This window comes from Macadamia integrifolia, unplaced genomic scaffold (genome assembly GCF_013358625.1).
Source record: "Macadamia integrifolia cultivar HAES 741 unplaced genomic scaffold, SCU_Mint_v3 scaffold181, whole genome shotgun sequence".
In the NCBI taxonomy this organism is placed as follows: Eukaryota; Viridiplantae; Streptophyta; class Magnoliopsida; order Proteales; family Proteaceae; genus Macadamia; species Macadamia integrifolia.
The window spans coordinates 401815-521844 of NW_024868363.1; the positions used below are offsets into that span (position 1 = coordinate 401815).

Sequence of the window (120030 nt, forward strand, 5' to 3'; positions counted from 1 at the left end):
CCAAATAACTCCTCTCTCAAAAACAAGATGAAGATCTTTAAGAACTTCAAGAGCAAGATGAAGAACTCCAAGAACAAAATGAAGAACTTCAAGAATAAGAAGGAAAATCTCAAGAAAAACCAAAGGGCTCCAGGGACTCACTTCACTTAGAAAAGTTAGAATGAAGAATGGACAAGGGAAGCAGACCATTTTATAGAAAAAATTCGTTTTCTCAAAAAAATAAAAAAATAAAAAAATTTGAGATTCCAAATCCAAAGAGCAAATCCAAGTGTCAAATACCAAATTAAAATTTATTTTGGTTGTAGTTGCAAATTATGTCAATGGGAAGTAAAAATTCAAAGGAAATGTAGAAATTTATGTGGTAAGTGAAAATTATTCACATAAAAAATGGAAAATGAAAATCAAAAGAGGGAAGTAAAGGTCAAAATTCAATATTAAAAAAGATTTCAAATCAAAAGCAAAGAAAAAGATTCCAAATCAAAAGCAAAGAACAAGATTCCAAATCAAAAGCAAAGAACAAGATTCCAAATCAAAAGCAAAGACCAAGATTCCAAAAATCACGAATCAAGGGAAAGTCAAGAAGAGAAACAATTGCATTTACCCGGCCCCAGGCGGCCCAATTTTATTAACTTGGCCCTAAGGGACCCAATTTCATTGATCTGGCCCCAGGTGGCCCAATTGCATTTATCCGGCCCCAAAAGGCCCAATTTCATGGACCCAGCCCCAGATGACCCAGTTTCATTAACCCGGCCCCAGGTGGCCCAATTGCATTTATCTATCCCCAAAAGGCCCAATTTCATGGACCTGACCCCAGATGGCCTAATTTCATTGACCCGGCCTCAGGTGACCCAATTGCATTTACCCGGCCCCAAATGTCTGAATTTTATTAAACCTGCCCTAGGTGGCCCAATGTCGTTAACCCGACCCCAGGTGGCCCAATCGCTTTAAGTCAATTCTGAGTGGCCCCCAATCCCTTTGAGTCAGTTCTGAGTGGCCCGATCTCATAGACTAAAACCTTAGGATGTAAGTCCAGCCTAGGAAGAACATTTTGCATATACTAACATCTTCTGCAGGGAGGGCTCAAATCTCTACAAATGATGGACAAATCCCTAGGACTGACAGATGTAAGTCTAGCCTAGGAAGAACATTCTTCATGTACTAACATTTTCTATAGGGAGGGCTCAAATCTATGCAAAACGTCAGGATTGGATGAGCATCGAATTCCTTTCCACAATTGGTGGCCCAAGTAAGTCCTAAAACTCTAGAGATATTATCTATTGCATTTTTCAAATCTGTCATAAATGAGCAAGATGACGGCAGTATATGCGCTAGGTGACAAAATGTGGTCGTTCTTTTCTTTGCCCTTCAACCATTGGCCCAGGCCTCAGCCAAAGAGGGGCATTCTGTAGATGCCAAATTTTGTCACCCTCCTCTAGCTATGATGAAATGTGGATCTTCGACGTGACTTCCAGATTTTGATCAATAGAGATGATGATAGAAACGTTCCCCTACCCAAAACCCTAGAAACCCTCACGCGGGAGAGAAAAGGGTCTAATTTTGAATTTTTATATACAAAAGAATCCAGTCAAGATGACCATACGAATGGATAGTGCTCGGGAATACGATTCTAATGATATATGGCATGTCAAAATTAGATCAACGGATCTCCTATAATCGTCACCAGAAAAATCCATAATCGCTCGCGCTCTATGCATGCTGGCCAGCCCGCACGCTTGCTTGCTACCCACCCCAAGCCATGCACCCCTAGGCCAGCCTACACCTTGCCATACACCCTAGCCAAAGCCTGCACCACTATGCCTAGAAGACTTGTGCCCCCATGGACACAGGCCTTCACCCCACGGGCAAAGACCTGCACCCTGTGGGCATAGGCCTGTGCCCCTACCCATAGACCTGTGCCCTTGTGGGCACAGGTCTGCACCCCTGTGGGCACAAGCCTGCACCCCTGCCCACAGACTTGTGCCTTTGGTTGTAGGCCTACACCCCCGTGGTTACATGCTTGCACCCCGCGGGCAAATTCCTGCGCCCATGCCCTACTGCCTATGTGCTGGCTAGCAAGCCAGCCAGCACACATGCATGCACTGGATGCTTCCCATGCAAGCCTGTGTTTTTTGCCCATGCATGCATGTGCTTGCTGCCCGTGCCCGCACCCACCCCCCTTTGCTAGCTGGTGCCCATTCATACTTGTGCTTGCTGCCCATGTTGTGGTGCCACATCATCCGCCACACACCCTCATGCCATTACCCGCGCTCCATGCACTGCACACCCATGACATTGCCCGTATTACCTAACCTCCTATACTGACCATGCCCCTTGCACTTTGGTCTAGTCCCTTGCACCACCGTCAACGATCGGGATTGGTGTTCCCATGACCTAATGGGTGAAGAAATTCCCTCTTCACCCACTTAAGCCCAAAAAATCCATTTTTTGCTAAGGATTCTCTCTCCCAAAACCCCCTCTTTTACCCATTGGACAAAAGCCTTCCCCCCCCCATTTTGGTCTGAGGACTTCTTTTACCTAGTGTATAAAAGCCTTATCCCCCCACTTTAGCCAAGAATCCTTCTTTCGTTCGTTGGATAATGATGTTCTCTCTTTCCCATTGGCCAGAAAAACCTATAAATACCCCCTCCTTTGGATTTGAAACATCAAAATCCCACCTCACTCCATTGCAGTGAAACTTTCCTCCCCTCCCCCTCTTGATTTTCTTCTGGTCTTTAGAGCAATCTTCGTTAAGATCCAAAATCTTGTTTGGATCTTCGAAGTGTTCTTCAGGACTTTGAAGATCTTCATTCCAAGTCCTTAGTTCAATCCAGTTTTTTTCCAAAAGTAGTATGTTCTTTAACCCCCTCCTTTAAGTGTTCTTGAGTTTTACCAGAAATAGAAACCCCCCCTTTGAGGTTCTTTGGGTCTACGAAGAGACCTTTATTAAGATCTAGAACTCTGTTCGTATCTTCAAAGTGTTCTTCAAGACTTTGGAGATCTTCAATCCATTTTTAGGTCAATCTGTTTCTTTCCAAAAATAGTAGTCCTAGTGGAAGCCCTGTCCAAGTGCCGCTGGAATCTTTTCAGAAATTTCCATTCCCAGTAGAAGCTCTATCGAAGTGCCACCTCAATCTAGCCCTCCCCTAGCCTATCCCCAACAGAAGCTCTACCAAAGTACCACCAAATCCAAATCCAGAAATAGCCTCCCCAAGCCGAAGCACTGTCCGAATCCAAATCTGAAAATAGTCTTCCCTAGTCGAAGCTCTATCCAAATCTAAATCCAAATCCGAAAGTAACCGTTCCTAGCCGAAACCATGCCCGCAAACCATCACAATCAACAACTCTCAAGAAAAGAAGTTGGAGGTCAAGACCATCTTCCCTTGAGCCAGGAGAAACACAAAAATAATCCTAGCCAGTACTAATCAAGGGTCCACCCCTCTTGACCCAAAATAGGGGTTAAGTTCAAGTATGATTTCTCAACCAACTTGTTATAATGTAGACTTTATATAGACCTTGTTTTAGTGTATATAGTAGTTTGAATTCAATTAATGTATACATATGTGATAACTTAGCCATGCATGTGGAATAGTAATAATTGTGGAAAGTGTTCGTTCTTAAGCATCTAGTACAAAGACCGGTTGAACAGGGCAGATTGGGTGCCTAACACCTTCCCAATTGTGTAACCTGACACTTACCTAAGTCTCTGGACCAAATCAACTTTCGGGCCCTTTTCTCAGGAATCGGGCCCACCCTTGGATCCTAGGCCCATAACCCTAGGTGGTGACTCCAAACCCCATTTGTATGATCCCGATCCCCGTATTGGACCATCATCAAACCCCCGTCTCAAATGATGAATTTCACACTCTTAAGAAATAGGCCTCCACGTATCGCCGAGTGGTGATACAATGGTACGGAGCTCGCAAACAAAGCACACATGACACGAACCCCTCACCTCATATGAAAGAGAATGAGAGAAGAGAGGACGAGATGTAAGTCCTCTTTCCCCAAGGGAAGAGAGACATCAGTCCATCTTCGGCCGCTACCCTCACACCACCCCTGGGTCCTAGGCCTATAATCCTAGGTGGTGACTCTAAACCTTTTTACATGATCCTGAACCCCGTATTGGACCATCATCAAACCCCCGTCTAGAATGATGAACTTTACACTCTTGGAAAATAGCCCTCCACGTATCTTCGAGCGACGATAGAGCGGTGCGGGGCCCTCAAGTGAAGCAAACACGACACACCCCCTCCCTTATGAAAAGAGAAAAGAGTGGAGGAGAGGAAAGAATGGTAACTCATAGAGCCATCGATTCTCTGGCTGCTACCCTCACACTCGACCACATCAAGATGAGCCCTTGCCTCGTCCTTCATCGTGCGAAGCCCCCAGCTTGGCCACGTCAGGACGAGCCCTCACCTTGGTCTTCGTCCCATCAAGCCCCCAACCCAGCCATGTTAGGACAAGCCCTCTCCTTGTCCTTTGCCACACCGAGTCCCTAGCCCGATCGTGCCTCACTAAGGTTCTGCTTTAGCCATCGTGGGCACTGGTATTTCCCACACTTCCAACTCAATGAGACTCCCCTCAAGACCTTATCCACAAAAGTTCTCACCAAGGACTCTTGAGAAAGTGGAATATAACCTAGGGGGAATCTCTAAAGTTGCTACCAGTAGGATGCGTGTGACAAGTTCCCAAGCATACTCCAAAATGAGCCTTCACTTGTGCCTCCAAAGATAAAGGTACATGAACAACCATTTGATCCCCATCAAAGTCTGTATTGAATCCCTTACAAACTAATGGATGTAAATAAATAGCGCATCCTTCCACTAAAATGGGTTGAAATCTTGTGGAAAAGGAATATTCCAAGCACCAAACTAGGAATCAAGGAAGAACATGAGACGTCGAGCAATCGGTTGGTACTTGGACCATAAATACAAGAGGTAAGATTGAGAGTATTACTTGTTGCTGAATTCTAACTTAACCTTCAGAGGGTTGTCGCACCGGTCCAACCTGGTTCCTTCTGCTGACCATTGTGTGTGTAGGCTACTAGACTTTCCTCCGATAGATTGAGCCTGTCAGAATTCGTTGCATCAGATTGGCACCGTCTGTGAGAACAAGAAGTGCAAAAGCCAAATTAGCCCAGATGCAGTTACAAAGTGACCGTGTCATATCTCCAACTAGTCCAACGAGAGGATCTTGTCAGCCCCAACATCCTAAGAACAACCAGGATCAACCTAAAGGGGTGACAAAGTTTCCAGGTAGGTCCGCATGCATTAATTCATCATATAGGGCATTATGGGCTAGGACCACAGAAAAATCCAATGTTGGCTTGTCCATTCCATCTATTTTCTCACTTACGCATTGGAGGCATCATTCTAGATCTTGTCTCTCTAACTCTACTTTAGTTTGTGGCCTTATGCCTGCCCTTCACATCCCCCTGTTAGTCTGAGCAGGGCTCCTACCCCGCATTGGGTGCTTAGCATTTTTAGGTCTGAGCCAGGAGTGGCATCCTTCTCTTGAGCCTTGGGTTCGAGACGGTCTTCACGTTCCTTGTATTACCTCAATTACTAACCCTGATCTTCTCAAACGCTGAGAATTCACCTCGGCACGCATTGCAACATGCTCTTCATGTCATGGACGTCTTAGTGGGGGTCTCATGTTCTCTATGAGGGTCGTACTGTTGTTTAGAGATCATTCTCAGGTGCAAGGATGGTGGTTAACTCCTGATTGATTGTCTCGACACGATTAGTGTGTTGGTCCAGTGTGGCTGCACCTTGGGGCTGGGGAACCAACACACACATTGGTCTGCAGGATTGGGGGAGTTGGCAGCACCGAACCAAACCGACGAATGAAATTCTAACCTAGTTGTTGGTCTCCAGAACTTGTATCTGCAGTTTCACGAATTCCTCGCGAGGTTCACCAAAGCCAGCTAGAAGTAAAGAACTTGTCTGATAGCATAGCATATAGTTTGCTATGCAAAGCTATTTCCAATCTAGAGCTTGTACATTCCCTAGCTTTCGATCTGCTAGAAACCATACTTGAGCTACTCCGGCGGTGCAATTAGTATGCTAACATGGATGAGGTCTTGGCAGCTAAGAGGATGGTAGATAAGTCCAATTAGGTCGACAAAGAGAAAAAAGACCCCAAAGGGTGAGAGACGATGATCGGGAGTAGAAGAGGACAAGGTCGGATCAGCCAGTCGATCAGAATGGTGATTTTGATTAATACGAGCTGGATAGGTCCCGCATGAATCTACTACTTGAGATTCAAGACCAAAATTCCTTTTGTTGGTTGAGGCCGATGGTAGCAAGGTTGGAAGAACGGAACCCCAACAGATGTTGTAAATATCATTGGGATTGTGGGCATGACATAAAGGACTATAAAGCATTGAAGAGAGAGATCGACAAACACATCAAGGCAGGGTACTTAAACAAATATTTGAAGCAGAAGTTTGAAGAAGGTCAATGGGTCCACCAAGAGGCTGATCTGAGCCAAAAGCATGGGGAACGTAGGGGCGATGAGCAAGGCAACACGACCAATGAACCCAATAACAACCAGCCTACTAGGCTGATGATCTTCACCATTTTAGGGGGACTGGGAGTGGAATCTATGAGGAAAGAAAAAGCTCACGCACGATTCATCTGCACCACTGAACAACTGACAAAGAGTGCCCGATCCGACCCGATAATCTCCTTATCAGACTCTGACCTCGAGGGACTGAATTGGCCACACAACGATACCATAGTCCTACAACTAGTTATTTCCAACTGCCCGTTCCACAGGGTGCTGATAAACATAGGAGCTTCTGTCGACCTCATGTCATATAATGCATAATGGCTGGATAGGTTGCGGCAAGCTGACGGAACCCTGTACGAGGTTTCAAGAGCGTCATCCAAAATAGAAGGAACCATTGAGCTTCCTGTGCCAATTGGAGAAAGCCCAAAGTCATCAACTGTTATGGTGGCATTCATTATCGCGAGGGTCGCTTCCATATACAATGCGATCTTGGGACAACCAATTTTAACATTCTGGGAGCAATAGCCTCAACGAAGCATATGAGGGTGTAATTCCTGATGAAAAATGGCATAGGCGAGTGCAAGTCTAGCCAACGAGAATCACACGAATGTTACAATAACTTCATAAAGGCTACCAAGAATCCGTGTTTGGGCATAGCTTGTGTCACACAGGTGACAAAGCGATGAGGCAATAGTGCAGAGAGCAGAACCGATGGAGGAGTTAGTAACCGTACCGGTGAACAAAGGTGACCGATCTGTCAAGATTGGAGCTCTTCTAAGCAGAGAACGAAGAAAGGAGATTCTTGACTTCTTAGAGAGTAATCTCGACATATTTGCATAGACAACTTCAAACATGCCTGGCATTCCAATTACCATAGCTGAACACAGCCTGAACGTGGATCCAAATTAAAATCCCTTTGAGCAAAGGTGTCACAACTTTGCCCCTAAGAGACAAACCATGATCAATGAGGAGGTAGAAAAATTTCTAAGCTTAGGGCTCATAAGAGAAATCAAGTACCTGTTATAACTAGCAAACATAGTTATGGTCCCAAAATTCAATGAAAATTAGAGAATCTACATCGATTGCATGGACTTGAATAAGGCATGCCCAAAGGATTGCTATCCACTACCAAGGATTGACATGCTGATAAAATAAACAGCAGGTCACAAGATGCTGAACTTCATGGATGCATATTCTAGGTATAACCTGATCAAGATGAAGAAAAAAGATGAAGAGAAAATTACTTTCCTAACCTCGCGTGGGAACTACTGCTACAATGCTAATGCCATTCAGACTAAAGAATGTAGGGGCAATATACAAGCAGATGATAAACTGCATGTTCAAAGATCAGATTGGCTGCAACATGGAAGTATATATTGATGACATGTTGGTTAAGAGTGCCAAGGGTAACGACCACGTCCGCGACTTAAAGGAGCCTTTGACATGCTCAGGAAAATCAAATGAAGTCAACCCCCAATAAGTGCGCCTTCGGTGTAACATCAGGAAAATTCTTAGGGATTCCTAGTAGCGAGTTATCGAAGCAAACCCCTCCAAGATCAAGGAAATCTAGGAGATGAGGCCTTTGAGAAGATTCAGGGAGGTTTAGAAGCTAACGGGAAGAATAGCAACACTCAACCATTTGATATCCCACGTAGGAGATAAGTGCCTACAAGTTTTTAAGGCTTTAGAGAACCTGAAGAATGACAAAGAGCTCTCGTGGACCAAAGAGTGCCAAGAAGATTTTGATGCGCTGAAGGAGTATCTAGTCACCCACCTTTGCTAGTCAGACTTGAACCGGGAGAAGAGCTACAATTGTACTTAGCCACTCCCTTGTGGCCTTTAGCAGTGCTCGTCAAGGAAGCAAAAAAGTAGCCGAAGCAATTTTACTATGTTAGACATGTCTTGCTTGATGTTGAAACAGATATCCTAAGATTGAAAAGTTAGCACTCGCACTGGTGATAGTTGCTTAAAAGTTGAGACCATATTTCCAGGCACACCGGATGACAATACTCATAGGATAACCATTGAAGAAAATACTACAGAGTCCAGAAGTCTCAAGATAGTTGATTGGTTGGTCAATCGAACTCGGAGAACATGACTTGGTATACTGGACATGAATCATCATAAAAGAAAAGGCCTTAGCAAACTTTGTGGTAGAATGCACACTTTTCCCATGAGAGGTGGAATAGGATGCGATCGAGCCGAGCAAAAAATGGATGTTGTTTGCTGATGGATCGAGCAATTCAACAGGAGGTGGGGCAGGACTAATACTGGTAAGACCAGAAGGTTTCAAGATCCAATTTACTCTCAGGTTTTCATTTGATGGAGCCAACAACGAGGCAGTGTATGTAGTGTTGATAGCAGGACTAAGGTTGGCTAAGTCCGTGGTAGCTCAGGACCTAGTAGCACATAACGACTCTCAGCTGGTATCCAACTAAGTCAATGGGCATTATAAAGCAAAAGAAGATAGGACGATCCACTATTTAGCTGAAATAAGTTGCCTCATTGCCCAGTTTGATGTCTTCAGAATGCTCCAGGTCCCCTGGGGAGAAAATACCTCAGCCGATTTGCTTTCAAAACTTGCCTCAACAGATTGTGGAGAGCTTTGAACAATGGTATATCTAGAGCTTCCAAGTAAACCTTCTTACTGAAAAGAAATTGTTTGTCACAGAGGCCGATGAGGATAGCCAAAGTTGGATGGATCCCATAATGAATACCTCGAAGACAATGAATTATCGGAGGACCTAGCTGAGGCAAGAAACATCAAGAGAAGGGTAGCTAACTACACCGTTCAAGGAGGAGTACTCTATATAAGATCGGTCTTTGGACCACTCTTGACCTGCCTCGGACTAGCAAGGGTACAACAATCTCTGAAAGAGCTACATGAGGGAATCTACAACTCACATAGGGCAGGACGAGCACTGGCCTACTAGGTGCTATGGCAAGGATTCTATTGGCCGAAAATGTAGCAAGACTCTATGAAATTTGTTCGATGTTGCCTTAAGTGCCAATCCCACACATTCTAGCGATGGAACTTAGCCCCATCTTATGTCGAATTCCTTTCGCAATGTGGGGAATGGACATCTTGGGATAGTTCAAGAAAGGAAAAGGAGGAGTCCAGTTCCTAGTTATGGCAATCAATTATTTCACAAAGTGGGTGGAGGTAAGGTCCCCAGTGACTATAATAGAGCTCTGTCGAGAATTTGGTCAAGGATTATATCATCTACTGCTTCAAGATTCCAATGATTGTGCTAATGGATAATGAAAAATAATTTAACAACCCCGCGTTCAAAAGATTCTACAGTAAATACCACATCAATTTTATAAACACATTAGTGGCACATGCACAGTCGAATGGCCAAGTGGAGAAGACCAATCAACCCTTGCTAGAGAATATAAAAAAGAGACTAAACCAAGCAAAAGGAGCATGGGAAGACGAGTTGCTAAATGTATTGTGGTCCTATAGGACCACGGCCAGAACTCCAATAGGAGAAACCCCATTCAGGATGACATTCAGTATAAAGGCCCTGGTTCCCATTGAAATGGTCCAATCATCATTCAGCTTCCCGGTATTTCTTGACGAGAACAAAAATGAGAAGGGACTAAGGGCGAACATAGACTTCATTGAGGAGGTACGAGATAAAGCACTAATGCTCAATGAAGCATCTAAGCAACGGGCAGCCCAATTCTTCAACAAAAGGGTCTATAAGAGAAGTTTTCAAGTCGAAGACCTAGTGCTCAGGAAGGCAAGTGTGTCAGATCCAAGAAGTACCGGGCAGTGAAAAGAATAAAGTAAAGACTAAAAGTAAAATCCTAAGTTAAGGAGGAAAGGATAGTCAGAAGAGGGAATGAGAAGGGGGAGAGAAGACTTATGAGAAGCCTACCTACCTGAACTTCAATACTTGAACTTGAAAACTTGAAAACTTGGTTAAGATTTGAAATACTACCAATACTAAAAACCAGATCTGGAATAAACCAAATCTGAAATTGCTAGTACTAGAGAAGACAAATCAGAACTTGAAAGAGATGCTCCACAGCTTGTTCTTGTCACTTAAAACTAAACACATAACTAGAAAGTAAACTTACAACTTTATAATAAAACCATGAACATAGAAGAAACTTGCATTCATTAAGTAGAACTCCATTACATAAGTGCATAAGCCAACAACAAAAGCAAAGAACTAGAGAAGAACTAAACCTAGAGGACAAGAGAGACTAAAGAAAATCCTAAGAGAGAGTGGTCCACTCCTTGCTTGAGTGTGTTCCTTATATAGGGGATGCGGGTAGGGTTAGGAAAACAAGTTGGTTTCCTAGTTGGAATCTAAAATACTGAGGTGGCAGCAAGAGAGAGTGAAAAGATAAGGGAGAGAAAAGAGATGGAAGAAAAATTGTATGGAGAAGGAGAGGTACCCAACGATTTGGGTGTGATTGGGGGGATCCACAACAGCATATTCCACACGTTAGTGATGAGATAGAGGAGAGAGAAGAGAGAGAAGAGAGAAATCGTGTGGGAGAAGAGAAGATCCAATGATTTTGGGTTGCTTTTTCCCTATTTTTTCTTCTTTTATTTATTTTCTCTCTCCTTTTCCAACTTGTGCATAAACTCCCTTGGCCGACCTCATATTCCTTGCTTGAATTGATTAGGACATCTTTTAATTGAGTAGAAAGTTCCATCCATGCCCCTTGCTTTAAGTGATGAGTAGGAGAGAGAAAATCTTCTAAAGAAAATCTCTAAAAAATAGCAACCAAGAGGTTCGAACTTGAGACCTCCTAGTGAACAAGGGATTTTTGCACACCACAATTCACCAACTATGCTAGGCAGTTGTTGTCACCAAAAAAGAATCTTCAATCACTCAAGGAGGGTCCTTCGATCCTTGTTGGCATTTAGAATATTCCTTCTACACCTAGAATAATTACAAACGGGCTAGTTTGCATCTCGGTTTAGTTATGATCCATTATTCTTTTTCTGGCCCAAAAAGAATAATTACTTGTACGGGTGACAAAACGGATGTGTACTTTTAATGTAACATATCCATCTTGCTCATAATTTCATCCTCTTCGCAACTATGAAAAGAAACAGGTCCCCTTTATATGTAAAATTAGAGATATGGCACTCGATAGTCCTTAAGGCCTTTAAAATACAAAACCTGCAAAAAGAGAGTAAAACTTGAGGTAGCTCGATTCTAAATATGTAAAAATGCATGCTTTACTACCTAAGATTTCACATATAAATGTGCTCATAAGGAAGTTGTGCCTGAATTGGGAAGGTCCTTGCATAGTCTCTAAAGTGGTACGTCCAGGAAATTTTCACCTGCACACTCAGGGGGTAGGCCCATACCCAAAGCCTGGAACTCTGAGAATCTTAAGAAATTCTACCAATGAGGCCGGCATACTAGTAGCATTAGTTCCCATTTCCAATTTTAGTTCCAGTTTCCAATTTCAGTTTCAAGGTTCCAGTTTTAGTTTCGAGTTACTGCCAATTTCTTGTCCTAGTTTAAATTATCCTTTTTGACATCGATTCTTATGTTATCTCATGTTGCTTACTTACATTATGCCAATGCATTCAGTTTTCTGCAATTTTTAATACAAATGATTTTTGTTACTAATCGAGGTGAATGATGTACAAGGACTGAATACATAAACATATGGTCTCACCCTTGAACTTAAGAGTCCTAGCCTCGGCTCGGATCGATAATTCCTTCGATCCCCAAAGGCATGGAATGCCAGGTCCTAGCCTTGGCTCGGATCTATAAGCCCTCGATCCTTGAGGCATGCAAACACTTAGTCCTAGCCTCGGCCTGGATCTGTAAGCCCTTGATCCTTGAGGCACAAATGCTTAGTCATAGCACTAGCTTGGATTTGTAAGCCCTCGATCCTTGAGGCATATAAACGCCAAGTCCCAGCTTCGGCTCGGACCCATAAGTCCTAGCTTCGGCTTGGACCTATAAGCTCCCAGCTACAGCTTGACTAATATTTGTAATCCCTCGATCCTCGAGGCATACAAAATGCCAGGTCCCAGCTTTAGATCGAAAGAAACAAGAGCATTAGGCCCTGGGATGGCTCAGGCTCGGGGGCCACATATATCATCTTGCCAAGACATAGGCAAGGTCTGATAACCACAATCTGTAACCATGAATGAACATCATTAAATATATAGAGAAAGAAAGTAAAACATAAACAGAGGTGGGAAAAGAATTTGCTTCATCAAAGTTCAAGTACGTACACGCATAAAAAAAAAAAGAAGAAAGGAAAGTTCCAACTGAGTATATCAAAGAGAAAGAAAGATGAACATTCTCGAAGGCTTAAGTTAAGAGGTGGTGGAGGTCTTCTTCTTTCTATCAGCTGTGATGACAGTCAACCCCCTTGCAGCATCGAAGATTTGGGGGGAGGAAGCAAGTGCTTATAGTCACTCAGGTCAAGAAAAGGATACTTCTTCAGAATGAAGTTAGCCACCATGTTCAAGCCAAAGTTGAAGGAGGATGTATTAAGGCTGAGCAGCCACTCCTGACATACTGGGGAGTTCACATATTGCTCCATTGCCTCCTCCTCAGCTTGATTTAGCTCAGATTGATGCTGCTCAGCTAGTTGCTGAGTACATTCAATTTTTTAGAGAACCTCCTGAAGCTCCGCGACCTCAGCTTACAGCAGCTCCTTGGCCTTCACCAGCTCAGTTGGAGCCATAGTTGCATTTTAACCTCCTCCAGCTGAGCAGCCCTCTTCTTATTGGCAATGCACTTGGCCTCTTTAGCTTAGCACTTCTTCGTCGAGGTTTTCAGTTGCCCCCTGACCTGGGCTAGCTAGTAGCTATTGAGACTCTGCTCGGCCTTATGCTCCTGCCTTGCCATCCTATCGAATTAGATGCATGCCTCCATTGACCAATTAAACCCCTGCAAAAGAAGGCTTCAGAGCTGGTCTAGGCAAGAACTCTAGACAGCGGCACCACGGGAAACTTACGTCGCAAATGTGATGATACATGTAGTCAGAGAAGTACTGGTCTAAATGACAATTGACTCCCTCAATGTATGGATGAAGCCGACCTTGCCTGCTCTATACCGAGCCATTGCCTTGTTCACGATGGAGGAGTCTTCTTCTAGTAGATTCCAGGCAGGAGGGATGGCCCTCTTCCCTGATCGAACCCCCCTCCTGGAGACAAGAAAACAGTTCCCCCTTAGGCATTGTCACCCACAAGTAGCAGCTCTTCTTCCATCCTCCTCTTTTGGCCCTCCTGATTCTGGTCCGCAAGTTGATTAGGCAGCTAAGGAGAGGACCTCTACGGTAAGGCACCATTCTCTATAACCCCATGAGCAAGGGGAGGCCCCATTAAGGCTTTTCCTTATCTGCTCCTTAGATAGGAGTTACGTCCTTTTTGGCATGCTTGTCGATTGCCTCGGGCACCTTCATGGTTGGCCAAGCTAAGGTTGTGGGGGTCGCTTTCTATTTCTTCCTCACAGCATAGCCCGAGGACTAGCCAGCTGTGATCTTAACCTTGGAAGCTACCTTCTCTTCAGCCTTTTTGGTAGCTAGCTCGGCCACCTTGATCCTTTTGGCCTCTGCAGATGTGGCTGCAAGCTTCTTTGGGTCCAGCTGAACATTTATCACTGCAACAAAATTATTGTATCAGAAGAGCAAGAAATAGATCAGTCAAATGGAAGCTAGTAGAAAAAGAGGGAAAAAAGACATCAATCGAAAGAATAGACTAAGTCGGAAACCCTCACCCTATCTCAGGGACTCACTAAGGTCCCACTCCTGCATGAAAATGCTCTTCTTAGAGTATCCGAACATCCACAACTTCCTTGGCAAGGCATATCTGGACCATATGGGCCTTGTCTTCGCAAAGGGCGGGAGCTCGGTTCAGCCTTTTGGGGGAAGGCTTAGACCAGGTAGTCTTGAAAGGGTTCCTCGACATAATGATGAAGAAGAACCTGTATTTCCACCCTTCCACTAAAGTGGGCATATGATCAAAGAACCGGATAGTCCCATAGGGCATCCTCTTGTCCCGTCGGGTGAAATAGTACTGGCCTATACTATGCCACTTCAGAATAAAGTAGCAACGAAAGGGGCCAATAGTGGCCACATGCTTTAGCTTGGAGACGAAGACGTCAAACCCAAGCAAGATGCGCCATGAGTTGGGCATCATTTGCCCCAACGAAATCCGCTAGTAGTCAAGAACATCACATATGAGCATCGGCACTAGGATCCTCAGACCATTGATGAATACAACCTCGTACAATGCCACCTCATTGTCATTGGAGTTTGTGGACTCCTTCTGATTGGGAATCCACATACAATGTCCTTAGGAATCCCATATCACCCCAGAAAGATCTCCAGAATCGAGGCAAAGAGGATCCTAGAAATCTTGCTAGCAGCTTGAATCAGGCCAAATGACAAAGCAGAGCCCTCACCTTCATCGTTCACGGAACCTTCTGTAGTGTTAGTAGCCTCTACCATCTTTCTCAAACCCTATCCTATATACACATCTGTGCTGACCCTGGCATACTCGATCTCGCAGGATTGTGCTTTGAACTAGAATCTGACTTAGAATTAGATTCTAAGCCATTCCCCTAGGACTCGGACCCATTGGAGGAATCGTCCTCACTTGATGATGGAACCACCTTAGGCACAGGACGGACACCTTGGGGAGGATCGGGCCTGACTACTGCTAAGGGGGATGGGACCTTAGGCGTGCCCACACACCCGAAGAGGTCACGAAATGGGACAACTATCTTGGCCAAATGCATTCCTAGCAACAGCGTGATAAGAACGAGCCATAACTTAAAAAAAAAAAACACACACAAAAACTTACTAGTTTAGAGAGACCAAATGGAAGGGACTACGATGGTATAGACGAGCCGAGCACACACTACTGGCTTGCTGAGCTTAGGCAATTCGAGAGAAGAGCCCAATGCCCACAGAAGTCGAAGCAAAAATGAAGCCAAAAAGCTCGACGACAAGGAAAGGGACAGCCGACAGCCCAGATCTCATCAAGATCGATGGATAGAAATGATTGACGCTTGGTGTTTTTGAGGTGTAAACTGTCTCATCATACACATGAAGGCTATAGAGGATTTCACATCCCAATATTATGATGCACGATTAAGGCCATAAATGCTGGCCTGGTTCCCAATTGTGGACCTAAGGTTCTCAACTCTAGCGACCTAACCCAGATAGCCTTTGGGGCCTATGATGAACCAAAATATATGCTGGGCTCGAGCCTAAATCCAAGTAGGTCATGACTTGATGAGCAATCCCCCTTTATCCCGCTGAGCTCCTGGCTCAGCCACATCAGGATGAGCCCTCGTCTCGTCCTTTGTCCTACCATCCTCCAGCTTGGCCACCTTAGGACTGGCCCTTGCATCGTCCTTAATCCCGTTGAGCTCCCAGCTTGGCCATATCTGGACAAGCCCTCGCCTTGTCCTTCATCCCACTGAGCTCCCAGCTCGACCACATCAAGATGATCCCTTGCCTCATCCTTCGTCCTTTCGAGCTCCCATCTCTGCCATGTAACACCCTAAATTTTGAAACAACCAAACCCCTAAGATGGAACTTGATTGGGAAATAGAATGCTGAACTATAGGGGAGGAAACTGGAAAACTAGAAGGCTAAGTAAGATGGGTAAAATGGTCTAAAGATGGGGAGAAGGTCCCACACATAGCGGACTACTCAAGTCAGAGGTTAAGACTACTGGGGAGCGAAAATAAAGGCAACTGGCAAGTTGCTATTTGACCAACCGTTTAGCCGATTGCAGTGGCAAAACGTATAGAAATAGTATTTTTCATCTGCGGGCCCCAATACTTTATGGGATAATTCCACCTATTTCTACCATGTGTAAGGGCATGCCTAGTGATTTTAATGCATCAAACTACATGTCAAACCAATAAACCTATATTTAGTTATTGAATTTTAAATAATTAGAAAAATGGATTTTTCTTAAAGTAAGGAACCAAATAGACCCTAAGATCTGTTTTGATCCTTTCAATGGGCAAGGGTGGGCTACCACCTTCCCCTTTCCTGCATCATACAAAGGAAAATAGAGAGGGAGAAGAAAGAGGAAAGATGAAGAGAAGGAAGGAAGAAGGAAGGAAAAAGGAAGAAGCAGAAGGGAAGAAGAGAGGTGGTGCTGCCCCACCCTACTGTTGCTGCCCCTCACTGCTACTCTTACTACTGGTGCTGCTACTATTGCTACTCTACCTGCCATTCTCATATGCTGCCAGTAGTACAAGGGTGCTACCAAAGGGTGCTGCCACAGCTGGGAGTGGAATCTGGAGCTGGATAGCTGTAGATGGACATGCCTGCACACCTCAGAAACCCTGGGAAGGTAAAATACCCTAACCCAACCCTGTGATTTTGACTAGGGTAGGAATCATCCAGGGCTATAGTAGGTCATTATTCTAAATTGGGAAATGGAATTTTCTTATGGGAATGCAATACAGCCTCCCACAGCAAAAGCCCCAATTTTGAACTCTAATTAGGACCTAATTGACTGTAGGGTTGTCTCAGAAACCCTAGGTCAAAGGGTTTTTCCTAATTGGGCTAAATTGTTGGCAATTAGTAGTGGGATTGACCCCCACATAATCCAAATTTTTCCTAGAAGTCAGTAGGAAATTTGGCTTCTGTAACCAGGGTGTAAATTGGGTGAATTGAGACCCAATTGACCCTATGAAACATCCCAGAGACCCAAATTGGAATTGGGAATGGATCCATAGGATGTAAATCATTAAAATAGAATGTATAGGAGCAGATTCGAGTACAAGAGTTTCTCGGTACAATTCTGCCAAAGTTGAAGTAGATTTAAAGTTGAAAATAGCCTATGCTGCCATTGAACCGGCCAGTCAGTTGGGCCCTAATAGAATAGTGCTATTAGGTCTATATTGGCCCTGAATGCCCGACATACTGTGAGTATGTGACCTAACTTGCCCGAAAATGACTATATAACACAAGGGTGCGGTTTATGACTCAAGTGTGGACAGATATACTAGGAAAAGGGTTGGTTGTGGAATATCAGTGTGGACCCCACCTATGCTTGGAAACCTCATTTGAGTGCATTTATGAGCCAATGATAACACAGACAAGTCCAGTAAGGTAATTATGAGCCAAGTGCCTATAGGTTTGTTCCAGTGATCCAAGAATGAACCCAATGGGTATGTAGGTTGAGTAAATGACTGACACAGACATCGAAAGCTGGACTAGACTACTAGATTGGTCAGCTGGAGAGGAATACTGACCTGAGGTCAATATGCTATATATCAGTTGAGTGGGGATTCTGGTATTGGAATTCAGCTAAAATATGAAAAGTGGAATTATTAGATGATTATTAGAAATAAAAATTTATCTTGACATGAATTGGTTATATAGGAACCTGAAGTGTACCCAGTAAGGATATGCGTGATCGGGAATTCAGTGAAAGAACACCAGATTTGGGAATCAGGGCAGTGGGTGATTATCTTATTTTACAAAGTGTTGTTTATATATTTTTTGTGTTTTGCATGCACATGTAGAATGTGATATTTACCATGTTATGGATTTATTTTATATAAAGTAAATATTTCACATGTTACATGATTTCACCGACTTGGATCTGATCAAGGTTTTGTGGATGGATAGTATGATAGTTGTGTGGTGATGGATATAATATTGATAGTATGCAGCACGATGGGGCCGAGATTCTTTCTGGTACCATGGAATTAGTGGCCAGTTGATGAGCATATTTATGTGTGAAATCTAGGTTAGTAAAACATACATTTTACATATTTAGAATAGAGCTACCTTAGGTTTTAGTCTCTTTTTGTAGATTTTATATTTTCAAGGCCTTAAGGACTATCAGACGCTATATCTCCAATTTTATACGTAAAGAAGTCCTGTTTCTTTCATGGTTGTGAAAAGGACGAAATTATGAGCAATATGAACGTGTTCAATTAAAAGTACACATTCGTTTGGTCAAATGTACAAGTGATTATTCTTTTTAGGCAAAAAAAAAAAAGAATAATGGATCAAAACTGAACCGAGATGCAGAACCAGCCCGTCTACAGTAGTCCCAGGGGTATAAGAAATATTTTAAATGCCAACAAGGATCGATGTACCACACCCTTAAGTGATTGAAGATTCGTTTTTGGTAATAACAACTACCTAGCGTAGTTGGTGAGTTGTGGTGTGCAAAATCCCTTCCTTATTAGGAGGTCACAAGTTCGAACCTCTTAGTTGCTATTTTTTTGTGGAGGTTTTTTTTTGAATATTTTCTCTCTCCTACTCATCACTCAAAGGAGGTCGGCCAAAGGGTTTCTTATGCAAGAGGAGAGAGAAATAAGGAAATAAAAGAGAAAAAGAGAAAAATAAAAAAAAAAGAGAAAAAATAGGAAAGGAAAAAAATAAAAGAAAATCATCGAAGAGGCTGTCCACATTTGAAGAAGAGAGAAAAAAAAATAAAAAAAAAAAAGGAAAAAGGAGGCAAAATCGTTGGAGAGTCCCTACTTCCTACGATTCTCTCTCTTCTCTCTCCTCCACCTCACCACAAAATTGTCCAAAGGGATCCACCCTTGGATGCCCTCCTCTCTCTCCTATTCCCTATAAAAGGGAGTCCACAAAACCCTAAAGGGTGGTCTCTCTCTTCTTAGGTTTTTTTTAGTTGCTCTTTCGCTCTTTCTCTAGTTTTCTATTTCTCTAACTCTAGTTCTAGGTTTATGCTTTAAACACTTTTGTAAGTTCTTTTTATTCAATTAATGCAAGCACTTTTGTTTTTGATCCAGTCTCTTATTTTTATTATTTAAGCAATTGAAGTTGTAATTTTCAAGTTCTAGTTCTAGGCGTAGTTCTAGGGAACAAGAATAAGCTATGGAGCATGTCTTTCACGTTCAATTTTTTTCTTCAGATTTTTTTCTCTAGTACTAGAAATTTCAGATTTGGTTTATTCCAGATCTAGTTTTTAGTACTGATAGTATCTCAAATCGATCAAGTTTTCAGTTCAAGGGTTGAAGTTTAAGTAAGTAGGCTCCTTTAGTAGTCTTCTCACCCCTCTCTCATTCCCTTTTTTGACTACCCTTTCTTTCTTAATTTAGGATTTTAATTTTAGTCATTACATTATTGCTTTCCCTTTCCCCTAAGATTTATGGCTAGTGTATGTGTTGGTTTTGCCCTTCCTAACCATAAAATCATCATTTTATTGTTTTTATTTTAATTGTCTCCCTTTCCCTAAAGCCAAGTAGAGTAATCCTTGTAAGAGTGACTCTCTGGTCAAGTAGAGAATCTCATATTATGATGCATCCCTCGGGCTTGTTAGCCTCTCTCTAGCTTTATCCCCTTTCTTTTACTTTCTTTTTATTTTAGTATTTTTTCCTTCATCGCTTTTTAACTGCGTGGGGTGTTTATTTTCAATTATTTATTAATTTAATTTTAATTACATGGCTTGCATATTTAATTTTTTAGATGACGAATGGTTAGGACGTTATTTTAGATACGTATGTTTAGGACGGTAGTTAGAATTAGATCACAACCATTAATCGGTTTAATTTTGCATTATTAAAAGAAGCCAAAAATAAAGTGGCTGCTCTCCTTATGTTCAACCCATAGCTACACTGACCCATACACTTATGGTTACATTTTAAATCCTAACAAGTTTTTGGCGTCGTTGCCGAGGAGACGATTCCATGTTATTTTTTCCTTTCTTTCAGTAAATTAAAGTGTTTTGTTTGCTTTGTTTGCTTTGTTTGCTTTGTTTTGTTTATCTTTTTCTTCTATTGAATTCCTATGAAGAACAACTTGCAATAATAGTTATATCAGTGGTGGTCGTCATGCCTCACAGTATGATAAAGACAGGTTTCGCCCTGTAGCACTACCTTAGGAATTGACCTGACCAACCCTGGATCCCTACTGGTAAGCTCCCAAAAAATCCAAATTTAAAAAAAAATAATAAATAAAAAGGTTTTTCTTTCCATTCTTTTGTGATTGTCGTACTTTAATTGTAGGTAGTTTTCTATTACATGAGTGTTAAGTGGGTACGTAATACTAAGAATCAGTTAGAAAGAAAAGATCCAATAAGTAGTTACCCTATACATTTGCTCTCTTTAAAACCCTTCAATATGGGAGACCAATAGCAAAACCCTCCACCTAAATCTCTAAAAGATAGGTTCTACCCTGCTAAAGCAGCCCAACCTTCCTACATAGTTCTACCACAAGCCCAGGACAATAATTTTGAGCTCAAATCTCAGTACATCACTATGTTGCCCCACTTTCATGGGCTAACTTCTGAGGATGCATAACTATTTCTAAGGGAATTTGAAGAGTTATGTGTTTTAATTAAGATCCAACAGCTTTCTGATGATGCTATTAAGCTTAGGTTCATCACATTTACATTGAAATACCAAGCTAAGAAGTGGTTGTATGGGTTACCCACAAATTCCATAACCTCATGGGAATAGTTCACAGCTGTCTTCCTTAAGAAGTTTTTCCCAACTCACAAGACTAATAAGCTTAGAAGTGATATCCTTCAGTTTAGGCAATAGCCTAATGAGTCTTTTTCCAAACTTATGGAGAGATTCAAGTATCTACTCCAAGAATGCCCTCACCATAGCCTAGACTTACGGCATTTATGTCAAATAATTTATGAGGCTATTGATTACCCAACTAAACAAATGATAGAGTCTATGTGCTCTGAGAGATTCACATCCTTTACAGATGAAAGAAAGGCATGGGAATTCTTACTTGACTTAGCTGACAAAACCTATGAGTGGGAATCAACTCAAGAGAGTAAAGGAACCATAGGAGGGAAATGATATTTTTTGGGTGGGATAGTAGCCAAGGAAGTCCATTTGGATAGCCTAATCAAGAGGATTAAGGCTATTGTTCTTAGACAGCCATCATCAGTCAATTTGGTTAAGATTTGTGCTTGGTGCCAGTCTCCTGGACATATTATAGAAGAATGCCCCAACACCTATGGGGGCACTTCTAATGATAGTATTAATGCCTTATACTAGAATAATCCATATCGTAACATCTATAATCCAGGATGGAAAAATCACCCAGATTTCTCCTAGAATCAGGGCAACCAAGCAGGGCCTTCCAATTTCCATAATCAAGGTCAACCTAGACCCCAACGGCCTCCCTTTGCATAACAATCTTTTTTCCAAAATACTTTTCTTAGGTCAAATGTAGGACCTCAAGCTAGTTTTTCTAGGGCCCCTCTCCTATCATCTTATCAGCAAGCCCCTGGGTTTACCAACACTGGAGAGGCAAGTAGAATAAGTGACTTAGAAAAAAATATTTCCCTCCTCATGACAAGAAATCAAAATCTTACGAGAGAACTCATCCAAGTTGTCTCAATTATGCATGAGAGGGAGAAGGAAACTTTACCTAATCAACCAGAGCCTAACCCTAGGCATCATCAGCCTATTAGCTCACAAGCACCAACTAATACACCATTGAATGTAGTACAAGGTCAGACCCAACAAGGGCACTCCAACCAATGTAATATTGTTTATGCTCTTAGGAGTGGTAGAGAGTACCAACAGAGTGTTCCTAACTCTTCCCCATCCTTTACTCTTGTTAACTCTCCTTCAGTTGAGGACACAAGTGTGCCTCTTGTTCTATGTTCGTCTGACGAACCTAAAGATTCTTCTGAAACTAAAGATGATTTGGTTGAGGAAACCAAAAATAATTCTCCTAAAAAAGAGAAAATCCCTAATAGTCCTTATGTTCCTCTTGTCTCATTTTCTAATAAGTTGGTAAACAAAAAGAAGACTGTTTCCATGGATAAAATTTTAGAAGTCTTCAAAAAGGTAGAAGTGAACTTCCTTCTTTTGGATGTCATATCCTAGATCCCCGCCTATGCAAAGGTACTGAAAGATTTGTGTACTCACAAACGTATCACTAGTGTGCCTAAAAAGGTATTCTTGGCAGATAACATTAGTTTCATAATTACTCAGCCTATAGCAGCCAAGTATAAGGATCCAGGGAGCCCTACCATAGCTTGTGTCATAGGCAACACCTACATTGAGCATGCCTTACTTGACCTTGGCGTAAGTGTGAATCTTTTGCCTTACCATGTGTACAAGTAACTAGGATTGGGAGAATTGAAAACCACTAGAACTACTCTTCAGTTGGCAGATAGGGCTATTAAGATTCCTAAGGGATGGATGAGGATGTCTTACTAAAGGTGGGGGAATTTATTTTCCCTGTTAATTTCATTGTGTTAGATATCAAGCCCTTCACAACCAAGGATGAGATCCCAATAATTTTAGGAAGACCATTCTTGGCTACTAGTAATGCATTAATCAATTGCTAGAATGGTTTCCTAAAATTATCTTTTGGCAACCAAACTGTTGAGTTTAACATGTTTAGCATAGGCAAGCAACCACATATGGAAGAAGAGATCAATATGCTTAAGGATTTTCTGGATTTTTCTGATGATTTCATTACCAACTTTGATATTAATTTTGATTCAGAATTCCAAGAGTGTATGGATGAGTTGGATGATGATAGTGAAACTTTATTTTCTAAAGTCCTAAGTCTTCACACACCTGTGGAGCCCTTAGGACCCCATTCCAATTCCATTCCCAAACCTTCCATAGTTGAGCCCCCTAAGCTAGACCTTAAGGAGTTACCATTTAATTCAAGGTATGCTTTCCTAGGGCTTAACCAGACTCTTCATGCATTAATTTCTTCAAATTTGACTTCTAGCCAGGAAGAGGAGTTACTTAAAGTGTTAAAAGATAAAAAGGAAGCCCTAGGTTGGACTATAGCTGATATCAAGGGTATAAGCCCTTCTATTGTGCAACGTCAGATGCATCTTATGGAGGATTTCAAACCATCCACGGAACCCTAAAGAAGAGCTAACCCAGTGATGATGGAAGCCATTAAGAAAGATATCCTGAAGTGCTTGGATCATGGAATAATTTATCCTATTTCTGACAGCCAATGGGTAAGCCCAGTTCACGTAGTGCCTAAGAAGTCTGGTGTGACTATAGTTCCTAATGCCAATAATGAACTAATTTCAACCCGTGTCCAATCAGGGTGGAGAGTGTGTATAGACTACAGGAAACTTAATGTGGTAACCTAGAAGGACCACTTTCCATTGTCATTCATTGATCAAATGTTAGAGAGGTTGGCTAGACATGAATACTATTGTTTTCTTGATGGATATTCCAACTATAACTAGATCCCAATTACTTTTACATACTGATATGGAATATTTGCTTATAGGCGTATGCCCTTTGGGCATTGTAATGCCCCTGCTACATTCCAATGATGCATGATGAGCATCTTTTTGACATGGTCAAAAAAATTTTAGAAGTATTTATAGATGACTTTTCAGTTCATAGGATTTCCTATTCTGAATGTCTTCATCATCTTTCTCTAGTTTTGAAAAAAATGCATGTCTAAGAATTTGGATTTGAATTGGGAGAAATGCCATTTTATGGTTAAATCTGGTATTGTTTTAGGTCATGTAATATCCAAGGAGGGAATTAAAGTAGATAGAGCCAAAGTGGATTTAATTGATAATTTACCACCTCCTCAATCTGTTAAGGACGTCCTGTCTTTTCTAAGGCATGAGGCCTTCTACAGAAGGTTTATTAAGAACTTTAGTTAGTTAGCCCAACCTCTCACTTCATTACTTATCAAAGATCAAACTTTTAAGTTTTCTAAAGAGTGCCTAGAATCCTTCAAGCAACTTAAGAAGGAGTTGACCAATGCACCCATTGTTCAACCACCTATTTGGACTGAATCTTTTGAATTGATGTGTGATGCTTCAGGTTTTGCCATATAAGCGGTTTTGGGTCAAAGGATTAATAAGTTGCACACTGTCATTTACTATGCTAGTAAGACCTTAAATGATGCACAAATCAATTATACAACTACTAAAAAAGAATTTTTAGTTGTTATGTTAGCATTAGAAAAGTTTGTCTTATTTAGTTGGTTCACATGTAGTGGTGTACACTGGTCATTCTGCTCTTAGATACCTAGTTCAGAAGAAGGATGTTTGCACTGAGGGATCATTATGCTCTTAGATACCTAGTCCAGGCACTGATCATTATTTCACAAGTGGTTTTGCCTTAAAATAAAGATGTTTTGGAAGAGACGAAGTGAGTTCCAAATTAAGAAATATGCTAGTGTTTGGAATTGATATGGGGTTATAAAAGTTCAAGTGTGGGGGTCCCTTTTAAGAGGAATTATCTTTGCTCCGGATCAGTATGACCCTTACCTTTAGCTAAGATTGGGATTTGTTTATTCTGAATTTTGGGTGTATATTAACTGCAAACACCCATGAGACACAACTCATCCACAAGGGGTGACCTAGGGGTTTAAAGGCTTGTTGCACATGCTAAATGCAATCGTGATTCCTACGAAAGTGAGTTAGGTTTTTTGTTTTTATGCTTTTTCTTTTTGTTTTATTTGAGGACTAGCAAAGTCTAAGTGTGGGGGAATTCTGATGAGCACATTTATATGTGAAATCTAGGGTAGTAAAACATGCATTTTATATATTTAGAATGGAGCTACCTTGGGTTTTAGTCTCTTTTCCCATATTTTATATTTTTAAGGCCTTAAGGACTATGAGGCACTATATCTCCAATTTTACACGTAAAGGGGTCCTGTTTCTTTTCATGGTTGTGAAGAGGACAAAATTCTAAGTAAGATGAACGTGTTCAATTAAAAGTACACATTCGTTTGGTCAACCGTACAAGTGATTATTCTTTTCGAGCTAGAAAAAGAATAATAGATCAGAACTGAACCGAGATGCAGAACCAGCCCATCTGCAGTTGTCCTAGGGGTATAAGGAATATTTTAAATACCAACAAAGATCGATGAACCACACCCTTAAGTGATTAAAGATTAGTTTTTGATAACAACAACTACCTAGCGTAGTTGGTGAGTTGTGGTGTGCAAAATAGCTTCCTTATCAGGAGGTCTCAAGTTCGAACCTCTTAGTTGCTATTTTTTGCGGAAGTTTTTTTGGAATATTTTCTCTCTCCTACTCATAACTCAAAGGAGGTTGGCCAAAGGGTTTCTTATGCAAGAGGAGAGAGAAATAAGGAAATAAAAGAGAAAAATAGGAAAAAAAAAGTAGTGTAGATGTAAAAATCAGCTCCCAAAGACATAAAACGAAGAGAAGCAGATGTCTATAGTCATAGTTGTAATGGACCATCCTAGTCATGGTTTAATAGTGTCTAATTGTTCTAAGCTCTTATTAGAGGAGGAGTTAAGATCAAGTAAAATCAGAAAACTAATTTTTTTCTCTCACCAATGGCCCCTGGAGTAATACATTTACTTTACCATCTACAGCTTAATAGACTCTCTTCTCAACATCCATTGTCACTTTTGAGCTCCCCACTCTCTCATCCATGCTTATGTACTTTCCAATTATATCTTACCTTTTTTTCTTCTGAAGTAAAAAAGAAAAAGAAAAAAAGAAACTAGCCCTCAATCTCTTTCCTCTGAGGAGATGTGATCCCATAAACATGCTCTTCAGTTGTGCACTTGTATACTTGACCAATCCGGTGACCGTTCCAAGTTTTAGAACCTTGGTCCCCAACCCTCTTTACCCCAAAATCTAGCATCATTGCCTTTATTCCCCTCCCTCCGCCCTCTGCTCTGTCCTATCTGGTCACCGCCTGCCCTCTGCCGTGAGCCCTTGTTACTCACAGAGAAGGCCAGAACACTGCTTTGTCCTCTGGTCACTGCTTATCCTCTGCCGTGAGCCCTTGTCGCTCACAGAGAAGGCCAGTACATTGTTCCTCAGTCCATTCACACGTGGATGGTGAGGTATCCCTTCCAGACAATTGGATCTACATCTCCCTCAGCTTGCTTAATCTACAATATCTTCTCTGCTTCAGCCTTCTATGTTCTCATTTGCTGCCATCCTCAATTTATTAGCTGTTGTGACATTCAAAAGAAAGAAGGTCTGGCTTTTCTTTTATTGACCTGGAGGCTATAGTTTTTATCTCGATATTAAAAAGCTGGAATATGTTCTCAAGTTTATTTTTAAGATTGCCTATTTTACTGCTGGTTGGAATAGTTGATGCAACAGATCTGTTTTCCAAGAGCTATTATTGTATTCAATTAGATCTGAAACCATGTTTAAAGCACACCCATCAGATCTTGATATCTAAATCTTGAAATTTGGTTGTGATGGAATCCAATTATCATACCACATTTTTAAGATAGAGCTTCATGGTGTATGTAGTTTGCTAATGATTTAGTTTTGGTAATGCAAACAAAATAGATGGTTAAAGCTAAAATGGAATTACAGAGGAATGCTTTAGAATCAAAAGGTTTAAATATAAGCAGAACTAATTAATGCTAATGGAAAGAAGACTTCAATTTATTTATTGATGTCGTACAATAGTAGTATATTAGGGCCAAAATTGACAAGTCCTCTAATTTTTCTTAGATAGATACTTTACCTCATTAAATTTTGTGTTTCACCAAAAGAAAACTTGCTTTGAACATTCACTATTGCTGAATGTGGTGATTTGTCCAATGGTACCTGATAAGGAAAAACATGTCCCCTTCCTCAGCACGGCTGAAGTGTGTATGCAAACTTGAACAGGACTGACCTACTACCTCGGCCCTCCATCAGGCCGTGCTACCACCTCAGCTTCCGTCAGGCCACGAGGCCACCTCAGTCTCTGCCAGGCCATGGTGCCACCTCGGCCTCCATCAGGTCGTGTGACCACCTCGGCCTCCATCAAGCCGTGCTGCCACCTCGGCCTCTAGTATGCCGTGCTGCCACCTCATCCTCCATCACGCCATGCTATCACCACGGCCTTTAGCATGCCGTGCCGCCACCTCGGCCTCCATCAGGCCACGCTACCACCTCGGCCTCAAGCATGCCGCGCTTTCACCTCGGCCTCCATCAGGCCGTGCCACCACCTCGGCCTCCATCACGCCATGCTATAACCTCGACCCCTAGTATGCCGTGCCGCCACCTCGGCCTCCATCAATCCATGTTGTAACCTCGGCCTCCAACAGGTCATGCTACCACCTCGGCCTCCATCACAGCGTGCTATCACCTCAGCCTCCAGCATACCGTGCTTCCACCTCGGCCTCCATCAGGCTGTGCTGCCACCTCAGCCTCCATCATGCCGTGCTATCACCTTGGCCTCCAGCATGCTGTGCCGCCACCTTAGCCTTCATCAGGCCGCGCTACCACCTCGGCCTCCATCAAGTCGGGTTGCCACCTTGGCCTCCATCATGTTGTGTTGCTACCTCGACCTCCATTAGGCCGTGCTACCACCTCGGCCTCCATCAGGCTGTGCTGCCACCTCGCCCTCCGTCAGGCCGTGCTGCCACCTCAGCCTCATCAGGCCGTGCTACTACCTCGACCTCCATCAGGCTGTGCTACCACCTCGGCCTGACGTCAACAATAAGGTTTTCAGAAACGTGTTTTTCTCCACCCTTACATTCAAGGAATGTAATCCTTATTCCGAAGGACAGGACTCTATCCACTACACGTCATCATAAACGTCACACGGTTGGCCTTTCCGAGATAAGAGGGGAATATGGAATATTCCTTGAATCACAGAGCCACTCCCCTTGAGGACTCCACGCCTGAACAGGACTCTTCACAATCATCTCCCACTCTCCCTCTATCAGCAACCTATAAATACCAAGGTAAGCCTCCATCATGGGGGATCGATCACTCACTTCTCTTACTGGAAAAGCTCTCATGAACATCTGCTGTGGAAAGAGCTGACTTAGGCATCGGAGAGTCCCCCATCGGGTCAGCTCATCCCTCCCCTATCATCTCTTCTGTGCAGGTCGGCTAAAGCACCAGGAACTGCAAGGAAGATCGTCTGGTCAATTTTTACCGCATGATGCCCTATCCAAACTAGCTACAGCCGAACTCAGGGACTGTGCAAGCTCGGTATATTTTGAAGTGCTAAACCAACCTACCTATGAGCAAGAATTGTTGTGCAGCAATGCGTAAAGAGCCAAGCCGAGTTGGATGGATCCCATCGTGGACTATTTACGTGACGAATGTCTCCCAGGAGATCAGATAGAGACAAGGGAAGTCAAAAGGAGAGCATCCAAATACACCCTCCAGGGTGGGGTACTTTACAAAAGGGCAATTTCCTAGCCCCTGCTGAAGTGCTTGCCACTGAACCGAGCTGAGGAGATGCTTCGCGAAGCCCACGAAGGAATTTGTGGGGGACACATCAGGGGTAGGGCACTTTCCTACAAGGTGCTACGCCAAGGATTCCACTGGCCAAACATGCAAAGAGATGCAATGAAGTTCGTCTGGTAGTGCTTTAAGTGTCAGGTACAGGCCCCAATACCGCACGTCCTGGCTACAGAACTTAGTTCAGTGATCTGCCCGATCCCGTTCGCAATGTGGGGAATGGATATTTTAGGACAGTTCAAGAAAGGAAAAGGGGGAGTTCAATTCTTGATTATCACTATTGATTACTTCACTAAATGGGTGGAGGCACGTCCCCTAGCCAGAATCACTAAGCAGGCAGTAGAGAAGTTCGTTAGGGACGACGTGATATTCCGCTATGGTGTTCCAAAGGTTTTGGTCACGGATAATAGTCGATAATTCGACAATCAGAAATTCAGGCTCTTCTGCAGTAACTTTAATATTGATTTCCGAAACACTGTTGTAGCACACCCACAATCAAACGGTCAAGCAGAAAAATCCAACCACATACGTCTAGATGAAATAAAGAAGAGGCTGGATTGGGAGAAGAAGATCTGGTCAAATCAACTACTTAGTGTACTTTGGGCGTATTGCACTTCAGCTCGGACCCCCACAGGAGAGACACCTTTCCGGTTGGTATACGGGACTGAAGCGTTAACCCCTGTGGAGGTAACCCAAGCCTCGTTCCTATCAGTAGTGTTCAAAGCCTCAAGGAACGAAGCCGGGCTCCAAGCAAATGCCGACTTTATAAACGAAGTTCGAGAAGAAGCACTTGTACGAAATGAAACCTACAAGCAGAAAGTATGATAGTATCACAACCGAAGGGTCAAACCACGGGGATTCGTAGTTGGGGACTTGGTCCTCAGGAAAGCAGTAGGGGCAGACCCAAGAATTGTAGGCAAGCTCAGCACGAATTGGGAAGGCCCCTACATAGTCTCCAAAGTGGTGCATCCCGATACATACCACTTGCAGACTTAGGGGGGTAAAACTATACCAAGGGCATGGAATGTCAAAAATCTCAAAAAAATTTACCAGTAGATAGTTTTATCAGTAGATTGCATTGAAATCCCATCGATTGGGTGTTAGTCTTGTAGATTTTATACTTTCAGCACCTTAGCTTCCATATCCCAGTTATTCAATTTTTATCACGGAGCAGATTAGATTCTATTTCGAAGCAACGTATTTGTCCCAAGTGCATACCACACATCAATATACTATGAAACTTCTCTTAAATATCTGACTCTTCTAAGATTGAGTACAGCTTGTCGGCATCAAAGACCTTAACCAATAAGGCACAAAGATCAGGCTCCAGCTCGGTGCCACAAGACCAGACCCTAGTTTTGTGACACAAAGACCTTAACTAATAAGGCACAAAGACCGGGCTCCAGCTCGGCACCACAAGACCAGACCCTAGTTTGGCGACCCAAAGAACTTAACAAATAAGGCACAAATACCGGGCTCCAGCTTGGCAGCATCTAAGACTAAGCTTCAACTTGGCACCACAAGACCAGACCCAAGTTTGGCGACTCAAAGACCTTAGCCAATAAGGCACAAAGACCGAGCTTCAACTCGGCACCACAAGACCAGACCCAAGTTTGGTGACTCAAAGACCTTAGCCAATAAAGCACAAAGACCGGGCTCCAGCTAGGCAACATCTAAGACCGAGCTTCAGCTCGGCACCACAAGACCAGACCCAAGTTTGGCGACTCAAAGACCTTAGCTAATAAGGCACAAAGACCGGGCTCCAGCTCGGTAGCATCTAAGACCAAGCTTCAGCTCGGCACCACAAGATCAGACCCAAGTTTGGCGACTTAAAGACCTTAGCCAATAAGGTACAAAGACCGAGCTTCTACTCGGCACCACAAGACCAGACCCAAGTTTGACGACTTAAAGACCTTAGCCAATAAGGCATAAAGACCGAGCTTCAGCTCGGCACCACAAGACCAGACCCAAGTTTGGCAACTCAAAGACCTTAGCCAATAAGGCACAAAGACCTGGCTCCAGCTCGGTAGCATCTAAGATCGAGCTTCTGCTTGGCACCACAAGACCAGACCTAAGTTTGGCGACTCAAAGACCTTAGCCAATAAGGTACAAAGACCGGGCTTCAGCTCGGTAGCATCTAAGATCGAGCTCCAACTCGGCACCACAAGACCAGACCCAAGTTTGGCGACTCAAAGGCCTTAGCCAATAAGGCACAAAGATCGGGTTCCAGCTCAGCACCACAAGAACAGACCCTAGTTTGGCAACTCAAAGACCTTAACCACTAAGGACACAAAGACCAAGCTCCATCTCGGCAGCAACTAAGACCGAGCTCAGCCTATCACCACAAGACCAGAACCTAGCTCCCCACCTCAAGCCCTTACGCAATAAAATATGCCAGCCCCAACCCCGACTCGGCACCACAAAATACCTTGACGCAAGGCACATCTAAAGATCGAGCCCCAACTCATCACCCCTATGGCTAGTCCAAGGCTAGTTCCCAAGCTAGACATGGAAGATCAATTTTGAGCTCAGCTTGGGAACTAGGCCACACTCAAACAGCTGTACTTGTCCTTATTCTTCTAACAAGTTACTCATTTCGAGTCGCGCCCGAAGTACAAGAAAATAAAGAAAGAAGCACAAGAATACTGAGAGATGAAGACATCAAAATAAATTTTTCATTCACCAAAAATGGGGAAAAAGCCCTCAGGGTACATCGCTACCGAAGGAGACATCTACATAAATATATATATGTACGAGGCTAATCTCGGGGGGCTGATCCACGGGCCTAGCTCTTCACTTGGTTATCCTTCGAGTTGGACCACCTCTTCACCAACATCGATCGAGCCACAGAGCTGCACCAAAGTAGCAGGGACGAGAACGCACTACTCGTACTCCATCAGATTGTAGCCTGGCATCTTACTCAAGATGAACCAGATGGCATCATCCGAGCCGACCTGAAACGAAGCAATGTCAAAGTCATCCGACCACTTCTGATAGGCCTAGGGGTTCAGCCTCCTCGTTGACCTCCAGCTCAGCCCAATGTTGCCTTTCCAATTCGCCAACCCTAGCTGCGAGCTTCTCCTCCTTGCGAGCGCCCTGAGTCTCGAACAACTCATCCTAGAGAGCATCATTCTCCTTCAAGTTGCCGTTGGCATTGAGCTGCTTAGCAGCCTCCTATTCCAGCTTTCCAATTATCAACCTGACATCATTGGCACGGACCTCCTCAGATTGGGCCATTTTCTTCTCAACCTCCAATTGGCCTGTGATCTTGTGCGGCTCCGCATGAAGACACTTTGCTTCCTTCGCCTTCGAATAAGCAACAACCATGTCCTCGAACCATTCAGTAGCCTCGGCTGAGAAAGTGAAGCAGTGCATTTCGCATCGAATTGGATGCTCTAGCAGATCGATTGGAACTGCTAGAGCGGGGGGCTAGTGATGAGGCAAAACATGTCCCCTTCCTCAGCATGGCTGAAGCGTGTATGCAAACCTGAACAAGACTGACCTACTACCTCGGCCCTCCATCAGGCCGTGCTGCCACCTCGGCCTCTGTCAGGCTGTGCTGCCACCTCGACCTCCAGCATGTCATGCTGCCACCTCGTCCTCCATCACGCCGCACTACCACCTCGGCCTCCAGCATGCCACCCTTCCACCTCGGCCTCCATCAGGTCGTGCTGCCACCTCGGCCTCCATCACGCCGTGCTATCACCTTGGCCACCAGCATGTCGTGCTGCCACCTTGGCCTCCATCAGGTCATGCTACCACCTCAGCCTCCATCAGGCCATACTACAACACCTAGGCCTCCATCACGTCGTGCTATCACCGCGCCCTCCAGCATGCTGTGCCGCCACCTCGGCCTCCATCAAGCCGCACTACCACCTCAGCCTCCATCAGGCTGTGCTGCCACCTCGGCCTCTAGCATACCATGTAGCCGCCTCGGCCTCCATCAGGCCACGCTACCAACTCAACCTCCATCAGGCCGTGCTGCCACCTCAACCTCCAGCATGTCGTACCACCACCTCAACCTCCATCAAGCCGCACTACCACCTCGACCTCCAGTATGTCGTGCTTCCACCTCGGTCTCCATCAGGCCATACTGCCACCTCGGCCTCCATCCCGCCGTGCTATCACCTCGGCCTCCAACATGTCGTGCTGCCACCTCGACCTCCATCAGGCCACACTACCACCTCAGCCTCCATCAGGCCATGCTACAATCATGGCCTCCATCAGGTTGTGCTGGCACCTCGGCCTCCATCACGTCGTGCTATCACCTCGGCCTCCAGCATGTTGTGCCGCCACCTCGGTCTCCATCAGGCCAAGCTACCACCTCGGCCTTCATCAGGCCGTGCTGCCACCTCGGCCTCTAGCATGCCATGCGGCCACCTCAGCCTCTATCAGGCCACGCTACCAACTTGGCCTCCAGCATGCCGTGCTTCAACCTCGGCCTCTATCAGGCCATGCTGCCACCTCGGCCTCTATCACGCTGTGCTATCACCTCGGCCTCTAGCATGCCATGCCACCACCTCAGCCTCCATCAGGTCGTGCTACCACCTCGGCCTCCATCAGGCCATACTGCCACCTTGGCCTCCATCATGCCGTGCTGCTACCTCGGCCTCCATCAGGTCGTGCTGCCACCTCAGCCTCCATCAGGCTATGCTGCCACCTCGGCCTCCATCAGGCCATGCTGCCAGCTTGGCCTTCGTCAGGCCGTGCTGCCACCTCGGCCTTCGTCAGGCCGTGCTACCATCTCAGCCTCCATCAGGCCGTCTACCACCTTGGCCTAACGTCAACAATAAGGTTTCTAGAAATGTGTTTTCGTCCACCCCTACATTCAAGGAACATAATCCCTATTCCGAAGGACAAGAATCTATCCACTACACTTCATCATAGACGTCACACGGTTGGCCTTTCCGAGATAAGTGGGGAATACGGAATATTCCCAGAATCACAGAGCCACTCCCCTTGAGGACTCCATGCCTGAACAGGACTCTTCACAATCGTCTCCCACTCTCCCTCTATCAACAGCCTATAAATACCAAGGTAAGCCTCCATCATGGGGGATCAATCACTCACTTCTCTTACTGAAAAAGCTTCCATGAGCATCTGCTATGGAAAGAGCTGAGTTAGGCATCGGAGAGTCCCCCGTCGGGTCAACCCAGCTCTCCCCTGTCATCTCTTCTGTGCAGGTTGGCCAAAGCACCAGGAACTGTAGGGAAGATCGCCTGGTCAATTTTTGCCGCAATAGTACCCACTTCATTAATGAACTCCACTCCATCACCTCCCAAAGATTTAAGAATCTTTACTGCAAGAAGAGTCCTATTAGGGAGACTGCCTCTGAATACACTATCATAACCTCCTTCACCTTGCCTCTGAATACACTACCATAACCTCCTTCATCTAACTTGCTTTTAAATTGTTTGATCATTCTTTTGACATCTGAATAAGAGTATCTAGTTGGCATCAAGTGTTGTAGTCTTGCAAGAACTGTTCCACCTTGATTTGGTTCTCGATTCCTTCTTTCTATCCAATTCCCTGGAGCAATAAACCTTAATGCTGATGTTTATTAGTACTAGAAGGAAAAAAAGTATGATGCCCACACCTACATTAGAGTAGAAAATCACTAAGATACGAATCTCAATCTATAAAGACAAGTATGAAAACATATTGATCAATGAGAAAACATAAATCACCTATAATTGTATGCTCTACCAATGCACCTGCAAAAAAAAAAATTTGCAAGAACTTAGCACCATTGCTAATCTGTACTTCACTATAGTTGGAGATTACAAGTCATTTAATCAAGTTGATTTTTCTTCATAAAATTGTTGAGATACTAATCCTCCATCTATTGTTTCTGATCCAAGGACCACAAAACCATTTAGAAATCCTTTAGCCTAAATCAGGTGCTCATAAAGCTTACAAGTTTGGGGTTTTCTACTCTCTCTCTCTCTCTCGATCGATCGATCGATCGATCGAAATGTGATTTTTTTTTCTTCTTAATGTTTAGCTTATAATCAAGGAATTGTTAATATAAATAACTATCAGTGTGTTTTTACTCTTTGTTTCACTAAAATTCAGAATATTATTAAAGAAAATACCTAAAAGAATTTCTCTTCTCTTTTATTTCTATTTAGTTCCTCAATGACTTTTTATGGCATGATTTTATAATTCCAATGCATGTTGCAAAATGTTGTTTTGTATTTTTTTTAATCCCACATAATCCATAATGTGATTAATATTTGTGACATGTTCTTAACTCCAAAGCATGTAAATCTGTTTCTTCTCTTTCCCCGTCTCTTTTATTGATTTTTTAGTGATGATATGAGATATTTGGGTTGTAGAAACTTTTGTTCAACTCCTTTGTAGACACTTCTTCTTTCTTAGTGTTTCCCAATGAGGCTAATGTTGTTTTATGAATACATGGTAAATCTTGTAATCCACCTTTCCTGTTCAATCCTCTGTTCACCTCTATGGATATTTGAGCTAGCTCTACCTTCTTTCACTAAATACTCTAAATGGTTCAAATTTTATTTGTACAAGAATCTAATGGTCTCTTTGATGGAATCACATTCTATTACTTTTCTTGTTTGATGGTTGTGCTTGCATCATAAGCTTGGATATCACTCTAATTAAAACACCCAATGCCAATTACCTTACTATCATGGTCACCTGAGCTCTCTAATTTCACTCTAACTATGTCATCATGATAAATGGATGGATATTGATCTGAAGGATTTATGTTTTGGATTTTCTTTTTCGGTTCTCTTTTTTTCTTTGAGTCTGACTTTTGAAAGAGATCATTATCTAATGAACACTATAGTTGCAATTTAAACTTATTAGCTGCAGTTCAAACCTTTTTTTATTAATTTGAATCCAAACCTATGATCCAAGAGTATGTTGAATTTCTTAATTTTTTCAATGAAAAGTAATTCACTTTATAATTTTCTAAAAATGTTCCTTGTAATGGATACACCTGTAGGAATCTGAATCTAGGATTTAGGACTTTCTCCACTTAATTTATTTGTAATTTGTTCTTCCAACAAAGAATTTAGGTAGAATAATGTTTAGATGACTGTTCGAATTTAATGAACTTGGATCTCCCTCAAAAATTTTTTTTACTGAGTGTTAATCATTCAATATATTATATTAATGTTTATCATGCTTGTTCTTCACAAGTTGAAGTTGCTACAGGATATTATTGAATGTTAACGACAAAGATATTTGGGGGGAAAATAGTTTTATCTATCATTTTGTTTGATGTCGATGTAAGTTTTAAATTTGTATAGATTTATCTCAAGTTGTTAATTTTGGATGATGTAAATATTAAATGTCTACTTGGATCTATTAATGTGTAACAACAGGGTAATATATGTATACGAAAAACAAATTTTTTTATTTTCTTCTACACCTTTAGCGACGGATTTTTACTGTCCCTAAAGAACTACTGTTTTTAAGACAGAATCTTCCATCCCAATTGCCTATAGTTTACGACAGTAAAAATCTATCTCAAATAATTTAGGCTCTTTTGTGACGGAAATAAATTGTCACTACATGGCCTGGCAACACACTATTTACGATAGAAATTTCTGTCTGTATTTTGTTTTTTGCAACGGAATATTCCCCTCTCAAAATCTATCGCTATTGACCCCTTAGGGACGGAAAAAATTTTCCGTCTCGTAAATTATGTGACGGCTGTTGTAACGATAGTTGTGTGACGAAATTTATACTGTCCTTAATAGGTATTAGCGACACTATTTTCATATTTGGGATAGATAATTTCTGTCCCAAAAACCCTTTTTTCTTGTAGTGCTTCCAGTCCTTATAAATAAAGGGGAGAAGGAGCAGGAGGAGAGTACTGTCACTGGTCTTCTTATCCACTTTTTCTCTATGCATGGTGTAGAGCTTTTTTTGGGTGACAGGGTGCAGAGCTACTGCTATTCTTCTTCCAGTGGATTGTAAACCTATTTCAAGAGTTGTATTCCATAGAGGATTGGCACATGTAAATCTATAGGTAACCCTAAGCCTCTTTTCTGATTAATTGAATATCCTATTGCTACATGAGGAATACATGAATAGATTTTGCAGTTCATATATTTATCACAGTTTGTACATAAGGCCGCTCTTAGACTTATCTTCACTAGTTTTATCTCCTCACCAATCAATTTTCTGGCATGAGATTATTTATTGATCAAGTAGTCAACTGGGCTTTTAGTTGGGCAAAATTCAAGTTGAAGGGAAAGTATTGGACTCCTCAACTCCAAATGAATGAGAACACTGAAATTGTTTGGAGCACCATAAGTTTCATTTACATGTGGGCACCATTAGGTTTTCATTTTTTCATTTTTCATTTTTTTCTTTTTCTCTTTTTTTTTTTTTTTTTTTTTTTTTGGGGTGGGGGGGGAGGTGGGGTGTGGGGGTAAGAGGGACACATAATGGTCATGCCAAAAGAAATGTAGAATTGTAACAGTTATTAATGAGAGATTTGTTGATAAACTGTACCTTTCTATGCTATTATTTTGTATCTTTCAATATTGAGAGTTTCTTAAGTGACACTCCTCCTGAGCAGTTGTAGTGTTGTTGTAAGAGGATTAGTAATCCCCTTTCTCACTCTCATAGGGTGCATTTAGATTCTATTTTAGCCTTTAGGCTTTCAAATAAAGGCATTGTAACCACCAAAAATAAATTAGGGGAAAAAGCTATTTTAGCTTAATGTACACCCTACCTATACACATATTCTTTTTTTTTTATTTATTCTTTTTTTAAATAAAACGTGTGTAGGTGTTGGGTACATCTTAGGCTCAAAGAATGCTTCCCAATAAATAAGTAGATGCATTGAAAGAATTCTATAGTAAGAGTAATGTAGGCTTTCCTTAATTCTAAAAAATCTTGCATATTGGTTCTCACTAGACATGGGAACTAGGGGGAATCCCACAACTCTTTCAGTGATATACATGAACTTAAACTCCTAATTGATGGACTTTACATGCTAACAATGCCACTGTCTCCTTCAATGATAAATTCCATCCCAATAATAGTCTAACCATGTGGTAGAAGAAGCCCCTATTGATATATAGCCAAAACCTGAGAATTTTTTTTTTTAAGTTGAAGCAAATCCTAAGAATAGAAAGACGATAATGAAGAAGTTTTGATGGTCGGTTTGGTAGAGAAAAATTATGGAATAAGAAGAAAGGGATTAAAGAAAGTAGACCATTGATTGATGGATGAGTCTTGAACAATGAAAAAGAAGTTCTGTTGGAAGTTTCATCACCACTAGCAGGGGAAAAAGACACATCAAGAAAAATTAGGTTATAACGTAATTCTTCAAGTTGCCATAATGATGAAATAAATAATTGCTTATGTATAGACAGAAAGTGGGCCTTTCTAGGATTTTGCCTTCAAAAATACATTTAAGATTTGAAAAATATTTAGAGGGGATTTTCAAATTGCAAGAGGCAAATTATTCAAACGGCCCTGCTTTCTTCACTCATTTTTTGGGTTTTTCTTTTCTTTTTTAAATTTGAACGATGGAAAAAGATTATGCATTGTGGTCCATGCACCTTGTGTGAATGTAGAAAGAGAGAAGGTCAATCAGCCCATTCAACCAAACAACTCATCCAAAAGAAAAAAACCTCCTTCCAGATCAAAGACTTTTTTTGCAATCTCATGAGCCACAAAATTTCAAACTTCCTATAAATAATACTTTAAAAAAAAAAATACTAGCTGCAACTCTCTAATGTGGAATCTTAATATCTCCAACAGTTCTTTAGCAATCATAAAGCTTTAATATGACATAAGTGCCAAACTTTTCAGATCAAACATATTCAAACAAAGAAAGCATCTTAATTTAACATGAAGAGTTGGTGAACCACATAAAAAATTTGTTATAATCGAGTACTTCCTTAAGTTCATCAACTCGGGCAAGGGATGAGCATGCTGCCCACATGCCTTGGTTTCTGCACGACTCATCAATTGGTGGCACAAGCCTGTTCATCAAATATGGGGTAGGGAGAATGAGGAGAGAGTGTATGAGGGGGAGGGGGAGGGAGAGGAGAGAGATTGTAAGAGTAGTATACATACTCCTGGCATCATGTAAAAAAATAATAATAATAATAAATAAATAATAGAATGAAGAAGAAAGGCTAAACTATTAATGCAAATAAATCAAATCAAAACCAATCACAAAAGAAGACACGGGTTTTTAATATAGAAAAAACGCTTCAAAGGTGGAGAGAAAAAATCACTAGAGCTAGTGTAAGTAAACAACCTAGTTATTATAATAAATTATGAGATTACAATCCTTTTTAGTCAATGCTAGAGGTTACCCATCATTAAGAGAAAATCCCCTCTTCGGTAATTAAGCAACTCAACCTTACTATAATGGAGATTTACCAATGTCCCACCACAATCGTTTGAGTATTGATTGAGTATTTCCATTCAAAATATAAAAATTTGATTTCAAATCCCAATTAAAGAGAACTTAAAGTAATACAAATATCATTTTGATCACTTTATGACGAAACCATTGTAAGGTCATTCCTTATATCCATCAAGTACTTAGATGGGAGATAGGATCAGCTGCTCGTATGATCACCTAGTCGTACGAGTTAGCATCCAACACTTGTCCTTCCTTTTGCCATTACAAGGATAAAAAAAGGTATATTTGGAAAAAAAAATGACAGATGTTGAATGCTGACTCATACAACCAGGTGATCGTACGAACAGCTGATCACGTGAGTGTCCCAAAACAAAGTTCCTCACAACCTCTCAAAAAGTTGTCTTTGTATCTAATGTTCATGCAAGGACACGGACATCTGTTCAAAAATGCAGACGGTTGTGTTAGGCCAATAGACGCCTATGACACAAAGTTCTTGTGTCCTTATGGAGCTATATATGTAGCTAAATCACAAAACTAAACCACCTAAGTTTGATATTTTGTTCCTTTAGGTATTTAGTGACTTAATTAGGGCTTTTTTAAGATATGAATTACAACTCTTAGAAAATAATGCATTACAACTTAAAATGTAATTCCTAAGTCTTGATCTGAATGAGGGTTCCTTGAATCTTGATCATCAACTTGAACGATTCAACATCTTTTGGCTTTGGCCTTATTGAAGTGAAGCTTGAGTTTTTCAAATGATCTTCTCAAGGTCATGCCACTTATCATTTGATTTTGTCTGGGATGTCCCATTTGAGATGCTTGCTCCATGACTTCATCCTCTTTCTTGGGCTCGCTCTTTACACATGCATTGATGCTCGAGAGGGTTCTAATTGAACCATTCATACTTTTGATTTTTCAAAAAACAAAGAACAAGTTAGTAATCACCAAAAACAATGCCACATGCAGGATTAGTGTGATATGGTTCATAGACACAAGTACACTCACACTAGTCCCTTATGATTAATATCACAAATAGCACACAATGTGACAACCATGTGAACGTAATGCCCAATTACATCTCTAACTGTAAACAATTTTAGGGTGTAAACCATTGGACAAAAACAAGCTCATAAAAATCATGCAATAAATTAAAAAATATATTTATTTATTAATTTGATGGGCATATATATCAAATAATTATATCTTGTATACAACCATAGGTTAAAAAAAAAAAATTCCAGAAAGGTCTACTTTAATAAGCTAATTAAGGAGATCCAACTCATATGTAACCACCATGGGATAATGGACAGTAGTGGACGAAGTAGTATAGGCTGGTCCTCTCTCGTATATAGCTCATGCATGAAGTGTCCAATCCAAGATATATTGTGTACATTTCATAATATCAAGACCATGTATTATTTACCCAACACTAAGTGTCTGTTTGATTTTGTTTTTAGAAACATGTTTTTTTGTTTTCTGTGCTCAGAAATGAAAAAACACCCCAAAAACCATTTGATTTTTCTGTTTTGTTTCACTTATTTTTTTTTAAATAAAAATAGAAATAAAAATTTATGCCTATTTCTGTGCCTAAAAACAAGAATGGATAAATAAGTTATACTTATTTTTCAGTTTCTAGAAAAAAAGTGGGAGGGATAAAAATTGTGAAAAACTTGATACTTCACTCGACCTACCCTGACCCCAATCTATTGTTGAAACTTCTTGTTATTTAGAAGCGACGACTCCAACCTAGTTGTGCAAAACTCACAGTTTTGGACTGGCTTCATCTTTCTGAATCTCATCTCCACGAAGCATGCTTACAACTCCAACGTCGTGCCTTCATTCGTGAGTTGCATACCTGCAACGTCGTGTATTCACTCGATTACATTGTTGAAAACGTTTCGAAAAACAAAAAAAAAAAAAAAAAATCAAACACCTTTTTACAAATCCAAAGGACATTTTTTAACAAAATAAAATCAAAGGGATCTAAGAAATTGTCATATCATCACTTTGTGGTTGAATGAAGATGAGGTGCCGCTTTGCTAAGCTTATCCAGCCGAACGTTCAAATGAGTTTTTCCCATTATGTATCTATACAAATGTGGATTAGTCTATGGTCCATTATTTTTTTTTTAATAGGACCTCCCTAACTTCTTTACATATACAAGGAACCTATTATATGCTTACAGATCTGTAAAGGAAGCATTGAAGCTCAGATGAAAATATCCGGCAGGTACAATTTTTTATGTTCACTTTGTGTGAGTCAGAATATACTCAATGAAAAAAGTAAAAAAGAATATACACCCACAACCACACCATCCCAATTCCCACACAAAAGGAGTGCTCTCTGCAAAGCAAACTGCCTATATAAACTCAACAAGCGCCTCACCATATTCCCATCATCCTTACTGTTACTTTCCATTATGTGGTTACCATTTTATTGTAATAGGGCCATGAGAAGCCTTCTCTTTATCTTGTTTTTCTTCTCAACCTTTCTTCAGTTCTCTTCAACAGCTGCTAAGGTCAGGCACTTCAAATGGGAGGTGGGTTATCTCTACTGGTCACCGGATTGCATTGAGAACGTTGTGATGGGGATAAATGGTCAGTTTCCTGGCCCGACTATACGCGCGAAAACCGGCGATACTATCCACGTCGAACTCACCAATAAGCTCGACACTGAGGGTGTTGTCATTCACTGGCATGGAATCAGACAGGTTCTACACCCTCTCTCTCTCTCTCTCTCTCTCACACACACACACACACAGAGGCAGGTCTGGAAAGGGTTGGAGGCTTAACTCCGCTTCGAGGAGAAGCTGTTTCCTGTCTCTTTCTCTCTCACACACACACAAAACACAAACACAGGAGATTGCACCAAGTGGATCTGGCTAATGATGCTTCTTTTTTATATCTATGACAGAATGGGACACCATGGTCAGATGGAACAGCATCCATCTCACAGTGTGTTATAAATCCACGAGAAACCTTTGCTTATAGGTTTAAGGTTGATAAGGTAACCTCTCCTCTCTCTCTCTCTCTCTCTCTCTCTCTCTTAAATGATCGATTTCATGGATGGTGCTTGCAGCCTGGGACGCATTTCTACCATGGCCACTATGGAATGCAAAGATCAGCAGGGCTGTATGGATCATTGATAGTGGAAGTGGCAGATGGTGAGAAGGAACCTTTCCATTATGATGGAGAGTTCAACCTCTTACTAAGTGACTGGTGGCACAAAGGCGTTCATGAACAAGAAGTGGGTCTCTCTTCAATTCCATTTAGATGGATTGGTGAGCCTCAGGTCAATTTCTCTTCCCTCTCTTTGCCATCTCTTTAATGAGCTCTAAGAGAGAGAAATAAAAGTGAATAACAGAAAGTGCTTTTCTTTGTCACTCATAGCTTTTGTGGTTTTTCCTATTTCTATCTTTCTACAGTCTCTGCTGATCAATGGAAAGGGCCAATATAATTGTTCACTTGCAGCGCATTATAGTAATAACTCAAGCTTGCAGACATGTGATTTAAAAGGGCAGTGGCAATGCACACCCCACGTTCTCCATGTTCTTCCCAACAAGACATACCGGTTGAGAATTACAAGCACTACTTCTCTTGCTTCTCTTAATCTGGCCATTGGGGTAAGAAAATCAGATAAGATCACTTTAAAACTTTCCATTCTAGTGCTGTTATATTTTCTTCTTCTTCCTTTTTCTTTTTTAATAATGGTAATAATACTAAGAACAAGTTAGAAAATTATAATTACCTTATCTCGAAAGAAAATCATGCCCAAAATAACCCACTGTTTAATTTTCTCAAATGTCAATTTCAAATTGAAACAAATATATTACTCATCTGTTAGTATTTTTAAATTATTCTCTTTTCTATAATGTCAAAGGTAAGAGAATAACTTTAGAAAAATATATAAAAGAACCATAACGAAATCATACTCAAAAGTAGAAAAAACATCATATTCAAAAGTATGCATTGTTTAATAATAATAAAAGCATAATTTATTTTGTTTAATAATAAGGAAGTGAGTGGGGGGAACTTGACACCCCCCCCACCTAGAAGTAGAATAGTGTCCCTTCAACAACTACCACCAGACTGTTCAAGTGGGACTGATCCGAAGGTCCTCTATTTAACTTTCAGACTTTTACTGATCCAAAACAAGAGTATTGAAAGAATCAAGGACTAGTATTGAAAGAATCAAGGACTATGGTTGGAAGTGTGAAAATATACAGAGGTTATACCATATGGAAGATAATGAATCTTAATTTAAATTTGGCATATGATCAATCCGCATTGTATTATCTACTTCTAAGTGGATTGCTTTCATTTTTTTTTTTTTTTCTCTAAAGGATCATTTATATTGAAACAGAGATAAAAGAAAAAAAATCAATTACAATAAATACTAATAAAAACTAGAGAACATCTCCACCTATAGCCTAGAGAACATCTCCACCTACGGTAATACCATTAGAAGAGGGAGCTCACTAGCAAGGAAAAAGAAACATACAAAAACCTAAAAACAAATCTGAATCTAGGTCTCTAATGAGGCTGCCACCTTCTTAACATCTCAGATGTCAAAAGAATAGCTTCATTGGATCTTTAAAGTTCTACCTCTACTAGGCTTTAAAGTCCGACCACTGGTTTGAGCACTCTTAGAATGAATCTGCGCATCTCCCTCTTATTCTTTGTAGCAATCGCCAAAGCATCTATCGTTGCTGCCACCTCTTGTAGTTCCTGAACAAAAGAGGAAGCAACAACCATCGGCTCCTTTGACATCCTTTCAGACTGAGATGAAGTTAGAATAGCCACTCGGCTACCCCTGATGTTGATTCTCCTACCTCCACAAGTGCTAAACTCTTTTACCCTAATAGAAAATGCAAATGTTTTGTACATCCAAACCCATTTGAGAATTAAAATAATACAAATATACATCTTATGATCTTTCTTATTTTTATAATTAACCAAAGTATGTAAAATGATTAAAGTACCCCTAAAATTCTTTTTCAAATAAGTATGTATATTGCAACAGTAGAGTGGTATGGTTATATTATCCCAAGCCACCAGTATTACATACATGTTTGAGTAAGTCCAAAAAGGAGGAGGATGCCTTTCTATCTGCCCAGAGGGGAAAATGTTAATGAGAGTTTAAATTATTTAATTGTGATTAATTAATAGGAAAAAGTATAAATAATAAACCACATAGTTGAGACAAGACAAAAAAAAAATTACAACATAAACTTATGGAAAAAGAATAATCCCTGGTTGCATTCTCTACACCTAAACATAGTCGGGCATAAAAAGATCACCCTACCCCCTTATTGATGCTTCTGTCTGCTTTTCCATTGACCCCTAAAAGATCACCCTACCCCCTTATTAATGCTTCTGTCTGCTTTTCCATTGACCCCTAATTAGCATATTAACCATAAAATCAAAGACCATTTTATCACTATACAACTTATTAGACTAAGTTTTTTTAAGATCAAAATGAATTAAAATCTATTCAATATGATACTTCAGATGGATAGAAAAATAATAAGAACATATTTAAAAGAAAAATACTAAAATTTTATCGTAATTTATAAACTCTAAAATGGTGGATAAACTATCCTCTATGCATGAAGTAAAATTTTCTCCTCTTATTTCATATTTAATGAGTAATTTATCTATTTAATGTCAATAGTTTGATGGATTTAACAGCCACCACGATTGTCAATGCCATGTGCCAATTATCACTTAGATATGCTAGATTTTGTCTAGCACCCCTACGTGCTGGAAAAATATTTTTTTTTATTAGGAAAATGACAAGATATGAAGAAGAATTAATGGGATCAAGGTACGGATAAACCGTGAAAAAAAAAAACTGTATGTGCTTGAGTCCCTCGCCACATGAAGTGACAGGTCAAAAAATAATGATTTCTATAGTTTTATTGGTTTAGGTAATTGTCTGCCCATGCAATGCCTTTAAGCTGACAAAATTATGCCGATTTGACAATCTTAAAATCTAGACCATTCATGACTGGCCCACCTTTCTTGCAAGTGGAGAGTTTATGATTAATGATGACACATTGAACAGTCCAGATTGATGGCAAAGAATAAAATTTAGGGTCCTCTTTTGTCCACTACCAATCCAATAGTGCAATGACTGTTGGTGCATCTGTCACCAAACTTGTAGTTAGAAACATTCTTTCAGAGCTTTCCTTTTCTGCTTCTCTTCTTTCTATGCTCATGGTGGGGTTCTGATTCTGAGTCAAAGGACATGTAAACAAAATAGTTTGCAAGTGTAGTGGCGGGTGTAACTGTTAGAAAAAGTGGACTTTTTGTCTGGGTAACATAGAAAAAGAAACTTGAAATTTCAATGTATGAGGTTTCATGGGAAGTAGAAAAGGAAAGAAGAGTTTTCCTTGAGTCACGATAGAAGGAAAATTTTTTGATCACGGTGTTCAGATGGGTGAGAGAAGATATCACATTATAAAGTAGGTATCTTCTTTTTCGATAGAATATTGATAGGTATGTTCAATTTTATGTAAATAGAAAGAGAATGTTTTATGATCATAGAATGATGCTTAAACCCTTTTCGTGCCGTAAAGAAAAAATTTTCTACAAAAAATATGAATTTACATCTGAAAACACTATTTTATACCAGTAAATTAATGAAGAGAAGTAAGAAACAAAAACTTGAATAGGAAACCAAAACCCAGAGGTCTATTTCACAAATTGTTGGGTAGGGGCGGTACTAAGGTTATGACCACCGAATGATGCTAAGAGAATTATCTCTTTCTCACTGAACCAATAGGGATCTCTGAGCAAATGGCATAGGGTATTACACCTATAAGATGTGATGGAGTGAGGTCACTCATGTGAAGAGGAAAGATATCGAGAAAAGAGTGTCTGGGTGTTGACTCATAAAATCTTTCGCCACCCCAACCCCTCTCCTTTTTTTTTTTTTCTTGAAAATAGGACCAATCTGCAACCACTTTGTAGTCCATTTTTGGAGTGCAAAGGCGCAACCACTTTGTAGACTTTAATTTTTCAATTATTTATTTTACCATTCATCTAATTCTGAATAAGGATAAATTTGACGTGTAAACAAGAAACCTTAGGTCAGACACCTATCCGAAAGATTACGACCCCATCTATCTTTTCCTGCAAAACCGTCTCTACACTAGCCCACCTAGGAACTCTGCACCTTGTATGGATTAACCATTATCTATAATACAAGTTTAAGGATCAAGGATTGTAACCTGGTAAACATGAATCACATGAAACAAACACTTCCTATGATCTAGCATTCTTTCAATATTATTTTTTAGGGGAAAAGATTCTTGCAATGTCAACTCAAAATCGAAACTACATGCCTCCACCCGAAACGCCATAGTTTGCCTTCTATGAATTGTCCTAAATACTTTTATTAGACAATGTCATCTTTTCAAACCCCCTCCTTCACTCGGCACTGCACACGAGCATCAGAAGAAACCTACACCCTACTTCTTCTTTTTTCTTTTTTTCTTTTTTTCTTTTTATTTAATTCTTTCAATATTACATTCTTCCGTTACCAAAGCACTGTGGCTTTCTTTTCTATACTCCTAGTTTTTTTCTGTTTTAGTTTCTCTTTGGAATTCAGTCTAAAGTCATACATGAACATGACTTATATACAGCGAGCCTTGTCCTATTATCCTATTATCCTCTTATCCTATATTTAAGTCTAAGTGATATATTTTCTGTTATATAATAATCTTCATTGAGGCTGTGATTGGTAACTTTGTCATACCTAATTGTGCCCTTTTTTTTTTCCTTTTTCTTGGTTGGTGTTAACACCATCTCGCAAAAAGGCAATGTATAAAACATTACAAAATATAAATTTTTTTTTCACATTATACATGTTAATTTTATATATGATGAGGTGACCAACTCTCCTTTTTACCTACTATCAGGATTTGAAGATTAATACATTAAAATACTACTGACCCATTAATTTGTGTAATGTGGTATACAAAATAATCGCCGAAATCCTCATCAACCATTTACGGGTTCTTTTACCATCCCTTACCTTACCTCACCGGCTCACGTCACCTCACCTTACCTTATCGGGGCATCATTGTCCCCAAGCGTCAAATCTAACCACTTCACCGACTTCATTGCACCCAAATGTTTTCCATACCTCTATTGAAACAAAATGGTTTCATGTTCCTTCATCGATTGATTATTCCTCTCCTTTTGTATCTCCTTCTTCGATTTCGGTCTTGATTAGTTCACAAGATTAAATGGCCAAGCTCCTAAGTCATCATATTTGCATATTTGGGTTTTTGAGCACTTTTACTTGTTGATTGTATTTGATGACTCTTCAGTTGACTTGGCAATCCAATAAATTAGTTCAAGTTGAGGTATGTAAGTGCTACTCCTAAGAAAGGTTTTAATAATCGGATATCAGAACTATACCTCGACACGGATTCGCTGTCAATGTAATAATGAGTATGAAAAAACTCACAAAATAAAATATTGCATAAAGTGTAGCTTAAATTACAAAGTGTGTAGAAATTTTGGGAAAAAAAAAACATCTTAGAATTCTCAGAAAAAAATATATCAGCGATCTTGAAAGTTTATATTTATTGTATATTCTATAGGATCTCATTTTTATGCACAACCGTGTACATATACTTTCGTGCCTTTCAACCATAAACCTTTTTCTTACCATAAACCTTTTTCTTATTCTATATATGATTGTGGCAGCACACCTTTGCAAATGAACCCTGGCAATTTGTTTATGTTAGGAAGGCATTTCAGAAAAAGCAGTGTCTGATGCTCTTCCCCTTTTTGCAAAATTGGACTAAAATTTCTAATCTTGTATAATACCAAGTCCTAGAGGATCCTTTCGAGGGAAAAAGGCATCTTCTTCACACATATGTACTAGTTTGCCAAGAACATATTAGTCTACACCCTTTTGATACTTTCGGCTTTTTCATTTCAACTTAGTTGGATCCACGTTGCTATCACTTTTGGACTGGGCTTTGTACAAGATTAGGTCTTAATATATAACTGTTTGACCGGCAAAACCACCCAAGTTTGTAGCCTACTTTGTCAAGAATCCACAAGTGGATTCAACTTGATTCGGTTTTGAACACATTTTAAGGGCTATACTAAAACCTGATCAATATGTTGTGAGATGAAACGTGACTTATTTTAACATCTCAAGTCTTTACATCTCTCTCTCTCTCTCTCTCTCTCTCTCTTATCTGTGCATGGCAACATCTTTCAGAATCACAAAATGTTGGTGGTTGAAGCTGATGGGAACTATGTCCAGCCATTCGCCATTGATGACATGGACATCTACTCTGGTGAGAGCTATTCTGTTCTAATCACCACAGATCAGACCCCAAGGATGAATTATTGGGTGTCCATAGGTGTAAGAGGAAGGCTTCCAAATACCACCCAAGGTCTTACCATCATAAACTATCTCCCCAACAGTGCATCAAAGCTTCCAGCCTCACCACCTCCCCTCACTCCTCGATGGAACGACTATAACCACAGTAAATCCTTCTCCAACAAAATCCTAGCCTTGCAAGGTTCTGCGAAACCCCCAGTCCACTCTACAAGGCGCATTTTTCTCCTCAACACTCAGAACAAGATCAATGGCTACACCAAGTGGTCTATCAATAATGTCTCCTTGGTATTGCCCTCTACACCTTATCTAGGTTCCATGAAATTTGGCTTAAAAGGTGCATTTGATAACAAGAGTCCACCGGAGAACTTTGCCAGTAACTATGATATTATGAAGCCACCGGTGAATCCAAACTCGACGGTAGGGAATGGTGTTTACATGTTTGCTTTGCACAGCACCATTGATGTAATTCTTCAGAATGCAAATGCTTTATCAGGTAATGTTAGTGAGATACACCCTTGGCACTTGCATGGGCATGACTTCTGGGTGTTAGGATATGGAGAAGGGAAGTTCAATGAGAAGAGGGATGTTAAGAAGTTTAACTTGAAGAATCCACCATTAAGGAACACAGTTGTTATCTTCCCTTATGGATGGACGGCATTAAGGTTTGTCGCGGATAATCCTGGAGTCTGGGCTTTCCATTGCCATATAGAGCCTCACTTGCATATGGGTATGGGTGTAGTCTTTGCTGAAGGAGTGGAACATATCGGTAAGATACCCAATGATGCTCTAGGTTGTGGATTGACAGGAAACATGCTAATGAACGGTCAGCACAAATGAGATAGCTATGCTTCTTGCTCATGCTTTATTATTATTGTGTATGGATTATATGGTTTCTAAGAGAAAAAAAAAAATTAAGACAGATTTGAAGCATATTGATAAGCAATGATTTTTTTTTTTTTTTTTTTTTAAATAAAGGCCCACTACAAGCCATACAAGACCCACACAAGAACTCACAAGGGACAAAGACCCACAAATAAACTTTTCCTTATTCCATGAATTTTTTGCAAGTAGAAATAAGGATGGAAAAACTTCCATTCATCAATCACTTCCTCGTAATCTTTGAATGGAACATGAGTCAGGTCAAGATAGGTACCACCTAACGCAACATTGGTTTGGTTTAAATCATCTCTTCTTTGATAGAAAGGTATTAGTGTTGGTCAGTGGTAAAGATATCAACACCAAAGTGTAGTCTGAGTCCTTTTTGAGAAACAAACTCAGGGTCTTTATCTAGATGATCATCATGAGAAGGGATTCTAACACTTACTCGGGAGCTAGACTCAGGTTGTCTTGGGTCTGGTGTTGGATTATCATCTGAAGAAGTATCTGAAGTTTCAGGCCAGTATGGGACTAATGGACCACAAGTACTCAGCCCACTATTACTACTACGATTTTATAAGTCATTAGATAGGGTGGGTTTTGGAGGGTGGATTTGGCTCCTCTCCAACGGCTGAAGCTGGAGAGGCCAGTGAAGGTCCCAGCTGTTGGATGGACTCTGGCACACACTCAACCTTTGGAGAAGATCCCAATGCTTGGAGGGAGGGGTTGAACACACATCCAATCCTTAGACTTATGCTAGATTTCACAAGCCAGCAGTGCAACAGCACAGGCCCCACCATGTTTGGGCTTTTTCCTTTGAAAAAAAAAAAAAATCAAGGATTTCAATGATTTAGACATGTTCACTAATTTTACTTTTTTTTGGTGAAACATGTTCACCAAATTTGAATCCAAACCAAACTGCAATGTATTATGCATGTGATAGATGATATTATTTGTGTGATAAAATTGGGTTCCAGGTTGGCACCCACTATAACCCAGCTTCCCATTACACAGCATAGCATGTGGGGTCCATATCCTTGGGGTCTTCTTTCAGTTTGGAATTCGGAAATACATAATCCCATTATTATAGAAACCCATTCTCAGGGGAACCAGATTCAAATGTTGAAAATTATTTTCCAGGGAGAATAAAAGCATTGTCTTTGTTGATTGTGGATCTATATATGGCTCACATGGTTCTGAAAACTATTAACTAAAATATGATCCTAAAGCCTACATGGACAAATTTTAGAATCTTTGTTTTGTTGCAAGGGAATTAGAGGGAATGGAAGTGAAAATTTTCAAGTTTAAAAATTAAATTTTTGTAATCATGATTATTTATATCATTAAATCCAAATCATTTACTTTGCTTATTAAATTTCAATTTTCGTTTGCATCCAAATCCCTTGAGTTTGAAAAGTAAAATAAAAATATTTAAAAATTAAATTACCAAATATGGTACAAAATTTAAATATACAATCATGTTAAGTAATGATTACATCAATTTTCTTTTTTTATTTGTAAATTGACGTTCCCTCCCTTTAATTTCCCTCAAAACCAAACAGAGCCAAAGAGAAAAGTGTCTCTCAACCATGAGGATACCCTACTCAGAATTTTTAATTCATTGTTTTATTTCTCAAAAATAAATGCATAAAATTCTCTAGAAGGGGGGGGAAAGGGTACCCCAACTGCTCAGAGAACCATTGCCCATTATCATTTGGTTCAAGCTTAACCCAGTTCAAAATTGGAATTCATTAGGACAGAAAAGTTAGAAAATGGTTGGGCCAGTTCGGGTCTGGCCCAATTGACTGGCTTATCCACTCGAACTTTTAAAATTGCCACAGTTCCTTCCTGTACTAATACGATCTTAGAACTGAAAGGATAAATTTTGGTACACCAAAGAAAACCCTCACCATATAAGAAATGCATGTAAACATGAATGCTTCAAACACCCTTTCAACATATCACACCAGCTCTACACTCCCTCTCAAAACCACAATTTGGATACTGTTCAAGCCACACAGGCTCCTCCTTAATCAATCAACGACATAAGAAACATTATGAAACTATCCTGTATATTCTCCTTCCAGTTCAGCGGTGATAAGAAGTTTCAACCTTCCATTTCCAAATTCTGATGCTTTCTATGAGGTATAATTTCTAAGTTGGGTTGTGCGCGATGATAAAGATTTCACCGAATTTTCATGAAATATTTTGGCTTTGCAAGATGTCGAACTGAAACTCCATGTGATACGGCCAAAAAAAAGGCAAGGTTTCACTCATAATTTCATTGTTTCGGAGAAAATTTTTGATGCGTGGTTTTAGTATCACTTTGTACAAACCTTTAATATGAATGTATAGTTTCAAACAAAATAGATCAAAATTTCAACTCATTTCATTAGTTTCTCTGGTTTCAACTCGAAGGTTTGTGGAAATTTGCGTTTTTATTATTTTTTGCGAAATAACTACCATACAAGCATAGAACAAATTGTTGGGCAGTGGTAGTATAACAAATCGAGAGCAACAATTTGCTACATTTGTGGAAGCTTTTGGTAAGATTCAAAGTTAAACGTATATCACTCCTCATGTATAATATTTTATAATAATGAAATTGTTTATAATTTTATGTTTGTTCATTCCTAATATATATTTTTTAATGGTCATAATTGAATTGTGTGTTCTAGTACCAAATTTTATATAAAATAGGAGTGATATAAATAAATCCACGTGGACAAAGAATGGCTTCCAACAACATACAACATATTAAAAAAATGCATACAACAACATACAACATATTCTACCAACCTAGGATCCAAAGTCAAACTAACATTTTGAATGTATTTTTTTACAATCAAGAGTTCAACTATGTTTAGAAATCCTAACATAAGGTTTTGTAGATGTTCCAGAACGTAATTTGGCCATTTGAGCCATCGAAATCATCCACCAAAACCTTCCAAATTTGACCATAATTTCAGTTTTACGAAATATTTCGGTTTTGAACCTGGTTGAAACAAAGTTTGAAACCAGTACCTGGAACCTTGGTTGTGTGGTCAAGGACTAGCAGTGAACTGCCATTCTGACTTGCTTCAGTGACAACCACATCTTCGGCATGGGAGCATGTTTCTATACTGAAGAGGCTAGAGGAAATTAGTAGGGCTCTTGGTAGCTTATGCCTACTAATTCTCCAGTAGCAACTGGTATCTTAAATGAAATTAGAGAAGTTCCATGAGGAATTCTTCTTTCTGCATTTGATATTTCAATTTTGTTGAAACTTAAAAGCTGTCAGTTCCTGACAACCTTCCCTAAAGAGTCAAAATTATTTTGAACTAGGTATGTATCCAAGACTCAACAACCATGCAAAAAGTTAAAGATGCATACTTCAATTTCACTTTTTCTCTTAAGCATGAACTGGTCTTAAGCTTGAGTTATATCATGTTCACTTCTACTGTGATAGATATTATAACTTAGTGAGTGGGCGTCCGGAATTAATTGTTCTATCGTACGAGACTCAAACCTTGTAATAGGAAGCTGAAGACGTAAATAATGCTCATCCAATTCAAACTCTGTACACTTCAAAGTTCGCTTGTAACTCGTAATTGCCATTCTTGGGTGACCCTTTGCTACAGAAACCTATGGTTCCATAATCCACCAAGAAAAAAAATTCAGAAAAAAACGCAGATGATAATCAAAAGAATCATACTGAACCATACTAATTTAAGAGCTTTTTGGAAAGCCAACGGAAATCAGATATTTTTACCAGTGACAAAACTAGAAAGGGGAAAGATAATAAGGAAGAAACTTCATATCAGGCTTACCCAATGCCGTTTGCCTCCTAACTCGAAAAGGAAAAATTTCCATTCTGTTGATTCCTCCCCATCAATATGTACCGATATACCGCTCCAATCAGTGTGATGAAACTCCAGCTGGTCCAACCTATAACCGACCCCAGCTCCTATGGCCTTGACAAATGCCTCCTTCAAACACCAATATCTACAAAATAAGTCTAGATTGTTCTATTAACCATGATTAGGATGAATTCAAGGGCTAAAATTTTGCACTTCATACAATTTTCACCTTATTTTTGTGGCCAAAATAGAATTTCTGAATATTTATTATTGGGTACTGATATTTCAGTCATTTTATTTGGACTTTTTGGAGAATATACATACACAGAAGGGTTCTCCCTTGATGGGCCAAATATATGCGAAGTGGCATTTCATTGGTGCCCAAATCTTGTGGACTTCTTGTCCCCATCACCATCTATTTATCCAAAAAGTTTCATCCCAACTGCAATTTTAAACAAGTAATCTGAAAGTCTTAAAATTGGTTAAAATTTCAACTTCGGAGACGAGCATATTTATAGCTATAAATACAACTCAACTCAACTCAGCCTTATCCCAAGCAAATGGGGTTGGGTACATGTCTATAGCTATAGATACAGGGTGGAAGATAATTGAGGGAAATGTAAAGTAGACAAATTAGATGAGATTATAAAAGGCAAGAAAATATTTAAATAAAAGTAGCAGAGTATACACTAAAGAAGTGCCCTAGTCATGGCCCCCCAAGGTTTTTGGAAAATCTTCTAGAGGTACCATGCTTTCAAAACGAAACACAATAAATAATTCTATATGCCCCCCTGCCCCCCCCCCCAAAAAAAAAAAAAAACCTAAATATATTAATACATGTTAAGGTTACTCACGACAGGGGGAGTGTTCCTACCGTTAGTTATGTTGAGTCTGAATTAATTTAGGTGTTAGTGTTAGTATTAGTGTTTACTTTCCTTTATTATTTCCTTGTATTAGACTGTAATTAGGTGCAGTGTTAGTAAGTTTCCTACTGAAACTCTACTTCCTGGTTTATAAATAAAGGAGGAAGCCATGATAAGGGAGACAATCCTATCATGGCATATTGGGTTTTCTTCCTCTTCCATTGTTCTCTCTCTATCTCTCTCCTCTTTCTTCTACTTTGCAAGTACTGGTTTCAGTTCTTTATTTGCTACGTGGTATCAGAATTGTAACCATTATTTGTTTTCTCCTTGATAGATAGTTTAAGAATCGTTCTAGGTTTCTCTGGTTTGTGGTGTACAACCAAAGATTAAAGTATCTATTGATCACTGTATCGGTCGGCTAAATTTAAGATGTGTATTGGAGGGTATCGTATCGTATTGGAGAGACGCTATAGATAGGCAAATAAATGCACATTTGATAGACTTGCATTAAAAAAATATTTATATATATAACGTGTATCATGCATGCATAAACGCTAAAAATGAGAACGTCATACTGAGACAAGTGTATTCAATTGAAATTGTTTAAAAGATGTAGTAATAGTCTATTGTCAATTTTCTATGAAATTTTAAAATCTATGAACAAATTGATGTAATAATTTATGTTTGATGCAATATTTTAGTTTGTTTTACCTAAATCTACTCAAATATAAGGGGAAAAAGAAAAAGATGAAGAAGAAGTAAAACAAACTTAATTGTTTGATCCCTCCATCCAGCTTCTTATAAAAAATACAACTAGAATACTGCAAAAGGGATGGAGTAACCTGAGCAATCATGACATGAAATACAACGTTCAATTTTGTGGAAGGAACAACGACAACTTGACTTGTCGCAAGGACAAACAACATTAAATGGAAATGATGACACTAGTTGTCATAATGATTCTTATAGAAATTAAGAATTAAATGGAATGGAGAAATCAAACGAAAGAAACTTATCTGGCTGCAAGGACTCTACAGATGTAAATTGGAGGAGATGATCAACATGAGGATGTCATAATTCATGACAAGGAGAATATGAAAGAATGGAAAATCACGATTGTGAAATCTATAGGGTAAGAAAAGTTGTGCTTCAAATTTTTGGAAACTACGTATTTCTAGTAAGAAGAACAAGCTATGTTTCAAAAGTCAATAGGGTTTTGTAGATACGTATTTAAGTATTGATGAGTATCAATTCAATACGCATGTAATTCAATTGTCTGGGGCTCAATTGTACATATCGAGAGTATCAGTACGTATCGATGAGTATCGAAGAATATCAAAGAGTATCAGTGGGTATCGTATCAATGCTGACCGATACTAATGTGTATTGGCCAATATGGTACGATACACACCGATACTTTAAACCATGTGTACAACCCACCTATGCTGTCCTTTCCTCTTTGTAAAACCCTAGTTGATAGAAGATGAGGAACTAAGGTGTTATACATTGATTGATTTGTAAGATCATACCTGAAGAACTGATGTTTCTATTAATATTTGGTTCGAGTTCCACCAGGGATGGATGTTGCGATCTGAGTCATTAACTCTCTTTTGAATCAATATCTCTGATGATGCTGTCATATATTGCTGTCCTTTGTTCTCATAATCGGTGCCACTAAAATTCATAACATACAACTACTCAATATTTTATACGTCAGCTGCTTTCCCTATCAGAGGAGATTGAAGGACCTGCTTTCATTTGCTAATGGTTCTTCTTGATTTGCTGATTTCTGCTGGTTTTTCTTCAATTGACGCTATCAATTTTTTGATCGAAGAAGGACAAGTGATGCAGTTACACGATGGATTTAGGGCTACTTTTCGAATTTGGCTATTTCTCTATTTCTTTCACTTTTAGAGTTGGAACTTAGTTTGGTAGTCAAATTTCATTCTTATTTGAGTGAGATTTTATTTCTATTTTAGATTAGATGCAAATATTTGAGTAGGATTGTTATGAGTCTTTAAATACTCTTATTGTGGACAACGATGAAGAAGCCTCTGAGAATTGAATGATTGTTTGGTTAGAGATATGGATGCCATGAGTTGTGTGAAACTTCCTTCCCTTGCCTGATCTTCATCTCTTCTTTTCCCTCTTATCTTCTCTTTTCTGTTTCTATATGGTGACTGTTCTCTCCTTGCCAGAAATCCCCCGTGCATGGCGGTATTTGCAGCCCTAATCAAGCTCTCAGATTTCCTTAGTGCTTGATCTGTTTGGTCTGAGGTTTTGGTCCAACGTTTCCCCTCATTGGGCGACCTTAACCATAGATTCTTTATCTCCAACAGGTCGTCCTAGAGATACAAAACCAGATTCAAATCTAGAGTTGACCTACAGCCAAATCCAAGTTGCAGCAACAGTTGATTTTCTTTGGTTGATGATTTGCGATGCCTATCTTCAGAAACGAGAGGCCATTGACTTTCCCCCCTTCGTCTAAAATTTCAGGGTGAACAAAGATGGTTTGGGTGAGTTCTCTTGATCGGAACCAGGTCTCCGCCAGTTCTGTGTTCTATCATGGGTTTCTAAGGTTGAAGAAGGCAAGTCTGGTAAGTTAGAACAGCATTTTTGTATTACACAAACCAACCCTTATTTCTGAACTTTAGTTCCATTTATTTTCAAGATTCTTTAATTTCCAGAATAGCCCATCCCTTTTAAAGTTCTAACCCTAATTGACCCTTCCTTCACTTTTAAGGGTTTAAGTTGTTCTTGAATTTACAAAATTGTCATTCAACCATTAATTTGAGCTATCTATCACTTTTGTGGGCCCATAAGTGATCCAATTTCGATTTTGAAATCCGAATTCGCATCAAATGGTATCAGAGGGAAGTTTCGGCAATTTCCTAACCATGGCCAGTCACATCACAAATGCAAAATTGCACAAGTTATATCATGAGGTATTTGAGAATAAACAAAAGACTGATGTCAAGATTGAGAGGAATGAGGCAAAATATGACAGGTTCATAGATGAGACTCAAGGTGCTCTCACTAAGATTCTTGTCTTTATGGAGAAGTTTGAAAAGTGAGCAGATGAAGGACCATCTGCACACCTCCTCAGTTTCATACCTTACGGATCGAAGATACACCTCACAGACAGCAACGTGATCCAGTTATACCCCAAGATGTTATACAACAATTTTCTGACAAAGCTTATAGCATCAAAGTTGAGGTTCTAGAGTTCAGGGGTGAAAAGGGAGCCGAAGAATTTCTTGAATTATTTAACAAAGTTGAGAGGATATTTGCATATAAATCCCTTTAAGACAAAAGGTGTGAACTCATTCTCACCAAGTTTATTAGGTGCGCTTGTTCATGGTGGGACGACGAATTGCAATCAAGGTTTGTCAGGTGACTCCGACCTGTTACGAATTGGGAGGTTATGAAGCAAATTCTATAGAAACGCAACCCTAAAACAATGTAGAAGATAATGGAAAAACAAGAACAAACAATGCACACAGATTTACGAGGTTCGGCAAGATTACCCACGTCCTCGGTGAGATGAGATCCTGCTTCACTATCAATGGAGAATAGGGTTACAATGTCCATCCTCACACCTCTCAGTATTGCTTGCATTACAGAGAAAGAAACTCTCGCTACAAATATATAACAAAAAACCCTAATCCGGAAGTACAAAACTTCCCTCAAATAAAAAAATTCGAGTGGGGGGTTGCGCCGCCCTACCTGTCTAGGCGCCTGCACCAGTACTCTCTGGATTAAACTGTGATGGAATGCAAGACATCGTACACCAACAATCTCCACCTTGGCTTGAATTCTATCAAGCCTCCTATAAAGATAACTTGTAGACGTCTTCATCCCCGTACCACATCAGAGATACAAACCCGCACCTATTTGGTGTGTCCCTCATCTTCAACAATGAGTAATATTAATCAAGTCTAAACAGGACTCGAACTTCTCTGTGGTAACTGGCTTGGTAAGCATATCTGTAGGATTGAGATCTGTATGAATTTTTTTCAAGTGAATACTGCCTTCTGACACAAGCTTCCTGATCTTGTGAAATCTCTCATCAATATGCTTTGTCCTTGCATGAAACACTTGGTTCTTTGCAAGATGTATTGCACTCTGACTGTCACAATGTAACATTGTACCTCCTTGCTCCAACCCCAACTCAAGAACCAATCCAGCCAACCAGACTCATTCCTTGGCAGCCTCAACTGCCGCCATGTACTTTGCCCCTGTAGTGGACAATGCAATTGTAGACTGAAGCATCGCCCTCCATGATATAGGTCCACCAACCAATGTAAATACATACCATGTAGTAGACCTCCTCCTGTCTAAATCACAGGTATAGTCAGAATCAACATAACCCGTTAATTCTGTAGAACTTCCCTTACCATTAAACATAACACCTATATCTTGAGTCTTGCTCAGATATCTGAAGATCCACTTAATTGCATTCCAATGCTCCTTCCCTGGATTACTCATATATCTGTTAACACTGACTGCATGAGACAAATCCAGCCTACTACAAACCATAGCATACATAAGACTCCCAACTACGCTAGCATAGGGGACTTAAGACATCTGCTCCACCTCCTCATGTGTTGTAGGGCCCTTTCAGATAACTTGAAGTGGCTAGCTAATGGAGTGCTAACCGGCTTAGCCTTTTCCGCGTTGAAACACTCTAATACCTTTTCAATATACCTCTTCTGAGTTACCCAAAGTTTACCGGCATTTCTATCTTTAAGGATTTCCATGCCAAGGATCTTCTTAGCAACACCAAGATCCTTCATCTCAAATTCAGCGCTCAACAAATGCTTCAAAGAGACTATATCATGTTTATTCTTTGCAGCAATGAGAATGTCATCAACATAAAGCATCAACAAAATAATGGAATTGTCATTTGACACTTAAAAATAAATAAAACTATCATACTCACTTCTTGTGTAGCCAATCTTCATCATGTGGGAATCAAAGCGCTTGTACCACTGCCTAGGAGATTACTTAAGACCATAAAGCGATCTCTTAAGCAAACAAACATGATCTTCCTTTCCCTGCACCTTGAAACCTTCAGGTTGCTCCATGTAAATATGTTCCTCCAAGTCAACATGAAGAAATGCGCAATCTTCACATCAAACTATTCAAGCTCCAAATCATACATGGCCACCAAAGCAAGTAGCACCCAGATCGAAGTGTGTTTCACCACTAGAGAGAATATTTCATTGTAGTCTATCTCCTTTTGTACAAAGCCCTTGGCTACAAGTCTGGCCTTATACCTTTCACACTCCTCAGATGTTGCCTCTTTCTTACAAAAGGCCCATTTACGCCTAATGATTTTTCTTCTTTTGGGTTTTTCCACAATCTCTTAAGTCTTGTTCTTCTGCAGAGACTCCATTTCTTCCATCATAGCTGCCATTTATCATGTTGTGCATCACTCAAAGCATCATGGTAGGAAGATGGATCGCCTGTACCTACAGTGAGGGCATAGGTAACGATGTCCTCAAATCCGTATCTCATAGGTGCTTTGTGAGTATGTTTCCCTTTACCCTTTGTCACAGTATAGGGAACTTCTACTGTTTCCTGTTGTCTTGGTAAGTCTCTGGATGATTCTCTCTTGTTGTTTCTGACTCACCTAACTCCACCTACATAGCAGAACCTTCTTTATTTTCATCAAGTGCTTGTGAACTGCAATTTGACTTCACCATGTGGAACTCATCAAACACAATGTTCCTGCTAACCACAACCTTCTGTGAACTTGGATCCCATAACTTGAATCCCTTTACGCCTTTCTCAAAACCAAGAAAGATAGACTGCTTAGACTTTGAGTTTAACTTGGAACGCTACTGACTCTCTGCATGAGCATAAGCTGGACAACCAAATATTTTTAGAATAGAATAATCTACAGGTTTTCCAATCCTTACCTCTTTGGGAATTTTACAATCAGTCGCCTTTGATGGAGACCTGTTGATGAGGAAACATGCCATATTCACTGCTTCTGCTCAAAATCTCTTGCTCAACCCTGCATTCAGCCTCATACTCCAAGCTCTTTCAAGAAGTGTCTTATTCATCCTTTCAGCTACACCATTTTTCTGTGGTATCTTTGGAACCGTGAAATGACATGTAATCTCTTCAGCTTTGCACAGTTTTAGAAACGGCTTATACGTGTGCTCCCCTTCATTATCTGTTCTCAAGTAATATATTTTTTTACCTATCTTCCTTTCTACCTCAGCCTTTCATTCCTTAAATTTAGTGAACACCTCACTTTTATGCTTCATGAAGTAGATCCAAACTTTCCTTGAGTAATCATCAATAAAGGTCACAAAGTTTCTACCCCACTTTTAGATTTGGTTGTTGAAGGACCCCATACATCATTATGTACATAATCAAGCACCCCCGTACTCTTATGTTTTGCAGTTTTGAAACTAACCTTGCACTGTTTACCCGACACAATACTTGCAGAAATTCAATTTACAAGTTTTCACTCCCTTCAACAGTTTCCTTTTATAAAGCTCCATCAATCCTCTTTCTCCCACATGCCCTAGCCGCATATGCCACAGATAAGTATCATCTGTATCAGATTCTACATCTGTAGTCACAGATGCTCCATCGATAACTGTGCTCCCTACAAATCTGTATAGGTTTCCTGTTAGTTGTCCCTTCATGACAACCATAACACCCTTAAAAAGTTTGAGAACTTCACCTTCTGCTATGTACTTGCAGCCATTTGAGTCAAGTGCCCCCAAGGATACTAATTTTTTCCTTAACTCTGGTACATGTTTCACATCAGCTAAAGTTCTTACTATCCTATCAAACATCTTGATTTTGATAGTGCCTACCCCAATGGCCTTGCAAATAGCATCATTCCCTGTTAGGACAGGCCCACCATTACATGGTTGATATGTATCAAACCAATCCTTATGTGGACACATGTGATATAAACATCCAGAATCTAAAATCTAAGAATCAGAAGGTTGATTCTTACCTGATGATATAGAGAGTACATCTCTATATGAATTATCAGCCACGCTAGCTTCCTCAGATGCCTTATCTACACCTTTCTTCTTCAAGTCCGCCTTCCTTTTCAAGCACTCTCTCTTCAGATGACCTTCCTTCTTACAACAGTAACAAGAGACCTTTGTCTTTGGCCCTTTTGATTTCAATCTCTCCCCAGATTCCTTCTGATTTGGACTCCCTCTTTTCTACTCCTTGTCACTTCCGAAAAGACCTTCTCCTTAAGATTTCGTACTGCTGGACTTCTTCCTTGTATCATTGGACATGAGGGCAGCTGCGACTTCATCCATCTCAAGGGTATCCTGCCCGTACAAGAGAGTCATTACCAGGTGATCATACGATTCTGGGAGTGACGATAGCAACAATAATGCTTTGTCTTCATCCTCAATCTTAAAAGATAACTCACAACTTGGGTTTAGAGGGATTAGAGGTTGTCTTCAACCCTAGACCAAGGGAGAATGGAGGAAGGCAACGGGAAGCTTAGAGTGGAAGATTTTTTTCAAAACAGCACCTGAAATTTCCATTGATCAATGATTTCTTCACTATTTCTGGCGATTGACTGAGATCTACTAAAAAAATTGGGTACCAAGAGAGAACCAAAACCTAAAACGATTCCTGCGCAACTTGCAAAACCAGCAGTAGTTTTCTGACATCAATCTCACAACCCTTTGTGTGTTTTGACCTCAGAATCAAGCCAAGAAACCCAGCAGAAGAGTGCTACTTGTAGGTGGGAAACGAGAATGACGACTCCAGAAAATAGCACACTCCACCCCGGCAAAACCAGATAAAGAGTTCGACTTCAGTAGCAAACCAAAGTTCGATCCCGATAGCAGTCGAAGCACAAAGCAGAAATCGATAGCCAAAGCAGCAAAAAGCAGCCACATCCGATGCTGCCACATCCAATGATCCTATGCCCAATATCGTAAAAAAAGTGTTTTCTCCCTTCGATTACAGTCCAATGCCAATGGTTTTTCAACCAAAATGGAACACACAAAGGAGATCAATCAGGAAAGCCGTCAACCAACTCGACACACGAACACCCACCAACATACGCAACTCAGACGACCAGCAACAACAAAGAACAATAGCAGTAGCACTAAACGATACCAAATACGTTTTTTCCTTTTTTCTTTTTTTTCAGAAACAGTCATCAAACACAGGTTACCATATTTTTCTTCTTCTTATTCTTCTTCATGGCTCTGATACCATGTAAAGATTTGAGAACCAGATTCAGAGAGAGAGAGAGAGAGAGAGATGAAGGGATTGCGGAGGAAAGGTTGTGCAATAGATTCTTAGACAATAATTAACAACCTACCGCCAGCCACTCTCTTTATATTAAATCCAAAATACTTACATACTTCCAATATGACTCTTAAAGGCATAATATGAGTAGGACTCTAAAGCCTAATTATAACAAGGAACTTACTTAGACTAGGAAATTAACTCTTCCTAACTCATTTAGACTAGGACTCATTCAACAATTGGGACACATCTTAGACACATGTCTCAACAAATAAATGGACTAGGAAATTAATTCTTCCTAACTCACTTAGACTAGGAATCATTCAACAATGGGGACACCCCCCCTATCTTAGACATGTCTCAACATCAAAGAGTCAAAAATAAATAAATAAATAAATAAAAAATAGAAGTCATCAAAATAGTAGCTCGATTTAGCAACTAACAGAAAACAGCAAGTAGGAATCAAGACATAGCAAGTCAAACCCAATTAGATGCAAAGATAAGATATGGAAACTAAGATGGCCACAAAATAGCAAGTTCAGTAAATAGGCAGTTAGAGCCAACAGAGTTTGAGATCGATGGACTGAGAAGAAGACTACATCAGTACTAGAAATCAGGTCTGAAAACTGAAAAGAGAACTAACAGTAGTTAGTTAATGAATAGCAACTAAGGTAGTACAAACAGAAACTAAAACTGATATGCGTAGGGGAGGAGGAAATCAGAAAACTTACCTTGAATGGTTGGAGAAGAAGGATATGAAGTAGGTGTCCCACTAGTCCAACTTGGTATCCCACCAAGATGGCTGCTGCATATCATAGGAGCTCCCAGTATCTCACAGAAGAAATCAAGTATAAGGCTGAAGTATTGTCAATTGTTGTGGTTGGTGGGTGGGTGGGGGGGGTTGGGGGGGGTTCCCCTTCTCTTTATTTATAGCTTTAAGAAACAACTCAACAACTCAATGGGGAACCTCCCATGTATGGAGTTGCTTACAACTCAAGTTGCGTCAAAACAGAAACTAAAAATACATGAAAACTCTCTAGACTAAACAAAATAGAAACTACGAGGATTGGTACTTAGGATACCTGTCCAGCCTTCTAGAACAATAAAATAAAGAGTTACAAATTTAAAAAAACAGATCCCATAACAGAACTAAAAGACAAAACCATGGGTTCAGTCTAAACCAAAAAATTGGTCCAAAACGTGGACCAAAACTGAGCCGCATATAAAATGTATTTAGCATAGTTGCCAAGAGGTCATAGTATGAAATTATAGCAAAGGGTTATTAAAACCCACTAGAAAAGAATCTACTATTACAGAGAACCAATTTGGTTTTATACTAGGAAGATCCACAGTAGAAGCTATTTACTTACTTGGGAGACTCACGGAAAGATTTAGATATTGCAGAAAGATTTCCATTTGGTCTTTATTGACATAGAAAAAGCTTGACAGAGTCCCCAAAAAGTTAATATGGAAAGTACTAAAGAAGAGAAGAAGTGTTTCATGTAAATATGTGAACATAATAACTAAGGATATGTATGATGGTGTGGTGACTAGTGCAAGAACAGTGGGGGGTGATGTAATACTGTAATTGAGGAAGCTCAAAACAGTACCAGGGTAGGATCTTTTCTCAGAGAATAGGGAATTCTAGTCCATTTTGGTGATAAATCTGCATCAGGGGGTCAAGGTAGTGAATTCCCAATTACAATTGGGTTACATCAAGGAGCAACTTTAAGCCCTTATTTGTATGCGCTTGCCTTGGATGAATTAACCAGACATTCAACATGAGGTTCCTTGGTGTATACTTTTTGATGATGATAATGTTTTAATGGATAAGACAAAAGTATGGATTAACGCCAAGTTGGAGTTATGGAGATCAACTTTAGAATAAAATGGTTCGAAGATAAGTGAAACAAAGACAGAGCATATGGTGTGTAACTTAGTTACATAATGATGGATAATGAGGTGGTGAAAATTGATGAGAGTGAGGTTCCACAAAGTGATTATTTTAGGTGTTTGCACTCAACCATAAATCACAAAGAATTAGAATAGGTTAGATGAAGTGGAGAGGATAAACTAAGGAATGATCATATTAGAGCTGGTTTGGGAGTAGCTTCGATACATGATAAGCTACGAGAAAGTTGTTTAAGGAAGCATGGCTATGTTCAATGAAGGCCTTTAGATGCTCCAGTATGGAGCAGTGATTGGATTCAGATTGAAGGATCTAAAAGAGCTACGATAGACATAAAATGACCTTAAGAGAAATAGTGAAGAAAGACATATATAACTTAAGCCTTGTATCAAGTATGACATCGAACAAGGTTGATTAGAGGGCAAGGATCCATGTAGCCGACCCCATTTAGTTGGGATAAGGCTGAGTTGTTGTTGTTGTGTTGTTAAGGGTTACCTAGGCTTTCAAGTGCCCTGATAACTAGGGTCGCCGTGGTCACCTTGTTAGTGTCGCCTTGCATCCAAGCCCCCTCCAATGCTTTGGGTCACCTAGATGCCGTGACAACTATGGTATTTAGGTGATTTTTTTCCTTTTCTTCTTCCTTTTTTTTTTTTTTTGGGTGGGGGGGGGGTGGGTGGGGGGGCAGGTGGTGGGTTAGGGGATCATATAAAATAATTAATTATTTATGTGTTTACTATTGAAAGCATGGTACCCCAAAATGGTTTTTTCAGAAACTTTTTGCCTTCGCCTTCCCAAGACACATTTCCATTCACCTAAGTTGACAAATTTTAAAGCAATTTTGTTGCTTCTCTTCATCAAAATTGAGGAGAATATATGTACAAATATGCCCACTTGTGATTACATGTGTGTACGCAAATGGCTACATGGGGTTGCATACATATGCGAAAATGACCACCAAAAATGATAAGATTGTTTCATAAGACTACAAGAAGAAAATGTGAAGGAAAATAGCATCCAATCGAATCATGTCATTTAGATCTAGAAACTTAGCGTGGATAATCAGGGATTAAATAAAAGACTACCAGAAGAACAAAGCTGTTGGACAGTAACTGAGGAAACTTATTACAAAACTGTCTTTTGTGAGTGTCGATATAACCAAATTGGATGGTATTTGTGAAATGAACTTTGATATTAAGGTTATTTATGACCAAGATTAATGTTATATCTGACCCAATAATATTTTCGGTCTCTCATAAAATAATTATTAATCCATGCATTTACGCAAATATTCTGCACTAGAACTACAGTAGTGAATTTTAAAAAGAACAATAGGAATGAACAGTTTCTAGAGTTCATTCAGTAAACAACTGTCATGATGGGTAAACAAAAACCTTTAAATAAAATTTAGTAACTCCTCAGATACCATGTGGAGAAAAGTACAACCATACCTGTAAAACTCAGCCAAGATTTGATCACTTGTACCAGCGCTGACGATACTATCCCACTCTAACCTTGAAAGGTAAGGTGAAAAGTTCGCAAGGTACTCGAGAGATGTTTCATGCCTAGGAATGAAATGAGAAACGATATCCAAACCCACAAGGCAGAGTGGCTCAGATGCTATTCCCACGTAGTCCCCATGGTGGGATACATTGAAATTGAAATTGGGGAATTCCAAGTTTTCTTTAGATTCCTACAAAACAATGAGAATACGAACACTATCATAAATTTAATTATGGTGTATGTCACAGTTTTGAGTTTGTGTGGTGACTTCATGCAAGAAATGCTCAAAGTTAGAACCATCTCCAATTTACCCCTCCAAGGACTATGCCTATTCATACCAGGTCATGGTCCTCTTTGTTGACAAGCAATGCCTTAGCATAGATGGGCAATAGATATTAGAATGCAACATATATACAATTCATTGCCCTCTCATCCACCCTAAACCAGCCAGATGAGTTGCAGAACATTGTACGAAATTCCACCAAAGAACATAAAAAATATTAACTCCCAACCCTGATGAACTCCAAACTGGTTAGAATTAAAAGAACAGTTGCTGTGGCTGTTAGTTTGGATGCCATAAAGAGAAAATATAACAGGATGCTTCACTATAAATCATAGGGTCTCTAGAGACTAAATTTTTTTACCCAAATTGAAGATATGGTCATGGTGTCAATGTTTCTGAGAAGTCATCTCGGTATTGGAAATGTTATTCTGTTAGCATGAAAATGAATTAGATTCTATTTGTCTTCTTAATCTTAGGGGAACCCCCCCCCCCCGACCTGAACCATCTTAAGACCGCCAAGCCCTCTCAAATTAGTTCTACGATAGAAGCTGTCAATGTACACCCATGGACAAATCTTTCACTCACTGAGAAGTGAAAGGCATTTAGCACCTTCACTTGCCAAGAAGAGAGAGCCAAGGTGATGAGGGAATAGTCAAATGTCAACCCCTACTCATTCTTCCCCTACTTCTCTCGAATCTCCTCCATATAAATGACAGTTAAGGAGAATAATCTGTCAAAGAGAGTAGATATAGGGCGTCCTTTAGGTTTCCTAGGTGAGCTTCAAGATCATTTTGATAGGATTTGATCTTATGTTTCAACCACATCAAGGAATGGTGGGGTTGATCCTCACCATCCATCACATAGGGGAACCACTGGATTGTCAATGGGTCCAGTTCCATGTCCACTTCAGTTGTATGTACCACTATGTATTAGACATATCACTCACAATATCAGCCATCAAAACTTCGTACTATTACACCTGGGGGAAGGTGAGGAACCTCAATAAGAGTGTATCTGGGCATATGGTTTAGGCACCTTAGGAATCAAATTTTCACAAGGAGAAGTCAGGTCACATAGTAAAAATGTGGAGCCCTTTTGGGATACTTAGAGGCTACATTTGGTAACGTTCCAGAAAAACGTCTGAAGTTTTTTGGTTCTATGGGAACGAAAAAAAGAATAAAGTGTTTGGTTCATTTATGGCGTGTTTCGTTTTTTTTGGAACAAAAGGTAAAAAAAAAAAAAAAAAGGGTCTTTTGATACAAAACTGAAATTTCCATTTTTGACACGAAACGTCATTTCTGGAACAGAAACATTACCAAACGCAGCCTTACATCTCTTTGCTTGGTGAGAGAACCAGTACTAGCAGACTGACTGGTTTATTAGGAGATTTTCTTTGATGATAACAAATCTACCCCTTATATATTGGACAAGGTAATGTTCGATGTCCAAATAGAAGCCACAGTTTGAGGTGTACAACAAATCATCAGCAAAAAGAATTAGAAATACTGAGATTAGAGTCTCAGATAGTTTACCTGTGTCTAGTGTAGTAGGAAAAACATAGTATTATATTATGTTAGGAAAATTCGCAATCATTTCCAGCCGAGGGGTTACTTTTTAGGATCTTATTTGGGTTCTGAATTTTGATAGGAGTTATAGTATTTCAAATCACAGAACCAATACTCCAATCCAACTAGTTGCTAGCTTAGGTCTACATAGAGTCCTATTTCACATGTGATACTACTGGATAAGTGATTTCGTATAGTTCAATATTTGTCTCCAGTTTATGGTTTTCAAGGAGGATTCCAAGGGTATTCTTCCACTCTCCTTTTAATCTTCTCTTCATTCTGAGACCAGAACATATCAATGCAAATGATCAACCTATTGAATCCATCGTTCAATCTTCAGATTACCATCTACTGGTTCTTAACATCAACTTATCTCGAGCATTCATCAATCTGTTGCAATCAAACACTAGCGTAAAGCCTAGTCTAATGGTTATTGAACCACCAAAATGCTGTTCTTCTTAAGAAACCCATTACCACACCAAGCAAGATTAGAATATAAAGAGAACACTCAATTCTCAGAGCCACCCTTTATATTCTTCTATTCAATCTTTCTTGCCATGTTTTGTACATTTTTAGCCCTATAATCCTACCTTCTTTAGTTTCTTCTTTGAAACCCTATTTCTTTAACAAGATATTCAATTTTAAACCCACAAACCAAAGATATAGCCTTAGCACCAACGTATCGTCTTATTTGGCTTGAATATCTTCTCTTTGGTTTCAAGAAACCAGTTTGGTTGTGTAAGGCTACCAAACCCTGCACCAAAGATGCCTTCTACATCATAGTTTTATTTAATGCCCTAGTATTAACCTAACATTTTTTTACTAATATTCTTACTCTCATCCATTAAGAACAAGGCAAGCAATCTGATGCAGACAAATCACTTAATGGGCTTATTTTATTGCAAATAAGCTTTGGGTTGGGTTATGTATGTGTTGGGCCTTTGATCCCATGGGTTTTCTTTGTAATGGGCCACTTTAATGGGTCTAAAATATGGGTAGAAAGTAGGAAAACGGGATTTAATTCATTAGTTTAGTTAGAGTCTTATTTTGAGTTTATTTCCTTTGTTATTTCAGTTTTTTAGTCAGTTTAGGTTTCCCTGTTAGTGAATGTGATATAGATAAGTCACTTAATGGGCTTACTTTATTGCAAATAAACCTTGGGTTGGGTTATGTATGTGTTGGCCTTTGATCCCATAGGTTTTCTTTGTAATGGACCACTTTAATGGGCCTAAAATATGGGTAGAAAGAAGGAAAACGGGATTTAATTCATTAACTTAGTTAGAATCCTGTTTTGAGTCTAGTTCCTTTGTTATTTCAGTTTTTAGTCAGTTTAAGTTTCCCTATTAGTGAATGACTAGTTAGTTACCTACTCTATGTTGGAGTTCTCGTCTAGTCCTACTTGGAGTCTAACTCCCAGTTAGGTTATGATTTCTAGTCTGCCCTCTTTATATAGAGGAGATAATGTAATCTAATTTCTCAGATTTGAAGAATGATGAATTGAATTAGTGTTTGAGAGCCTTAGGGTTGAATGTGTGATTCTTTTCCCCCTTTATGCGATATCTCCCTCCCTGGTTGGATTTGTGCAATGTCTAATTGTGTGATCCATTCCTTTCCCTTCTCTCCCCTGCAACTCTGAGACCCCATCTCAGGAATTCTTCCCTATCCCTAAGGCTTTCTCCATCAATTGGTATCAGAGTCGAAGGATCCCTTGCCCTACTAAAACACAACTCCCTTCACCGCCCACAGTAGCCCTTCCATCTCCCACGCAACTCCCTTTCTCTCCCTATTCCCTTTCCCATTCCCTAAACCCTCCTTTTTTCCCTCCCTTCGATTCCAATAAGCAAACCTGACCGATGGATCTATATCTTTTATTGGATATCCATTAACAAATGCAATTGATGCAAGTGAAGTTCGATGAGATTCAACGACATTGCACGGACCTCAAAACCCAAGTACAGTCTACCTTCAACTATGTGATTTCAATCATTGAACAACAAGTAGACGAACCAGAAGATGAATCACCAGTGGTAGAAGATGAGATGGCACCGTTGGAAGTTGAAGATCAACTTGTGAAAAAATTTAAATCAGTGGATCTCCTAGGTGAACTGATCAATTTTATTTTTCCGAGTTATAATTTCACCTATAAACTTCGCGTTGTGGATTTCATAGCATTGGATCATGGTTTTGATGGTGACTTCATACAGGGAAAGATGGATATTGATCGATTGGTGTTGATTCTCCCATTCTACAAAACAGGTGGACGAGTTTTTCTCAACATCGAGAGAATTGATGTATAAGTCAATGGGCTTACTTTATTGTAAGTAAGCCTTGGATTGGGTTACGTATATGTTGAGCCTTTAATCCCATGGTTTTTCTTTGTAATGGGCCTAAAATATGGGTAGAAAGTATAAAAACGGGATAAAATTCATTAGCTTAGTTAGAGTCCTGTTTTGAGTCTATTTCCTTTGTTATTTCAGTTTTTAGTCAGTTTAGGTTTCCCTATTAGTGAATGACTAGTTAGTTACCTATTCCATGTTGGAGTTCTAGTCTAGTCCTACATGGAGTCTAACTCCTAGTTAGGTTATGACTTCTAGTCTGCCCTCTTTATATAGAGGAGATAATGTAATCTAATTTCTCAGATTTGAAGAATGATGAATTGAATTAGTGTTTGAGAGCCTTAGGGCTGTGTGTGATTCTCTCCCCGCTTTATGCGATATCTCCCTCCCTAGTTGGATTTGTGCAATGTCTAATTGTGTGATCCCTTCCTTTCCCTTCTCTTCCCTGCAACTCTGAGACCCATCTCAGGGAATTCTTCCGTACCCCTAAGGCTTTCTCCATCAGAATGATTAGTTACTTACCTACTCCAACTGGGGTTCTAGTCTAGTCCTATTTAGAGTCCAACTCCTATTATGTAATGTCTAATCCTCCTTGGAGTCTAACTCCTAGTTATGGTATGACTGCAAATCGCCCTCTACATATAGAGGAGCTCATGTACTCTTAATTCTCAGATTTGAATAAAGAATGATTGTAGCCAATTGCTTAGAATAGCCGGGATAGCTATGGGCGAGGATCCCAAGCTAAGATAGCCACCCCTTCCCCCACATTCTCTTATCTTCCTTCTTAATTTCTGCATTCAATTTTCTATTTTTGTTCACTGTTTGCTGCAACTAACAACTCCAGAGAAATCAAGCATGTTCATACTTGGATTGCTAAGTTCGACCATCAAGAAGTCTCCCTTATTGAAGCAATCGATCTCCCCTACTGACCAAGTCTGAGATCTGTTCTGCAAGGCCTGTTAGGGTCTGGTTCTGCTCCCCAAGAGGACCACTCGATCCTCTCTTGGGGCCCCCCTGAAGCTGCCAGCTGCTGTCCTGGAGTTCTTGGAGATTTTCTCTCCTAGAGTCTGAAATCAAGAAAGTAAGGATCTCTCAAACCAGCCATCAAAACCTCTTCATTGGGGGGTTTTGTACCCTCCCTAGGCCCTACAATCGACCAAGTTTGCAGCTCAATTGGAGCCCCACAGACCTAGCCGCACCTCTCTCTCCAGCCCTATTGCAGGTCCTTCTCTCTCCTATCGGGTTGGGTTTTGGGTTGGTTTTTCTACTGCATTGCTATTGTATCCTTGGCGGTTTATTTGCTGGTCTCATTCCCTTGTTTCCTGGTCCTATTTCTGGTTATTGTCAAGTTAGTTGTTGTGACCTATTTGTATTATTTGGGGTGTAATCTGTTGGGGGTAGTTTACTTGTAACCTACTTCTACATTACAATCACTTCAATGTCATCTCTGGAAAACTGGAAGTCACAATTTTGCATGAGTAGTCTAGAGTTATAGAGTATAGAGCATCTTAGATGTATAACAGGTTCACAACGGTGAACAAACCTAGTTGTTTTTAATTCCAACCCGGAGACCAGATCAGAGGACCAAACGAACTCACCAAATCTGGCTGGATAGGAGGAAACCTGTGGCTGGCGGTAGGGAGCTCTGACGGAGCTCAACTTCTGGTCAATTGCTCCTCATGTGGTGCTGATCAAACCCTCAAAAGGGTTTTGTACCTGATCTCAAGTTTGGAAGATCTGAGATGAGGTTCCCAATTAGGAAATTAGGGATGATCTTCAGGAACAGGTGATAGGGAGCTTAGTTGGCCACAGTTGGCAAACAAACTTGGGTCAAGTGGGCTTCCTAGGACCAGAAACAAAGCCCCAAAAGAGGTGGCTGATTGAGGTTCAGGGGGTGGAGATCTGGCCTTGGTCGATCCACCCTCAAAACCCTGACACCTTGAGATCGATCTGGACAGGTTTGGATTCTCTTGATCTTTGTTGATAACTGACCTTGTGGACTTCAATTAGGCTTCTAATGACACTCAATCACTCTCTCACAGGAAACAAATAAAGAGGAAAATAAATAAAAGAAAGAGAATCGATGGAGGGGTTGAGAAGGGGGGAGAAGAATTTAGGGAATGGACATCTCACCCCTCAGGTTTTGGGTATGTCACCCCTCAAGGTAACAGACATCTCAGCCATGAGTGAATACTCGATTTCATTGATTGCCTAACTGAACAATCGATGGTTGCCTCTTTATAGATTTACATGAATGAATTCAAAAAAGGAAACTAAAGCTAAAAATAAACTTTCTAACTTGAACTCTAACTTTCTAACTAAGAAAGAATTAAGTTAGAACTAAAAACTGAACATAGAAGGAAACTAGCCTAAGCTACAAAATAAAAATTACTTGACTAACAAATAGGAAACTAACTTGGACAATCAAAATAGAAACTAAATCCTAGGCTATCTTGAGCAATTCGATGGCTGCTGGAGCTCTCCTCTTGAAAACTGCTTTTCACCAAATAAAGGACAGCTGTATGGATCTTCTAGAGGATCCTTTTGAAGACAAACTGGTGGCCAACCCATGCTGATCGATGGAAAGATGGGCTGCTGCTGAGCTGACCTGAAGGACCAAAAAAGGAAACCAAACAACTGTCTAAATCTTGGCTGAGAAGCTGCTGCTCGGTGAGGAGAATGCCTTGCTGTGGAGGGATCCAAGAATGGAAACAGGAAAGGAAACTTGGAGTGCTGGACAGCTGGATCGTTGGTGCCAAATAGGGGAGTTTCTAGAGGCTCCAGCTGGGGCTGACAAGGACTGCATATGGACTGGTTCAATGGCCCCAAAAGGGCTGGAATTTGGCAGCAAAGCTGGCCAGAATAGGCCAGATCTGGATCCATTTATACTATACTTCTCATCCACTGCTACAACCATACTTATGCATTCCAAATCTCGTCCAAATCAACTAAATTACAGGTTTGAGCAAGTATATTATAAGAAACAGATCATATCAAGTAACATAGTTATGATCAATTTAAAAAAAGGACCCAGACTCCAAGTTTTTGGAACTGTCCATCAATCACTATCTCCTGATCAACTCCAATTTGCTAGCACATGTAGCACTACAAATGCTGCAAGCCAAATAAACCCCTTAGCATTTCTTGTAACAGCAGCAATACAGCCCCAGTTAAAAACCATTGTCAATATTGATTTTTATGACTCTCTGTTAAAGATTAAATCTTGATTAAAAAATCCAAATAAGAACAGAAAAATTACAATGTTAGGATTGTTTGTTCAAGCTAAGTTCTGTGTTAGTTCTGGTTGAATATTTAATGTAATATGTGCTGTTAAGCTCACACATAAGTAAATAAATAAATAAAAACATAAGCAACAAAAATCTTTGATTGACTTTGTGGCTCCACATTCTGTAAAACGATTCCAGGTTGAATAAATAATTGCATCTTATGTGTTCCTTGTTGGATGTCTATTTGACAAGACCCAACTTGATTAGATGATAGGTTTATCCCCATTCCTTCTAGTGATGCCCTATGACTGCTTGCTCACAAACGATTAAGTAGGATTAGGTTATTAAATTGTTTTATTATAATAAAGCATTTTTTCTATTCCCTCTTTACTTGTATTAACACAAAACAGGTCTGTACTTATTGGAGTCTTATTTGGGTTTTGAAATTTTACAGGAGTTATAGTATTTCAAATCACAGAACCAATACTCTAGTCCAACTTGTTACAAGCTTAGGTCTACACATAAGAGCCCTAATTTCATATGTCATACTATTGGATAAGTGATTTCATACAGCTCAATATTTGTCCCCAGTTTATGGCTTTTGAGGAGGATTCCAAGAGTCTTCTTCCACTCTCCTTTTAATTTTCTCTTTAATTGCAGACCAGAACATAACAATGCAACTGATTAGCCTATTGAATCCATAGTTCAATCTTCAGATTACGACCTACTGGTTCTTAACATCAACTTCTCTCGAGCATTCATGAGTCTGTTGCAGTCATTGAACCACTACAATGCTGTTCTTCTCAAGAAACCCATTACCACTCCAAGCTGCAATATTAGAATAGCAAGAGAACACTCAATTCTCAGAACCACTACTTACATTCTTCTATTCTATCTTTGTTGCCATGTTTTTTACATTCTGAGCCCTATAATCCTACTTTCTTTAGTTTCTCTTTTGAAACCTCTTTAATTAGATATTCAATTTTAAACCTACAAACCCATAGATGTAGTCCTAGCACCAACGTATTGTTTTATTGGGCTTGAATATCTTCTCTTTGGTTGCAAGAAACCAATTTAGTTGTGTAGTGCTACCAAACCCTACATCAAAAGATGTCTTCTATATCATAGTTTTATTCAATGCCCTAGGGTTCTAACATTTTTTTACTGATATTCTTACTCTTATCCATCAAGAACAAGGCAAGCAAAAACTTCAAGTTCATCTCTGGAAAACTGAAACTCACAATTTTACATAAGTAGTCTAGAGTTATAGAGCATCTTATAACAGTCAACCAACCAGCACCATGCATCTGACTTCAGCCAGATCGATTTCCTTTAAAGTAAAAATCTCTATATTCAAGTATGATTTAGAAGGAAAAAGCACAAACATTAATCCAGATAAATCAAACTTGGCCACGTTTTCAATGAAGCTAATGAAGCTTGCAAAATTACCCAGGAAAAAGAAACAAAGGTCTCAAAGATTAGGCCAAGTACTTAGAACTGACACACCAGCCAAATTACGATCCCATTCCGAATGCTAATTAAAGTTTATAAAACTTCGACTAGAACACCACAGTGGGGAAAAGAAAAGAGAAAAAGAACCTTGGCAATGCCAACAACCTGAGGATTTAGAATCAGGCCATTTGATGGATGACGGCTAGGAGAGATTCCTATCCTACAAGCAGTAGGCCCTCAGAGACAAAATGGAGATGAAGGGCATATTTGGAAGAGCATTGCGCCCAGATTATGGGTGAGAAAATAGAAGCCAGAGGCCTACAAGGGAAGGGGCTTCTCAAGCTTCTAAGATTCTACCAAAAGATTCCCAGCATTGAAATCTCATTCGACCCATTTTTTAACCCGCATTATCTGAAGAAGCCGGCTTCTCAGGATCGAAGAAGCAGAAGCACAAGAAGCACCTGCAAAAATGCACGAAGTAATAGATCTAACAGAACGATTGAAGAGAGAAATCAAGAAATGGCAGAAAAGAACACAAATAGTAGCCAAGGGGCTGAAATCAATTTGGGTTTATGGCCTTCCAGTTACAGAGCAATGATAGGGAACTTGAACGGGCTTAGCAACATAAAACTGGAGTTTGGAATTAGGGTTTTGAACATTTTTTACAGGAGAATATATATTAATTTCAATAAAGAATGAGGTTGTTTGCCCCAGCAGTAAGGACCTTAAAATTTTTGTGGTTAAATCTTGGGATCAAACCCTACCTTCACTCTTCTTCAATCATCCAACAACACTTTCCCAAAAAAAAAATATATATATATATATACAGAAAATAATGAAGAAGAGAATATAGAAAACAAGAAAGGAATGGACCAAGGTTGTCAAGGCATCGCCTAGGCGTCCAGGCAGCTCAGCCTGGACAGGCAGCTTGGTCATCTAGGCAGTGCCTAGGCGTTCTTGTTGGTGTCTCCTTATTTTTTACCATTCACCAACTTGGGTCGCCTTATGCCTAGACAACTGCAGACAGGACGATAGAGAAAAGAGTACGAGCACCAAGACAACCTAGGGTTACACACTGCTCATAGACACTACAAAAAACTCAAATATGACAACCAAGATTAAAAGGCTAAATCACCAAGTACTAAAATCTCTATTGCACAAAAATATAAGGCCTGACAAAAAAGAGAGCTTGGACTAATGTTGAAGTTCTCAAAGCAGGACCAGATGTGTAATCATTCTGATTTGGTGCCATTATGGTCAGCAGTCATGACAGTTTGACTGCACTCTGCTGTCTAATGAGTGATGAGGTTCAAATCCACCTAACAATAGCTTTCAGAAAGCCAACAACAAGCCAGAACTGTAGACACAAGACTAGTCCAGATTTGAATGTCAATAGACATCAACAGATCATATACACAACCCAAATTCTGGTTGAACTTAACTTTAACGACAGAGAACAGAGTGTCAGGAACAGATTCTAATCCAATGAAATATCAAAACAGAACAAAGGAAATCTGTAAGAATTTTAGTCACACTAGGAATCTAAAAACAGAACAACAAAGAAAACTCAACCAGAATTTCAGTCACACTAGGAATCGAAAAAAAAAACAGAACAACAAAGAAAACTCAATCACCTTTCTAAACAAAGATCAGATTCAATGGGATACTAATAAATCAACCAGCAGTCACAGTATAACACGAAACCAGTAGGATCAAAACGAAGAAAAATCCAAACTTAAATATATCAGAAATCAGAACTCAGGAACAGCAGATGGAAAAATCAAAGATCTCTCTCAATATCATTCAGACGATCTTCAAAGTCTGGTCAATTGGCTTATTAAACAAGGGAAATCACCTTGAAAAATCTCAGCCAAATCTAACAGACAGATTGGGAGATATGGAAGATTTTGAGTCTGATAAGGAACTTCAAGATAAGGATATATGATGCCCAGAGTATTGGTTGTATTTGATCTGGATTTTTGTTCAAGAATGAAATCTTACTGGAACCGTTCATATCCGGTTCATCCTTTGGGACCATATCACATCCTGGATCTAATGAAATAGGATTAGCTCATTATTTAGTATGAATTAGTGAAATGAAGGAATCCATCAAAATTATTCAACAGGGGAGAAATTCTAGGACAACCCTATGAAAATTTAGAAGTCCGAAGCTTTGATAGAACAAAGAATTCTGAATGGAATGATTTTGAATATCGATTAATTAGTAAAAATCCAAATTAGAAACTGAAATTGAAAGAGGAATATATGCAGGAAAGAAGAATATCTGACCTGTATTTCAGGAACCAGGAAATAAAGAATATGATCAATGCCATCACCACCAAGGATCAAGGTTAGAATCACCACTGAATTCATAAACCAAAGCTCAATAGAATGCCAAAACATGGGCTGTAGCCCCTCTTCTGCCTTTATTTATAAAAAAGGGAATAAAGAGTCCCACTTACACTCAACAAACAAATAAAATAATAATCAAAAAATGAATAGGAAATCCCTAGGTCGACAGCCCTATTTCTGGATAGTCTTAACTACTTAAAACTCTTTAAGAGATAAACTACTTAAAATAATAAACTACTTAAAATAACTAAGAGGTAGACTTCCAACTACTTAAACACTTTAGAAGATAAGATAGAGTTCTAAGTAAGGGGAACTTTAGTACAACTAATACAATTAAGTAAAGACGAAACAAAAGAAAACAAATAAAAGACTAAAAAGGTGTCCCACAATGGGAGGCTGGGGGAACTGGTGCTGATTCATAGATGACCCAAAACTGGGTCAACCGAGTTCCCAACTGAGTCAACTAAGCTGAGCTACACGGTTGAATCTCTGAGTAGACTCAAGCTCTTTTCCTCCTTTGGTACTGCTTTGAGTACCATAGATCTACATCAATGAGCTGACATGGGGTATACTAAAGGTTTAAATACATGTAGCATAAAGGTTAATTTTTAACTCAAGATTACGGTTTAGACACTTTAAACCTGCAATGGTCAAGGTTTCAAATTTTCTTACAAACATAATTCTAAACAACTGTTTTATGAGTGTTTTAGGGCTTAAGTTTCCTCAGTGACTATTGAGAAAGCCTTCTCTACATGGCCCACCCTTTTTCTGCCACATGGTACGATTGGTTGGGGCCCAAATCTGTGGACAGGTTGACCCCAATGTCCTTTTCTCACATGTCAAGTTTTAGCCCAAACACAGTTTTCAAAGTGGAATCATTGGAAATTCAGGATTACAAAGAGGGTGCACGGACTATTTAGTTGATGCAGAGACATATATGGGAATGTATGTGGTGGAATTTTCTACATCTTAGTTTGCCATTTTGGCAGGGGAAGGTGTTCTGATGATCTGATCTTATCTCATTTTAATATTTTGTCTCGGAGGTACTCTTTCCTTCAATTTCTTTCTTTTCCAAACTGAGGCATTGTGTTCCACAGTGAAGTAACTACTCCAAATATGATGATCAGCCAAAGAACTTTAAATAGATGCAAATATATCAAGTATCATAGACTAACCAAAACAATACCAGATATGGTTTGCCTTCAATAGTGCGCCTTATAATTATCTCATTAAATGGGATTCCCAACACTTCATTTACGAGTGCATATTGAAGCAACCGGCTGACAATTGCCCTTTTTCTATCCTCAAATTTTACAAACCTACAAATATACAGATTTAAGTAAGCTTGCCAAATCTTTCATAACCAGCCATAAATTCTAATGAATCATAATCAACAGTACTGAAGCTCACAAACGATACTGTTCAGCATCATTTACAGTAAATCCACCAGAAAGATTAAAGCAAGCCTATATTAATTATTGAAAACAAACTTTGAAGAAACTATATCAAATCTTTCATAACCACACATTGGTTCTTGGAAACTTATGCATTAGGCTTCAAAATTTTAAGTTTGATCTCAGGCAATTTGGAAATAGATCGTGAAGTGATGGAACCAGACCAAAGGAGCAAACCTGGTGATGGAGGAGTGCTCGTCAGGAGGAAAGAGAGAAACGAGGAAGGAGAACTCATCCCGAGAAGGATTCCACTTAGATATGTCAACGAGCCATCTTCGGACCCCCTTCTCCATTACAGGGAGCTGAAAACAAGATCAAAAGACGGCGTCGTTGGGGAATTGATAAACAGAGAGAGAGAGAAGCAAAGCTCGTGTTCACCGCAACCGGAAGCGAACATAGGGGGTCCACTATTTTTTTTTTTTTTCTAACGAGTTGTGGTAACGTTTCGGGGAATTCTGGGAAAAGAACGGTCTAGGTTGTTGCGGGCCCGCGCTGATGGATCAGATCGGCAAAAAGACGGAAAATTTTCTGGTAGCAGCCAAGTTATTCTCAACCGGGCTTGTGGGCAAAGAAATAGAATAATTCATTTTCCTTTGGGTACATAGATACCCTATTAGAATTACTACTTTTTAAACTACCCTTCAAGATTCAATTTCTTTAACTGTGACCCTAGGTAGAAGGTGGGTTTATTGGGTTTCATAATGGTGACAGTGTAATTTCACCACCCTTAGTGTTTGGACATATGTTCCGTATAATTGTTCTTTTGCCTAACCTTTATATACAGTAGGATTATGGAATGGAATCTTACAATATAATAACTAATAGTTGAACGACGAAGCTGTAAAGAGGAAAATCCAACGATCAGTCGTATGGTAGTGTGTAAGATTTTGCTTCGTCCTACTAATTTGTACATCATTTTTCCTTGAATTATCTAATTCAATTTAGAGAAAATTGCAATGCCACCCCTTGAACTTTGACCTTTATTTAATGCCACTCCCTGGACTTTTCGAAACACCAAAAACACCCCCTAAAAATTCAAACAATTCCAAATCAGTCATTGTTGTTAGCAGATCCTGATAAGTGATAGAATGTCTGTTAGTTTTTTTTTTTCAAAATGCCCAAAACACCCACGGCTGTTATGAGTGGACAATATTACCCTCCCTTTTCCTTCTTCTAAACTCACACTATCTCACACTCATATGACTAAATACCCAAAACAAGAAGAGAAATCTTCAACTACCGTGAGCACCGCTCCCCTTTGGCGTACTATCATGAGCACCTCTCCCCTCCAACGTGCGATCGTGAGCACCTCTCCCCTCCAACAACTTATTCGGCCAAGGTATTTCATTCAATGGTTAAGTTCTCTTAGGGGTTTTAGGGTTCTTCTTCCATATTGGAAAGCAAGTAAGAGCTTTATTTTAGGGTTCCTCTTCCATGTTATATAGTTCATATCTCTATTCAAATTGCTCAGACTTGATTAAACAAAATTAATTTGTGATTTTGGAATTCTATTCTCTAACTATTGGGTTTTGGGGTTCTATTCTCTCATTATTGGGGTTCTTTTCTGATTAAATTAAAATGCTCTGTGGGCGAATTGCCCAGCCTCTAATGGTTTCATTTTGGAGATTCTGGATATCTTCTGATTAAAATCAAACTCCAAAAATCCAAATTATTCTTCAAAATTCCCAGAATTTAGTGATTATCTCTCTTATTTACAATCTTCTTTTATTGTTTCCTATTAATTTTCTTGTGTTTATGTGATTGAAATTGAAGGGGGAAATAAGAAATCCTTCTCAGATTTCTGTTGTGCATAAATATTATTGGGCTTCATTTCTGCAAGTTATATGCATTAGGAAAACAATGCATGAAGTAGTAGTTCTACAACTTCATATCAGTCCAAGTCACTGAAATTGGACTCCTTACCCTGTAATGAGTCCAATCCGCTTCAATTTCTAAGATCACATGATCTCATAAACAAATCAGCCATTTGAGTCCTTGATTTCTCTTGTTTTAATGGGTTTTTTTTTAATCGATATCCCTCATTTTTAGCAACTCATTAAAAATTTTGGCATATTTGTAATTCACTTTTACCATGTTTAATTTGCAGATAGCTGATGTCTACCACGAGTGTTAATGACAACAACCAAAGTGGGTTAAGGTTTGTGAATGTAAGATGCAAATGTCCCGAATTCTAAAGGGCATTAGTACGAACTTTAGAGTCTAGTTCAAACCCAAACATTTAGTACTACTATTGCCCTGAAGCACCAAAAGGATGTCAATACTTCTCATGGTGTGATCTTATAGCTACACCGAGACTTTTGCCTCAGGCAACTAATTCAGAAGCAGTTGTTGGTGAAAGAATCCAAGATCAATAGATGAAATAAGAGATTCATGCCTTGAAGAAAAGAATTAAGCATTTAGAGAAAGCGTATAGAACGATGAAGATTGTAATTGGTGTGTTTGTGGTAGTCTGTTTAGTGCTATGTGTAAAAAATAACCTTTCAATGTTTAATAGTGAAGTTGTGTTGAGTCTGTAAGTGTTTGAACTTAATGAAATCGTTCATTCTCTGTTCTTATTACTAAGTTGTTGGTTAACTTAAATCATGACTCTCAAATAGAATGGGTAGCATTATGATGGAGAGAGGGTCATCATTGTGATGAGTTCCTAAAACTAATGGGTGACATTTTGGCTATAAAATGACATTAATATATACCTGTAAATAATACTAAATTGACATCCCATGTCTAATATTAAATGGACAACATCTTAATTAAATATCTGTAACATTACACACCTGAAACTAACATATTTCATCACAACCAGAACCATAAAGAAACATCCAAAACATATCCATGAATATCTGTTCATAACATATTCCATACAACCAAGTCGAGTGTGAAATAGAAATAGTTTGAAAAAGCAAATCTATCAAACACATCCAAAACCATAAGGAAACACCCAACTGTCTTAAACTCAAAAAAAAGTTAATTAACACATCATTGTTTTCTTGTTCTTAATTAAAACATCCAGATTGCGTGTGCTTCATTTCTTCCCCTACTTCCTTGCTATCCTCTTTGCTCGATTGGTCTTATGTTTGGTCAGAACTTTGTCCTGTAAACACTCAACTGTGCTAGCCATAGATGTCTATGATCTAGTCATTCGTTGAGATGTGATGATCTCATCTTGACTCTCTTCTTTTTGTTTCTTCTACACAACATAAAATAAGTATGAGATACTTATTAAACAAGTTTCAACTTATAAAGTGAGTTGCATTTACCTTCATACTCTTCTTTTTACTAGTACATCCATCTCGCTCAACATCTCCAACCCTTGGGCATGTCCTCCTATTGTGTCCTTCCTTCTTACAGATGTCATACCTAATGGATGATGATCTCTTCCTGAACTCTGAAGAAGGTGCTTCCCCTAGTTCTATTTTCCTTAGTTTGTAAGGTCTACCTAGTAACATCTTCAGATTTGGTGGTAGTACTCTCTCATTAGAAGCATCATCCTTTAACCCCGCTATAAACACCCAATTTTGTCATCTCCCCTCCGGCTATAATGAATTTCGGATCTTGGATGTGACTTCTTGCTTCAAATCGACAGAGATGATAATTAATTAAGGAAACCCAGAAACATCCCCACCTACCCAAAAACCCTAGAAATCCCATGCGGGATAAAAGAAGGTCCAATTATGACTTTTAATATATGAAGTAATCCGATCAGGATGACCGTACAGATTGATAGTACTAGAATTATGATTCCAATGATATATGGTATATCAAAATTGGATTGTCGGATATCCCGCAATTGCTCCTGTAAATTTACACCTAATTGCGGGCATCGTGGTCAGCTAGCCAGCCATCCCTGCACGCATGCCACGCGCGTTGGCTAGCCAGCCTGCTAGCCACACATACCCTAGCATGCCAACCCCACACACTCTGTACGCCCTCGCCAACTTGCTTCTCTCGCCCCCATCTGCACTGTGCACCCTTGCCAGCTTACTCTGCATGCCCCTATGTGCCAGCCTTGTGCCCCAACACACGTGGTGTACGCCATCACCAGCCTGCTCCTCGTACTCTCGTGTGCCACTTAATGCCCCTGCGTGCCAGCCTCGCGCCCTCGAACTCACATTGTGCACCCTAGTCAGCCTGCTTCGTGCGCCCCCGCGTGCCAGCCTTGTGCCCCTGTGTGCGCTGCACTCCCCTACCTGCCAGTCCCACGTGCCCCTGCCTGTCCATGCACCCATGCATGCCCTGTGCACCCGTACCCAACCACGTGTGCCACCAAAATATGTGTTTCGCTGACCCGGTGGGTGAAGAGATTTTCTCTTCATCCACTTGTGCACCTTACATTGTCCCGCTAGTATACCTTACTCCGCAACCTCCCATTAGCCCAAAAAGGAATCTTGTTGCCTTATTGGCCTAAAAAATGACTTTTTCCTATTAGTCCAAGAAAATCATCTTCCACCCCATTGGTCCAAATTTTCATATTTTCATCCTATTAGTTTAAAAAAACCACTTTTTCCCCATTGGCTAAGGGAATTCCCTTTCCCTCCCCATTAGTTCAAGAATCCTATAAATACCGCCTCCTTTGGTTTTACACAACATAACACCACAACATCCAAGTCTCCAAGAGAGCATCTTGGTAGAGAAGCCTGCCCTCTCTCGTCCCCTTTCCCCCCTTGAGTTTTTTCAAGTCTTCAGAGAGATCTTCATAAGATCCGAAGTGTTCTTTGGATCTTCGAACTGTTCTTTGGGCCTTTGAAACTCTTCAACCCTTTGCCTTCTTTGAGTGAGATTTTACGTAAAAGAAATTTTCCTTAGTCTCCCATCCCCTCTTGAGGTTCTTCCAGTATTCGGAGAGATCTTCATAAGACCCAAAGTAGTCTTCGGATCTTTGAGGTGCTCTTCAGGCCTTCGAAGTTCCTCAATCCCTAGGATTAGCCTATTCCTAGTGGAAGTTCTATTGGAGTTCCACCTCAGCCTAGCCCTCCCATAGCCTATCCCTGGCGAAAGCTCTACCAGAGTGCCACCATAGCCAAAACTCGGAAGTAGCCCATCTCTAGCGGAAGCTCTCTCGAATCAATACCATGGTCAAAATTTGAAAGTAATAGTTCCTACTCAGAACTTTGTCTAATCAACATCTCTCAAGAAAAGGAAGTTGGAGGTCAAGACCATCTTCCCCTGAGCCAAGAGAATCCAAAAGATAGTCCATGCCAGTGCTAATTAGGGGTCCACCCCTCTTGACTCGAAACAGGGGTCAAGCTCAGGTATAATTTCTCAAAAGAATTAGCACAATGTAGACTTTATATTAACTTTGTTTTAGTGTACATAGCTATTTAAATTCATTCAATATATATATATGTGTGTGTGTGTGTGTGTGTGTGTGTGTGAAAACTTAGCCATGCATACGGAATAGGAATAATTGCAGAAAATATTCATTCTGAAGCATCTAGTAGGAAGACTAGTTGAACTGGGTAGATTGGGTGCCTAACACATCCCAACACTACAACCTGACACTTACCCTAAATCTCTGGACCAGACCAATTCTTGGGCCCTTTTCTCAGAAATTCAGCCCACCTGGGGTCTTAGGCCCATAATCTTAGATGGTGACTCCAAACCCTTTTACATGATCCCGATCCCCGTATTGGACTGATGAACACATTTATGTGTGAAATCTAGGGTAGTAAAATATGCATTTTACATATTTAGAATGGAGTTACTTTGGGTTTTACTCTCTTTTTGCAGGTTTATATTTTCAAGGCCTTAAGGACTATCAGGCGTTATATCTCCAATTTTACACGTAAAGAGGTCCTATTTCTTTTCATGGTTACAAAGAAGACAAAATTCTGAGCAAGATGGACATGTTCAATTAAAAGTACACATTCGTTTGGTCAACTGTACAAGTGATTATTCTTTTCGGGCCAGAAAAATAATAATGTATCAGAACTGAACCGAGATGTAGAACCAGCTCGTCTGTAGTTGTCCCAAGGGTATAAGGAATATTTCAAATGCCAACAAGGATCGATGGACCACACTCTTAAGTGATTGAAGATTCGTTTTTGATAACAACAACTACCTAGCGTAATTGGTGAGTTGTGGTGTGCAAAATCCCTTGCTTATTAGGAGGTCTCAAGTTCGAACCTTTTAGGTTTCAAGGTGGTTGTACACAAGTTTGAAGAAGGGAGAGAGAAAATAAAGTGAAAAAATAGGAAAGAAGAAAAAAAAAAAAAAGACAAAGGGCATGGATGGAATTTCTTATTAAAATAGAATATTGTCCAAATCCAAGCAAGAAAAATTGGCCAAGGGGGTTTCTTGCATAAGAAGAGAGAAAAATAGAAAAAGGGAGAAAAAATAGGAAAAAAAGGCAAGAAAAATCGTGGGAGATTCTCTCTCCACACGTTTTCTCTCTTCTCTCTCCTCCACCTCATCACAAGATAAAAAAAATCTTTTTTTTTTAAAGTAAAATCGTTAGCTTCCCTCCCCCATTCTCTATATAATAGAATTAACACAAGGGGAGGAGGCACTTCATTCTTCTTCTAAGGTTTTTTTTTTAGTTGCTTTATCTCTTTCTCTAGTTTTCTCTTTCTCTAGCTTTAGTTCTAGGTTTATGCTTTAAATACTTTTGTAAGTCCTTTTTATTCAATTAATACAAGCACTCTTTTATTTTTATTCAGATTTTTATGTTTATGATTTATGCAATTAAGTTGTAATTTTTAAAGTTATAGTTCTAGGCTTAGATCTAAGTGAAAATATCACGAGCCGTGAAGCATCTTCTTTTTTCAAGTTCAGTTTTTTTTTTTTTTTTTTTTTTTTTTTTTTTTTTTTTTTTAAGATTTGTTTTCTCCAGGCTAGAAATTTCAGATTTGGTTCATTCCAGATCTGGTTTTTAGGGTAGGCAGTATCTTAAATCACCCAAGCTTTCAAGTTCAAGTATTGATTCAAGTAGGTAGACTTCTTCAATAGTCTTCTCTCCCCCCTCTCATTCCCTCTTCTAACTATCTTTTCTTTCTTAAATTAGGATTTTAATTTCAGTCATTATATTATTGGTTTTCCTTTCCCCCAAGGTTCATGACTAGTGTATATGTTGGTTTTACCCCTTATAGCTATAGAACCATCATTTTATTGTTTTTATTTTAATTGCCTCCCTTTCCCTAAAGCCAAGTAGAGTAACCCTTGTAAGAGTGACTCTCTTGTCAAGTAGGGAAGCTCATATTATGATGCATCCCTCGGGCTAAGTAGAGAAACCTACTTATGAGCCTCTCTCTAGCTTTATCTCCTTTCTTTTACTTTATTTTTATTTCAACATTTTTTTCCTTCATTGTTTTTATTAATTACATGGGGTGTTTATTTTCAGTTATTTATTTATTTAATTTTAATTGTGTGGCCTGCGTATTTAAATTCTTAGATGACGAATGGTTAGGACCTTATTTTAGATACATATGTTTAGGATGGTAGTTAGAATTAGATCACAACCATTATTAATCGGTTCACTTTTAAAAGAAGTAAAAAATTAAAGTGGTTGCTCTCCCTGTGTTCGACCCATAGCTACACTGATCTGCAGCTTGCAATTACATTTTAAATCCTAACAGGTTTTTGGTGTCGTTGTCGGGGAGGCAGTTCCATGTTATTTTTTGTTTTCTTTTGGTAAATCGGAGTGCTTTGTTTACTTTGTTTTGTTTTTCCTTTTTTTTTTATTGAATTCCTGAGAAGACCAATTTGCAATAATAGTTGTATCGGTGGAGGCCGCCAAGCCTCATAGTATGATAAAGACAGGTTTTTCCCTATAGCAGTACCTCAGGAATTGACCTGAGCAACCCTGGATCCCTGCCAGTAAGCTCCCAAAGGGCAGAAAAAAAAGGTTTTTCTTTCCATTCTTTTGTGCTTATCTTTCTCTAGTTGTAGGTAGTTTTCTATTGCATGAGTGTTAAGTGGGTACGTAATACTAAGAATCGATTAGAAAGAAGAGATCCAACAAGTAGTGACCTTATACGTTTGCTCTCTTTAAAACCCTTCAATATGGGAGACTAACAACAAAACCCTCCACCTAAATCTCTGAAAGATAGGTTCTACCCTGCTAGAGCAGTCCAACCTTCCTGCATAGTTCTACCACAAGCCCAGTGCAATATTTTTTAACTCAAATCTCAGTGCATCATTATGTTGCCCCACTTTTATGGGCTGACCTCTAAGGATGCATACCTATTTCTAAGGGAATTTGAAGAGGTATGTGTTTTAATAAAGATCCAACAGCTTTTTGATGATGCTGTTAAGCCTAGATTCATCACGTTTGCATTGAAAGACCAAGCTAAGAAGTGGTTGTATGGGTTACCCACAAATTCCATAACCTTATGGGAACAATTCACTGTTGTCTTCCTTAAGAAGTTTTTCCCAACTCACAAGACCAATAAGCTTAGAAGTGATATACTTCAGTTTAGGCAAAAGCCTAGTGAATCATTTTCCAAACTTATGGAGAGATTCAAGGATCTACTCCAAGAATGCCCTCATCATGGCCTAGACTTATGGCATTTATGTCAAATAATTTAAGAGGGTATTGATTACCCAACTAAACAAATGATAGAGTCTATGTGCCCTAAGGGATTTATATCCTTCATAGATGAAGAAAAGGCATGGGAATTCTTACTTGACTTAGGTGACAAAACCCATGAGTGGGAATCAACCCAAGAGAGTGAAAGAACCATAGGAGGGAAAGGATATTTTTTGGCTACTGGGAAAGGATATTTTTTGGATGGGATAGTAGCCAAAGAAGCCCATTTGAATAGCCTAATCAAGAGGATTGAGGCTATTGTTCCTAGAGAGCCATCATCAGTCAATTTGGTTAAGATTTGTGCTTGTTGCTAGTCCCCTGGACATATCATAGAAGAATGCCCCAACACCTCTTGGGGCACTTTTAATGATAGTGTTAATGCCTTATACTAAAATAATCCATAGAGTAACACCTACAATCCAAGATGGAGAAATCACCCAAATTTTTCCTGGAATTAGGGCAACTAAGTTGGGCCTTCCAATTTCCATAATCAAGGTCAACCTAGACCCTAAAGGCCTTCCTTTGGACAATAACCTTTTTCCTAAAATACTTTTCCTAGGTCAAATGCAGGACCTCAGGCTAGTTTTCCTAGGGCCCCTCTCCTATCATCTTATCAACAACCCCCTAGGTTTACCAACACTGGAGAGGTAATTAGAATAAGTGATTTGAAAAAAAATATGGCCCTCCTCATGACAAACCATCAAAATCTTATGAGAGAACTCACCCAAGTTGTCTCAATTATGTGTGAGAGGGAGAAGAAAACTTTACCCAGTCAACCAGAGCCGAACCCTAGGTATCATTAGCCTATTAGCTCACAAGCACCAACTAATGCATCACTAAATATAGTACAAGGTCAGACCAAACATGGGCCCTCTAACCAATGTAATGTTGTTTATGCCCTTAGGAGTGGCAGAGAGTACTAACAGAGTGTTTGTAACTCTTCCCCATCCTTTACTCCTGTCAACTCTCCTTCAGTTGAGGACACAAGTGTGCCTCTTGTTCCAGGCTCATCTGATGAACCTAAAGATTTTTCTAAAATTAAATATGATTTGGTTGAGAAAACAAAAATAATTCTTCTGAAAAAGGGTAAATCCCTAACAGTCCTTATGTTCCTCTTGTCCCATTTCCTAATTGCTTGATAAACAAAAAGAAGATTGCTTCCATGGATAAAATTTTAGAAGTCTTCAAAAGGGTAGAAGTGAACATTCCCCTTTTGGATGTCATATCTGAGATCCCTGCCTATGCAAAGGTACTAAAAGATTTGTGTACTCACAAACGCATCACTAGTGTGCCCAAAAAGGTGTTCTTGGCAGGTAACATTAGTTTCATAATTGCTCAGCCTATAACAGCTATGTATAAGGATGTAGGGAACCCTACCATAGCTTGTGTCATAGGCAACACCTATATTAAGCATTCCTTACTTGACCTTGGCGCAAGTGTGAATCTTTTACCTTACTATGTGTACAAGCAACTAGGATTGGGAGAATTGAAAGCCATTGGAACTACTCTTTAATTGGCAGATAGGTCTGTTAAGATTCATAAAGGGATGGTTGAGGATGTTTTACTAAAGGTGGGGGAATTTATTTTTCTTGTTGATTTCATCATGTTAGATACCAAGCCCTTCTCAACCAAGGATGAGATCCCAATAATTCTAGGAAGACCATTCTTGGCTACTAGTAATGCATTAATCAATTACCGGAATGGTTTCCTAAGGTTATCTTTTGGCAAACAAACTGTTGAGTTTAACATGTTTAAGATAGGCAAGCAACCACATATGGAAGAAGAGATCAATATGCGTGAGAATTTTCTAGATTTTTCTGATGATTTAATTACCAACTATGATATTAATTTTGATTCAGAACTCCAAGAGTGTATGGATGAGTTGGATGATGATAGTGAAAATTTCTTTTCTGAAGTCTTGAGTCTTCACACACCTGTGGAGCCCTTAGGACCCCTTTCCAATTCCATTCTCAAACCTTCCATAGTTGAGCCCCCTAAGTTAGATCTTAAGGAGTTGCCATCTAATTTGAGGTATGCTTTTCTAGGGCCTGACCAAACTCTTCCTATAACAATTTCTTCAAATTTGACTTCTAACCAGGAAGAGGAGTTACTTAAAGTGTTAAAAGATAATAAGAAAGCCCTAAGTTGGACCATGGCTGATATCAAGGGTATAAGCCCTTCTATTGTGTAACATCATATACATCTTATGGAGGATTCCAAACCATCCACGGAACTCCAAAGAAGAGCTAAACCAGTGAAAGAGATCCTAAAGTGCTTGGATCATGAAATAATTATCCTATTTTGGATAGCCAATGGGTAAGCCCAGTTCACGTAGTACCTAAGAAGCTTGGTGTGACTGTAATTCCTAATGCCAATAATGAACAAATTCCAACCCGTGTCCAATTAGGGTGGAGACTGTACATAGACTACAGGACACTTAATGTGGCAACCAGGAAGGACCACTTCTCATTGCCATTCATTGACCAGATGTTAGAGAGGCTAGCTGGATATGAATACTATTGTTTTCTTGATAGATATTCCAACTATAACCATATCCCAATTACTTTAGAGGACCAACATAAGATCACTTTTACATGCCCTTATGGAACATTTTCTTATAGGCATATACCCTTTGGGTTTTGCAAGGCCCCTGCTATATTCTAACGATGCATGATGAGCATCTTTTCTAACATGGTCAAAAAATTCTTAGAAGTATTTATGGATGACTTTTCAATTCATGGGAGTTCCTATTCTGAATGTCTTTATCATCTTTCTTTAGTTTTGAAAAGGTACATATCTAAGAATTTGATTTTGAATTGGGAGAAATGCCATTTTATGGTTAAATCTGATATTGTTTTAGGCCATGGAATATCCAAGGAGGGAATTAAAGTAGATAGAGCCAAAGTGGATTTAATTGATAATTTACCACCTCTTCAATCTATTAAGGACGTCCGATATTTTATAGGGCATGCGGGCTTCTACATAAGGTTTATTAAGAACTTTAGTCAGTTAACCCGACCTTTCACTTCATTACTTGTCAAAGATCAAACTTTTGTGTTTTCTAAAGAGTGCCTAGAATCCTTTAAACAACTTAAGGAGTTACCAATGCACCCATTGTTCAACCACCTATTTGGACTGAACCTTTTGAACTGATGCCTGATGCTTCAGATTTTGCCGTAGGAGCAATTTTGGGTCAAAGGATTAATAAGTTGGCCACTGTCATTTACTATGTTAGTAGGACCTTAAATGATTCACAACTCAATTATATAATCACTGATAAAGAATTTTAGCTGTTGTGTTTGCATTAGAAAAATTTCATTCTTACTTAGTTGGTTCACATGTGGTGGTGTATACTGATCATTCTGCTCTTAGATACCTAGTTCAGAAGAAGGGTGCCAAAGCTTGTCTCATTAGGTGGGTTTTTCATTTGCAAGAGTCTGATTTAGAAATTAAAGATAAGAAAGGATTTGAAAACCTAGTTGCAAACCATTTATCCTGGCTTCTCAATTCTTTGACTATCGATTCTCTAGTTAACGATAACTTTTCAGATGAACAGTTATTTGCAGTGTCCAGTGAACCATGGTTTGCTGACATTGTCAACTTCTTAGTTTCAGGTTTGACTCCAGATCACTGGTCCACCCAAAATAAGTATAAGTTTCATCCCAAGTTAAGTACTTTTCTGGGATGATCCTTATTTATTTAAGATATGTCCAGATCAGATTATCCTATGATGTGTTCCTGATCATGAGCAACATTCCATTCTCTCTTTTTTCCATGATCTTGCATGTGGTGGACATTTTGGACCTAAGAAGACTACCGTAAAGGTTCTCTAATGCGGATTTTATTGGCCCACTCTTTTTAGAGATGCTTTTGATTTTTATAAGGTTTGTCCCATTTGCTAGTCTTTTGGCCGTATCAATAAGAGGAACATGATGCCCTCAACCCTATTTTGGTAGTTGAGATCTTTAATGTACTAAGCATTGATTTCATGGGACCATTCCCTAATTCCTTTAGGAATTTATACATAATTTTTGCCGTTGATTATGTTTCTAAATGGATAGAGGCCATACCTTGTAAATCTAATGACCATAAAGTGGTGGTCCAGTTTCTCAAAGTGAACATTTTTTCCCGCTTTGGTGTATCACATGCAATAATTAGTGATAAGGGAATTTTTGTAATCGGCCTTTTGAGGCTCTAATGAAAAAGTATGGGATCACCCATAAGTTATCTACCCCTTATCACCCCTAAACTAGTGGCCAAGTGGAGGTGCCTAATAGGCAGATTAAACAAATCTTGAAGAAAACTGTTAATCCCAACCGTAAGGATTGGTCCCTTAGGCTCATTGATGCCTTGTGGGTCCATCGGACTGCATTCAAGATTGACCTAAGTCAGTCTCCCTATCGTTTGGTGTATGGGAAAGCTTGTCACTTACCAGTTGAGTTAGAGCATAAGGCCTTTTGGGCCATAAAGAAGCTCACATTTGATTTGTTTGATATGGGAATTCATCGTAGGCTCCAACTATCTGAGTTGGAGGAACTTAGGAATGATGCATATGAAAGTTCTAGGATTTACAAGAAAAAGACCAAAGCTTTCCATGATAAGCACATTCTGCGTAAATCTTTTTACAATTGGTGATAAGGTCTTATTGTATAACTCTCGATTGCATCTTTTTCCTAGTAAGCTTAGATCCCGATGGGATGGCCCGTTTATTGTCCATATGTATATCCCCATGGGGTTGTAGAGATTTTAAATCTAGGAACAGGGATAATTTTGAAGGTTAGTGGTTAGCGTTTGAAACCATTCCTTGAGTTTCCTAATACTGGTAGGGAAGAGGTCATGGATCTCCATGAACCTCTTTACACTGATTACTAACTTTTAATCAGGTAAGACCCCCTTGCATTGTCTTTGCTTATAATTCTTTCCATGCATTGAGGATATTGCATGACTTAAGTGTGGGGCAGGGAAAACAATTTTTGCTTTTTCCACTTTGTTTTGTTTGTTTTTCTTTTTGTTTTTGAGCTTGTTAAGGATGAAGTCCTACATTGTCTTTTGGCTAATGATCATACCATTCGGTTGCTTGATATATAAAAATAAAAGTTTTGATTAAGGTACCCATTTTGAACATATAAAAACCCTATTGAGAAGAAAGAAACAAGCCTGTGTCTTGAGATGAGACTTTCTTTTGAAAAATAAGAGACCCCTGTTTTATAGTGTTTGACTATATGTAAGTCTGTGGGATCCTTGTACTTTTGATTTGGAGTTGAGACATTCTTTTTTAATTTGGCATGAATTGACAAATGCATAATTTTAAATGAAGTGTGAAATGTGGTATAAAGAAGAATAAGAGTTGATTCCTTTGGAACTAGACAAGGCATTACGCCTCAGGAAGCATGATGGCTTGATCGAAATTCCTAGGGAGGAAACTTTTGAGAGAACTCTAGCATCACTGTCTTTGTGGGCATATACAAAAAGTAAAGCTACATAGTAACTTAGGTGTCTGGTATTTGCTCCACCATGTCATTCAGGCCAAAAGTAGTGGAGGAGAATAGAGTTTATTAAGCAAAAATAGGAGAAAAAAATGTACAAATGTTATTAATGCGTGGTAACATGTTTGGTCAAAAACACTCCAACGCCTTATTCATTGGTTCCCTATTTCTTCACAAGTGGTTTTACCTTAAGATAAAGATATTTTGGAAGAGACGAGGTGAGTTCCAAATTAAGAAATATGCTAGTGCCTAGAATTGATAAAGGATAATAAAAGTTCAAGTGTGGGGGTCCCTTGTAAGAGGAATTATCTTTGCTCCGGATTGGTATGGCCCTTGCTCCGGATCGGTATGACCCTTACCTTTATCCAAGGTTGGGATTTGTTTATTCTGAATTTTGGGTGTATATTCACTACAAACACCCACGAGACACAACTCGTCCACTAGGGGGTGACCTAGGGGTTTAAAGGCTTGTTGCACATGCTAAGTGCAACCGTGATTCCTACGAAAGTGAGTTAGGTTTTTTGTTTTTATTTTTTTTCTTTTTGTTTTGCTCGAGGACTAGCAAAGTTTAAGTGTGGGAGAATTCTGATGAGCACATTTATGTGTGAAATCTAAGGTAGTAAAACATGCATTTTACATGTTTAGAATGGAGCTACCTTGGGTTTTACTCTCTTTTTGTAGGTTTTATATTTTTAAGGCCTTAAGGACTATCGGTCACTATATCCCCAATTTTACATATAAAGAGGTCCTATTTTTTTATGGTTGCGAAGAGGATGAAATTCTGAGCAAGATGGATGTGTTAATTAAAAGTACACATTCGTTTGGTTAACCGTACAAGTGATTATTCTTTTCAAGTCAGAAAAAGAATAATGGATCAAAACTGAACCGAGATGCGGAACCAACCCATCTGTAGTTGTCCCAAGGGTATAAGGAATATTTCAAATGCCAAGAAAACTCGATGGACCACACCGTTAAGTGATTAAAGATTTGTTTTTGATAACAATAACTACCTAGCGTAGTTGGTGAGTTGTGGTGTGCAAAATCCCTTGCTTATTAGGAGGGCTCAAGTTCGAACCTCTTCGCCGCCATTTTATTGAGGTTTTTTTTTTGACAATTTTCTCTATCCTACTCATCACTTAAAGGAGGTCGGCCAAGATGGTTGTACGCAAGTTTGATGAAGAGAGAGAAAATAAGAAATAAGAAAAAGAAAAAGACAAGGGCATGGATGGAATTTCCCACTAAAATAGAATATTATCTAAATCCAAGCAAGAAAAATCGGCCAAGGGGGGTTTCTTGCGCAAGAAGAGAGAAAAATAGAAAGAGGGAGAAAAAATAGAAAAAAAAGGCAAGAAAAATCGTGGGAGATTCTCTCTCCACACGTTTTCTCTCTTCTCTCTCCTCCACCTCATCAACAAGATAAAAAAAAATCTTTTTTTTTAGAAGCTAAAATCATTAGCTTCCCTCCCCCATTCTCTATATAATAGAGTTAACACAAGGGGAGGAGGCACTTCATTCTTCTTCTAGGGTTTTGTTTTTTAGTTGCTTGATCTCTTTCTTTAGCTCTAGTTCTAGGTTTATGCTTTAAACACCTTCGTAAGTTTTTTTTATTCAATTAATGCAAGCACTCTTTTATATTTATTCAGCCTTTTATGTTTATGATTTATGCAATTGAGTTATAATTTTTAAACTTATAGTTCTAGGCTTAGATCTAGGTGACAAGATCACGAGCCGTGGAGTATCTTTTTTTTTCAAGTTCAGTTTTTTTTTTTTTCAAGATTTGTTTTCTCCAGGCCTAGAAATTTGAGATTTGGTTCATTCTAGATCTAGTTTTAGGGTTGGCAGTATCTCAAATCACCCAAGCTTTCAAGTTCAAGCATTGATTTAGGTAGGTAGGCTTCTTCAATAGTCTTCTCCCCCCCCTCTCATTCCCTCTTTTGACTACCCTTTCTTTATTAAATTAGGATTTTAATTTCAGTCATTACATTATTGCTTTTCCTTTTCCCCAAGGTTCATGGCTAGTGTATGTGTTGGCTTTGCCTCTCCTAGCCATAGAACCATCATTTTATTGTTTTTATTTTAATTGCCACCCTTTTCCTAAAGCCAAGTAGAGTAACCCTTGTAAGAGTGACTCTCTGGTCAAGTAGGGAAGCTCATATTATGATGCATCCCTTGGGCTAAGTAAAGAAACCTACTTGTGAGCCTCTCTCTAGCTTTATCCCCTTTCTTTTCCTTTATTTTTATTTCAATATTTTTTTCTTTCACTATTTTTTTTAATTGTGTGGGGTATTTATTTTCAGTTATTTATTTATTTAATTTTAATTACGTGGCCTACGTATTTAAATTCCTAGATGACGAATGGTTAGGAATTTATTTTAGATATATATGTTTAGGACAGTAGTTAGAATTAGATCATAACCATTATTAATTGGGTCACTTTCGCATTATTAAAAGAAGCAAAAAATAAAGTGGCTGCTCTCCTTATGTTCGACCCGTAGCTATATTGATTTGTACGCTTGCAGTTAATTTTAAATCCTAACATGGACCATCATCAAATCCCCATCTCGAATGATGAATTTTACACTCCTGTGAAATAGGCCACCACGTATCTCCAGGCGGTGATACGGTGGTGCGGGGCCTGTGGGTAAGGACACATGACACACCCCTTCCTCATAAAAGAGAAATAGAGGAGAGAGGATGGATTGTAGGCAAGTCCTTTTCCCCCTCCCCATCGAAAAGGGGGAAGAGAGATCTCATCTCTGGCTACTACCCTCATAGTGGCAACTCCACTAGAGATAATTGTCAAACTTCGACACTAGATGATACCTCTAAATGTAAGAACATTTTCCACCATATATGTTTGAAAGCATGTTTGGCTAACCCCATATTTGCATTTGTACTCGCTAACCACATCATGCATCGTGCTCGAAGTGAAATCATTAGGCGAGGGACTCCCTGTCATGCCCGTACCCTCAGGGAGGTCAATGCATGTCATGTAGAGTACTCTGAGAGCAAATGATAGCCGGTTCCTGTACAAGGGTGTGGGCTATTGTTAAACGGCGAGGATGTTCATAATTGTGCCAGCACCCTTGGGGAGGTCCATGCACTTTATGACATTCTGAGATTGGATAATGATGTTCCTGTATTATACTATTGCACACAATCACTCACAGTTCTATCCCCCATGGCCAGTTGCTTAACCTCATGTGTATTCACGAGTAATGGCCAAGAAAGTCACCCCTTGATCTCGTACCCAAGGGTATATAAAAAGGATCATGTACCTTGCATATATAGATCCTATCAAGGAAGCCTTGTCAGTCCTATTGCATCCACCGCATGCTCACATCATGTAGGAAATAGGTGAAGAATGCTAGGAACACCACAAGCTGATCTGTAGAATTTGTTTGTGGTCTTGAAAAGGAATTTTCTTATGATACATTCTAGCCATAAATAAATGCTCTCCTAAGTGGGCCTATGATAAAAGGTGTCCTTCCTCCTTAGAAATGAAATATGGATGACTTGGCATACACGATCCAGGCTGATTTCTATCAAAGTCCCCCGAAATGCCAAATTATCTAAAAGACTCGAGGAAACTAGGAGAAAGGTCACCTAGTGGGATAAGATTAAGGAAGGCATTATTGACAGAGAATGTATTAATAGGAGTATTCTGATCAAGTCATTTGTGTGTACCTCCTTCTTATGACATTGAGTGGACTAGGGGCATCAACTCCTACCCACTCTCTATCATTAAGCGGACTAACTTTGGATGGATAATTAGTTAACAATTGAGTGGATGAATGAATAAAGGGTTGGGAATATAAGAATCCTAAAATAAGTCACTTTTGGTTCAAGCACAATTCCACACCTCAAGTACTCTCCGCAGTCCATTTGGACACATCAGGGTAACCGGTTCACTCGATTAAGTCTAGTGTCACCTCCATCATCTCTTCGAGATTATCTATCACCAAGTGATTATGACCTAGCTCACATGGATCCAAATGACCTTGAATCACCTGAGCAAGTGTGGGTTCACCCCGTGGAGACCTTGTAGACAGAAATGGCCGAGGTTAAGAGAGGGAAAGCACAAATACTGCATGTACTTCAAAACCCTCTTAGGGCTGAACCAGCATAATCTACAGGAGAGTTGGATCAGAATGGACCCACGGGTCATCACAAAAATTCTTCCTAAGTTGACTTAGGAGAACCAGAGTAAGTCAAGCCAACCGGTCAGAGAGGAGTTTCACCTACCCATCCAAATGGTCAATGGGGGGCCTATTCCAAGGTCCCTCCTCCCAGGGTAGTAATTGAAGATGAAGAAGAAGAGTTTGCAGTGCACGTCCGAATGGAACCTCCAGAGATGGAGAGAGAAAGAAAAGTTAGAGTGCAATTAGAGAAATTGGAAAATATACTCCGAACGAGAAAGAGTTCGAAAAGCCAAACAGTGGATTCTGATGAAATGAATTTCTTTTCTGGGGCAAGGATTCCCAAGAAGTTCAAATGGTAGACCGACAGATTCAATAGGTTAGGGGACCTAAGGCTCATCTCAAAGTTTTCCTTAGCATCGCCAAGTCATGGCAACTTATGGACAACTAGATGGGGCAAGCCTTTATGTTAACCCTATCAAGACCAGCACTAAGGTGGCTCACCTAGTTGGAGTCTTCCCAAACCCAAAATTGGACAATAGTGGTGAAAGCCTTCACCAAGCAGTACTTGCTTGAGACGTTGAGACAACAACCTAGAGAAGGAATCACCACCTTCTTGATGAGGTTTAGGATAAGGCCGCCAAGATGGCAGATTGACCTTTAGAAGCAGAGCAAGTAGAAATGTTGATTCAAAACTTGTCAAAGCCTTATTATGATGTCCTTTACTATCAACATCTGTAAACTTTTGATGCCTTGATAGCCACTGATACATGTGTGAAAAATAGAATCGTAAGGGAAGCTCAGTATCAAGGATCCTCCCAAGATGCAGGGAAGAACACCAGAATTGGACAGGGAAAGGGTCCTGAGACTAATGTGGTAGGTGCTGTCCAACAGTCAGTCTCACTCGTCACCTCTCCACAATCATTCGTGATACAAGCAGAAGCCCCTACTCAGAAGGCTTCTTGTCTAAGGTGACAGTTCACTAATTTAGGAATGCCCATGACAGCAATGTATGAAAAGCTAAAGAAGCAAGGATGGTTAGGGACAGTGGCTCCAAGAATGATTAGCAACTCTCCCCCAGCTTGGAATGGAGATCATGAATATTATGCTTATCACACTTAGAAAGGGCACAACACAGAAAGATGTATAGGTCTCCAGCATGCAATCCAGGACTTAGTAGACAACAGGACAATTGAATTCAAGGTCAAGCAATCTCCTAATGTCAATACCAACCCACTCCCAAACCATGGAACCATCAACATGTTGGCAACAATGAGTGACTGTAAAAATTGGGATCCTAAGTTCTATGATCCAACCCATTTTATTAGGGATGCCAAGAAATATCAAGAGGAGAGGCATGTTGAATGGAAAGAGAATTTTCAGCTTGTGCAAAGATTTTCCCTTCCTCCAGAATTAGTAGGGCATATCCGTGGTTTCATAAAAAATGCTTTCCAAAAGGAGTGTGACTCCTTCCGAAGGGCCATTCACATGTATTAGTTGGATAAGCACTTTCTTCACCCCATGTTCTATGATCATGTGGACAACCTAGACAAAGAAGCAATAGAGAGTGATCCCACTCAGCTCATTGTATCTCGAGCTCAGAAGAATCATATGAATGCCTGTGCTTAATGGAAAGTCATGAGTTAAAGGGCCAAAGTCATAAGGACTCTCAAAAGGAAAGAGTCATTAGAAAATTAGTCACCTGCCATCCATCCTTCCTCATCAACAGAAGAATCCGCCATACCATATCACCAACCTCTATCATATTAGCAACCTCCATCATATTACCAACCTCCACCATATTGCCAACCACCACCATATCATCAACCTTCATCACATCATCAAGGAGAAGGAGTTTCCTCATCTTATCACCCCCAATCTTTATATCCTACCTCTCACATCACATCACCTTCATATCACCCTGCCTCATATCCCTCATACCCTTATACCAATCCCATTCTCAAGGTTCGGTGTTTAACCCAAAAGAAGGATGGATGGATGGGTACAGTTGGAAGGATATGCTTGCACTGCTAGACTCACCAAAGATGACCTTATCAATAGGATCAGGGAATGCTTTAGGAGAAGGCCAAGATGGTGATCCCACTTCTCTAATTCAGCCCATCGTGCCTCAGGAAGACAATCTGAATAACATTGAAAAAGTCCCAGATGATATCTTTAGAGTAGTAATGGCATTGGCAGTGGGAGAACAAATCAAAGAACACGCCTCCCTAATCTACATTGGGAGTGACACAAAAGATGATGAGTCTGGCCTAACCTATCTTCGAGCCAATGGGACCAAGTCTGGCCCTATGGAAATTTTTTGATCCATATGCTCTGAATACTATGAACATTTGGATACGGGGGAATTTGATGGTCAAGAGGAATCTAATGAAAAACCAAGTGAGAGGGAAATTAGCAAAGAAGAGGATGATGACGATGACAATGAGGATAAAAGTGATGATGAGAACAATGGACATGAAGAGTACCCAGACTGGGATGATTACCAAGGGCCTTGGTACAATAATGAAGATGAAGAGTCTGGATTTTATTCACCCAAGGATCCTAGAAGATATTCTATATATACTATTGGAGAGGAAGACCTGATGGTTGATCCCACATATGCTATTCAGTCGGCACTCACGATCCATATGGAAGGGGAAGATCCTGCATCGGATTTAGAAGACAGTGAAGGGTATGAGATCACTATGGAAGGTGAAGCAAATCCTATAGCAGAACACATGGCTTATGTTTATAATCGTATGGTTGACATCAAACATGAGACTGATGAGATTGATCAAATGTTAGGAGAAGTAGCCATCAATGAACAATGCTACATTGAGCAGTTGATAATCCTTGAAAAAATAGGGGGACATTCCACACTTACATAAATGGTAGATATAACAGTTGCGTCGCTTTCCCTTGTAGTCAAGAAGGTGCGAGCCCGGCCCCTTGACATTTGCGGAGGACCTCGACTTCCCATCCCAACCAGGGAAGAAGAGGATGATCCCATGGTAGGAATCATTATTATAACAAATAGTGATGATGAAGAGTGTTGTCCTACGGAGATCATCATAAAGAAACATGCGAATGTGATGGAAACTTGAAGTGGAAGAGACTACAAGGGCAAGGTCTTAGCTGTAGAACAATCAAGAACTAATGAAGCAGGAACCAGTGGCTGGAAGAAAGAACCAGAGAATCTAGTCTTGGCTCAACTCAAGAAGTCCTAAGCTAATATCTCAATTTGGGGATTGTTGATGGCCTCCCCCATACATCAGGAACAGTCTTGAAGTCCCTCACCAATGTACAAGTACCAATCGAGATAGATCCGATACACCTCTCGCACATCGTAGGGGCGACATATGCAATACAATAATTGATGTTCTCAGACTCTGAACTCCCCAAAGGAGCTCAACACAGTAAAGATCTACACATTATGGTAGAATGTCTTGACAAGGTGGTTCCCCAGGTTCTCATTGACAATGGGTCTGCTTTGAATGTCCTACCCTTAAGATTGGCAAAGAGTATTGGCATTAACCTGGAAGAGATGAGGCCATCAAACCAAACCATATGGGCATATGACAATACCAAGAGAAAAATCCTTGGCATCCTTGCCATCGCCGTAATGGTTGGCCTAGTGAAGTTTGATATTGATTTCCAGATCATTGATATACTAACATCATTCAACATGCTCTTGGGAAGGCCTTAGTTACATCATATGAAGGCAGTGTCCTCTAGTCTCCATCAGAAAATGAAATTCATTCATGAAGGGATGATGATTACAGTAGCTGGGGATCCCGAAGTGGTGAACACCTTAGCCAATATTGAAAATAGAGAAGAACAAGACCAGGAAGTTCAACTTAGTGGTTTTGAGATAGAGGAACCTTGTGTAGCACTCGCCAAGGAATTGGCAGATAAAAAGATTCTGGCTAACTATGAAGCTATATGGAGCTGACCGGTGAATCAGATGATGAGAAACATGTAATACTTTCCGGGGATGGGATTAGGGAAGTATCATTAGGGTGTTTCAAAATTACCTACTCCTGTGGTTAGCAAAGGAAGGAGTGGTCTTGGGTACATCCCTCAAAACCCAGGACCAAGGAGTAAGAATGGTAGCAAAGGGTAGAAGGTACTAAGGATGACAAGGAAAATATCTGCCTCTTACTATCCCACTCTAAATGGGTACTTCGTAAGGGAAAGAGAGGATTTTCCATTTTGCAAAAATGTTGAGCTGTGGTTTGATGAAACAACCACAAAGATGCAACCAGGGTTTGAAGTATTCTTTCAAGATGAGTTCAACTGGATAACTGATGAGGTAGAACAACAACAAATGCTAGTTAAAGAAAATGATCAAGACAGTTGCATCACCAGAATAGTGGAAATAACACTGATTGAAGATGGTTTCTCCTCTAACAACCCCACAACACTGATCCGGTTAAAGGAATTACTAAGTCTCTGAGTACTCTTGAAGAGGGAATGGGAAAAGAAGATAAGACTCGTCTAGAGTCTACAACTTCCCATGGATCTGAAAGGTCACATTTGTTCCTTTCTACAAAAGCCACGAGCTTAGGAGTTACATAAGCTCAAGCTCAGGCCTTTCAGAGGAAGAAGCACTTATACAAAGCAAAGGAGAGCACAAAGAATAATGGTCTACATGCACTGTGCCCGAATCAATTGTAGCGGGAAGATTCGTGATGGTGGTAAAAAATGTGACCGAGGAGCAGGGATGGCTTCAATCAATAGGCTTGAAAAATTAGACTTCATAGAAAGAGGATTGAGCAATCTCCAATAATCCTCACCCCTGAAGAAGTTCGGCTTTAGAGAATATGAGTTGGATCAGTTCATCTTTGTGAATAAACAAGTATCTAATGTTAGCACCCATGAAGAGATAGTAGTGACTTTTATTGAAGAAAAAGAATGTCCCTTAGTACATCTGCTCATCCACCGAGCTGTCGACCCACTCCTAAATTGGACAAGCATTGGAGAAGACTTCAATTTTACTCATGCTATTGAGTCAACCACCCTGAATACCATTGATAAAAGCATCAAGCTAGTTATCGAGTTTATAGTCAAGTTAGTTGTTGAGTCTTCTTTTTATGTCCCCTCTTGAGGAGAGCCCAGGGTCTGTGTATGTCGAGTTTGTTACTCCTTTCATGAATGAAATTTCTGATTTCGAGTATGACTTGCCTCCTTTTTCTGATGATGATCTTAATAAATATCAAGAGTTAACAAAACAATGCAAACCATGGAAAGCCCAATCCATCCATGAGGATACTCGGGTTATTAATCTAGGAACCGACCAATGCCTTCGAGAGGTAAAAATTGGCACTACCCTTGATGACGAAGAAGCAGAATAGATGATTAGTCTTCTGACAGAATTCACCGAGGTCTTTGCTTGGTCTTATGAGGATATTCTTGGTATAGACCTCAATATTGTGCAACATCAATTGCCAACCTACCCTGGGGCAAAGTTGGTCAAGCAAAAGCTCAGAAGGATGCGTCCAAAATGGAGTGAAAAGATTAGGAAAGAAATAGTAAAGCAATGGAATGCGGGGTTCCTACAAGTGGTAAAATACCCCCAATGGTTGGCCAATATTGTACCGGTACCAAAGAAATATGGCAAGGTACAGATGTGCATAGACTTTTGGGATCTTAACAAGATAACCCCTAAAGATGACTTTCCATTACCTCACATTGAAGTATTGGTGGAAAACCCAACGAGGCATGCATTGTTATCATTCATGGATGGATGCTTGAGATACAACCAAGTGAGCATGCACCCCGAAGATCAGGAGAGGACCGCCTTCACCACTCCATGGGGAACCTATTATTACAAGGTGATACCTTTTAGTCTAAAGAATGCTAGGGCAACTTATCAAAGAGCAGCTACGGCCATATTGCATGACATGATGAACAAAGATGTGGAAGTCTATGTGGATGATATGATACTAAAGTCAAAAGATCGGCAAGGGCATATTCCCGCACTAAGGCAATTCTTTGAAAGGATCAAGAAGTATCAACTAAAGTTGAACCCTCAGAAGTGTGTGGTGATAGCAGGAAAGTCGTTAGGGTTCTTGGTGAGTGAAAGAGGCATTAAAGTAGATCCCATCAAGATCAAGGCAATTCAAGAGATACACACACCACAGACTGAGAAGCAGATACAAGGATTTTTGGGTCACATCTAGTATATTAGCAGGATTATAGCTTAGTTGACTACGATTTGTGAACGAATCTTCAAGTTGCTAAAGAAGGATCAGCCCATAGAATGCATAGAATGGAATATGACCAATGCCAACAAGCTTTTGATAAGATCAAAGGGTATCTTATGAACCTGCCAGTATTAACACCGCCGGTGGACGGAGAAACACTTCTGTTGTACTTATCAGTAGGAGAACATTCCATGGACTCATTGCTAGCACAAAAGGACACAGAGAAGGGGGTAGAGCATGCCTTATATTACCTCAACAAGAAATTCTTTGAGTATGAGATGCGGTATACATCTTTGGAAAAGAACTTGTGTCACACTAATTTGGGCAACAAAAAGGCTATGACATTACATAGTAGCTTATCCGGTACATTTGATCTCAAGGATGGACCCAATCAAGTACCTCTTTGAGAAACCAGCTCTAATAGGAAGGATGGCTCGATGGTTGCCTTTGTTATCAGAGTTTGATATCTCCTATGTTGCTAAGAAATCTATCAAAGGGCAAGCTATAGCCGACCATTTGGCTGCCCACCCCATGGAAGATGGAAGAGCCCTAAGTGAAGCCTTTCTCAATGAAGAAATCACAGCAATGGAAGAAAAAGACACAGCTAATGAATGACAGTTATTCTTTGACGGAGCAACTAATCAAAAGGGGTGTGGTGTGAGAATATTCCTTATCACCCCTGATGGTCTTTATTTACCTTCATCATTCTGCCTTAATTTCCCTTGTACCAATAACATTGCTGAATATGAAGCTTGTGCCTTAAGACTCGATATTGCTTTGGCCATTAGGGTAAGAAGGATCAAGGTATACGGTGATTCATCCATCATCATCTGTCATACGCAAGAAAAGTGGAAGACCAGAGATGAGAAACTGAAACTGTATCAAGAACATCTAGAGGAAGTGATTGAACACTTTGAGAAGATCTCATTTGAATAATTCCAAAGGGACAACAAATGGTTTGTCAACGCCCATGCAACATTGGCTTCCATGGTAGAATGCAACCCTATGGCTAGAGTTCGACCATTCTTAGTGGAACAAAGAAGTAGACCCATTTATCAAAACTCGGTGAACTCTCTCATCATAGATGGTTGGTCTTTGTTTGCTCATATTGTGGATTTTATCAGGGAAAGGAAATACCCAGTTGAAGCCAAAAAAAGAGAAAAGAAAATTTTGAGAAGATATGCCACCCAGTTTATCGTTCAAAATGACTTATTGTGCAAGAGGTCCTATGATGGAATATAGTTGCTGTGTGTGGATGAAGAACAAGCTACGACCATCATGGAGGAAATTCATCAAGGCCTCTGTGGACCCCATATGAATGCCAAGATGCTTGCTAAGAAGATTCATAGGTTGGGATACTATTGGAACACAATGGAAGCAGATTGTGTGAGTTTTGTCAAGAAATGTCACAAATGCCAGATATATTCCAATATCATACATATCCGTCCAACGAAATTGCACTCACGCAGTTCTCCTTGGCCATTCTCTACTTGGGGCATTGACATCATTAGGAAGATCAACCCCAAAGCATCCAATAGCCATGAGTTCATCTTAGTAGCCATTGATTACTTTACTAAGTGGGTGGAAGCTCAGTTATATGTAGTCCTCACATCCGCTGAGGTGCAAAATTCATCCAATAAAATATCATTTCCTGATATGAAGTACCTCAAGAGTTGATATCAGATCAAGGATCCCATTTCTAGGGCAAAACCGACAAGATCTGCACTAAGTTTCATATCAAAAGGCATCGTTCTACCACTTACAAGTCACAAACCAATGGGGCAGTAGAAGCAGTTAACAAGAATATCAAAGTGATCTTATAGAAAATGCTTGAGACACACAAGGATTGGGCGGATAAGCTACCATTGTCTTTCTGGGCATATTAGACTTCTGTATAATCCTGGATAGGGGTAACCTCCTTTTCTTTGGTATATGGGGTTGAGGCGGTTCGTAGAAATCCTAGTACCATCCCTAAGGGTGCTTCTTGGTAGTCAGCTACCTGAAGGAGAATGGGTGAAGCCTAGACATGACGAGCTCAATTTTCTTCACGAAAGGCATATGAAAGCCATGGACAACCTAAAGAAATATCAACTAAGAATGACAAGGGCCTTCAACAAGAATGTGAAGCCCCGTCACATAGAAGAGGGTGAGCTTGTTCTTCGAGAACAAAGGACCCCTATTCATGACCTAAGAGGAAAATTCTGGCCCAACTGGAGTGGCCCATTCACTGTCAAAGAGATTCTACCAGGCAAGGTTGTGAAACTTATAGACCACAACGACAAAGAAATATCCAGATTGGTCAACATGGATCAACTCAAGAAATATTATGTTTGATAGTGTGAATAGCTAGAACTACGAAAGACTTGATTCCTCTCAAGGGATACAGAGGCAACTTGACCTGTGCAAGTGTGGTCTCAACCATCTCAAGGCAATAGATTAGTTCCTAGATTAACAATCAAAGTATCCAAAAGATCATTATAGTTTCTGTCCCCCAAGAATCACCATTTGGCATGCAAGGCCATTAGACATCCATCATCTGTCTATGGTCCTCCAAATTCTTATCTAGAATTCCATCCCCCAAAAGTCTCCACCTGGCACCAGTATGTCAAGCGAGTTTATTCCCCATCCTTGATTAGTAAAAAAAAATGTGTTTGATGCAACAGTGGTAAAGGTTTGGTTGTGTCAATAGCTAATAAGTGATACTTGATAAATCACCTCGTTCCCTTTTGTTTGTGATGGTTGCAGGAAAAGTCATGGACTCATTGGATGAGAAGTTGAGAAAATGGACCTTGGACATAAATATAAGGGAGCCAGGACTGCTAGAACCTGAGAATATGTCGATGCTCAGTCGGATCGGGTGTGTAAAGCTACATCACCATGTACTCCAACAAGTGCCTCAACACTAGGATACTAATCTTCATGTGTTTCGATTTGGATTAGTTGAGATTTGCCCGACTCTCGAAGAATTCAGAGTCTGTATGCTATCTCCTTGGGCTGGTTAATACAACCGTCTTTGAAGAAAGATTACTCAGAGGAAATTTAGGATTTCTTCGAATGGAAGGAGGAAGTGAAGAAATTCGTTAGATATGGGAAGACTGACATTCTGAAGGTGGCCAAGATCTTCGCCAAGTATCTATCATTGGGAGGAATCCATCAACAAAGATCATAGGATGCTTATCTACTTTGAATGATAGCTCGCTTTGTTCTCCGAACTTTCGGACGTTGTGCACCACTTGTTCTAATAGAATTGGTAAAGTAAATAGAAAGGAGGTGATATCATCACTACAGTCCTTACAGAAATGCTCAAGGTATTTGATGATATGAGCCATAGCCATATATTTGGACTTGATCGATATCAAAGAAGTCCTGCAATTTTCCAGATTTGGCTCCTCGAGAAACTGAAGTTGACTAGGCCATTGAAAGAATGCCAACTCAGAGCTCTTTGCTACCAGGAAAGGAGGGAAGCCTCGAAATTCAAGCTCATTGTTGGTTAGAAAGAGTACCTACAAGGAAGATCTACAAAGGATATTGCATGGAGATGCCCAGGGAAGCCACAAGAGGATTTTCTGATGAAGCACCTTGGACACAACTACATTAGGCTGATGGGATTAACTCACACGTCCTTTTACTTACCTACGAATATCAATCGATAGTATGGACTAAAAGCAGATGACCCTGAGGAGTTGGTGAACTTTTACCCACCCTAAGAATTGTCACCCTATATTGTTACCGATCTGTCCCGTTTATGGTAGGAAAGTTATTTTCTTGTAATTCACTTGGTAGTAAAATGAGGAAATTTTTGGATTTTCGTGTTATCCCGATTATTCTAATCTCTTGAGTTGTGGAATTAATTATGCCTAAACATTCCAAACCATAAATAAAAGGAAATTTTCTTTATGCCAAAGATAGGTTTCCAATAATAAAATGCTAAAATAAAAAAAAAATGAACAAATAGGGGTAGGGAAAATGAAGAAAAGAAAAGTTATATATATGTTTGTGCTTACAGGAACTACAGGAATAGATCCCTAAGAGTCAAAACATACTCAGGGTTGCCCTTATGGAATGGCTAGGAGTCCTTGGGTGTCAATCCCAAATCCACCACCCTTCAGGTCAGATCTTGAATTTGTGCTTGTTGCTGGGCGTTCTTCTATTGATAGAGCTGACTTGGCTCTCTAAGGCAACAATCCTTCTATCTTGAGGAATATGAGAGATGGTCAAGAAAAGAGTAATAAAAGAAGAAGAAAAAGAGAGAAGGGGAAAGGTACCTTGTCGATCATCACCTCACACAAACCCTGATGCATCCTTCAGATCTCGGTATAGACCTCTAGAGACACCTGAGAAGGAGCATATAAGCCAAGGGGGGTCAAAAGCCAAGCAAACGAAGGATGAGTAGATACTCACATAGTCAAATGGAATAGGCATCCCGAGAGAAGCATCTATGTCAGTTCTCCACCTCAAAAGATGGGGGATGCTAGGATTGGTTGTGTTGGGATATGACCAACCTGGGAAGCCATGGAAGGGAATGGTGGCTATCCTAAGGGATACACCTGCACTAGTAGACGGTTTGGCTTGAGATGGATCAGCAGCATTGACAAGTGATTGAATGGTAGAAAGGTTTACATGCTGTGTTCTCCCCTCAAAGAACATTGATCAAGGCTAAAAGGAATTGAAGACTAAAGATGATACTCGAGGAAGAGCAACATACCACTGGGTCATCAGGACCAAGAGGGGTACAAACAATCTCTTCCTCAAGGAAAGTCTTGTAGTCCCTATCCTGCTCAAGGAATGAATCATCCTATATTCCACTGGCCAGTCTCTCAATTTGGTCCGTAGGAATGCACTCTGGACAATGCATGGTTGGTGGAGGAAGACAAGGGGAGAAGCGTGTATCAACATCAGACCATTGGGGTATAACCCTCTCTCTTAAATACCAGGCATGATCCTATATACCCCTGAAAAGGAATCAGTTCTTTGATAAGTATCTAGCCCGAGTAGCTTCATCAAAATCTTGAAACGTAAGAAGATGGAATGGTCTCCAAGTGACATGGAAATTCAAGAAAAAATAAGTACGGCATAGGACATAAGGAGATTTAATGACAAAGTATGGCTTACCTTTGTAATCCTGTTCAGGAGGGCACGAGCAGTGGTCCCTAGAGGATGGCACCGGACCCTGCGTACTTGGCTATCTCCCCATCTCACAGCTATGGGAAAAGGCGATGCTTGAGGGTCCTTCACTGTCATCGAGTAGGGCATCTTGTAAATTATATAGAAATCACATCCAACTATTCTTACACTCAACCTCAATTACACCATATGCAATAGGAAAAATACTATTGTTCCCATCAACATATATTGCACTAAATTGAACTCCTCCATATCTGCCTTTGAGGTGGTAGCCATCAAGACCAAGGAATGGTCTACATCCTCTTAAGAAACCCTTCTTGCAAGCATCAAAATAGATAAATAATATTTTAAAAATTGGATTATCTGATATACGTTTCCTGGTCTCAAATTGGATCTTAAAAATACTCCCAACAATCATATGAAGTACCAACCTACCATAGGCATGTAATTTTGTATACAACTTGGAATGGCTTCCTTCATTAATCTCTTGGGCAGTCTTGCGTGCCCTATATAGCTTGGTGTAGTAGAACTAAAGACCATATGTTTTCTGTATATGATTAGCCATGGTCTCTTTTTATTTCTGGTTCAACCTTCAGTTGTTGAAGAAGTTTCATTACTATCCATCTAGATGTAGCAGACTTGTTCTTGGTTGCCTTAATACATGTATGAACTGGGTTATATGTCTTTATCATGCAGGTGACACCATCTGATATTGATGAAGCATGTAATCTTCATGAACAATTTGGTGCTCTGCATATAACTGTAACTCTAGCTTGTTCATTTTTCAGCCTGATAATATCAAACCTTTCTTGCAGTATATACTCTCTCAAAGCTTCCCTGAAATGGTGCACACTTCTATACACATTACCTTTAGCTATCTTCACCTTGCCACCTTCATCCACATAGTTTTGTTCACCAAATATACCATAACACTCTTCAAATTTATATCTAGATAGGTCATCATCAAATGAATCCTCAGCATTTTTCCTATACCCATCATCCTTTGTAGCTTCACTGTGATTCTGACCATCTTCTCTTTCACTTTCATCATCCCACTCATCTTCACTGCCCATTTTCTAATCTTCATCAGATTCAACCATAGAGTCATCTGAACATACATTGCTCTTGCTAATAGCCCTGACAACCTCATCAGACACTCTTAGTCTCTTACCAGTGGCTTCACTTCTGCTAGTAGCTCTTCCACTAGAAGTAGCAGTGCTCATACACCTTGCAATAGTCATGATACCTATACCTCCCCTAGCAGTAGCTGTAGCACAAGTAGTAGCACTTCCACTTCCACTGCCACTACTATTAGCACTAGTAGTAGCCCTACATACAACAATTTTTCCCTTGCTCTGACCAAGATCAGCACCATATGGTTGTCGAGGCTGTTGACATTGTCTAGAAGGTTCATCATCAAGTTCACCATCTCTATCATTAATCAGACTGCTAGGGAACCGGTTGACTGTAAATTCATTGGTTGCAGACTTGCTGTAAACAATGTCACCACATTCATATTTATCATATTACAACTATGCAAACCAAATAGCTCATACACTGATGGATCATCTGTAACCTCCCTTATCTCATTGTTTGGTAGTATACACTTGACTTTGAAAACTACATTGTGACCCACAGGCACATGTGTGATGAGTTCATTGTAGATCTCATACACCATGTCCAAGGTGCCATATAAGTCTGGGTCAAAAATTTTAACTACCATCTTCCAACTCCAATGCTATTGAATAGCACACTTAATAATCATTGCTAAAGAAAATCAAATGTGAAAACAGAGAAAATCAGTAATAGTACATAATATTCATCAATACTAATGATTGGATTGTAAATATCATGAAACATGAAAACTAAGACTCATCAATACTCCCAAGTTACAACATTCTGAAAGATTGATATCCACCAAAAGTGAATAAGAACTATTGAACAATGTGTAAGGGAAAACTAAGACCACCACAAGAATCCAATCTAACATGAATACATGAAACACTCTCCAGTAGTAAAGCCCCACTCACAAAATTTACTTCTCAAATTGTAATAACCAAAAGGGAGAATATGCATTTAAGCTTGATGGAATATTTATAACAAAGAAATTGATCAGTTTACAGATTACACTTTATTCAGTTCAATTTGATTGATTTTACATAGATGCAATTTATTCAATTTAGTCCAGTTCAATTCAAACACAACAAACCTGAGATGAAATCAAGCTACCCATTATCATATTGATTATGAAAATCAAGCTATTGAAGGTATTAATTAAATAAAAAAGAGAAGAAAAACCCAACAAACTTGAGATGAAATTTTGAGTTTTAGTTGACTAGTCGACTAGCAAGGAAGAGGGCTTCTTAAAATTTTGAGTTTCTTCCTTCTTCGATGGTCTAATAGGAAGCAAAGGGACGAAATATCACAGAAATCCCTCCCTCATATACTGCTCATCCCTATCAAGAATGCTTGTATGATCCTCCATGAGACTAGGTTTAGGGTTTCAGCAAGGTCTTGGCGATGGTGATGGCAATGGTTGTAGAGTCCTTGTTCCCAAAATGGAATCCCAAAATCAACCCAATAGTTAGAGAATAGAATCCCAAAATCACAAATTAATTTTGTTTAATCAAGTTTGAACAATTTGAATAGAGATATGAACTATGTAACATGGAAGAAGAACCCTAAAAACCCTAAGAGAACTACCATTGAACGAAATACCTTAGCCGGACAAGTCGTCGGAGGGGAGAGGTGCTCACGATGGCATTCCGAAGGGGAGAGGTGCTCACGATCGTACGCCGGAGGGGAGTGGTGCTCATAGTACTTATAAGTTTCTCTTCTCGGTTTGGGTATTTAGTCATATGAGTGTGAGATAGTGTGAGTTTAGAAGAAGGGAAAGAGAGGGTAATATTGTCCACTCACAATAGCTGGGGTGTTTTGGGCATTTTGAAAAAAAAAAAAAAAAAAAACTAATAGACATTCTATCACTTAACAGGGTCTGCTAACGGCAGGGACTGATTTGGAATTGTTTAAATTTTTAGGGGTGTCTTTGGTGTTTTGAAAAGTCTAGGGGGTGGCATTGAATAAAGACCAAAGTTTAGGGGGTGGCATTGCAATTTTCTCTTCAATGTATAATACATGATGGGTTAAGACCAAAGGCAACCCAAGAGGGGGACAATTAGGTATGGTGAAATATGAATCACATTTAAAATTTAATTAAAAACAAAAAATGATGCAATTATTAGAAGGTTATACAAATAAAAAAGGTGAGAAAGTGAGAAAAAGACAAGGAGATACAATGAGATTTAGAGTGGTAAAGCAACCTTACTTGCATCCACTAACAATTGATACTCACACAGTTAGACTTTCCATTATGTGATCAGTTTCCAAATGGCATTACTCAATCCTTCTCATAGTTGTTTTCTCAGGCTCACACTTAAACCATGATAGTTTTCTGGGATCACTAGTAGCCCAAGTGTTTAGGTTCATATTTAAACTTTACGACAATGGAAATTTCTTAATCTCCTACAACAACTTTTCTTTGAAGAGACTTCAGTGTTTACTTTCAAATATAACAATGGCTCTAAAATCCGAATATACAAATGAAATCATAAAACCTCTGTAAAGTAAGATATACAATATGAAAGCTCTATAGTGAGTCACAATAAGACTTTAAACTATAGACAAGATGTACCAATGAAGTGCCAGGAGTCCTATATAAACTCTCCCAAAATCCCTATTTATAGAGATGAAAGAATAGGCAAACGAATGGGCAAAAAAAGTCTTAAATGGCCCTATTTCGGGCTTAAATGGTCAATCGCTTCATGATCCGGTTGAACACATAGATAGAGCCTTTTATGAAAATACCATTTTTTTACCATTTTAGAACTGTTCTAACAACCTAGTCAACCAGATCAATTGACTGTGAATAGATGTGGCTTGTGTACAATCTCGCCACCTAATAATATCTTCCTATCACCGCTTAGTAAAATGGATAACTTGGATGGAAGATTGAATAGAATGACATGATGCCTTTGTTCTCCTACCTTATTAATTCAATAGGGCACATGCATTCACTTCTCCTACACTTACATTGATAACTTACTATAACTCACTCTCTAGAAGTTAGGTGCATAGAAGGGCTGGAACACCTCAGTCAGGCCAGTGAGGAATTCAGCAGTTGCCAGGAGCCACTGGAACACCCCCACTGGAAAGTGCCTATGGCTGGCGGGTGCCCCTGCATCTGACCTGTTGGTGGGTGATTTTCAGGGGGTAATGGCCTCTAGTTCTATAGCCAATACCCACCCATATGTGGGGTCTGCCACATATCAGTGAACCATTGTTTATCTCAGCAAGGTGGGCTAATGTGTGGGGTTTGTGTGGGCTATGAGAATAGCCTTGTGTGTGGGTGAGTATAGATTAGTCTGGACCTATATAAGTCTATGTATGGGAAGGAACTTGACAAAGGTTAGTGCCCTTCCAAATGGTCTGTTGTTGATTCTCAGTAAAGGGAATTCAACTGAATTACGGATTAGAGGTTGTCCATAGATAGTAGAGGCTGAAACTAATAAAAATAATTGGATTGATGTAGGAACCTAATTCACTCGTCTAGGATGGGCAATGACGGGAATTCAGCAAAAACCATTGGATTCGGGTATCGAGGTGAGTGGGTGATTATGCATTTATTTTATAGAATGTTTTCTATATATTTTATTTCATGCTTGCACATGTGTAATGGAATTATTGATGTTATATGATGTATATTATATTTATACTATTGCACGTGTGGATGTGATTTAAGATGGACACAGTGCTTGATGATTTTGTGGATGTGGACTGTGGTTGTGACTGTTGTGTTGATGATCTGGGGCACAATGTAGTCGAGATGTATTCTAGTACCATGGGTGTAGAGGTCAGTGGTGTGGTTGTGACTATGGTTTTGAAGGTTTGGGGCACAGTGTGGTCAAGGTGTGTTTCAGTACCATAGGCCCAGTGGTCAGTGGATCTATGGATGCACTTGTAGGTAGACTGTTGTATACATGTAGAATTGCATTAGATAGGATCATAACCCCAGTGTTTACCGATAGGGGTGATGTATTGGCTAATCCCAATCGGTGGTAGGTCTGATGAGACTACTATTCCTAGGGGTACAATGGGATTATATCTGAGGCGGGCACAACATTATATGATGAATTATATGCATGGCAGTGTAGACACCCAATTTTGTCACCCTCCTTTGGCTATGATGACATATGAATCTTAGACGTGACTTTCGTTTCCAATCAACAGAGATGATAACTAACTGAGGTAACTATTCCCAAGAGCATTCCACACTCACCTAGAATTCCCAGAAAACTCATGTGAGAGAATAAGGTCTAATTATGACATTTTATATGCAAAGGAATCTGGTCAAAGTGACCGTACAGATGCATAGTACTTAGAATTACGATTTCAATGATATATGGTATGTCAAAATCAAACCAACGGATCTCCCGTAATCATTCTTGGAAATTACTCTTTAAGTGCCCAAACCCCACCCATGCAAGCACCCATGTCTTGCCTTGAGTGCACAAACCCTGCCCATGCGAGCATCCATGCCTTGCCTTGAGTTCCCAAACCCCACCCATACGAGCACCCATGCCTTGCCTTGAGTGCCCAAACCCCACCCATACGAGCACCCATGCCTTACCTCGCGTGCACGCAATCAAGCCCTGTGTGCAGGTAACCAAGCCTCGCATACACGTAACCAAGCCTTGCGTGCCCTTAACCAAGCTCTGTGTGCCTACCACCAAGCCCTGCGTGCACCTAACGCATGCCCCATTCATTCCAGACCAAGCCCTACGCATTCTCAGCTAAGTCTTGTGCATTCCCGATTGAGTCCCGCACATTCCCGATTGATTCCTACACATTCCCAACCCATTCCCACACATTCTTGCACCCATGCAGCAACCTAGCCCCACTTTCGGAGCCCCAACACCTATGCTAGAGCTCCAGCGGCTATATTGGAGCCCCAGCGGCTGTGTTGGAGCCCCATCACCTATGCTGGAGTTCCAGCAGCACCCCTGCTGGACCTCCAGCACCCCCGTTGAAGCTACCACACCCCTGCTGTGACCTCCGCCATTCCCACTGACAATTGAAGAAGGAATTCCCTCTTCACCAACCTGTGTACCCTACATCGCCTTGCTAGTGTACCCTACACTGCGGCCTCCCATTGGTACAAAAAGAAATCTTCTCCTATGATTGGTTCAAAAAAATTAGCTTTCACCCCATTGGCTATTTTTTATTACCCTTTACCCCAGTGGTCCAAAATTTTTTACTTTGACCCTATTGGTTGAGAAAAATTACTTTTTACCCCCATTGGTTGAAAAATTTTCTCTATCCTCCCTATTGGTCTGGAAATCCTATAAATACCCCCTCCTTTGGATTTAACAAAACAAAGACACCCACATTACCCCACCATACTCCATAGTAGTGAAGCTCTACCCTCTCTCCTCCCCTTCCCCCTTGAGGTTTTCCATGTCTATGGAGAGATCTTCATAAGGTCCAAAGTGTTCTTGAGATCTTTGAAGTGTTCTTTGGGCCTTCGGGAATCTTCAATCCCTTGCTTTCTTTGAGTGAGATTTTTAGGAAATGATTCCCTCCTAGCCCTCCGATAACCTATCCCCAGCCGAAGCTCTGTCCGAGTGCCATCTTAGCCTAGCCCTTTGATAGCCTATTCCTAGTGGAAGCTCTGTCCAAGTGCCATCTCAACCTAGCCCTCTAATAGCCTATCCCCAGTAGAAGCTCTGTCCGAGTGCCACCTTAGCCGAAACTCAGAAATAGCCTTCCCTAGCTGAAGCTCTGTTCGAACCCAAATTCAAAAGTAACCATTCCCAGTCGGAATACTGCTCGAATATCATCACAGTCAGCATCGCTCGAGAAAGGAGGTTGGAGGTCGAGACCATCTTTCCCTAAGCCAGGAGAATCCACAAGAAGGCCCTCACCAGCATCAACCAGGGGTTCCGCCCCTCTTGACCCAAAATAGGGGTTAAGCTCAAGTATAATTTCTCAACAGAATTAGCATAATGTAGACTTTATAGTAATCTTGTTTAGTGTACATATTTATTTAAATTCAGTCAGTGTACATATGTATGATAACTTAGCCATGCATGCGGAATAGGAAAAATTGTGAAAAATGTTCGTTCTTAAGCATCTAGTAGGAAGACCAATTGAATCGGATAGATTAGGTGCCTAACACCTTCCCAATTCTACAACCTGACACTTACCTAAGCCTCTGGACCAGACCAACTTTCGGGCCCTTTTCTCAGGAATTGGGCCCCCCCCAGGTCCTGGGTCCATAATCCTAGGTGGTGACTCTAAACCCTTTTGTATGATCCCAATCCCCGTATTAGACCATCATCAAACCCTCGTCTCGAATGACAAACTTTACACTCTTACAAAATAGGCCTCCACGTATCTTCAAATGGTGATATGGTGGTGCAGGCCCACAGGGTAAGCACACACGATGCTCCCCCTTCCCTCACTGAAAGAGAAAGAGAGGAGAGAGGATGAAACAATTGAAGCATAAGCTTACATTTTTTTCGGCCGCTACCCTCACAGTGGTGACTCCACTGGGGATAAATGTCAAGCTTCCAATACTAGATGCTACCTCTAAATGCAAGAACATTTTCTACCATACATTTGTTTGAAAACATGTTTGGTTAACCCCATGTTTGTAATTTTATTCGCTAACCACATCATGCATCGTGCTCGAAGTGAAATCATTTGGCAAGGGACTCCCTATCATGCCCGCACCCTCAGGGAGGTCAGTGTATGTCATGGAGAGTACTCTGAGAGTAAATTGTAGCCTCTTCCTATATAAGGGTGTGGGTTATTGTTAAATGGCGAGGATGTTCATAATTGTCCCAGCACCCTCAGGGAGGTTTGTGCACTTTACGACATTCTAAGATCGAATGATGATATTCCTGCATCACACTTTTGCACACAATCACTCACGGTTCCACCACCCCGTGGCCAGTTGCTTAACCTCATGTGTAGTCATTAGTAATTGGCAAGGAAGTCACCCCTTGATCTCGTACCCACGGGTATATCAAAAGGATCACGTACCTTGTGTATATAAATCCTGTCGAGGAAGCTTGTCCGTCCTATTGGATCCACTGCATACTCACATCGTATAGGAAATAGATGGAGAACGCTAGGAATGCCACAAGCTAATCTGTAGAATTTATTTGCAGTCTTGAAAAGGAATTTTCCTATGATATATTCTAGTCATAAAGAAATGCTCTTCTAAGTGGATTTCGGATAAAAGGTGTCCTTCCTCTTAGAAATGAAAGGTGGATGATTTGGCATGTGCAATCTGGACGGACATCTATCATAGTCCCATAAATGCTGAATTATCCAAAAGACTTGAGGAAACTAGGATGAAGGTCACCTAGTGGGATAAGATTTAGGAAAACATGACTTTGTTGACAAAGAATGTATTAATAGGGATGTTCTAGTCAAGCACAATAAACCATTTTTGGTTCAGGCACAATTCCACACCTCAAGTATTCTCTGCGGTCCATAATGACATGTCAGGGTAACCAGTTGACTCGCTTAAGTCTAGTATCACCTCCATCTTCTCTCCGAGATTGTCTACCACCAAGTGATTACAACCCAATTCACATGGATCCACCCAACATGGAAACACCTAAACAAGCGTGGGTCCACCCAATAGAGACATTGCAAGTTGAAGTTTCTAAAGTCAAGGATGGATTAGCTCAAGTGTTGCACTTGTTACGGAACCTACCCAGGACCGATCCCGGGGCTGACACAACTACTCCTCCAGTAGAGCTAGAACCAACTAGGCCTACAGGTCTTCAAGGGACTTCCTCCAGGGATCCCCCTTTGGCTATAATTAATGATGAAGAAGAGGAATTTGTGGCACATGTTCAAAAGGAGCCTACAGAGACAGAGAGGGAAAGGAAAATGAGAGAACAATTGGCAAAGCTTGAGGATATGGTCCAAGCAGGGAAAAGTCAGGAGAGTCATATAGTAGATTTTGATGAGATGAGCTTCTTTTCTGAGGCAAGAATCCATGTAAAGTTCGAGGGTCAAACCGACAGATTTGACAGGTTAGGAGATCCTAAGGCACGTTTGGAGGTATTCCTCAGTATCATGAAGATATGGAAAATTGCTAACAATCAGATAAGGCAGATATTCATGTCAACATTATCAGGACTAGAACTAAGAAGGCTCACATAGTTGGAATCCACACAGACACAAAATTGGGTGGCAGCAGTGAAAGTCTTCACTAAACAATATCCCCACAACATTGAAGTAGATGAGGAACGTTGAGAGCTCGAAACCTTAAGACAAAAACCTAGGGAAGGGTTTATCACTTTCTTAACAAGGTTCAGAAACAAGGTCACCAAGATGGTAAATCGACCTTCTGAAGCAGAACAAGTAGATATGTTGATTGAGAACTTATAAAAGCCTTATTATGATGTTCTCTACTATCAACATCTGCAGACTTTTGATGCCCTAATAGCCACCGGGACACGTGTTGGGAACAAGATCTTAAGGGATGCACAATACCAAGACATGGGGAAGAATGCCAAGGGCGGGCTAGATAAGAATCCTGAAGCCAATGTGATGGGTGCAATCCAACAATCAATATCATCTACAACCACTTCACCATCATAGTCGTTTGTATTACGATTCAATACTCCTTCCCAGAAAGTCCCTCACCCAAGAAGACAATTCATAGAATTGGTAATGCCTTTGGCCACAATATATGAAGAGTTGAAGAAGCAAGGTCTTTTAGGAACTACGGCTCTGAGGGTGATCCATAATCCTCCCTCGCCTTGGTACAAAGATTGTGAGTATTGTGCTTACCATGCTTAGAAGGGACATACTACTAAAAGATGCCTATCTTTACAAAATGCAGTTCAAGATCTGATAGACAACGGGACCATTGAAGTCGAGGCTAAACATCCTCCCAATGGTATTACCAACCCACTCCCTGATTATTCAACAGTCAGTTTATTGGAAGAAGAATCAACAGAAAGTGACCCCACTCAACTCATCAAGCCATAGGCTCAAAGAGATCACTTAAATGTTATGAGAGGTAGGACCAAGGTCAAGAAAACCCTTGAGAAAGTAGAGCCATCAGAGAAAGAGTTAGAAGGTAATGATCAGATACCTGCCTTCCCTCCTTCATCACCGACCCCAGAAGAAGAATTTACCACCTCATATCATCGACTGTCACCATTTTCCTCCTTCTCATCATACCACCAAAAAGTAGGCCCCCCCTTTATCATCCTATCATCCACTACCTTCATCAGAATAACCTATTTCCTACATCACATCCCTTTCATATCACCCCACCCCATATCCCTCATCCCCCCTACATCATTCCTATGGGTCGATAGATAAGCCATCATACCCAAAAGAAGGATGGACTGATGGGTACAATTGGAAGGATATGCTTGCACTACCAGATTCCCCAAAGATGACATTATCAACAAGATCAGTGAATGCATTAGGAGAAGACCAGGAGGGTGATCCCACTTCTCTAATTCAACCCACTATATCTTCAAAGGACAATCCAGAGGTAATTGAAGAGATTGTAGATGACCTTCTCAGAGCAATAATAGCATTGGCCATAGGGGAGCAGATTAAAGAGTACACCTCCCTAATCCATATAGGGAGTGACATAGAGGATGATGAATCAGATAAAGAGCCAAGTGAGGGAGAAATCAATGAAGAAGAGAATGATGGAGATGGCTCTAGTTCTCAAGATGATGATGAGTACCCAGACTAGGATGACTACCAAGGGCCTTGGCACAATGATAATGATGATGAATCAGGGTATTCCTCATCTAGAGATCTAGGAGGATATTCAATATATGCAATTGGCGAGGATGACCCGATGGTTAATCCCACAGATACTATTCAGTCAGCACTCATGATTCACATGGAAGGAGATGAGCAGGCACCTACCCAGAAGAGCCATTACACCATTAAAGAAATAGTAGCAACTTTCTCAGAAGGAGAAGAAGGCCCTTTGCCACATCTCCTCATCCAATAAGCCATCGAACCACTCCTGAATTGGGCTAGCATTGGAGAAGACTTCAAGTTTACTCATGCTATTTAGTCAACCAACCTGAATATCACTAAAAAAAGCATCAAGTCAGCTACCAAGTCTTTATTGAGTCTGTTATTGAGTTTGTTGTTTATGATTTACTATCGGCCTGAAGTATCAACTAAAGTTGAATCCTCAGAAGTGTGTATTCAAGGCAATAGCCGGAACATTGTTAGGCTTCTTGGTGAGTGAAAGAGGCATTGAAGTTGACCCTATCAAGATCAAGGCAATTCAGGAGATGCACACACCTCGGATTGAGAAGCAAATATGAGGATTTTTGGGTCACATCCAGTATATTAGCAGATTCATAGCTCAACTGACTACAATCTGTGAACTCATTTTCAAGCTGTTGAAGAAGGATTAGCTCACTAAATGGAATGTCCAATGCCAATAAGCTTTTGACAAGGTCAATGAATACCTTATGAACCCACCAGTATTGACACCATCGATGGAAGGAGAAACACTTCTATTGTACTTATCTGTGGGAGAATATTCCATGGGCTATTTGCTAGCACAAAATGAAATAGAAAAGGCGGTAGAGCATGCCATATATTACTTTAGCAAGAAGTTCCTGGAGTATGAGACACAATACACCTCTTTGGAAAGAACCTATGCCGTATTGATTTGGGCAACGAAAAGGTTACAACACTATATGGTGGCCTATCTGGTACGTTTGATCTCAAGAATGGATCCCATCAAATACCTCTTTGAGAAACCAACCCTAATAGGAAGGATGGGCCATTGGCTACTTTTTCTATCAGAGTTTGACATCACCTATGTTACTCAGGAGTCTATCAATGGGCAAGCTATAGTCAATCATTTGGCTGCACACCCCATAGAAGATGGAAGGGCCTTAGATGATGCCTTTCCCGATAAAGAGATCACAACAATAGAAGAAGAAGACATGATTAATGAATGATAGTTATTCTTTGATGGAGCAGTTAACCAAAAGTGGTGTGGTGCGGGAATATTACTTGTCACTCCTGATGGCCTTTATTTGCATTCATCATTCCGCTTTGATTTCCCTTGTACCAACAACATTGCTAAATATGAAGCTTGTGCTTTGGGACTAGAAACGAGCCTGACCGTTGGGGTTAAAAGGATCAAGGTGTATGGAGATTCATCCATTGT

At 39.9% G+C, this 120030-nt stretch overlaps 2 protein-coding genes and 2 non-coding genes across 6 annotated transcripts; 1 reads left to right on the top strand and 3 right to left on the bottom strand.

Annotated features, from left to right (window-relative positions):
* Positions 1 to 20969: 20969 nt before the first annotated feature.
* On the bottom strand, positions 20970 to 21076 carry LOC122064897. Its single transcript, XR_006135852.1, has one exon. It is a non-coding gene; the product is annotated as a small nucleolar RNA R71 (small nucleolar RNA).
* Positions 21077 to 41354: 20278 nt separating this feature from the next.
* LOC122064893 (L-ascorbate oxidase) lies at positions 41355 to 49295 on the top strand. The gene is made up of 5 exons (XM_042628677.1): positions 41355 to 41703; positions 41907 to 41999; positions 42072 to 42284; positions 42418 to 42615; positions 48240 to 49295. Exons 1-5 carry the CDS (start codon positions 41413 to 41415, stop codon positions 49200 to 49202), a joined length of 1758 nt encoding a protein of 585 aa, XP_042484611.1. The 5' UTR covers positions 41355 to 41412; the 3' UTR covers positions 49203 to 49295.
* On the bottom strand, positions 43432 to 78679 carry LOC122064894 (L-aminoadipate-semialdehyde dehydrogenase-phosphopantetheinyl transferase-like). 3 transcript variants are annotated; one of them, XM_042628678.1, is made up of 6 exons: positions 78455 to 78679; positions 78010 to 78142; positions 65557 to 65798; positions 53051 to 53225; positions 52750 to 52865; positions 43432 to 43850 (listed from the first exon to the last, which is right to left on the bottom strand). In XM_042628678.1, the coding sequence occupies exons 1-6, from the start codon at positions 78568 to 78570 to the stop codon at positions 43610 to 43612; spliced, it is 1023 nt and encodes a 340-aa protein (XP_042484612.1). In that variant the 5' UTR covers positions 78571 to 78679; the 3' UTR covers positions 43432 to 43609. The 3 variants fall into 3 exon arrangements, with proteins under 3 accessions (XP_042484612.1, XP_042484614.1, XP_042484615.1); XM_042628680.1 differs by lacking the exon at positions 43432 to 43850 and adding an exon at positions 51979 to 52363 and having other exon boundaries at positions 78455 to 78678; XM_042628681.1 differs by lacking the exon at positions 43432 to 43850 and having other exon boundaries at positions 52567 to 52865; positions 78455 to 78677.
* Positions 78680 to 86683: 8004 nt separating this feature from the next.
* On the bottom strand, positions 86684 to 86790 carry LOC122064896. The gene has a single exon (XR_006135851.1). It is a non-coding gene; the product is annotated as a small nucleolar RNA R71 (small nucleolar RNA).
* Positions 86791 to 120030: the final 33240 nt, after the last annotated feature.

Coding starts and splice junctions, on each gene's coding strand:
- LOC122064893 (XM_042628677.1), top strand. CDS start 41,413: ATGTGGTTACCATTTTATTGTAATAGGGCCATGAGAAGCCTTCTCTTT. Junction 41,704..41,906: donor ACTGGCATGGAATCAGACAG/GTTCTACACCCT, acceptor TATCTATGACAG/AATGGGACACCATGGTCAGA. Junction 42,000..42,071: donor ATAGGTTTAAGGTTGATAAG/GTAACCTCTCCT, acceptor TGGTGCTTGCAG/CCTGGGACGCATTTCTACCA.
- LOC122064894 (XM_042628678.1), bottom strand. CDS start 78,570: ATGGAGAAGGGGGTCCGAAGATGGCTCGTTGACATATCTAAGTGGAAT. Junction 52,866..53,050: donor TAGGAGGCAAACGGCATTGG/GTAAGCCTGATA, acceptor ATGGAACCATAG/GTTTCTGTAGCAAAGGGTCA. Junction 43,851..52,749: donor CTTCAGCTTCCTATTACAAG/GTTTGAGTCTCG, acceptor ATTTTCTATTAG/GGTAAAAGAGTTTAGCACTT.